The sequence below is a fragment of the Leuresthes tenuis genome, unplaced genomic scaffold (genome assembly GCF_036924035.1).
Source record: "Leuresthes tenuis unplaced genomic scaffold, fLeuTen1.0.hap1 SCAF_23, whole genome shotgun sequence".
NCBI classification, from domain to species: Eukaryota; Metazoa; Chordata; class Actinopteri; order Atheriniformes; family Atherinopsidae; genus Leuresthes; species Leuresthes tenuis.
The window spans coordinates 3,106,585-3,237,085 of record NW_027325377.1 but is presented as its reverse complement, the minus strand read 5'-3'; the positions used below and the strand labels follow the sequence as shown (position 1 = coordinate 3,237,085).

At 40.5% G+C, this 130,501-nt stretch overlaps 14 protein-coding genes and 1 non-coding gene across 17 annotated transcripts; 5 read left to right on the top strand and 10 right to left on the bottom strand.

Moving 5' to 3' along the window:
• Window positions 1-13,718: 13,718 nt before the first annotated feature.
• LOC140282674 (CCR4-NOT transcription complex subunit 2-like) lies at window positions 13,719-32,976 on the bottom strand. 3 transcript variants are annotated; one of them, XM_072377199.1, is made up of 16 exons: window positions 32,882-32,976; window positions 30,803-30,934; window positions 30,269-30,341; window positions 29,276-29,423; window positions 28,404-28,616; window positions 26,108-26,187; window positions 25,886-26,011; window positions 23,901-24,031; window positions 23,709-23,829; window positions 23,304-23,460; window positions 20,821-20,882; window positions 18,143-18,192; window positions 17,925-18,025; window positions 17,641-17,785; window positions 16,229-16,348; window positions 13,719-14,412 (listed from the first exon to the last, which is right to left on the bottom strand). In XM_072377199.1, the coding sequence occupies exons 2-16, from the start codon at window positions 30,920-30,922 to the stop codon at window positions 14,326-14,328; spliced, it is 1,734 nt and encodes a 577-aa protein (XP_072233300.1). In that variant the 5' UTR covers window positions 30,923-30,934; window positions 32,882-32,976; the 3' UTR covers window positions 13,719-14,325. The 3 variants fall into 3 exon arrangements, with proteins under 3 accessions (XP_072233300.1, XP_072233301.1, XP_072233302.1); XM_072377200.1 differs by having other exon boundaries at window positions 16,277-16,348; XM_072377201.1 differs by lacking the exon at window positions 16,229-16,348 and having other exon boundaries at window positions 32,882-32,975.
• Window positions 32,977-35,388: 2,412 nt separating this feature from the next.
• LOC140283085 (histone H2A-like) lies at window positions 35,389-35,799 on the top strand. The gene has a single exon (XM_072377737.1). It carries the CDS (start codon window positions 35,389-35,391, stop codon window positions 35,773-35,775), a length of 387 nt encoding a protein of 128 aa, XP_072233838.1. The 3' UTR covers window positions 35,776-35,799.
• Window positions 35,800-36,595: 796 nt separating this feature from the next.
• LOC140282921 (histone H4) lies at window positions 36,596-36,993 on the top strand. Its single transcript, XM_072377510.1, has one exon. It carries the CDS (start codon window positions 36,617-36,619, stop codon window positions 36,926-36,928), a length of 312 nt encoding a protein of 103 aa, XP_072233611.1. The 5' UTR covers window positions 36,596-36,616; the 3' UTR covers window positions 36,929-36,993.
• A 3,280-nt stretch (window positions 36,994-40,273) lies between these two features.
• Window positions 40,274-40,753, bottom strand: LOC140282839 (histone H3). Its single transcript, XM_072377414.1, has one exon. The coding sequence runs from the start codon at window positions 40,736-40,738 to the stop codon at window positions 40,328-40,330; it is 411 nt and encodes a 136-aa protein (XP_072233515.1). The 5' UTR covers window positions 40,739-40,753; the 3' UTR covers window positions 40,274-40,327.
• Window positions 40,754-50,602: 9,849 nt separating this feature from the next.
• LOC140282984 (histone H3) lies at window positions 50,603-51,264 on the bottom strand. The gene has a single exon (XM_072377594.1). The coding sequence runs from the start codon at window positions 51,065-51,067 to the stop codon at window positions 50,657-50,659; it is 411 nt and encodes a 136-aa protein (XP_072233695.1). The 5' UTR covers window positions 51,068-51,264; the 3' UTR covers window positions 50,603-50,656.
• A 199-nt stretch (window positions 51,265-51,463) lies between these two features.
• Window positions 51,464-52,266, bottom strand: LOC140282986 (histone H4). The gene has a single exon (XM_072377596.1). The coding sequence runs from the start codon at window positions 51,999-52,001 to the stop codon at window positions 51,690-51,692; it is 312 nt and encodes a 103-aa protein (XP_072233697.1). The 5' UTR covers window positions 52,002-52,266; the 3' UTR covers window positions 51,464-51,689.
• A 421-nt stretch (window positions 52,267-52,687) lies between these two features.
• On the bottom strand, window positions 52,688-53,155 carry LOC140282985 (histone H2A-like). The gene has a single exon (XM_072377595.1). It carries the CDS (start codon window positions 53,152-53,154, stop codon window positions 52,768-52,770), a length of 387 nt encoding a protein of 128 aa, XP_072233696.1. The 5' UTR covers window position 53,155; the 3' UTR covers window positions 52,688-52,767.
• An 862-nt stretch (window positions 53,156-54,017) lies between these two features.
• LOC140282983 (histone H1-like) lies at window positions 54,018-54,723 on the bottom strand. Its single transcript, XM_072377593.1, has one exon. It carries the CDS (start codon window positions 54,706-54,708, stop codon window positions 54,085-54,087), a length of 624 nt encoding a protein of 207 aa, XP_072233694.1. The 5' UTR covers window positions 54,709-54,723; the 3' UTR covers window positions 54,018-54,084.
• Window positions 54,724-62,353: 7,630 nt separating this feature from the next.
• Window positions 62,354-63,108, top strand: LOC140282740 (histone H1-like). Its single transcript, XM_072377289.1, has one exon. The coding sequence runs from the start codon at window positions 62,369-62,371 to the stop codon at window positions 62,990-62,992; it is 624 nt and encodes a 207-aa protein (XP_072233390.1). The 5' UTR covers window positions 62,354-62,368; the 3' UTR covers window positions 62,993-63,108.
• Window positions 63,109-63,619: 511 nt separating this feature from the next.
• On the top strand, window positions 63,620-64,058 carry LOC140283084 (histone H2A-like). Its single transcript, XM_072377736.1, has one exon. It carries the CDS (start codon window positions 63,620-63,622, stop codon window positions 64,004-64,006), a length of 387 nt encoding a protein of 128 aa, XP_072233837.1. The 3' UTR covers window positions 64,007-64,058.
• A 475-nt stretch (window positions 64,059-64,533) lies between these two features.
• On the top strand, window positions 64,534-65,423 carry LOC140282859 (histone H4). The gene has a single exon (XM_072377437.1). It carries the CDS (start codon window positions 64,634-64,636, stop codon window positions 64,943-64,945), a length of 312 nt encoding a protein of 103 aa, XP_072233538.1. The 5' UTR covers window positions 64,534-64,633; the 3' UTR covers window positions 64,946-65,423.
• Window positions 65,424-69,821: 4,398 nt separating this feature from the next.
• On the bottom strand, window positions 69,822-70,488 carry LOC140282822 (histone H3). The gene has a single exon (XM_072377391.1). It carries the CDS (start codon window positions 70,327-70,329, stop codon window positions 69,919-69,921), a length of 411 nt encoding a protein of 136 aa, XP_072233492.1. The 5' UTR covers window positions 70,330-70,488; the 3' UTR covers window positions 69,822-69,918.
• Window positions 70,489-71,109: 621 nt separating this feature from the next.
• LOC140282871 (histone H4) lies at window positions 71,110-71,604 on the bottom strand. The gene has a single exon (XM_072377448.1). It carries the CDS (start codon window positions 71,508-71,510, stop codon window positions 71,199-71,201), a length of 312 nt encoding a protein of 103 aa, XP_072233549.1. The 5' UTR covers window positions 71,511-71,604; the 3' UTR covers window positions 71,110-71,198.
• Window positions 71,605-73,638: 2,034 nt separating this feature from the next.
• Window positions 73,639-118,093, bottom strand: LOC140283135 (potassium voltage-gated channel subfamily A member 5). Its single transcript, XM_072377810.1, has 2 exons — window positions 115,279-118,093; window positions 73,639-79,781 (listed from the first exon to the last, which is right to left on the bottom strand). Exon 1 carries the CDS (start codon window positions 117,755-117,757, stop codon window positions 116,063-116,065), a length of 1,695 nt encoding a protein of 564 aa, XP_072233911.1. The 5' UTR covers window positions 117,758-118,093; the 3' UTR covers window positions 73,639-79,781; window positions 115,279-116,062.
• Window positions 93,913-93,984, bottom strand: trnaa-ugc (transfer RNA alanine (anticodon UGC)). Its single transcript has one exon. It is a non-coding gene; the product is annotated as a tRNA-Ala (tRNA).
• Window positions 118,094-130,501: the final 12,408 nt, after the last annotated feature.

The following is a 130,501-nucleotide window of genomic DNA, read 5'->3' as shown; positions in this document are numbered from 1 at the left end:
TACAAATATTTGGGCGGTCAACTGCAGAGGAACTCTGTGGGGAAGAAGAAATTTACGCCAGACAAGCTTCACACAAGTCCTACGAATCATCTTTAACCAATGAACCCTTTTGCATGAGGATAGCAGATGGAAACAGTTCACTTTTCATAAATCTGATCTAAAATGTGTTTGTAATCCTGGAGTAACACACAATTTCACAGTTAAAGTGACTTTGTGATGATCCAGATGAAAAATCAGAGCGTAGCTTCACACCGAATCCCAACCGTGGATCTCACAGTGACTATGAGGGAGAGCCAGGGGAAACCTTCAGGATCACCACACATCGCAGCTTGGTGACACATTTCTTTGGTTGCTCGATTGCTCTGGATGCCTGGTGATTCAATCCAGATTTGAGTTTTATTCTGCTGCTGGCCGCCTGTTGTTCTCTCGCTGTTACATGCTGCATGAGATAAGCCTCTTAGTGAAAGGAGAACACGTCACTCTTGTTCAGAAATATCCTCTGCTCCTGGACACCTGGTTTTCTGTCTGCATATAAAGAAGCTGTACATCATTCAATTGGTGACAGGTGATGAGAATATTATCAAGATTCTCCACGATAGGAATAATTTTCCCTGCTTAATCGATCAAAACATGACAAAAGAGTGTAAATGATGGATGGAAGTGGTGGATGTCTAATGATGCTTGGCTTAAACTTTAGGTTTATACTCTATGAACATGATGATTACAGTAATTGGGTTTACATTGTCATCATAGCTTCATTGCAACTATGCTGACTGATTTCTACATTAACTTTTCTTTCTTTATAATTCTATTTTTGCATTTCAAATGAGTGAGAAAATCATTGAACTGTTAGAAAACAACGAAGGGATCTGCATATTTCTGCCTCCACAGAGCAGAATATCATTAAAGCATTCAGGGAATCTGGAGGAGTTTCAGTGTAAAGGACGAGGGAGCAAGCCTAAGCTGGACCCCGTGACCTCTGACCCCTCAGACGCTGCATCAAGAACCGTCATTCATCAGCAGCTGATAGCAGCACATGGACAAGGGATTACTGTGGAAACCTTTGTCAATCACTACAATACAGAGTTCCATTCACAAGCTTTACTGTGCAGGAAAGAAGCCTGATGCTAACCTCGTCCACTTCTCTGGGCTCGGAGGCGTCTGGGATGGACCGTCACACGGTGGAAACGTGTGCTGTGGTCAGACCCATCAGTATTCCACATCTTTGCTGGAAGAAATGGAGCAAAGAGCAAAAGCAGCATCCAGCCTGCTGTCAGCAACCAGTCCCTGCAGCCAGGCTCTGTGATGGTATGGGGTTGGATCAGGGGGCAAAGCTCATTTCCACTTCTGTGACGGCAGCATTAATGCAGAAAAGCTCACTGAGATTTTACAGCAACATATGCTGCCTTCAAGGCCACATCTTTTCCTGGGACGTCCCAGCATTGTTCAAGCAGACCATGGAAAACCACATTCTGCCACAGTCCAGAGGCCTGACTGAGGAAGAAGAGGTACGGGTGCTGGACTGGAAGAAAAATTCTCCTTGAAAACAGGATAAATGCACGTTTAGAGAACTGACTCAAGATGGTTTGACTCTTCATCTCTAAAACCCATCTCTGATCTTAACATCATGGAGTCAAACATAAACAGACTGAACAACCCACAGAAGCACAAACCTGCAGAGTATTACACGAGGCAGCTTAGAACCGGAGCCGTTTTACAGCTAAAATACAACTTTACTGCACTCTGCATGAGGTGAACTGATTAAAATGTTTTTATTTTTGGAAGCTTTCATGCAGCGTGTGTTTGTTTAAGTAGATATAGGTTTAGACTTAGGTTTAGGCTGCTCCACCTCCAAAAAAAGTCCAGTCTGCTCTGATTGGTCATCTCCCGAGTCAGCTGGACAAAAGTGTTTCATTGGTTAATACTCAGGCCGAAGGAGGACTCCTGGAAATGTTTAACTTATTTTTAGAGCAATAACAAACTCTGCATTCTTACTTATTGGCTAAAGTTATTTTTTTGGTCACTGCTGGTAAACAGGTGACGTAACATTTAAGGTTCAGAATAGAGAAAAAAAACAATTGATGAGAACTTAAATCCCTCAAACGTATAAAAAACAAAGAGATTCAAGAGCAAAGCGTTGCAATGATGACACAATTTGTCACCATTTTCCTTTCATCACCCGTGAGTGCCGTTTGATTGCTGTTAAAGATGCAACCGGCCATCCAAAAACGGTCTCCAAGGGCCAAACAATCAATGAACTGACTGAGATGTATTGATTTCTGTCCCTTTCAGCCGGCAGAGAGGAGTTCGGAGGGTGTATAAAATAAACAGCCCCTCCAGATGAAACCGAGACGACAACACCGACATGCTGAGGCTGTTAAATGGTCGGCCCGAGTCCCCTTTGGTCTGTAACAGCTCTTAAGTTAGTTAAAAATGAGCTGTAAACTTCACCAACTGTGCCAAACAGCGATGGCAGGCATCACATTTGGATTATTACGGCTGTAACTTAACCCAAATAAAGCTAAGGAAATGAATCAGTGAAGAGAAGAACACCAAGAAGATGAAACAACCAAAATTAGGTGTAAAACACCTCAGTAACAAACAAAAAAACCCTGCAAAGATGCACTAAATGAACACAAACGGATACAGAAAGGCTTCAAATAAACCAACATACAAGAAAAGTGAAGACAGAAATCAGCTTTGACACAGAAACCGACAAACAAAAACACAAAATGACTAAAAAGATGCAGAGTGGCATCAAGCAGAAGTCAAATAAATTTAAAAAAAGGAGCACAACAGAATTGAAATGGGTTAAAAACACCACGAAGAGAGAGATTCAGAACAATGTAAACAAGACGGCCAAAATTAGGTGTAAAAAGACCACAAAGATGCAGAAAATGTCAGAGAACAGAACGACCAGAGAAGTCAGTGTGTGGATGTGTATGGAAAAGGGAGAAAAAAGCCCTGCCTGGACCTCCAGACTGTGTCTAAATGAGTGAATGTAGCTTTTAATGTGAAAGCTCTGAGGGGCCAGAGCATATTTTACAGATTAAAGGAAACCAAGGCACACGAGATGCAAAGAAAATGATGTCACAAAAGGTAAAGAGACACAAGACAACCAATAAGAGGCAAGAAAAGACATTCAAGCATATGCAAAAATAACAGAAACGAGACAAGAAGCATCAAGAGATGCAAAGCAAGAGTCCATTAGCCTCCATTAGAGGCTTTATTTACTTCAATGGTTTACGGTGCCTGACAAAGTAAAATGAGATGCGATGTAAAGACGACCAGGAAGACGAAACAAAGTCTCACTGTACTCAATATGATTTGCTGTATTTCTCCTTTGGGTCAGTGTCGGCTTTCAACTGAATTCCAGTTTAGGGAATATGAAATGATCACAATGTGACGTAAAATAACTGCAATGGGATGTAATACGACTGCAAAAAGGAACACAAAGACACAAAAATGGCTAATAAATGTAAATTAACCTACAAATGATGTAAAGAAACCACAAAACATGACATAAAAGTCACAAAACGATAAATCTGGTGAGAAACAACCTGGAAACCACAGATGGATGATGCAGAATGGTGACATCATACTGTAAAACAGACACAAAGAGATGGGAAAGAAAAACTATGGCTGATCAGCTGTTTCAGGTAATTACTGATCAGCTGTTTCAGGTAATTACTGATCGGCTGTTTCAGGTAATTACTGATCAGCTGTTTCAGGTAATTACTGATCGGCTGTTTCAGGTAATTACTGATCGGCTGTTTCAGGTAATTACTGATCGGCTGTTTCAGGTAAGTACTGATCGGCTGTTTCAGGTAAGTACTGATCGGCTGTTTCAGGTAATTACTGATCGGCTGTTTCAGGTAAGTACTGATCGGCTGTTTCAGGTAATTACTGATCAGCTGTTTCAGGTAAGTACTGATCAGCTGTTTCAGGTAAGTACTGATCGGCTGTTTCAGGTAATTACTGATCAGCTGTTTCAGGTAATTACTGATCGGCTGTTTCAGGTAATTACTGATCAGCTGTTTCAGGTAATTACTGATCGGCTGTTTCAGGTAATTACTGATCGGCTGTTTCAGGTAAGTACTGATCGGCTGTTTCAGGTAAGTACTGATCGGCTGTTTCAGGTAATTACTGATCGGCTGTTTCAGGTAAGTACTGATCGGCTGTTTCAGGTAATTACTGATCAGCTGTTTCAGGTAAGTACTGATCAGCTGTTTCAGGTAATTACTGATCAGCTGTTTCAGGTAAGTACTGATCGGCTGTTTCAGGTAATTACTGATCAGCTGTTTCAGGTAATTACTGATCGGCTGTTTCAGGTAATTACTGATCAGCTGTTTCAGGTAATTACTGATCGGCTGTTTCAGGTAATTACTGATCAACTGTTTCAGGTAATTACTGATCGGCTGTTTCAGGTAATTACTGATCAACTGTTTCAGGTAATTACTGATCGGCTGTTTCAGGTAATTACTGATCAGCTGTTTCAGGTAATTACTGATCGGCTGTTTCAGGTAATTACTGATCGGCTGTTTCAGGTAATTACTGATCGGCTGTTTCAGGTAAGTACTGATCGGCTGTTTCAGGTAAGTACTGATCGGCTGTTTCAGGTAATTACTGATCGGCTGTTTCAGGTAAGTACTGATCGGCTGTTTCAGGTAATTACTGATCAGCTGTTTCAGGTAAGTACTGATCAGCTGTTTCAGGTAATTACTGATCAGCTGTTTCAGGTAAGTACTGATCGGCTGTTTCAGGTAATTACTGATCAGCTGTTTCAGGTAATTACTGATCGGCTGTTTCAGGTAATTACTGATCAGCTGTTTCAGGTAATTACTGATCGGCTGTTTCAGGTAATTACTGATCAACTGTTTCAGGTAATTACTGATCGGCTGTTTCAGGTAATTACTGATCAACTGTTTCAGGTAATTACTGATCGGCTGTTTCAGGTAATTACTGATCAGCTGTTTCAGGTAATTACCGATCAGCTGTTTCAGGTAAGTACTGATCGGCTGTTTCAGGTAATTACTGATCAGCTGTTTCAGGTAATTACTGATCAGCTGTTTCAGGTAATTACTGATCGGCTGTTTCAGGTAATTACTGATCAGCTGTTTCAGGTAAGTACTGATCGGCTGTTTCAGGTAAGTACTGATCAGCTGTTTCAGGTAATTACTGATCGGCTGTTTCAGGTAAGTACTGATCGGCTGTTTCAGGTAATTACTGATCAGCTGTTTCAGGTAAGTACTGATCGGCTGTTTCAGGTAATTACTGATCAGCTGTTTCAGGTAAGTACTGATCGGCTGTTTCAGGTAATTACTGACCGGCTGTTTCAGGTAAGTACTGATCAGCTGTTTCAGGTAAGTACTGATCAGCTGTTTCAGGTAAGTACCGATCAGCTGTTTCAGGTAATTACTGATCGGCTGTTTCAGGTCATTACTGATCAGCTGTTTCAGGTAAGTACTGATCGGCTGTTTCAGGTAATTTCAGATAATGATATCCTTCAGCCTCTGTCATCTCTTTCCACTTTGGCCTGTTGCATAAACGTGAAACACTGAAAGGCTCCAGAGTACAGGCTCAGCATTACGCCCTGGTAATCAGGGAGGCATGTGGCAGGATTATCATCATCTCTGCAGATCAAAAGATTACAAATAATAACGGACATCAGAGAGGAGGAACACGGGCCACATGTCTCTGCAGGGCAGTCTGAAGCAGAAGCACCACAGGCCGAATGAACGGGCCTCACATCTGAGGCGGAAACTATGGATCCAAGACTGAACGAGTCAAACACATTTAGCCTGCAGCCTGGCCAGTACTCTGTGGAGGAGATTTGGATTTTCAGGAGGGCCAAATCTCAGTGAAACTGACATTGGGATGATGGGATTAGCCGGCACAATGTTTACCCCTGCTGTCGTGAAACAACAGAGACAGAGCGGCGGCACAGGAAGCATTTGGCTGAAACTCCCACCATTAACAGCGAACGACAGCCTGGAAAAATCTGTCATCACCGAGGCGACAGCCGCCTCTCTGAGTGAAGCTCAGGGCTCCAGTCTGCAGATTTAAGGCAAAGGGCTGATTTTAACGCTTTAATATGCCTCCTGCTGAACACAACGTGGTTATTAAACTGTCAAACGTGACACGCTAAAGACATTTCAGCTGAACACCAACGCCGTGTCCTTTGCTTTCTGTCCTGTGGGCTTTTTCTGATTTATTCATTTTAAACTACATTATCACTTTTTTTAACAGTGTTTGTGGGCGCCTGAAATATCCATTTCTGTTGTGACGTTTATTTGAAATGCATTGAATTGAGGGTTTATTTTGCTTCATGAAGGAGAGAAACAGCGGCAGGCTGCACCTCTGAAGAAGTCTCAACTTACACGAGTGCTTGTGCATATAAATACTTGTGAAAAACCCCATAATGAGGCACCCATTGTGTGTAAGACAGCAGAACAACACCAGGCACACGCATGAGGAGGAGCAACACATTTTCCATCACACAGAGCCAAATTCTGATGCAGAATTGACCTAAATCTGCAGTTTATCTGCTGGTTAGCAGCTTTTTTTGGAGGCGTTTGTGTAGAAAAGGTCCCATCATCACAAAGGCTTGAGCGAGGTCAACTGGACTTCTTCTTCTTCTTGGATCTAGAAGACGATTCACCTCCCATCTGAAAGGCTTCTTCAGTTCTTCACTACATGGTGGGGAGTATCAGCTGATAACCAGAGAGGCTCGTCACAGTCACATGTGGTTCCCTGACCAATGGGCATGTCCTTAGAGTCATTATTTCCCCAGGAAGTTTCACAACCATTACTCACACCTTGGATCTTTTGACCAGAACAAGCCCTTTCAGGCAGGTAGGCAATTCAGAGGTGATAATGACTCAGATCATGTGTCTTTGTGACAGGCTGCTGGTAACAAAGAGCCTAAAGATCCAGTTTAAAATGGCTTCTTTGCTAAGTTGTCTGTTCTGGGTCGACACAACACTGGTTCATCCCTTGAGTTAGGAGCCTTTTTTCTGCCTGAATGGGTCAAAAGTCAGAGTTCAGTGGCTTAAAAGAGAAAAAACTGGACTGAAAATGAGTGAAAAAGCAGAAAATGTCCAAAGAAAAACTCCGAAACACCTTCAGAAAGCTGGAGAACTGTTGATCAGGACCAGAAATAATGTCTGGATCAAGACTTTTCTGCACAGTTTAGCGAAGGACACACATTTGTCATTGCTTTTTACTGCTTTTTACACAACTTGAGACTCTTGTTGATTCTTACTTGTTCCTTTTCTAGCTTCTGCATGAAGGACCATGTTCCAACAGACTGGCATCTGCAGAGATAAGCGGCACATTTGCACAAAGAATCAGATCAGCAGACACGTTTGTGTGGCCATGATACATTTCTGGGTGCAGACGCTCTCAGACGACCTTCAAAAACAACTTTCTGACTCCCGAGTTGTACTAAAATCTCTCCAAGCCTCTGAGGCAGATAGAAACATGCTGTGTTGGGTCCCAGCAACTTCTTCCTTTGACTCGTCACTCGCCTGCAATTTATCCTTCTTAGCTTTCCAGTCAAATGTTAGGATTAATCTGGGTTGAGCAGACATAAAACAACCATCATTTCTCGCATCTAATTCAGATTTTACAGCCAACTCAACAGAGATATGTTGTTAGTTTGTTATTTAACTAACTGTGCATGTTTTAAACAATAAAAAAAAGTCCTTGTTGAAGACCTGATCAAATCAAAGGACTCATGAGGCATCATTTTACTCCATAAATGAGTGAGGCTCAGTTTGTTAAAACTGAGATAATTCAACACCAACCGGACAAATAATGTTTCTGCTGCATATGGAAACCACTCGATGGTTTTCTGCCTCAGACCCACAATAAACACGGAGTCACGACCTCGTTCAAAGTTAATGCTGCGTGACTCTAAAAAAAAAAGGAAAAAAAAAAGGCTTGGATTGTTTTTCTGCTTTAATAAAAGAAACGAGCTAATTACCAATAAAGCGAGGTTTTAAATTCCCACGTTCGCCCACTCACTTTCACACTCCACTGCTTTTTTAGATTACTTTGTTACACGACTGTTGTTCAGGCAACTATTTCAAAAGACGAATGAGAGGCATGCGTGACTTTCTGCTTCTCTAAGCATCTTAAAATAAACATTTATATCTGCGCACGATGAACTTAAAGGAGCCAAAACTAACTTCAGATGAGTTTTAATTTGTTCTTCTGAGGTTTTAATCCCCAGAGTGTCTCTTTTTTCACTCATCTTCACTGATCACACCCTCCTGCCTGGTGTTGGTTTACATTATTCACCTCCTCTGAAGCCGTTTGTCCTGCAGGTCGGAGTCTCCACCGAGCTTCATCTCCTTCACTCACACATTCAGCTGCTGGAATATCAAATAATACAATACAAATGTCTTCATGTCAAACATGAATCACAGAAGCAGATCTGGTGTCTTACAGATTAAAGGCACTCACTGAAGTTTCTACAAAACATTTTACTTCTACAGTTACTTCTTAGTTTTGGTATAGATCCTAATGTATTATGTTACTTTTTTTGCTGCTGGATGCTTGAATTTATATAAATAAAGAAAGAAAGAAAGACAAAAAGAAAGAAAAAAAGAAAGAAAGACAGAAATAAATAAAGACAGAAAGACAAAAAGAAAGAAAAAAGAAAGAAAGACAGAAAGACAGAAATAAATAAAGACAGAAAGAAAGAAAGACAAAAAGAAAGAAAAAAGAAAGAAAGAAAGACAAAAAGAAAGAAAAAAGAAAGAAAGAAAGACAAAAAGAAAGAAAAAAGAAATAAAGAAAGACAGACAAAAAGAAAGAAAGAAAGAAAGACAGAAAGAAAAAAAGAAAGAAAGAAAGAAAGACAAAAAGAAAAAAAGAAAGACAGAAATAAATAAATAAAGACAGAAAGAAAGAAAGAAAGAAAGAAAGACAAAAAGAAAGAAAAAAGAAAGAAAGACAGAAAGACAGAAATAAATAAAGACAGAAAGAAAGAAAGACAAAAAGAAAGAAAAAAGAAAGAAAGAAAGACAAAAAGAAAGAAAAAAGAAAGAAAGAAAGACAAAAAGAAAGAAAAAAAGAAAGAAAGAAAGACAGAAAGAAAAAAAGAAAGAAAGAAAGAAAGACAAAAAGAAAAAAAGAAAGACAGAAATAAATAAATAAAGACAGAAATAAAGAAAGAAAGAAAGAAAGAAAGACAAAAAGAAAGAAAAAAGAAAGAAAGAAAGACAAAAAGAAAGAAAAAAGAAAGAAAGAAAGACAAAAAGAAAGAAAAAAAGAAAGAAAGACAGAAAGAAAAAAAGAAAGAAAGAAAGAAAGACAAAAAGAAAAAAAGAAAGACAGAAATAAATAAATAAAGACAGAAATAAAGAAAGAAAGAAAGAAAGAAAGACAAAAAGAAAGAAAAAAGAAAGAAAGAAAGACAAAAAGAAAGAAAAAAGAAAGAAAGAAAGACAGAAAGAAAGAAAGAAAGACAGAAATAAAGAAAGACAGACAAAAAGAAAGAAAAAAAGAAAGAAAGAAAGAAAGACAGAAAGAAAAAAAGAAAGAAAGAAAGACAAAAAGAAAAAAAGAAAGACAGAAATAAATAAATAAAGACAGAAATAAAGAAAGAAAGAAAGAAAGAAAGACAAAAAGAAAGAAAAAAGAAAGAAAGAAAGACAAAAAGAAAGAAAAAAGAAAGAAAGAAAGACAGAAAGAAAGAAAGAAAGAAAGAAAGACAGAAATAAAGAAAGACAGACAAAAAGAAAGAAAAAAAGAAAGAAAGAAAGAAAGACAGAAAGAAAAAAAGAAAGAAAGAAAGAAAGACAAAAAGAAAAAAAAAAAAAAAGAAAGACAGAAATAAATAAATAAAGACAGAAAGAAAGAAAGAAAGAAAGAAAGAAAAAAGAAAGAAAGACAAAAAGAAAGAAAAAAGAAAGAAAGAAAGACAAAAAGAAAGAAAAAAGAAAGAAAGAAAGACAAAAAGAAAGAAAAAAGAAAGAAATAAAGACAGAAAGAAAGAAAGAAAGAAAGACAGAAATAAAGAAAGACAGACAAAAAGAAAGAAAAAAAGAAAGAAAGAAAGAAAGACAGAAAGAAAAAAGAAAGAAAGAAAGAAAGACAGAAAGAAAAAAGAAAGAAAGAAAGAAAGACAAAAAGAAAAAAAGAAAGACAGAAATAAATAAATAAAGACAGAAATAAATAAAGACAGAAAGACAGACAGAAATAAATAAATAAATAAATAAAGACAGAAAGACAGATAGATAGATCGATCCATCCATCTTCCTTTGGAACACGGCGCCCCCCTGTGGACAAACACTGAAGTTACACCCTTAAACACATCCTTAACCCTCAAACTGTTCTGCAGACTGATGTTAAACTCTTAACCAACAGCTGGAGCACTTCAAGGTGACACAAAAGTGAACATGTGTTGGATTAAACGCTAATCTTTTAAGACTCAAGAGGGTTTATGTGCAATTTGTGCAAAAACAGAAGTAGTGCAAAGATCCTGGAGTCAGCAGAGAGGGAAGCCAAAAAGAAATAAAAGAAATCAGTAAATAAAAGAAATTAGTAAATAAAAGAAATCAGTAAATAAAAGAAATCAGTAAATAAAAGAAATCAGTAAATAAAAGAAATCAGTAAATAAAAGAAATCAGTAAATAAAAGAAATCAGTAAATAAAAGAACGCTGTTGAAGGTGTGCAGACAATAAGCAAAGCCGATCCTCTGTGCTTTTCTACAGGGGTTTATAAAGCACCTTTCAAACAAATAAGGAGGATTTATGAAACTAATTCACGGGTTTTAAAACAGTTAATATAATCAAACAGAGAAACAAATAATGCAAACTGCCAGGATAAGTTTTCACAACGATCAAATAAGATCAACCAGAAGCACTGATGACAGAATAAAAAAAATACATACAATTTATAGACGATTACATTTCTGTCTTTTCCTGTGGAGTTCAGCATCTTCACCAAGAATATTCAATCATTTCGGCCCCATCCTTCTGATTAAAGAAGGAACCCTCCACCACCTGAGCTACACCCCCCCGCCCACAGCACAGAAGGCCTGACGGAGTAGATTCAGCTTCATCTGGAGGTTTTTGTTGAAGAAGTGGAACATCTGAGCTGATCTCAGCATTTCAGAGAGCTACTCTTCTAAAAAGGACTTTATTCTTTGAAAACAGGACAGAAAATAACAGGTAAAAACTCCAAAGGGCAGGAAATGAGGCCATCAACTGTGCTCCTTTGAGCAAGATTTACTTCTGAAAGCAAAGTGAATTTGATCCAATTGTTCTTGTGAACCATAAGTAAACACACAAGGACTCCAATCCTAAAAGAAAACAAGGCTTAGAAATATTTAGAAAAGGTTAAATCAAATGAGGCCAACGTGTTTAACTCACATAATATACTGAATAAAGTCCTCAGTTACAGACATAAGAACAGAAAGTCCTTCACCTGAGCCATCAGGTGGGCTCAATCAGGTCAAATTCAGCCTCCTCCTGGAAATAATTCACCTGGAAATGTCCTGAAGTATGTTTCAGTGCCACATCTGACGCCGAGCCCACACTGAGACTGTAATTAATCTGCTGTGTCTCCTGAGGACATCAGGGGCAGAACGGTCCTGAAATCATTCCAGCAGCTGAAGAACAAAAGATTTTAGATCATAAAGACACCATTTCTTTATTTTTCTAGGTCAGATGGTCAGAATACCTGCTGGTTTAAGCACAGCGGCCCTTTAGCTCATCTTCATTAGCTAAGCTGTTAGCGTTAGCTGCTGCTAAAGGAAACAAATGAGGAATTATTTCTCAGATCACTATAAAATGGCACAAATTTCATACATTTTGTAACTTTCAACCATTTATTTTAGATGTTGGAGGATTAATTCCACCATTAAGCTGTGATAAATGTGTCTGACAACAGAAAACAGCAAAGAGTTGTCGTTTCACTGGATGCAAAGCGCTAACATTTGTCCAAACTTTGAGACTTTATTCCAGCTGTGAATAATCTAATGAGCTTTAATACTTTCAGTTCCACATGTGATAAGTTACCTTAGAAAAGATGAAAACCTTCAGGGGTCGTCGGTCCTGGAAAATGTTGCAAATACACACAGAAATGAGCACTCAGGACTCGTTGTTGAGTTTCATTACCAGAATATTTATTTGATTCTTTTTCCTATTAAAACACTAGCTGCCATATTTAATAAAACAGCCAACGGCCAAGTGCCTCAGTCCTCCTCCTCCTCCTCCAATCAAGTCTTCTCAGACGGGTCACACGGGTCTGTGGGCGTGTCCTTGGCTTGCTGCTGCAGTGTGATCGAGCTGGGCCCTGTTGTCACGGTGATCGATGCTGCTGCCGCGGCGGCGGGGCGTGGTCCCATGTGAAGCGTCTCTGTGGTGGTTGTCGTGGTAACAGGACATCTAATATTGCAGATTTTAAACAGGTGGAGGAGGGAAAGTCTCCTCCCTGGGGGACTAATTTAATCTTGTTTAATCGGTTTTTCTGCCTGAAGCTCGTGTTCAAATTCACCAAATAAACACACGAGCGACACTGGTGCCTCCTGACGGGATTTTAAAAACAATGAAAAGTAAATTACAGCCTTGAAATGAAGGCTTTTTGGTTGAGTTTGAGTTTTTTGTGAAGTGGGAACAAACCTTATATTTAGTTTTCTATGCTGTCATTTGTGAGCTTAGCTTGAAGGCTGGAACAGGGGAAAACAGCCACCCTGACTCTGTGTATTGCAAATCCATCTAAATAAGGCATTTTAGCTTTTTTAAGCCGTTTAAGTGTAAAAATTTGCTGTGCGAGAATGAAATGCTATTAACACTAAAGAATGGAGATGTAAGTTTATAAATGAGGGATCTTTCGAGCTGCAGAGGGATCAACTGAATGACCTCTGGACAGAGCCAGGCTAACGCTTCCCCCTGCTAGCGCTAAGCTATGCTAACAGCATCGTGAACATCTGAAAGTCTGGTTTGACCGTTGCCAGGAAGAAGATAATCTGACGGGTAAAAAAAATCAGAAGAAGCAGCTAAAAAAAGCAAAAATAAAAAGAAGGGACTTGTGTTTAAAATTTAAAGAAAAAAAACCAAGAAGTTTGGCTGGAAGAAGCTGTAACGTTGGAATAAAAATGATAAAAAGCAGTGGATGGAAACTGAAAGAAAGTCTGATGAAGCTGTGCTGTTAGCCTCAATAAGTGCTCCTGCTGTGACCCTTCATGTACTTTAAATATCCGTGTGGTGTTGCTCTCTGCTTTTTATTGTCAACAAACACAAACCAAAGAAATTCATCTAAAAAAACCTGCAGAAATGTTGCATCTTTGTCCTCTTTCTTTCAGGTGGATTTAATATTTAGACACTCACAGAGTGACATATGTTTCCTGACCTCCAAAGAAGCTTCTCTGATTGGCCAAATCTGGCCACTGTTGACTAGTTTTGATTTCACTGATCATTTTGATTGATCTGCTGCACTTTTCCTTAAAAAAAAAGAAAAAAAAAGGATTAAACTAGACATTTGGGGGATTTTTTTTTAATGACGGGGAAGTCAAAGTATTAAAAGATGCTTGGTTTGGGTCTGAAAATGTGATTTGTTGACAGTAAAAAACCCATAAATATGAGGCCGAAACCGTTTTATCCAACGAGATGTAAATAAATGAGTGTTGCTGCCAAACACGTCCCAATAAAAGCGACTTTTCTGGGTTTTCTTCATCACTTTCACCAACAAACCAAATAAAATATATCTTTTTTTCTTTTTTATTATGAAATAGTGCTACAATGTACATTGCATTTTTCTCCTGACTGTCCACTGTCTGATGATGTGTTTTCTGATTCGTAATGCTGGAAAATTCTGGTAAAAATGATAAATATTTTCAGTTTTTTTGTCAAAGAGGTGCGACGACGCAGGGCGAAATAACTATCCATCGCGATCTGATCCTGTGTTAAAATCTGGTTCTTCTTAAAAGCTTCCCTAGACAAAAATATTCAATTCTTAAGACTGAGTAGAAACAAGAATCACTCGATCAGATGGACAGTTATTTACAGTGCTGGTCTCTGTGTATTGTCCTGTGCTGTCTGTGCTTGTAACAGACCAACCAAAATAACTCATGGAGGAGAAGTGGGAATAAAACAAAAAAGAAAATGAGGTAAGGAACGAACGTAAATCTGAAAAAAAGTTAAAATGAGAAAGTCTATCAGAGATGTGGACAGGAGCAAGGTCATCCTCTCCTGCACCGAGTCCTTACGGGCCAGATTCATTTGAGTGTGCTGAGGTGGGAAAACCTAGAGGGTTGATGACTGGTGAGCCAGGAGGGCCAATGGCAGGCAGGCAGCAGGAGGGGGAGCCAATCAGAAGGCCTGCTGGGCAGGATTGTAGTTGAAGGTGGAGGGAACATGAGGTCGCTCTTCTAGTTTGTCGTACTCCAGATGAAACTCCTGAAAACGAGGGAGGAGGAGTGATTATTTGCCGACTCCACACTGAGCTCATCTTATGCTGTGTTTTAACTGCTGATAAGCAAAAAAAGACTGAAGCTGTGTTCACCATAAAGCTTCCAACAGGAGAAACAACGAAGAAACAAGCAGCCAATCATCAAGAAATCGACCAACCAATGTGTCAATGAAAAGCTGCTCTTCACATACGTTTCAGTCAGGCTGAAAAAATCTCAATCTTTGCTTCAAAGACGGTATTTACATTTTATCAAAGCTGTTTTTCACACTTTCTGTCAATAATTAGTTGCTGTGTGGATAAATTAAAGGAGAGAAATGACTTCCATGGAGGTTAAAGTTTTACTGTCCTCATCATCAACACATGTTGAAGACGGTCGAATTTACAGGATTCATGAAGGACACTTTGTTTGAAAATGTAACTTAAGGCGAGACACGGCAGGCAAAAAAAAGAGATTTTTCATGCAGTTTTTAGATTTTGGGCCAGTCTACTCCGTCGATATGTGTTCTTTCAACCTGCTATAAAGAAAACTTTGAAAACATTCATTAAAATGTTTATTTTTATATATTTTTTTCGTTGTAAAGCTCTGACTCTCCTGCACAGTGTGTAATGCAAGTAATGTCACTTCCTTTCTATCAGTAACCAATCAGGGATGTCTAAAGGCGGATTTATAGCTAATGACGAAATCTCATTGGCTACTGCTCCCTTCTGCTAACGTGATTCGCTGAGACGCATCACGTGGTACACTCTGACACTTCCGTGTTTAGCTTTCGCGGAATCTCCGAAAATGCCCAAAACACGGCAACTTTTAAAGAAAAGAAAGCAACAATTGCCCTTTGCAAGATGCAATAAAAGAGAATATATTAGATTAGCTGATGAACCATCGCAAAGCAGCACATCTGACCGTAAACTGCCGTTAGGAAACCGAGTTAATGACACAGTGCATGTGCGACACAGCAGTGGCCGATCGAACATGTGCACGTCTCAATGAATTGATACGCGATCTTGTATTGTATTGAGCTTGTATTCTACATTATTATTCTATATTAATAATATTCTATATTATTATTACGGAGGGCCTCGACATTTATTCTGTTTTTGAGCCATTGTTTCCAATACAAATGTATTAAATTCCCTTATTTAAATCTTTAAATGCAGTTTTATTTTTCCAGAATCAATATCTCAGCCTATGTAGCACCTACTCAAACCAAACTTTCCAGTTATACACTTAGCGGTATTCCAAAGATATTTACAGAAGGATTTCTTAATAAACCATTCCTGGCCTGATTTATGTGACATTATAGTAAAAAAAAGATGGCGAAAACTTGTGTTTTTAAGGCTATTGACCATATATTTTGATTTCTTAGGTAACGAAAGCAGATATCCTAAAATCCTTCTGTAATTTTCTTTTCATCTGGTGTGTAAACAAAATGAAAAAAGAATTTTGCACCTGGCTTTATCATATGTTCAGCTCTTTCAACCAGAAATATATGCAAATTTGCGCACATTTAATGAGATAATGCCTCATTTGCATAATTAAACGTACAAATTTAAAAAACTTGTAATACATTTTTTTTCCATACTTGTGTAAGTAATCAACTGAGGAAGTTTCATGGTGATATCTATTATTTTAAAATGTTACCCTATACACCTGTAGTGTCTCGCCTTAATGCATTTCATGAGACAAAATCCAGAAATTCAGCAGAAAACATCCATTAAAAGCAGTTTTTCTAAAAAAAAGTTAGCTGGTCAACTTTAGTGATTTTCATCAACAGGAATTATTTTGTAAGTTCAGGGTGTACAAACTTTTTCTGAGCTAAAGGAGCTATCAGAGAGCCTGGATTCGCTTCGTACCCAGATATTTTTCTGGAGTTTCAGATGGGATGTAGAAGCCGGCAGACTGACAGTGCGACTGTCAGGTGAAACCTGAAGTGGGCACAAAGTGAATATCTCTTCAATGGAAAGTAAAACGATCAGCCGACACATTACCTGCAGTCAGAAACCTGTTAGTTGGACAAAGCAGCGAGTTCACATCTGCACTGTTCCAGAATAACGAGGAAATAATCGGCTCAATCAAAGAGAAATTCAGTTCACCGATGACTCCAACACCAGCAGAGCAGGACCCACAACAACAAAAACATATAGGGCCTATTGTATCGGTGGTTTCCGCGGTAACGGGATGCACAGTCTGCAGATTGTCTCAGGCCAGGCCCGTTAACCTCGGTGTCCTGCGTTTGTTTCAGAAACTGCAGCTGTAGAAACTGATGTGTCTAAATTCTAAGAGTCCAGTGAAACGATCGATTTTCTCTCTGACGTTTATCTACCAGCTGCGTCTCCTGGCCAAAGTTAAAATGTTTTTAAGCCGTCACAACCTTGAGAAAGCCATCTATGCCCTAATAAGGTTAGACTACTGCAATGGACTTTATGTCTCCCAGACTTCTCTCAGTCGCCTTCAACTGGTGCAAAATGCTGCTTTTAACCAACACTGACAGACCTGTCCACATCACTCCTGTTCTTAACTCCCTTCACTGGCTTCCTGTCCTTTTTATAGAACTGATTTTAACCTTTTAATGTTTGTTTTTAAAGCTCTTAACGGCCTCACCCCATCGTATTTATCTGAGCTTTTAACTGTCTGTAACCCTGGCAGAACTCTGAGGTCAACAAATCAACTTTTGTTGGAAGTGTTCGGGTCAAAATAAAAGCCCTGGGGTGCCCCCAGGCTCTGGAATAAGCCCCCCCCGAGATGCATCTTATTTCTGACCTGGGCCTCTGTAAATCTGGGCTAAAAACCTACTTATTTAGATGGCTTTTAATACCCAGTAGTATGGTGACACTTTTATATTATCTTATTCAATTTTGCTGTATTTTATTGCGTTTCCTGTTATTTTATTGTTTTGTACTTATTCTTTTCTTTATTTATTATCTTCTGTAAAGCACTTTGGATACACCTAAATGGATTGTTGTAAAGGGCTGTAGAAATAAAGTACATTTACATTTTACCAGGAACACAATCAGTGACAGGATGGAGCGATTTAACCTGGAACTCTTCACTCTAAGACGGTCTCAGTGTGCAGCTCACGCCTCAGCTGCTGGCTCCAGATCTGTGCATTACCTTCATCCTCCTGCTCTGTCAGTCCCAATTTCATCCAACTAATCAGATATTTGAGCAAATATGTGCAGCAAAGTGCAGACACCATAAGCGTGCGTGTGTTTTTTACCTTGGCCACCTTCCTCCAGTTGAGACAATCGAAGAAGTAGTAGGTCCCTCTTTCGTAGGCGTTGGTCTTCAGCGTGGGCTCCATTCCTGGAGCCCGGGTGATCCAAACCCGCTCCTCTTTATGGTACCTCCAGTCCCTGTTAAACCTGCAGACACGCAGACACGTTAACTCCGAAAAGCTCTAAAGCAACGTCAGCAGATCACTCATTAACTATTGTGTGGTTGAAGAAAGTAAAAATACTGGTAAAGAAACAAATATGAGGAGGATGAATAAATCATTCTTACAGTTCTACTGCTGCCAGCAGTTGTAGTAGGTCTCCTCCATTCATGTAGTAAAGATAAAACAGCAGATCTTCACCATATCGAGATAACTTGATGGCTGCTAACTGTAGACATAAAAAAAACTGACGTGAGATCAACATGACCGACACAAACGGGCCCGTTTTCAGAACTGCTCAGTTCATTTAACAAAGGATTAACAGAGGGTTGTTTCAGGTTCATACCTTGTCCCTTATGTGGATGTTGGTTAAATACTCTGAGGGAACATGGAAGTCTGCAGAGGAGAAGAAAAACGCAGCTGAGAAGGCTAAATCTGAGTGATTTCTCTACAGTGGAATAAAAAAAAAAGAAGTTGTGCATGCAAATGACTGCAGTGATGCGTTTTGGCCACACGGGGGCAGAAGAGCTCCACAATAGAGCGACAGACGGAAAGCTCCAAATCAGTTTGAGGGAGAAATGAGCTGCGAACATGTTGCAACCAGGCAGGCAGGCAGAGCCCCAGCCTGAGGCTGAGGCCTTGTGGAAGAACTTTACTGTGCAATAACAGGACAGGTGTTCACTGAACTCAGGCCCTCTTATGAATGTGCTGGAGCTCACTCGGGAAACACTGGCTCCAGCATCAGTTTCAAGGCTAAACGAAGGTTGGATTTCTCAGCTCTTCACAGTATCGTCCTGTTCTCCAACGCTGCCTGAGACTGAGGTTGGGGTTCATGTCCCCTGAGTGTCCTCCTCATCAGGAGGCTCCAGCTGCTACTCACAGGGTTCTTCTACAGCCTTTCATTAAAACCCCTTTAGCTCTCAGTTCAAACCTTCTCTGCGGCGCCTCTAAGACATTCTCCACAGCTATTTTTCTTAATCTTAGACGTTAGCACACATGCTACTAGTTGGTGGAACAACTTGAAAGTGAAGCTGTTGCAGCAGCAGAAGGATTTTCTGGTCTCTGATCTGTCACAATGAGTGGGTTTGAGCAAATAAGGCTAGTTTGTAAAGCAGCTACTCAGCTTCAGTCCTGTGCAAGAGGGTTTGTGATAACATGATACTGTCCTGATCCAGTCCTCATTTCTTTCCTGTAACCTTTAAAGTGTCCTGATCCAGTCCTCATTTCTTTCCTGTAACCTTTAAAGTGTCCTGATCAACAGTTCTGCAGCTTTCTGAAACCTTTAAAGTGTCCTGATCAACAGTTCTGCAGCTTTCTGTAACCTTTAAAGTGTCCTGATCAACAGTTCTGCAGCTTTCTGTAACCTTTAAAGTGTCCTGATCAACAGTTCTGCAGCTTTATGAAACCTTTAAAGTGTCCTGATCAACAGTTCTGCAGCTTTCTGTAACCTTTAAAGTGTCCTGATCAACAGTTCTGCAGCTTTCTGTAACCTTTAAAGTGTCCTGATCAACAGTTCTGCAGCTTTCTGTAACCTTTAAAGTGTCCTGATCAACAGTTCTGCAGCTTTCTGAAACCTTTAAAGTGTCCTGATCAATAGTTCTGCAGCTTTCTGAAACCTTTAAAGTGTCCTGATCAACAGTTCTGCAGCTTTCTGTAACCTTTAAAGTGTCCTGATCAACAGTTCTGCAGCTTTCTGAAACCTTTAAAGTGTCCTGATCAACAGTTCTGCAGCTTTCTGAAACCTTTAAAGTGTCCTGATCAACAGTTCTGCAGCTTTCTGTAACCTTTAAAGTGTCCTGATCAACAGTTCTGCAGCTTTCTGTAACCTTTAAAGTGTCCTGATCAACAGTTCTGCAGCTTTCTATAACATTTAAAGTGTCCTGATCAACAGTTCTGCAGCTTTCTATAACCTTTAAAGTGTCCTGATCAACAGTTCTGCAGCTTTCTGAAACCTTTAAAGTGTCCTGATCAACAGTTCTGCAGCTTTCTGAGACCTTTAAAGTGTCCTGATCAATAGTTCTGCAGCTTTCTGAAACCTTTAAAGTGTCCTGATCAACAGTTCTGCAGCTTTCTGAGACCTTTAAAGTGTCCTGATCAATAGTTCTGCAGCTTTCTGTAACCTTTAAAGTGTCCTGATCAATAGTTCTGCAGCTTTCTGAAACCTTTAAAGTGTCCTGATCAATAGTTCTGCAGCTTTCTGAAACCTTTAAAGTGTCCTGATCAATAGTTCTGCAGCTTTCTGTAACCTTTAAAGTGTCCTGATCAACAGTTCTGCAGCTTTCTGAAACCTTTAAAGTGTCCTGATCAATAGTTCTGCAGCTTTCTGTAACCTTTAAAGTGTCCTGATCAATAGTTCTGCAGCTTTCTGAAACCTTTAAAGTGTCCTGATCAATAGTTCTGCAGCTTTCTGAAACCTTTAAAGTGTCCTGATCAACAGTTCTGCAGCTTTCTGAAGCTCTTTCAGAGTTTTTCTTTGGACATTTTCTGCTTTTTCACTCATTTTCAGTCCTTGTACCCGATGTGTTTTTTCTCTGTTAAGCCACTTAACTCTGACCTATGAGTCATTAAAGCAGAAAAAAGGCTCCCAACTCAAGGGATGAACCAGTGTTGTATCGACACATAACAAAAGAGCTTTGGGATGTCCTTCAAGAAGCCTGGAGAACTATTCCTGAAGACTCCTTAAAGAAATGACAGAAAGCTTGTCTCAGAGGGTTCAGGCTGTGTTGGAGAATAAAGGAGCTCAGACCAGATATTCACTTTAAAGCTGCTGAGAACTGATAAAAAACTGTTTCTGCCTCAGATTCTGCGTTTACAATAAATCCCAATGAGGGCCGGATCAGGACTTGTGAACAGAGCTGTGGATTTCTTTTTTAAAATCAGTGCTTTGTGTGCAGGATGAGTGAGAAAACAGTGTTTTAATACCTATGCTTGTGTATCAGTTGAGAACATTGCAGTTTAGTGGCGTTTACTTCAGGAATCAGTAATTCAAATTCAAAATGATCACACATTTAGTGTCAAACTCACCGATGTCCTGCGGCCGACACGGAGCCGACGCCCAGGGAGACGAAAACTTAGGATAGAGATTCCTGACAAAGAGACAGAAAGAACCACGTTTCCGTTCACACTCTCATTCTGATGGGAAAAGCTTGCACCAGGTGTGAGAAAACTGAAATGATTCAACAACAGAAACCACTGCCAGGCTTCACTCAGTTTTTATAACAAGCACTTTCATTTCTCATCTTAGAAAACTTGTGACAGGAAGCAAAGTTTGTTTTGTTTGCTTTGGTTTTCACACACTGCAGATTCCCTTTAATAATTGAGAGTCCAGCTGAGCTGAGCCAATAGTAACAGGTGACCTGAGGGTCCTGAAGACCACTGATTGGTCAGAGGAATCATCAGAAAGATGTCATATTTATCCAGAAATCTGCTCTGGTGTTTTCACATGCCGCCACTGACAATCACAGGGTTCCTACAGGTTTCTTCAAGTCAAATTCAAGGCTTTTTAAGACCATTTATATAAAAACTTAATACCTATTTCACAGACCTACCGGCAAAGAATTATTTTTTTACATTTGTACATTTATTTCTCAAACAGATGTTAAAATGTGGACAAAAAAAAGTTTCAGCAGGCCACACAAAAGTTTGAGTAACACAGTTCGGTTCTTTTTCTAACATTGGTTACATCAGCTAGCTACTTATTCCATGCTGGGAATATGGGGAGTAGAAAGAGTCCTGAACAACTGAATCCACACCAACGATGAAAATGAAACTTTCATCGTTGGTCTGGACCCAAAAGCTGTGCGCAGATCCACTCGAGTTGCGGTCGCTAGCTGGCTAACGTTAGCTGCTTCAGGCACATTAACAGCTAGCTGGCTAACGTTAGCTACTTCAGGCACATTAACAGCTAGCTGGCTAACGTTAGCTGCTTCAGGCACATTAACAGCTAGCTGGCTAACGTTAGCTACTTCAGGCACATTAACAGCTAGCTGGCTAACGTTAGCTACTTCAGGCACATTAACAGCTAGCTGGCTAACGTTAGCTGCTTCAGGCACATTAACAGCTAGATGGCTAACGTTAGCGGGTTGAAATACTGATGGAAGGAGTTTGATTCTTCCCTTTGGTTGACTTGATGTGCTTGGACGACTTGGCATGAGACTCTAAAGCCTTCAGCCCATGGTACCAAGCTGAATGTTGTTTTTTTTTGCATACAGTGCAAAAAGCCTGGAATACATTGTTGTCCACCACTCTTTATTCAGACTACGTTATTTAATCAAAATAATAGTGGTTGACAAACGAAACTTTTGAGGAGAATGCGATACGGAGAAGTTACATATCGCACAAGTTTTAAGACCCATAAATTAAAAATTCAAGACATTTTCAAGTCTTTTTAAGGTATTATTTCCAAATGCATAAATTCAATGCTTTTAAGACTTTTGAAGACCTCGCGGGAACCCTGAATCAGCTAAACCCCGCGCACACTGATGGGGAACCAACTGCAGTGGGAAGCAAAGTAACCTGGAACTAAAACTGAGATGTCCCAAGCAGAAAAAAGGCCTGAGGAGAGGCTTTTACCTGGTTGTAGCAGCTGTTTCTGACTGAAACTGACACTAAACACTGACAGCTATAGAAGGAAAGCACCTACATCACTGCTCAAGCGCCCCCTAGTGGCAAAATATTCAACATGGTTGCTGCCACTAGTCCTGGGAACGGTGTATAACTGATATCTAAATGCACCTCACTTCTACCTGAAGGCATATGAAAGCCTGACTTCCGGTCATAAGTCAGAGAGGGATCAGGTGCAGGGATCAGGTGCAGGTCTTTGGCCTATAAATATATATAAAGGATGCTAAATAGCCTCTATGTTGGCTGGTTTTTCACATTTTTTAATATCTAACAAACTGGATAATAAGGAACCAAAGCAAATCCATATAAAAACATGGATTCCAGCTGTCATTATGACCTGCACTGATCCATTTACTCTCTCTTCTACTTAATTTTTGTAAAATCTCCCATTTCAGACCTGAAATTGGTGTTTTTTCACCAATCATCGAGTCTTTTTGCCACTCGGTGAGTGTAATTACATCTCCAATGATGTCGTGTGCATTCCCTTTATTCTGCCGGATTGTTTGTATCATCTATTGAAGCACAAGTGAGAAATATTCTCAGATTTCAGCCTCTAAATGTTGAGGAGTTCTTGTTTGAGACATGACTTGTGAACAGAATGTTTCTGGGTTTAAACGACGTCACTTTGAGCTCCAGGAGCTTTTAGATGCAGTTTCAACTGTGTCCAGAAATACTTCAGAGTAGAAACAATTGAGTGAATCGTAGAATAAAATCTTGGACGATTATTTTACAATGAAAACTGTGAATAAAATAGCAGAAGGAATGAAAATGAGCCGGTATCTCAGTATTTTAAACAGGTTTTTGTTCCCACCACCTGACTCTACACAATGTGTGTGTGTGTGTGTGTGTGTGTGTGTGTGTGTGTGTGCGTGTGCTCGTCATACTCTGGCGAGTTGAGGTTGAGGCCGAGCGTCGTGAGGTCAGATCCTAACGCCAGGTGAACCATGCCAGGGTCCGTCTCCGCCGCTCGGATAAACGTCAACAAGCCAATCATTCCAAACTGGTCTGTTACCATGCCGACGGGGATGTTGGTCACACGCCCTGAAACGCACAGAAACCTTGGTTACGGCTGTCCTCGCGCACGCCTCAGTTTTATGAGCGCTTCGGCACCAGATTCAGGACAGATACGGACCTTTGATTGAAAGGACTTTTAAACAAAACTGTGTTTCCAATGATTTTCTACTGTAGAAGCAAAAAAAAAAAACCAACCAAATACTCAGTTGAAGACTGTTTCAAACCTAATTTATGCAAAAACTGGGTCAGAACCATGTGAACAGTGTTTCTCTCACCATCAGGAAGCACCTGAATCCCTTTCTTCTGCTGGTTGTTGTTGCTGGGGGCGGAGCTCTTATCACCGGGGAACTTTGGACCATCTGAGCTGGAGGTGGACTTTCCTGATGAATTCAGATTCTGATGGACAAAAACGGCTAAATGTGAAGGACTGAATCAAAAAGTGGAGGGTTAAGAGGACTTAATCTTACCGTTTTGCTGTCTTCGTTGGTGCTGGTGGGGTCTTTCGTCTGGTAGTTTGGCCCGGGGAGAGCTGGGAAGTCTTCGTTATGGATGGAGAAGTCCTGCGACTGCTCATTGGACGGCTTGGTTACCATGCCAACTGGGAAAACGAACCAACAACAACATGAAACACCAAAACACATCAGCAGGATGAAAAGTGATTCAGTGTATACAGCTGGGACTGAAGATCTCAGGAAATGAGAACAAACATTGTTCTAAAACCTTTTAATCACGTCGGAGGTCTGAACTGAGGCCATCACAGTTGTTTTGAGATGCATTTGCTTCGCTGTGACACAAACATCGAGTTCACAAGTGCTGGGAAAGCCTGACATTCATAAAGCTGCAGCACGAAACAGTCCTGACCAAAACATTTAGCAGTTTCACTCACTAAAGAATAATGTGACACATTTCTATCAATATCCTGAAGAAGAAGAATAAGCATTTCCTGCATTTTTTCGTCTTTTATTGGCAAAAGAAACATCTGACTTGGGGAAATTCTTCTTTCAGCATATTAAATATGAGATTCATTATGGCCTCATCAATGCCTGGAGTTTGTGGGCTTCTGTTTGTTCCTGGATTAAGATCCGGGGAGTTCCCAGGCAACAGATCCAAAACTTCAATGTGGTGATCACTAAGCCACTTTTGCCTGGTGCAGAACTTCCTGCCAGTCTCCTGCTGTCCAAGTTCTGGCACTTTCTGCAGAAATTCAGTCAGAAGTGGCTCCTTTGCTGCTGTTCTCGACCTACTGCTGCAACCTGATTGCATTTGGAGTGCTTGGTTGACACTCTTTCACACCCTGAAGCCTTTTCCACTGCAACAGAACCTTCATCGTTAAAGTTTCTAATGATCTGGCCCACAGGTTTAGCAGCTATTTCCTTGCATCAAAGGCCATTTCTGTGCAAAGCTGTGACGTTTGTGCAGGTTTAGAAGTGCTGACGGAGGAAGACTCACTATGAGTTTACGGTTTAATTTCACTGAAAGCGGTCCAAAGTTTGTTAAAAACTAGGATTTTGTCATAAAGTTAACAGTAATATAGCAGTTTTGTAGAATTTAGAAAGATGCTATTGGAACGTCTGCAGTTGTTGAAACACAAATCACTGCCAACACTTTTGCTCGGTACTGTTCAATAAAGTGTAAGTGGGAGAAATGTGAGCAGATAAACGTGACAAATAACCTGCTTTCTTCTCAGAGGAAACGCAGTTCTCATTTCCTGATACCAACCACAACAAAATGAAAATAAAAAGAGGTAGCAGACCTGTTCAGGCTCAGCAGGTTTCTACAGTTTTACTGAGAGAAACACTAAAAATAAATAACAATCAGTGTTTCACGGAGGGATTTCCACACAGGCACTCTACTGGGACCCCTTCATCCACACGCCCCCCTGCAGCACAGCTCATTCACTCCGGTAAGAACGTCCATCTTACTCAAAGTCGTCGTTCACGTCGTCAAAATCTGATAAATATCCTGCCATGTTGCACAAAACTATCAGCAGCAAACTCTGTGTGAAGTTAGCCGACTGTCACAGAGCACGGAGTGAATAAACTGTGCTGCAGGGGGGCGTGTGGATGAAGTGGTCCCAGTAGAGTGCCTGTGTAGAAATCCCTCCGTTAGCTCTCCTATAGCTGCAAGTAGCCACATAACAGCAGCTATGAGCTAACAGAGCTATAGCACACGTTCATTCATTCATTCTTCTTAAAGTATTGGTGAAATAAAGACAGATAATGCCTTATTTAGAGGCTGCATCCTCTAAGCCCCGTTCTCTCCGTTATATGGATCTCCAGTTATCTAAATATCTTCTGAAGGACGCCGACTTTCACCAAACTGTTCTCAGTGAGCAGATGAACGTATTTCATGCCAGAAATAAGGTTGAAAAATACCGGAGTTTCCCTTTAACTGGGTATAGAAAATGGATGGATGAGGTTGTTTGTATGTACATATGCAGATGTTGTGTTACCGTAGGGCGCCCGACCGGCCAGCGGGTTGAGCAGTGGGGTGGGATTCGAGCCTCCGTCCCTCCGACTCCGGTCAGCTAACGCTGGGAAGTCCGATAGGTCCAACCCCGTCACATTCTCACTGCCGTCTGGAAGCGCAAACGAGAAGAGAAGGTATGTAAGGATGCGTTTCTGTTAGATTTCTGACACAATTCAACCATCGGTGAGCGTTAGTTTGGTTTTACCTGTGCCGTTAAAGATGTTGTTGGATAGGGAGTTGTTCATGTTGAAGCCTGGATTCCTGTTCACCCCAAACCCTGACATACTGACACACAAACACAGAACAGACTCAGCAGAGAGCTCACAGACGCTCGGAGTCACCGATCATAGTACTTTACATGTTACTCAGCCGTTAAAGATTCATTTAAGAGTCTTAGATGGACAGAACTGTTATCAGGAAGACTGAGAAGCTCTTGTACATTTACAACCAGCACAAATGAGAACTGTAAAGGAGTCCCGTGATGTAAGAACAGAAAGCTGCCAGCAGCCTGATGCACAACGGCCACCAGGTGATGCCCCAGGTGTTCCCCATAAGACTCTAACCAGCTGCATCATGGCTCATGAAGGACTTGAGCCATTTTTAAGCTGTTCTGCCTCTTCCTGCTGTTTGTCGCCGAAAGGCAACAGCAGGAAGTTGGCAACGATGCCTTTTTCCCCACAAATAACGTGTGAAAAGGGTTAAAAGTTGGTGCTCCTTTAAGTTGCTCCTGCTGCCTCTAACCTCCTCTGTGGGAGATATCAGGGCTCAGCTGTTTAAGCTACTTTAAGCTACTTTAATGGTGATTCTGTCAGCTGTGGTTATAAAATCGGGACAGTTTCTCTGCCGCAGCAGTGCAGAACGACAGCCTTCAGGCTAAATGCTCTTCATGGTAACTGGGCTCCATCACTTTCACTTTTAAAACTCAAAGCAGAGCAGATGTGAGACACTAAAGAAGTTCACCTCCTGAAACTCAAAGCAGGAAGCAGTCGTGTCTGACCGGCTCACACTGGTGTTATATTGCATTTCATGTCAGCAGGAGCACAACATGTCACTGTAAAAGCTACGATGCTTTAATGGTGCATTTGATTTATTCTCTTTGAGTTCACGGCTTTAACAGAAAACCTGTGAATACACTAAATGGAATTTAACACCTTTTCCAGGTTAAAAACATTCTACTTTATCAGAAACATTTACAATTCTCAGTCCATTATGGACAAGAGTCATTGTTAAACATGTTTCCCAGCTTCCTGTAACTCTTCCAGTCGTAGCTCACAGACTAAAGTACCGTCACCGTGTTCAAGAGCCACAAATAAGAGGATCTGAGGAGCTTTCAGAGGAAATTCAACTCTTTGTTTTATTACTGAAACGCTGAGTTCGACTGTAGTGTTTCTGAACATCAGCCCAGTTTACACCGCTGTAATTAAAAAAAAAAAGGTTAATTATTCATTTAGTTTATGAAAAAAAACACAAAGGATGTTTATCAGAAATTAAATGATGATTATTTGGGTCTGTTCGGTGAATATTTAGAGCAGGAATCAATGTCTTCTCATTTGTAAGTCGCTTTGGATAAAAAGCTAAACATCTTCTCTAAAGTAGCTTAAACATGTCGGCGGTGGACCACAGAGTGACAGGAAACATTTTGTTTTGAATGGTGTTTTTCCCCCCTCTTTTCCCTCTTTTCTGTCTTCTCAAACCCCAGCTGGTCCAGGCGGATGGACACCCTTCCTGGTTCTGGTTCTGCCAGAGGTTTCTTCCTGGTTCTGCCAGAGGTTTCTTCCTGGTTCTGCCAGAGGTTTCTTCCTGGTTCTGGTTCTGCCAGAGGTTTCTTCCTGGTTCTGGTTCTGCCAGAGGTTTCTTCCTGGTTCTGGTTCTGGTTCTGTCAGAGGTTTCTTCCTGAGTCTGGTTCTGCCAGAGGTTTCCTCCTGGTTCTGGTTCTGCCAGAGGTTTCTTCCTGGTTCTGGTTCTGCCAGAGGTTTCTTCCTGGTTCTGGGTCTGCCAGAGGTTTCTTCCTGAGTCTGGTTCTGCCAGAGGTTTCTTCCTGGTTCTGGTTCTGCCAGAGGTTTCTTCCTGGTTCTGGTTCTGCCAGAGGTTTCTTCCTGGTTCTGGGTCTGCCAGAGGTTTCTTCCTGAGTCTGGTTCTGCCAGAGGTTTCTTCCTGGTTCTGGTTCTGTCAGAGGTTTCTTCCTGGTTCTGGTTCTGCCAGAGGTTTCTTCCTGTTAAAGGGAGTCGTTCCTTTCCACAGTCCCTCAGGCTCAGGACGGGAGATTGGACTGAAGACAAGTTTCGGTCCAATCTGTTGGTTTCCTTAGCTAGGATATTATTTTTGAATTGGCTCCATATGAATTAATTGGATTATGATTACAATGAATTGAATTCCAATTGGCTTGAATTGGACTTTATTACTTAAGTGCCTTGAGATGACAATTGTTGTAATCTGGCGCTTTATAAATAAAGTTTAATTGAATTGAAACACGAGTAAACATCCACTAAAGCCTGTGTTACCTGTTGATGGTGAACGGCTGCCGTGCCTGCTGCTGTTTGGGCATGCCGATGATGCTGGGAGACGACCGGCTTGGACTCCCCATGCTGCCGCTCCTCCCTCCTCCACCGCCGCCCCTCTCTCCCCCGACTCCCATCCCGCTCGTCTGCCCCGTCGGGCCGCCCACCTGCTGGTTGTGGTTCAGCACGCTGCGGCTGCTCATGGGCAGGATGCCCCTGCACGGACACACAGATGATGCACATGAAGATGCAGAGAAAGTGGACTCTGAGGTTGTGTGTGACGACTTTGCTCAGATCGAGAAAACAAAAGTGGGCGTTCTGATCTATAGACTATGGAAAAGACATCAAGATGCAGATCCATCAGCCTACATGAAACATATCTTTATATAAACTGTGCAAATGTTTCATGGTGGAAGGAGTACGTCTTTTCCTTTTCTAACCCAGCTGCTCATTCCACATGTTATTGTCCTACTTTTGGGACACGACTATAAGAGGAGGATCTAAATAATCCTTTGCTTTGAGACACAAACCAATCAACAGTTTAAAGTGCTGAGCAAAGTCAGAGGTACGAAACAGGAGGACGAGAACAGGCTCGCCAACACTTAAGCTTCACGAGTTAAAAATTCGTGAGAAAATATTCTGAAATCACTCTTGTAAAATTGAGTTGTTTTGCCCCCAAAAATGTGCAAAAATGAGACTAAAAGGGTTGCAGCTGCACTGATTACAGAAGATTTCAGGTAAAACAAGGTCAAAATGAGTCTTTTTGAGTTAGTTTGTAGTTTTTATGAAGGTGTTTGTAAGGCTGGAGACAGAAATAAACCAGCACATGAAACCCTGTCTGTAAACTCTCAGGACAGGCTCCAACGTCGGTTTACCTGCTCGGTGAGGGCGGTGTGTGCATGGTGCCAGAGTTGGGAGTGCTGGCATGACTGGACAGCTGGCTGGCAGACTGGTTCAGCCCGCTTCGACTTAACTGAGGTGCAGCGCTGCTGTTCATCGCCCGCATGGGAAACCCCAGAGCGCCTGCAGGTGGACACAGAGAGAAAGGTTGGACACGTTCAAGCCAACAGAAAGCAGGACTGTTGTTATGAATCCATCTGTTAGTGCAGCCTGAAGCTCGTCTGCATTCACAGATGCATGAGAATGTGGAGGGGAGAGACGTAGAGTCATTCATGGAGGTCCGGTGCTGCTTTGCCAACACTGGTTGGTCTTTTTTACGATTTGATCCAGAACCGAAACAAATAAATGTACACTTCACCTTTCATTAGAGTTAATTTTACAGGGCCGGTAAAAATAAAATCACATCCAGTACACAGAGAAGTGGCTCCCGCAGGGTGTAACATGAAGGCTAAGTGTGACTACATCAACCTGAAAGCTTCGGCTTATTTAACAGGATGCTTCCTGGTTTGTAACAGACACATTTGGGAGATCCTCTGCAGATGCTCTGCAGATGCTGCTGTCTGTGATCAGAGGATCAGTTTAACTGCTCAGACGAGGCCACTTTCTTTGTTTTCTCCTAAACTGACCTCAAGGCAGGGAAATGTGAGAGAAGACCAGGAGGCCAGTGTCAAGATAACCTTCTATCTTCTATCTTCCAAACGTCTAAAACTGAAGCCTTGTCTGTTAACATTCGTCTCACCTGAACCTCTGACGTTTACTCTGTGTGTCAGAGTTGGAAAAAGAATAGAAACTGTGCAGATAACGCAGCTGATGTCGTGCTGTTTTATGAACTATCAATCTTAACTCCTCACGTTAGGTTTCTCTCTCTCCTAACTGCAGACAGACTCATCTCTGCAGAGCTCAGCGGTGAGAAAGGTGTGTTAACATGACAGTTAGCACACCCTGAACTCCTGATCCGAGGTACTTACTCTGTGGGCCATATAAGCTGGCTCCCAGCTGTGACAGCTGACCCGTTGAGGAGGCAGAGGAAGACGCCAGCATCTGAGCACACAGTAAAACAAATATCCATCAGCCATCGCTTTAGCTCGCTGATATCTACAAAAGATTTATTTTCTCTCATAATATAAGCCAGTTTTGCCAAATGTTCAAATACTCGGTCACAATGAAAAGCAGCCGACAGTTCTTGACTTTGATTTAGATCCAAAGCAACACTTCAGCGCATAAATATCAGATAGAAAAATAATCAGACAGGAATTCACATTTTCCTGTGGAGCTTTTGTTTTTAGCTCATAAATAACCTCATGAGACCCATCTTGATGTTGTGATGTAACATCTGAATGTCACATGACTGCATCACCAAGTAACAGAGCTACAAAAACTCTTTGTTTAGCATCTTTTGCTTCTTTTAACTATTTTTTTTTTTTAATTACAAAAGTAATTTAAGACTTTATTAGAATAGATGTTAAGATGACCTCTGGTCACATAATGCACCGACAGCTTACCTCTTTGTCAGCTCGGTGAGGAGGGAACATGGACTGTTGGCTGTAGTACAGGCTGGCGTCGTCCGCATAGTCGCTCTCTATCCCTCCCTCCATAAACTTCTTCCGGTTAGCACCAAACATACCGCGTGTCACCTGATAAACAAGACAAAGGAAACCATCAGGGCGAGCTGAATCAACACCGTCACACCTGGAGCATATGATGGCCTTAATCTTTACCAACCCTAAACTCATGTAGACTTCATCACCAAATTCTGATGCAAAAACTAAATTTTCATCCTCAACATGAATTAAAACTTACTTAAGATTAACACAAATATTACTTTTATTTGTTATTTGTTGCAAATACACCTAGAATTAGAGCCAGATGTTGTCTAACTGGAGATCTGATAGAGCCAGAAAGTATTTGCAGGTAAATGAGAGGAAGTAGAGATGCCAAAGATATGATCTGAAACTGTTTCCACTGCGCTGCTTTTTTACACGTCATCATTCTTACTATCAGCTTCATCGATAAAAGTCTTTGTTAGTATATACTTGAAGACATTTCAGGGAGTAAACTACAGTTAGAGACTAAATTCAGCACAAATTAACCTGCAAAATCTATCTCAAATTGGAAATTCAGATAAGGATCACATCACTGAAAACATATTGGAACGTGGCACCAGGTCACACCAGGACCACCATCCAGTTTTTGCAGAATGATGCTTTAGCCGTCCCGGTGCTGCTTCTTGTTTCATTATCATGTCCAAAGCACATACAGGTACAACTAAAATGATCCAATTCAAGCATTTACTTGTTCTACAGAAATTAACCAGCAAAAACACAGAAATATGAGTCAAATTTTAGGGTTCCTGCCTATAAAATGTCTAGTTTTCCCCATTATAAATCTTTGATTATAACAAAATTGTTTTGTTTTTTTCCCTGTTTGTGGTTCTTGTTAAAGCTGTGGGTCTAACAATAATTCTGCAAAATAATTAATATGATAATAATTTGTAGGCTTGCACCACAGAATCTGGTTGATCATCAACCAAATTGCTAATGATCCAATGGTTTCTGAAATAAAAAAGGTAAGTTCATGCCCATCAAAATGTGACCAAAAAGCTTGACTTAAGTTTGCACATCATAACATCACATATGCACACTGAAATTACAGCAAAACAACCTTTCGAAGCATGATACGGTTCAAAAGCATGCTGATTCCCATTGCTTTAGCAACATTTATGTTCATAGTTGCTTTTGTTTACTACATGAAGTCAGAAACACAGAGTAGCAGAAAACACCATGAAGCCAACTAAACAACGGCTAATCTTAAACGTTTGCAATAGTAGTGCAAAACGTGTGAAGTTGCTTACTGAGTGCATCGAGTTAGAAAACATTTTAAACTTTCATTGTAATTTGTGAATACGAGCCGAGTGCTTCAAAAGTCCGGTTTGGTTTGAAAGCAGCGCCGAAGGTGCAGCAGTGTGCCACAAGGCTAATTGTAGCCATGCAAGCTAATGCTAGCGCTAGGTGAAGAGTAATTCTAATATTATACTAACCAGATAGTTTCCTATAAGTATTTACACATAGACTGGTTCTGTGATTGGTCTGTTTGTGGGTTTCGACTACCCAATACTCAATAACTGTTTTAATCTGTTAGCTGTAAACTGTCAGGAGTAACAGCTAGCCGACTAGCTTATCAGCTAAAAGCTACTTCAATAGAATATGATGGGCAGTTAGCATGAGAGCTAACACTCTCATCAGCGCGGCCTAGGAGCTTTGTACCCCGTTTAACGTCAATTAGCACGCGGATAACGTTGGGTTCTGTCCGGTCCGGTGGACATATACCCAGGGAGGGAACACACAAGCGGGGAGGTGTGTTGGTGTTCGGGTATGGGCCTGCTGTGCCTCCGTCGAGTAGTTCCCCAAAACAACAACAAAAAGCACTGAGATCGACTGCTGGCTTCCAGGTCCTTTTTTACCGACTTCCCTTCAGAACGTGGTTCCACGGTAGCAACCACACGGACTGTAATTAATCCACATGAGATTATGTGTGGTAACAGCAGAAAATATATATAATTGATTTTTAAAAAAGGAGCTCACCGCATCAATCTGTCTTCCCCGCTACAATCCAAGATGGCCGACATCTGTTTGCCAATCAGTGAGGATGCTGGGATGCAGCGCTGACCTCTGACCCCTGATCCCCATCACTTCACTGCCAAGTATCTGCTTCTTTATCACTTTGCAATGGCAATATGTTTATGTTCTGAAGTTTGAATATGTAAAATCAGGTGTATCCTTCAGTACATCAAACAGTATTTCGTGTTGTTTATCGAGTAGCTGGAAAGGTGTCATCCAGGCGCTCCTCTGTAATCACTATGAGAAACTGTCATCCACATGAACTGAGCTCCTCTGTAAAATTATGGTATTCTTTGACTTTTTATTTTCTTTAAAACACATGTTAGTGAAAATCTGTGAAAAGTACACAAAATGCAGATGAGAATATGTGTTAGATTGTGGTAAAAATGCATTCTCCGCAGTCAGGTAAAATAAAAAATACGTTTCTTTTTGTTCGAAGGTTTAATGAAGAAAAGCATGATGAAACTCTTCTGGTCCTTACTAAGTCTTAAAATGAGGCAAAAACAACATTGTACAACCAACACGTGACATATTTGACTGTGTCATTATTTACTGAACAAAAACTGAGACAAAACACAGAAGCAGTGTGTGAAAAACTAAGTGAACCCCTGATCCAACAGCTTCAGCAGCAGTGAGCTGCAGTAATGGTTTCCTGTGGGACGTTATCAGTCTCTCTCATGGTTCTGGAGGAATCTCGGCCACTCTTCTCTCCAGCGTTGCTTCAGCTCATTGAGGTTTGCAGCATTGGTTTCTGCACAGCTCTCTTAAGGTCCCACCACAGCATTTCAGTCAGGCTGAGGTCTGGACTCTGACTGGACCATTGCAACACCTTGATTCTTTTCTTTTTCACACATTCTGCTGTAGATCTGCTGCTGTGTTTGGGATCTTTGTCCTGTTGATGAGCCAGTTTCAGCCCAGCTTTAGCTGTGGGACAGATGGCCTCACATCTGACTCTAGAATACTTTGGTATCCAGAGGAGTTCATGGTGGACTCAATGACTGCAAGGTGCCCAGGTCCTGTGGCTGCAGAACCAGCCCAGATCATCAGCCCTCCACCACCGTGCCTGACAGCTGGTATGAGGTGTTTGTGCTGATATGCTGTGTTTGGTTTCCTCCAAACGTGCTGCTGTGCATTAGGACCAAACATCTCCACTTTGCTCTGGTCTGTCCAAAGGACATTGTTCCAGAAGTCTTGAGCTTTGTTCAGATGCAGCTTTGCAAACCTAAGCTGTGCTGCCATGTTCTTTTTAGAGAGAAGAGGCTTTCTCCTGCAGCCCTTCCAAACAAGCCATCCTTGTTCAGTCTTTTTCTAACTGTGCTGTCATGACCTTTAACCTTTAACATGCTAACTGAGGCCTGGAGAGTCTGAGATGTAGCTCTGGGCTTCTTCACCTTGGGGTGAACTTGCTGGGACATCCACTCCTGGGAAGATTGACAGCTGTCCTGAATGTTTTCCATTTGTGAATAATCTTTCTAGTTAATTTGGTTCATTTACTGGTATTTACCAATGTTTTGCTGCCAGTAACCCAACCAGGTCTTGCTCTGTCTCTTGTACTCTCATTCTAAGAGAAAGAAACTGCTTTTTTGAAGGTTGCCAGACTTGTTGATGATCATTTCATTATTTAAAGATGCCACGTAAAGTGATTATTGGCATACAGTGGGAGGTATTTGTTCTAAAAGAAAAATATTTCTAATAGTCATAGTTCAAAAATATGTTTACAAAATGTCTTAAAAGTATATATCAACCAGTCACATTAAGATTGATTTCTGGTCACAAAACAAGAGATGACAACCTCCCAGAGGAATTTAAATCTACCGTTTTATGATTCTTACTCTCATAAAAACACAAATATTGTTTTACTCTCAAATTCCAAAATACTTTTAAATGTTTTGCTAAATGACTATCATTGAGTTTGACTGGACGCTTTCACCCACAGTGGTCTTTTCATTCAGTGTATCAATTTATGTTTGGAATAAATTTTAAACGTAAGCAATTTACAGAAAATATACATTGAAAATTTTCCTTTGAGGGGGGGACACATCAGATTGTTGTGGTTTTATTATTTTATTTTGATAGATAACAAATATTTGAAGTAGAAACGCACCAAGATGTACAGGAACAGTTCCTCTTTTGGTGATTAATTAAATAATAAAAACAGAAATTAATCTAGATCTAAATCACCCCTAGTATGGCTGTAATAAAACTGTAGACGTTTTTTGGATGTGCTGTTTATGACATGAAAAATGATCGGTGGTAATGTCTTGTTTCGAAAACGAAAGCCACTGAAAACCGGAAGTTACGCAGAATATGTAGAGCATTTACATACTCTTTTCTGATTGGACAGCTGTGCTGAAGCTCAACGTAACCAATGAGCGACCAGCATGACGCGCTCAGTCTCCATATAAATTAAAAGGAGTCAACTGTAGATGGGTACTTGGATTGTTAATACCTGAAACCTAACTATAAACATTATGTCTGGACGTGGAAAGACCGGCGGCAAAGCCAGGGCAAAGGCCAAGACCCGCTCATCTCGTGCTGGACTGCAGTTCCCAGTCGGCCGTGTCCACAGGCTGCTGAGGAAGGGAAACTATGCTCAGCGTGTTGGTGCCGGAGCTCCAGTCTACCTGGCCGCCGTGCTCGAGTATCTGACCGCTGAGATCCTGGAGTTGGCTGGAAATGCCGCTCGCGACAACAAGAAGACCAGGATCATCCCCCGCCACCTGCAGCTGGCTGTCCGCAACGACGAGGAGCTCAACAAGCTGCTCGGCGGCGTCACCATCGCTCAGGGCGGCGTGCTGCCCAACATCCAGGCTGTTCTTCTGCCCAAGAAGACCGAGAAGGCCGCCAAGGTTAAATAAACCTCCAGCATCTTCAAACCAACTCAACGGCTCTTTTAAGAGCCACCCACCCACATCTAACGAGCAACTCCTAATGATTATATTATCGAAGCCAATTGACAACAAATTAAATTGTGTCGGTATCGTTTGAAACCATAATTTGTAACGTTGAAACTTGCATCAGGATAAGTGGCTGTAGGCTCGTAAACTTATTTCTTTATTCTTCAAACTTTAAGCAGACACCTCTCTTGTCTCTTAAATCCCATTAAAGGTCAGTTTTAGTGAACTTTAACTCCCCCCAGGGACAATTATTTAGCTCCACTGGACAAACTGTACTTTTAAAAGCTTAGTTTAATAGAAATAAGCATATTAAAAGGAATATAGTTACACAGTAATAAAGCATAAATACACTGAGTAATAAATTACAATTAAAGGAGTAAAACGGCACATTAATAGGTTTGCAGCCGCCTCCAAATCACATTAAAAGTGACCACTGATTATAAAATACTCACTTTCTTTCTATCCATATATTATAAATGTATTAACTATATACACCCACTTGAATGAATGAATGTTTATTACATTTTTACCCAAAAATCACACATGGTTCATCTAAAATGTGATACTTATGAAATGAAGGTCTTAACTTTGTTAATAAGGTGTTTATAAAGCATGTATGGTCATATAATAAATATATAGAACCGGAAATTCAGTGTTATGTGGCCGGCGGCTGACAGCAGGAGGAAGTAGAGAAGCTGAGGGCTGCCTGCTCTCATTCACGTCCGCAGCCTGCCTTTAAATCCCTGAGCTCGCTGCTGCTCAGACATCAGTCTCAGCTGAACCAACCAATCTATCAGAAGACATGTCTGGACGCGGCAAAGGAGGAAAAGGACTCGGCAAAGGAGGCGCCAAGCGTCACCGTAAAGTTCTCCGTGATAACATCCAGGGAATCACCAAGCCCGCCATCCGCCGCCTGGCCCGCCGCGGCGGAGTCAAGCGTATCTCCGGCTTGATCTACGAGGAGACCCGCGGAGTGCTCAAGGTCTTCCTGGAGAACGTCATCCGTGACGCTGTCACCTACACCGAGCACGCCAAGAGGAAGACGGTCACCGCCATGGACGTGGTCTACGCGCTGAAAAGGCAGGGCCGCACTCTCTACGGCTTCGGAGGTTAAAGCGGACATCTTTACTCAACAAACCAACGGCTCTTTTAAGAGCCACCCACACCTCTCAAAGCACTGTTCCTCAACCACAAACACTTATAATCTATGTAAATCATATTATAAACTAGTTGTCTGATTAACCTGCTTAATATTTCTTAAAGCAATATCCCTAATCTAGACTACTATATATATATTTTTTAAAAAGCATAACGACTAAAAATAGTGTAAATAATTAATTTTGTCTAGAATAAAATAAACTTGTTACCTGGCAGTAGATTATACACAAACTTGACTCAACTGTTAGGTGCATCAGCAAATATCTTGTTTTCTACTTTAATTTATTTATTTTTCCATACAGTTGCAGAATTCATAGATCACATCTCCCATTATATATAGTCCAATTAGTCAAATTATTTATTTGAATTATTTAAATTTTAGCACCGTCACCTCACAGCAGAGGGTTGCAGGTTCAACTCTCGACTTTCTGTGTGGAGTTTGCATGGGTTTGATTAAGCAAAATGATGACAGTCTGGAAATAGCATATGAGGCTGAAGGAATTCAATCCAGGAGTGCTCTGTCACATCACATGGGTCCAGAAAATTGAGCTCCAGTGCATCTTTCATGGAACTAATTGCCACGGATACCCTACAGCAGGGGTGTCAAACTCAAATAATCAGTGGGTCAAAATTTTAAATTGAACAAAGCTGCGGGCCAAGGTTGAATAAATTAACCTTTTAATATGGAACCCAACAAGTTCTGATTTAACAATGAATACTGAACAAGCAAGGCTTATAGAACTTTAAAGTCCAGGGGTGTGAAATTGAGTTGCTAATAATAATAACAATAGTAATAAAAACGTATCAATGGCATATCAAATAAAATTTAAATAAAAATTTAATGCCTCCTTTCTGTTTGCAGCCTTCTGAGGTAAATGTCAAAATTAGCTTCTTACACAGGTGAATAAATTTGAAAATAAAATAACACTATGTGTGCATAGAAAATGTATTTACAGCTCATTTTGCGACACACTGATCTACTCTGATGTGCCCAAGCCAGATACCTGGCATCTTTTCTTGGATGCCAGTTCATCAATGTCGGGGCTCAGGGTTTGGGCTGAGGAAACCTTCATTATCGAACAAAGGTGTTCGTCAGTCAGACGTCTCCTGTGAGACGTTTTCGTTATCTTCATTGAGGAGAAAAGTTGCTCACATAGGTAAGTGCTACCAAACATGGAGAGCAATTGAGCAACTTCGGTGCGGAGCTGAGGCATCGTGTCAGGGATGAACAGCATCAAACTTTGACTTCAGCGTTTCATCACACTGGAGTTCAATCAGCTCCATTTGGAGGTTGGTTGGTGCTTTTTCCACAACAACTGTGAAGGGATTACTAAGCAGTCCAAATCTAAGTTTCTAATCTAATCTAATCTGAGTTTTTCAGCAAACGGTAGAAATCTGTGTTTTTGTGGTTTGGCAGCAGGGGAAATGGCCAAAGTGTGCTTGTAGCATCTGATTCTCCCACAGGCACAACTTGGTTTTAAAAGCTCTCACTGACGCACACATATCTGTGATGATGCGTCCCTGCAGCTGCAGGTTCAGCGCATCAAGGTGGCTGGAGATGTCACACAGAAAGGCCAGCTCACACAGAAACTTTTGCTCCCGGAGCTCTGCTGTGTCCTTCCCTTTGGTTTCCAGAAACTGACATATTTCTTCACTGCCTACCAGTCCATTCTTTTTATTTCTATATTATTTATTTTTATTTATATTCTTTTTATAATTTTCATTCTTTTACTCATCGCTGGCGCACCATCAGTGGTTAATCCCACAAGTTTATCCCACGGCAGGTTTATTTCATTACATTTGCAAACCTCAAATATTTCTTTCCCTGTGGTTGTGCCTTGCATGGATTTAAATTCAAAAAGCTCCTCCGTAACACACAGATTTGAGTCCACGCCGCGGACGAAACAACTGCGCAATGCTCTCATCCACAGCAAGGGAAAAAGAAACAAAATCTTTTCCCTTCTCCATCAACTGGACATGCAGATTGGTGGCAAGCTCGCATGTGCGCTCAGTTATTGTGTTTCTGCTCAGGCTTACGTTTGCAAAGGCTTGCTTTTTCTCTGGGCACACTTGGTCACAAACCTTCATGATGCACTTTTTTTTACAAACTCTCCCTCATTAAAGGGTCGGGCTGATTTGGCGATTTCTTCTGCCACGATATAACTTGCCTTTACAGCAGCCTCACTTTGTGTTGTGGCTTTTGTGAACATTTTCTGTTGTGAAACCAAACCTCTTTTAATCTCCTTTACTTTCTGGCTCCTTTGAACTGTGTCCGGGTCCTTATATTTGTCCTGGTGTTTAGTTTCATAGTGTCGTCTAATATTGTCCTCCTTAGTTACTCCTTAGTTATTCCTTAGTTACTCCTTAGTTACGCCTTAGTTACTCCTTAGTTACTCCTTAGTTACTGACACGTTGGCTCCACAAACAAGACAAACAGGTTTGTCTTTTACAAATTTAAACAGATATTCTGTCCAGAAAAGTTCTATTTTCTGCCTATCTTTTCGCCATTTTTTTGGTAGGGTAACAGTGACAGCTGTGGTTTGAGGTCGAAGTTTGGGGGAGAGGCACGGGGATGCGGGGCTTTCAGGCGAAGGAGTGAGCAAAAAGATCGCTAGCATAGATGCTACTGACACAGAGGAGGGGGCGTATCTGCATCTGTCCTAATTGACGCGCCAAAACAACAGCAGAGCATTCTGGGATTTGTAGTATAAGCTGTGTTACAGCGCTGCCGGGCCAGCGCTAATATTTATTTGAAATTGCCTCGCGGGCCAAATATAATTACACTGCGGGCCAGAGTTTGACACCTATGCCCTACAGGGAGAAGCAAGGCTATTGGAAAGCTCCCTTCATGTCATGATGCACAAATAAAAATAACTCGTAGATTCAGGCTGAGAATCGTATAAAAAACTCTTGGATGAACAGGGAAAAAAAAAGAGCTTGGAAGTAAAAACCAGTACACGTGAAGTGTTAACCAGCTAGACCAGTCATAGCTGGTTAACACTGTTAATTAACTGAAACTTACCACATTAGATAATGACGCCATTGACTCAGTTGCAGAGCAATCAGCTAAAGTCTGACAGATGTTCAAAGGTGTAACTACTGATATTTGGAACTATATGCGGCTCCGTTACCCACGTGACTTCCGCATTCCAGTCTATCTAGAGAGTCCGTGACCCTCGTTTCTCTGCTTTAAACAATATAGCGTGGAAGTTCTCCCAAAATCTCCATTCGATAAGTGTTATTATAAATTAAATAGATTTAATTCATACAATGTATTCGCAGATCATAGAATCTGAGCTCTTTTTATAAAAGTGAGTGGCTCTTAAAAGAGCCGTTGTGTTCGGGTGTAGCGAGTCTAAGCCCTCTCTCCGCGGATACGGCGGGCCAGCTGGATATCTTTGGGCATGATGGTGACCCTCTTGGCGTGGATGGCGCAGAGGTTGGTGTCCTCGAAGAGGCCGACCAGGTAAGCCTCGCTGGCCTCCTGCAGAGCCATGACGGCGGAGCTCTGGAAGCGCAGGTCGGTCTTGAAGTCCTGAGCGATCTCTCTGACCAGCCGCTGGAAGGGCAGCTTGCGGATGAGCAGCTCGGTGGATTTCTGGTAGCGGCGGATCTCCCTGAGAGCCACGGTACCGGGCCTGTAACGGTGAGGCTTCTTGACGCCGCCGGTGGCTGGGGCGCTTTTCCTGGCAGCCTTGGTGGCGAGCTGCTTCCTGGGAGCTTTGCCGCCGGTGGATTTACGGGCTGTCTGCTTGGTTCTGGCCATGGCTGGTTTTAGCCTTTCTAGTCTTCTCACAGAAAGTTAATAGAGGAGACGTTGCGGTGCAGACGGTTCTTATAGCCCCCGCCGGGGCGGCTTCAACGCTGATTGGTCCAATCTGTACACGTGACCTAACCGCCAAAACAAAAAAGTTCAAACCGACCTATCAGAGCGGCCTGCTGGAAACGACCGTTAATAAGTACGTTTGTAAGGAAATATATTCCAATAATGCCATACTCAAGTTGGTAGTAAATAGAAGAATAATACAAACACAGAAGTGTTATAATTGGCTTTGTTCTTAAACATTATGTATTCATATTCTGTATTTTAGTAAATAACCTCTGTACTGAGCAGGCACTTTTCCACTCTGCTCATACGGCACAATAGATGACCTTAAACAGTCCAAGACTTCAGGATGACATAGCGAAACAAAACAACTGGGTCAGACAAAACATCTCTATTGGAGTAGATAGGTCTGGTCCATTAGATACCCTCCTAAAACAGCGGTTGGCCTGCTCATGCCACTAAAAAAACAGGCCAATTATACTTGGTCAAGTGTCCAGCGCTGCAATGTACTTTACATGTGATCACTAATAAATACTTTGTTTAATAAAAGATTTCTCCTGCTTGTTCTTGGGCTTCCAATGAAAGAATAGGGCTAACAGAAGCATGGGATTTTTTGCATTAAAAATTACACAAATATTACCCAAAAAATACACTGCTAAGCAGACTAAATTTACCCTTAAGCTGAAGATACAGTGGACAGCTGAAAAGCATCTTATCTAAAGCATTTCTTATACAGCAAACTAGCATGAAGAGAACAGTAGTTGTGTCTAACCATTTTGTTCTACTAATGAAATTCCTGGACTTCAACTTGAAATCAGAAAAACAAGTACACAACTGTAGTAACTAATAGGAAGCTTTTTCAACATGGAAGATGGTTTATGCTAGCCAAATATACAACATCCTTCAGAAACTTCTCACACTATTTCCAAGCCATGTTTAAACAACAATATATGCTCATAATCCCACTCTGGCTCCAATGCTATTGTATCAGCACTGCCCTGTGGGCTGTTGATATTTATTTCTCTGATTTCTTCACCACCAAAGAATGATTATTACATTTATAATCTGTAGAATGAATGTGGTGTTGTGCTCCCAGAAGTTTTCTATATTCAAAATGCAACAATGCAAGAATAAACTGCATTTCAATATCAACATTCAAACCAAAAGCTACCAGTAAACAACACTTTAGACACATCAACTTTAAATACATTAAATTAAGTTAGCATGAATAGATATCCAGACTTTGACTGCACTGCACTGAATATGAGGGAAAAATGCTTTAGACTTTAAAACCTGTACTTTGGACTAATTTGATTCATATAAGTTATTATATTTTAGTATTATGGGAAACTCCAACAAATTATAAAGTTTCTGTTGTTTCTATTTCTCCAGCTGTCACTAGAAGTTACTCTACACTGATATCACTTTTAAAACTGACACGAAAAACCAATAAAAGACTGTTATTGTGACTAATTAAGTATAATTTGATTAAAGCAAAGCTGTGGATTTCCTGTATGGTTTATTACATTTTAACATGACTTTCTCATAGGATTTCCTTCTCAAATGACAACATTTATGGTCATGACACAATGTTTCTTAATAACTGTATCAGCACATCTTGATCAAATTACACAGAAATGTTAAAATATGTGTATCTTCCTTTTCCCAAAATTTATAGAAAACACACAATTTGTATTTTCTGTGTTCTGCAAATATTCTAAGGAAGAAACTAGCAAAAACATGTCACTGCAACCTGATTCGGAATATGAAACTAGTCAGTATGTTACACTTCCTGACTCCCATACACCTAAGTAAACATCCCAAAGCTCACCTTAATCAGAACTGTGACAGAAATCTATAACTTCGTTTTATCCAGAGGTTTTCTTCTCTCCCAGCTACAGACGTCTTTTTATAACTGTGCATGAAAGTAACAAGTAATATTCCTTTTTTGAATAAAACAAATACCGAGTCTTTATTGCTCGTTCCAGGTAAATGTTGTTGGTGTAAGATAAATGTGAAGAGGATAAATGTTATTCAGTCCAGTTTTAAAGATAAAAATAACTCCACAAAAGAAATAAAGCAGGTTAGATCAAACTTATATTATATTTATCTAATATAAAGTTGTCTTTGGACTAAAGACTAAAGGTTTCTTTGTTTAAACTTAAAATGAAATGACCTGGATACCTTTTTACCTGCAAGGAACTTGCATGTGGAAGTAGAGCCAGCAGCCCAACAACACCCAGCATGCCAAATGAACGTATTTATTTTACAACAAAAAGTTAAAACAGCCACCCCATCTAAGTAAAAGTTGTATTCAGTTGAGGTCATAATTTATCCAGTTGATAGCTGTATTACAAAGCAGTAAATAAGTGCATTTGACCTGATCCTGTCCCATATTGATGAGGAAATCAGCTCAAACTCAGAGCAAATCAAAGAGAATTCACTTTACTGATTCAGTGATATAAATATTGACTCGTTTTCTAATCTGTATCAGAACCAACTGATTGGCAAATCAGGACAAAATATAAAAACATACACTGCCCATTTTGATTAAGTAACTGAATCCATGGTTTCCATTATAACATGATGCACAGTCAGCAGTTTCACTGTAACTTAATGCATCTTCAGTGTCATACGGTTCAGCTGAGCAGGTTTCATAAAGAACATGATAAATAATGAATGATGAAATGATGAAAGCATGACAATGAGTTATGATTAAATTTGGAGATCTTAACATTTGATTGTCTAAATTCAGTGACTGGTTAAAAAATTATGATATTCTGTCAGTAATTTGACAATCAGACTTTTTTTTAAACATCAATTAAAACTTTTAACATAGTTTTAAAGTGAGACATCAGCATAGATGACATTTATATGTAGTTTCAGTGAGATTTTTCAATCTAGAAGATTATCAAGAACAGAATTGGTGAAAATATGGAGCATTTTAGACGTGACTTTACCTGGAACTCTGAACATAAACTACTCTGCAGCAGGTGATGTGTTCAGGATCAGGTCCCATGATGATCCAGCAGGTTAAAAGTGAGACACCTTCAGTACAATAAAAACTGACCTGAGGCTCAACAAACCTCACTATGTTATTAATCTTGCTTCATAGTACACCCCCCCTGCCACTTCCTGATGTGAGTTGCACTTGTGCAAACACTATAGTGTCTGTTCAATGACTGAATGTCCCTCTGTTAAAGTGAATTAATCTACTGATACGTTATCAAGCAACCAGGTAGTGCAGAATTCTTTATATTTACAGGAATTTACAGAGGGTGAAAAACAGATTAAATGTTGTAAATAGCTCTGAATAATAAATCCCAACAGTAATTAGCATGAGAACCAAATTCTGATATTAATAACTTTACAACTTCATGAAAAAAAATAGTTTATGTGATTTTTTTGTACAGTAAAGCAATTTAACACCACTGTTGTAAAATCAAGGCCTGCCATGCAAATTAATTTGTTAACATGGTGAAAGGGCCGGCAAAAAACACAAACAAATGCAAAGTGTTAGCTTTTTATATAGCTTTTTATATCTTAATTTGTAAGTCGCTTTGGATAAAAGCGTCTGCTAAATACATAAACATAAGGTATGGTAATGTTTTAGGACTTAACAATAATAAGACTGCTTATTTAATGATATTTGTGATGCACAAATACACAAAAATCATGAGAATTTAAATGTTCCAGCTTTTCTTGCAACTGTTTGCATTTTCAGATTTATGTTCATTACGTTATGAAGCTACTTTACAACAGTAAAGTCAGTGTTTGGAGTGTATGAAAATGAAGCAACTCTGGACTTGCATAGAAATAATATAATGCACAAACAAATGTGCATGAATTTTGAGCAACTATTTTATTCAGGCATTCTAATATTGGACTCAACGATGACTTCAACTTCCTCTGATTCACAGCCTCCTCAGAGCAGAGGGAGAGGCGGGGAAGTGGAGTTATAAGCAGTGAAGATCTGGAACCATGAGATCAAGAAGAGGCTGCAGGAGCTGCAGTAAAGCTGAAATGCATGTTTTTTGTTTGTCCTTCATAAAAACATTCTGAAACATTTTGATGCAGGTTAATCATAGGACAAATAGCTTATTTAGTTGGCCAGAACGCAGTCCTTCTCAGCTCCAGACAAGGACCAACTCCTGGAAAAAGTGATGAGCAGATGATCAGGTCTGCTTCTTGATCCTGACATATCATCAAAAGACAATTGTGAGATGCTATATCCTGTTCATACATACATATTACTCTTAATTTGTCTCCCTACTGTTAATATCCATTGTATATATAATATTGTCCTCATGGCTTTCTCTCTCACTTCCTATTTGCCTTCTATACTGTATTTGATTCTTTAACAATGTGGATTTTCTCGCTGTGGGACTAATAAGGGTTAATCTAACCTTATCAATATGGAGCGATTTGGCTGCCAACAGATCCCTGAACACTGTATAAGTTATATGGCAAACATGCAATATTACACGTCATCAATCATCTCAGGTTATCTGGCCTGAGACCTGAGTGACAAAGACAGAAGTAGAGAAATTATGACATCCGCGAGTACTTCAAGTACTTTATTAGTGTTCAAGTTATCAGAGCTTTGATTACTACAAGCAAACGTGTCCACAGGAAGGAATTAAAAATGACAACTAAACTAAGAGGGGGGGGCAGTCACCCACCAACCAGGATGGTGGTTCGACTCCTGGCTTCCCCGGGCTGCATGATGAAGCATCCTTGGGCCCTGAACCCCACGTTGCCTCCTGATGCGTCCATCTGTGAATATGAATATAATAATTATAATATAATATAATAAAGCACTGACTAAGACATGCTGTATGAGTGAATGTGGCATGTGGTGTTAAAGTGGTCAACTACACGAGAAAAGTACCGTCCATTTACCATTTAATGGTTTTCTTTACAGTTCTGTCCTGTTATACTACATACTATGTTTTGCAGTATTTCTGACCAACAGGCACCTTCTGTTACATTCAAGAAAGAGCGGAAACAAATGACAAATGTGAAGGACCAAGAGGGAGGGCCGACAATGAAATACAGATTATATTACAAGTTAAAATCACATATCTGCAAGATTTTTATCCACACAAGTAAAGGTATTTTTTTCAAATGCAGTTTTATCAGGTGATGCACTGAAACCATCCCATGCCGTGATGCTATGAATATATATAAAAACTGTAAAGAAGGTTCCAAAAGTCTCAAAAAGAGGTTAAAATTTGTCAATGTTTGGGTGATTTTAATTAACTACCAGAAAGTTTCACATTGCCATATAGCTGTATAAGTTGGCCTCTTTCTTAGCGTAGACACTCAGTGGGTCTACATGATGAGATTATCTGGTGGTTAGCAGCTTTTTTTGGCTGCCAAAAGAGGCGTTTGTGTAGACGTCGAGGAGAAAAGAACCCATCGTCACAAAGGCTTGAGCGAGGTCAACTGGACTTCTTCTTCTTGGATCTAGAAGACGATTCACCTCCCATCTGAAAGGCTTCTTCAGTTCTTAACTACATGGTGGGGAGTATCAGCTGATAACCAGAGAGGCTGAGATCAGCTGGATTACAGCTATAGTTGGGTTCTGCTCCTTATCTGAGGGTAATTATCCTTGGATATATGGCGGTGAATGAATGGAATCACTGGCACAAAGCATGTCATACCCCGGTACCATAGGTGGCGCTGTCCCCATTTCAGCTATCGCTAATAGAGCCACTTCCTGTTGGCGTCTTCACCACCAACAACAACAAACTCAGGCATTCAGAAAGATGGCGAACGCAGAGCGAGATGAAGCTGCGTCCCTCTCCATCTGTGATGAGCTGGTTATGGCACAGACGATGCACAACGGCGCATTCTCCATCGCGCTGCTTCTTTCTTTCTGACGACAACAACAGGAATATCGTCTCCTTCCACTTCCGGGTGACGATCGCGGGAAAAAATCTCGAGCATGCGCAGAACGCTCGATCCGATCCACCGTCGTTTCCAGGCACCTTAAGTGGGCATTTGGATCGAGTAATCTCGGGGTCTTAATTCAATCGCGAGTAACCGGATCTGATCCATTTTCTTGTCAGATTAAGGTGTCTAAATTAATTAAATAATTTATTGTAATTTAGCCATTAATCCGATCCGATGGCACTCATTTAACCGCACTGACTACGGTTCTTAGACTTTCTATTGTAGTATTGTCTGCATTTGTAGAAGAACGTTTTTAATAAATAATAATAAAAAAATTATAATTTCACAATTTGTAAGAGTTTGGCAAGAACTGTAAGATTATATTTGGGTAGTTCACATCTGTTAAAGTGAAAGCATCATCTTGGGAGAAGGTGGTGGTTGTTAGTGGTTTTAATCAGTAGCAGCAAGAAAGCTCCTTGTCTTGTACTCTGGGGGCAAAACACTGTTGGAAACTCTTCAAATCTGGTGTCACCTGAGAAGAAAAATCAGTGATAAAAGTGTCATTTGAAAATCTTTTTAAGTCAACATACAAGCTTTTGCATATGAGAGGCAGACCTGAAAATGATGAACAAGGTTGATGAAAATGACCATTTGTAATTCATTTTTCTTCGGCCAAAGTCATCTGTAGACCGATGGCGGCAGGAATCACATGGGCGCCCACGAGTGTTGAGTGTACATGACGTCAGACACCAAGCAACATTATCTGTGGAAACGAAGCAAAGTAAAGTCCATATACAACCAGATATACAAACCTTTCAGTGCAGATGGGAAACTAAAAATACTGGTGACCAGCTAAGTTACAAATATATGTTGAATCGTTCCTCTATTGGTTACTTGCTGCAGTATCAGAGGAGGTTCACTGTGTCTTCACGTCCTCTTTTGTTCTGGTTGTAGAAACAGATTCACAAGCATCAAAACGCTGACCTGAGAAGTGTTTCTCTGTCCGTGGAAAGACTGAAAACCTGTTGTAGCTTTTTCCCCAAATTCTTTGCAGCGTGTCAGATATCAAGAGAAGGCTGGAGGCCTCCCTCAAGCGTTATATTCGCCACGATCTGGATCTGATTACAGCAATTACATATTCCAGGTATATGTAAAACAGATTAGTTTTTCTTTCTGAGCGATGCAGTTATCTGTGGGTGGACATCAATGACTTCTTCTTGACGCTACAGTAACTGAAAGAGGCAAATTATGCAGCAAATTTACCTTCTTAACTTACCTTTTGTGTTTCTCTTTCTGTTCACTGGTTGGTTTTGACACGTCTTAAATCAGCAATAAAATACACTAAAACAAAGATCTATCATCCAGTTTGTTTCTCATCTCTCGGTTAGGCTTCCTTATCCATGAAAATATTGCTTTTAATATTATTGGTGTGGGACTCTCAGTCTTTTTTTGTCAGCACACCCCTCGATTTAAATTTCAAGAACGATAAAATGAAGCTCAAGAGAATTATATAAACAATTCAAAGGTTGTTGCGTTAGCTGACTGTTACTGAGGGGAATTAGAACACATCTCATAAAAAAGTTTGTTTTACTTATTTTTTCATTTTAACATTATTAAATACAATAACATCTTTGGTGTTATGGGTCAATTTTGATCCATAGACATAGGCTCTTTTTCAGCAGTAGAACTTTAATAGAAATATGAGAAAACAGCAGTTTTTCTGTAACAGCAAACTCAGGTGGAGCCCCGTCCTTCACCTGCAGCATTTCAGCAGGCAGCTCAGCTTTATTTCTCTTCCCTGTGCCCACCACGGTAAGTTTCCTCCTGAGAAGTTCTTGTCCAACATCATAGCTGGTAAAGAAAGTGTCACAAGTGATGTTGTTTTCCTTGGTTACTGTTGGAAAAATTATATAGTTATACTATGACAGAAGAGTCCCTCCATCTTTTCCTCTTCTATGATTCAAGCAAAAGTGTTTTGACTCTGGTACTAGACTTTCCCATAACATTGAATGTTCCTTCCCATAATAATGAATGGGGAGAAAAGCGCCTTTTCTCATAACATTGTGTGATCAGCAAGCATAAACAACATAAATAGCTGGAGCACCATTTTGTCAGGGAGATCTTCCCGACAGGTTGTGTGGATTTGTGCGGACTTGTCTCTTTCTTGCAAGAAATAAATGTTTTGTGTTAATCGTATCCAGCGACTCTGAGCCTAATTTTGAGAGAATTTTTCTAACAGTTACTGACCACACGTTTTCCTTGGTTTCTCTCAATGATTTTTATGCCATATTTCCCTTACTTACTGGGTACATAATGGAAGGGACAAGCTGTTCCTCCACTGAGGCCTCTGGCCTTGGGCTGACAATCAGTGGAAGCAGCTGCACATCTGTCCCAGACACCCCTGATGGGAGCAGGCTTTTCCGATCTTGCTCTGGTACCTCTGTTGTCAAATCTGAGGACTCTTGATATCATTTGAAAGGTCTTAAGTGACGTTGTTGCTCTGCCTGTCGATGCGTCCCAGAGACGATCAAAACTGCAACCCAGATTTGTGAAGATCTGCAGCATGAAGCCAATCACTGAAAAATGAGGATTAAAGATGTCATTTTTGCACAACCTTTAGGGAGTTGTTCATGTTTTAAAACACATTTTTTCAGAGGCAATTTGTAAAAAATGGATAGCAGTGTTGAATATTAAAAAAAGAAACATGTTACACTGAACATAAGTACACAGTTAAGGTGCTTGAAAACAGTCAGACTTTAAATAATTACGCTGTAAAGGTGGTTTGTTATTTATTTTTCATTCTAAAAGTTGTAGTGTATAGCAGTTTACTTTTCCAGAAAGGTTGAGTTTTCTATGAATTACAGTGTGTGAAATAAACATTTTCCTATGTACCAAAAGGGTGAAAGTTTGGGAACCACTGCTCTGGGTGAATAAACTGTGATGCTAAAATGCTATTAAACAAACAGACCTGTAGCCACCAGCAAGGATGCATGCTGTCGTCTCCCCTCAAGATTAGTCATATCCAGAATAATTATCTGAACTGAGTAAGGAATCAGCAGCTCAAAGGATGACTTGATATCCTGAACATGAGCCACTGCAAATCGTGTGGGCCCTGGTACCATCTGTAGTAGGTTAGCAGCTTGGTGGGGGGGGGTTTCTCACTGGGGATGAAGACCTATTGTGAAGGCCATCTTCAAATTCAGTTTTACAATCAGAACAATCTGAACTGACATCGAAATTATCCTCATATTTGGAGAAATCTTCCTCTTCCACATGTGCTTTATCTTTAAATATGAGTTCTTTATGATTCAAATATGTCTTTTGTCTCACCACCGTGAGATGTCAGATGTGCAGGTGTAAAGCATAAAGCGCGAGAAAATGTTTGATTTTTACAATGTTATGGAATAACATCTAAAAAAGAAAGTGAGAACAAACAGCTTCTCTGCACTTTGATAATAATGTAACGTAAATGTAATGTAAATAATGTGTCTCTGCGGTTCTAAATGACCCAATTATCCTATTATATGGATGTAAATGTGTGGGGTATAGCAGCATGTGTGCTCAAAACTTTTTTTTTTTTTTTTTTTTTTTTTACACGTTTATAACAGAAAATAAGCTAAAGCCATTGAGTTTCAAGAAGAATATATATATATATATATATTTGTATGATTTTTCTTCTTGTGATTTGTTGTCACAAAAATTCAGTCTTGTGACAACATTGGCAAGTACACACCTAAAATAATTACTTACTTTGTTTTGACTCACTTTTCAAACCTGCATGTAACCTGATTTAGATTGACTATATATATATATATATATATGTATATAATAATGTAAATTAATATATAATATATAAATTAAATAGACTTAATTAAATGTATTTGCAGATTATAGAACCTTAGCTCTTGTAAGACAAGTGAGTGGCTCTTAAAAGAGCCGTTGTGTTTGGGTGTAGCGAGTCTAAGCCCTCTCTCCGCGGATGCGGCGGGCCAGCTGGATATCTTTGGGCATGATGGTGACCCTCTTGGCGTGGATGGCGCAGAGGTTGGTGTCCTCGAAGAGGCCGACCAGATAAGCCTCGCTGGCCTCCTGCAGAGCCATGACGGCGGAGCTCTGGAAGCGCAGGTCGGTCTTGAAGTCCTGAGCGATCTCTCTGACCAGCCGCTGGAAGGGCAGCTTGCGGATGAGCAGCTCGGTGGATTTCTGGTAGCGACGGATCTCCCTGAGAGCCACGGTACCGGGCCTGTAACGGTGAGGCTTCTTGACGCCGCCGGTGGCTGGGGCGCTTTTCCGGGCAGCCTTGGTGGCGAGCTGCTTCCTGGGAGCTTTGCCGCCGGTGGATTTACGGGCTGTCTGCTTGGTTCTAGCCATAGCTTGTTTTAGCCTTTCTAGTCTTCTCACAGAAAGTTAATAGAGGAGACGTTGCGGTGCAGACGGTTCTTATAGCCCCCGCCGGGGCGGCTTCAACGCTGATTGGTCCAATCTGTACACGTGACCTAACCGCCAAAACAAAAAAGTTCAAACCGACCTATCAGGGCGGCCTGCTGGAAACGACCGTTAAGTACATTTGTTGGCACAAAAATAAAGTAAATACACAATTCTCCATAACACAACTACAATAACTAAAAAGTACTGTGAATGTACTGTGCTGAAATCAAGTAATTAAAAATAGTTTAAATTATGTATTAATTGTCGACTTACACTTTTTTTATTTTTTTATTCAATGTAATCGTGACATAAACAACAGGAACTGTTGATCTAACTGTTGTTAGACTATCTGGTCTAATGTAATCATGACAAAGAGGAATTGTGCTTTGATGAATACGTTAGTACAAACTTGTAATAAATGCTTTGAGATAACAATGTTAATCAGATAAAATAGTTTAAAATACAACTTGAAGAGTTATAAATGTTTGTGGTTGAGGAACAGTGCTTTGAGAGGTGTGGGTGGCTCTTAAAAGAGCCGTTGATTTGTCGAGTAAAGATGTCCGCTTTAACCTCCGAAGCCGTAGAGAGTGCGGCCCTGCCTCTTGAGCGCGTAGACCACGTCCATGGCGGTGACCGTCTTCCTCTTGGCGTGCTCGGTGTAAGTGACTGCGTCACGGATGACGTTCTCCAGGAAGACCTTGAGCACTCCGCGGGTCTCCTCGTAGATCAAGCCGGAGATACGCTTGACTCCGCCGCGGCGGGCCAGGCGGCGGATGGCGGGCTTGGTGATTCCCTGGATGTTATCACGGAGAACTTTACGGTGACGCTTAGCGCCTCCTTTGCCGAGTCCTTTTCCTCCTTTGCCGCGTCCAGACATGTCTTCTGATTGAGTGGTTGGTTCAGCTGAGACTGATGTCTGAGCAGCAGCGAGCTCAGGGATTTAAAGGCAGGCTGCGGACGTGAATGAGAGCAGTCAGCCCTCAGTTTCTCTACTTCCTCCTGCTGTCAGCCGCCGGCCACATAACACTGAATTTCCGGTTGTTGACAAAATTAAAAGCAAAAAACATGGTGGCCCGACATCCTTGAGTTTCTATAAAATAAATGTAGGTCTGAACTATATGTAAAAGGAAAGTCTGATAGCTGATGAACAGTTAGTTCTGCCACCACAATAAATGTGGACAGGAAAAATAGTCAAGGCCACAAAGAAAGATCCCATGAGTACATTTAGTGACAGCTAAATTAATCATGTGACAATTCATCCTCAGCCTTACTTTCAACTGAAAATGTCGTATGTTCATGTTTTTATTAAACATGTGCATCATTGCATTCCTAATAAGATTTATATTTGACGTTTAGTTTAATGTCCAATGGATAAAATACATAAAACTTGGTTTAAAGTAGAAGAGGTGAAGGCTGTCTCTGCTTTGATAAATTCAGGTTGCAATAATGAAACACTTATACCGTTATACTTATATTAGCCTGAAAAGAATTGAGACGAAGTAACATTATCATAAAGTTATGATCACTGACATGACAGTAGTAGTTATAGGTGTTTTTGTTGGTGTAATCATTAGGAGTTGCTCGTTAGAAGTGGGTGGGTGGCTCTTAAAAGAGCCGTTGAGGTGGTTGAAGATGCTGGAGGCTTATTTAACCTTGGCGGCCTTCTCGGTCTTCTTGGGCAGAAGAACAGCCTGGATGTTGGGCAGCACGCCGCCCTGAGCGATGGTGACGCCGCCGAGCAGCTTGTTGAGCTCCTCATCGTTGCGGACAGCCAGCTGCAGGTGACGGGGGATGATCCTAGTCTTCTTGTTGTCGCGAGCGGCGTTTCCAGCCAATTCCAGGATCTCAGCGGTCAGATACTCGAGCACGGCGGCCAGGTAGACGGGAGCTCCGGCACCGACACGCTCGGCATAGTTGCCCTTCCTCAGCAGCCTGTGGACACGGCCGACTGGGAACTGCAGTCCAGCACGAGATGAGCGGGTCTTGGCCTTTGCTCTGGCTTTGCCGCCGGTCTTTCCACGTCCAGACATGTTTTTAACGCTAAGTGTATAATACTGTACAAACTGTAAGCAGAATAACGGTAACAAAGGTCAACGCTCATTTTTATAGCCGCCTTCTGTGCTCTTATTGGCCAGACACAGCTGCAGTGTGATCGTCCAATCAGAAACGCTGACGTCATGTTACTGTAGAAAGTTGCGAGATTTCCGTCTAACAGTGACCGAGATTCAGAAAATACAACGGCTCTGATATTCTATCATCTATATGTTATTCTTATACAGTGACATAGCTGATCTTACCCAATTTTAATTAAATAATTACACATTAATTTCATAGAGAACAGACATTAGAAAAGATTTGAAAAATCTATAATAAAACAATAAATAATAAAATCTCAGTGATTTCTCATCTGTGTGTACCAGGACACAAATAGATGTACAAACTTAATATAATTCTCTCTCTATTTATATGTATGTATGTTTTTACATTTTTAATAAAAATTAAATTGCTTTAATTGCTGAATAGTGATAACTAACATCTATTACTCCGTTCCTTAGTTATATACTCATAAACTAAATACTTTTACTGATTTGGCGTACTGCTCACGTTAAAATATTGTTTTTTGCAACCTGCCAGAGACTTTTGTCTTTGTTTCTTTCTCTGAAGCTGTTGCTGGGAAGAGGAAATCTGGGTTTCCACCCAACATCAGATGATGAAAACGGATGAATAGATTATTCTGCAGTTAGTAGCGCAACTTTGAATAAATATTCTACATACTTTCAAATGTTGAGAGATGTCCGGTTATAACATCGGAACGACAGGAAACTCCACAGTAACAACCGTCTTATATGTATAAAAATATAAATATCAAAATTGACAGGTAAAAGATAGGAAATATGCTCTTGAGACATTTGGGTGGCTCTTAAAAGAGCCTTTTTTGAGGGAAACAGAAGTGAACAGATCTACTTCTTGGCTGCCCTCTTGGCGGGGGCCTTCTTCGCCTTTGGAGATTTAGCTTTTGCTGCCTTCTTCACGACCTTCTTGGGTGTAACTGCCTTCTTCGCAGCCTTCTTGGGTGCTGCGGCCTTCTTTGCAGCCTTCTTCGGGGACTTTACTGCCTTCTTAGGGGTTGCTTTCTTAGCGGCGGCGGCGGGTTTCTTTGCCTTCTTGGGAGTAGTTTTCGCTGCCTTGGGCTTCTTGGCGGCTGTAGGTTTTTTCGCTGCCGGTTTCTTGGCTTTGACCGCGGCTTTCTTCGGTGCCTTCTTGGGCTTCTCAGCGGGCTTGGCTGCCTTGAAGGATCCGGAGGCTCCTGTTCCTTTGGTCTGGACCAGGGAGCCGTTCTCCACTAAGCTCTTGATGGAGCGCCTGATCTGGGCGGCGTTGTGCTCCACATCGTAGCCCTTGCCGGCCAGAGCCTTCTTCAACGCGACCAGAGAAAGTCCTTTGCGGTCCTTGGAGTCGGCCACAGCTTTCAGCACGAGCTCGCGGGCGCTGGGTCCGGCCTTCTTTTTCGGCTTGCCTGCCGCCGCCTTCTTCTTCGGGGCTTTCGCCGGGGCGGCGGGTGCTGCGGGTGCTACTTCTGCCATGCTTAAATCTCAGCGTAACTTGTCCGATAAGACTGATCAGGATCTCCGAGCAAAGGCTGGAACTTAAACACACCATGAGAACCGTGGAGACTCAACCAAGCTGGCTGCTCGCAGCTAAGGCAGGAACAGAGCGACACTTGTGTTTTCTCTTCACCGAAAAATCAACTAAATATACATCTCAAGAAAATACTTTAAGCTTTCAATAAATCACACTCATAAAGGAGAAGTTTGTCTTCACGGCGAAGCCCCACAAACACGAAAACATCTTTGTATTTTGTTTGGAAAGCCTTTAAAACGGTCCCATCTGTCCCCGGGCGAGGCAATGCTCCCTGACTTTTCCTTCGGATTTCTCTTCTAAATGCTTTAAAATACACAATAACTCCACCAATACGAGTTTAACATCAAGATAACATGTTTATTCAAACATATGATGTAAAAACAATGAACTTCAGCTGATCGCTTTTCATTAAACAGAGCTTAATTATGTGCCTGCAAACACACTGCTGTTGGTGGAGGCAACTGGCTGCCTAACTTAACCACACAGTGGGTGTTCAATGTTTCCCACCGTTTATCTCTAGAAATTACTGTAAAACCACGCGTGGATCTTATTTATTACAGTCTGAAACGTGTGAGTCAGATTAATGTATTTTCAGACAGACCAGTCCTCTCTCCACCAGCCCTTAACAGCAGGCATCAAATGATTGAACCACATTATTGATCACAACAGTGAATGTTAAAACTACTACAGAATATCCCAGATTATAGTGAATAGTAATTTATTGACATATAATCAGCATTTTGATTACGTTGTTTTAATATATATATTTGTAATGTAAACCACACAAAGACTATTTCAGACAGACAAGCCCACACTCCCAACTTTCAACAGTTTATTTCATCAGAGTGAAACTGTTTCTTTACACATGAAGAGAGAAAAGAAAATAACTGATGATACAGTAGTTACTCTGATCCTTGTTAGAATTGCAAACAACACAAAATTACAACATAATTGTCCCACATTTATAATACAAATAGTAACAATAAAATAAATAAAGTATACCAAAATCATTAAACCACTCCATGCAAAAAAATAATCTTGCTTTTTACAGTAATACGAGATTTAGAAAAATGTATTTGATCAATAATACCATTTAAAAATCTTATTTAAATGCCTCTGACTTGATATGGAGGGTCCGTTAAGCTGTTGGGATCATTTATCTTTCAGAGGTTAGATGAAGACTCTCAGTCATTGTAATCATAAGAGCTGGAATAAGGTCAACTGGACTTCGTCTTGGATCTTGATGTCATTTCATCTGTTATCTGAAAGGCTTCTTTAGTTCTGAACTAGATGGTGTGGAGTATCAGCTGATGAGCAGAGAGGGTTGTTACAGTCTCATGTGTCGCTGAACCCCCAGAACAATGCGATAGCATGTCGTTAGAGTCATTATCACCTCTGAATTGTCTACCTGCCTGAAAGGGCTAATCTTATCCAAGGTTCCAATGTGTGAATGATTGTGAAACTGCCTGAGGAGGAGTGACAATGGTGCATTGTAGGTCCTGGGAAGGTGATACCTGGGACCATCTCTTCTGTTTCAAGATGTTTTTTTTTTCCAGTTTAACATCTTCTCCTAAACCACCCGTCTTCTCCGTCCAGTATGTGTACATTACTGTCTTCAGAGTGTCCCTTCTCCTTCAGATGTAGGTGCACTGCTGAGTCTTGACTGTCTCTCCTGCGTTGTGCCATGTTCTTGTAGAGCTGTTGTCTGATCTCTCCTACATAGAGGTCTATATATATATATATATATATATATTTCCATACTCCTCTGACTCCTACCCTCAGCCTTGGTAGGTACACACAGGTACGGTAGGTACAGCGTTCTGATGACAGCCACTTTGTGATCTGTTGAACCATTTGAGTCAAAAAGCATGTACTAGTCAGTATATGTGAGTTTCCTGTAAACCTTACTGTTCCAGTTCAATGCACACAGCACAGTCCAATAAAGACAGCTTGTAGTCTTTTGCATCCCTCATAAACTTGTTGTTGCTGTCCACCAAGTGGAAGTGCTCCATGAAAGCCTCCAGTTCTTGAGTTTTGAAGGGTTTAGGTTCACTTCTCTCTGTAGAAGGATTGGTTGCTACAAACAAGCACAAGGTTTTTCTAATTGATCAGGTTTATTCTCTGCTAAAACATTTCCATTGTTCTGGGAGTGATCACGTCCAGGATGAAAATGCCTCCATCCTGTCACAGTCTGCTCTTTCACAGTCTATGTTTTAACCATGGTTTCAGTTATGTTCTAGTCCTGTTTTTCCCACCTCGGTTCACTCAGGTCACCTGGTTAATTGTTCACAGCTCATTCACTGATCACTCCCTCCACAGTATTTAGTCTCCTGGTTTCCTTTCAGTCGCTGCAGAATCCTCACCTCACTTTATGCCACACAGATAAGTCTCAGTTTGCCGATCTCAGTCTTGTTTTGTGTTCCTTTGCTTATTCATAGTCTCCTTTTTGTTTCATAGTTAAGTATTTTTGATCCGGCTCTGCCGCGCTTTATGTTTTTTGGCCTTGTCTTGTTTTTTTGTTCTTGCTCCCTGTTTTTGTTAATAAACCTTGTTACGTTTGGAAGAACTGCATCTGGGTCCTACCTCTACCTATCTGAACCGTGACACATCCAAATGGCATGAGGTTTGAGCGTGTAAATGATGTTATAATTGGCTTTATTCTTAGACATTATGTATTCATATTCTGTATTTTACTAAATAACCTATGTTCCTAGCTGGTACTTTTTCACTCTGTAATGTATGTCCTTGAATGATCCAAGACTTTAGGATGACATAGATTAGATACAAGCCTAAAACAACACTCCTAAAACACACATTGTTGATCACATCCAAAGAACACGACAAAGACGGTGGTTGGCCTGCTCAGGTCACTAAAAACTGGCCAATTATCCCCTGATAAGTGTGAGTACAACCCCTGTGAGATAAAGGTGAACATAAATATGAAATGTTTCCGGTTATCGGGGCTCGGTCTGATGGGTTTCCTGCGAGTGCTCTGTCACTCCGAGTCCAACGCTGCCAAATACTTTACATGTGATCACTAATAAATACTTTGTTTAACTTTAGATTTAGATAGGCTTCCAATGAAAGAATCGAACTAACATTGACATGAATCAAATGCTGTGGTTTTCTTAATCCAGCTGAACACCTGTGGAAGACTTTGATCCAACATGTGAGACAACGCTCTCTTTTCCATCTCTCCAGTGTAGTTCTACAGACTTGTAGAAGAACTGCCAATGAGCACTGATGCTGTACATGGCCCATCCATCCAGTTTCTATACCCGCTTAATCCGTCAGTCGGGTCACAGGGGTGGGGTTCACCCTGGACAGGTCGCCAGTCCATCACAGGGCCGCACAGAGACAAACAACCACACATGCTCAAACTCACTCCTAAGGACAGTTTTAGAAACACCAATCAGCCTAACATGCATGTTTTTGGACGTTGGGAGGAAGCCGGAGTACCCAGAGATAACCCACGCATACACGGGGAAAACATGATCCAAGACTTAAGGATGTACTCCTGTACATGGCCCAATAACTTAAATGTGGAATTAATGAAAAAGAAATAGCAGCGGGCAGAGCCTTCAGGGTGCTGGTGTGTTTGTATCTGAGCTGATGGTTTGATAAAACACTGTCTGCTCTCGTTTGGTGGCATATCTCAGAACTGACCTTTATCATTCAGGAAATAATCCAGGATACAGGCAGACTTTAGGTGAGATTAGGTCTTAAAGGGTTTTAAAGCAGCATAAAAGAATGAAAATACTAAACTCTCAAAGATGAAGTGTAATCAATACAAAAATAATACTTATTATGATAATAGATAATAATATCATTACTGTCTACAACTGTTTTATATGTATTATATGTATGATCTAAAGAAAATCTGCCAATTCAGACCTAAACAGATTCATTTCTTAAAATCTGCATAGAGATTTAGTTCCTTCCGTCAACAATGAATCAAATACACACATTTATTTTGAATTCTCTCTGAGTTGTCACTTTAAGTATCACAGAGTTAATCCCTACTTCTCATTTTTAAGATAACAAGCCACCACTCATGACAGGCAATTGTCTGTGTCTGGAAAATTAATCAAACATGTGGACGCTGGACTTATATTTTGCTCTGAATTGTATCTTAAGTGTTGATTACAACCCCCTTATTACATTTCCATAAGTCATTTAAATGGCTCCTTGACGAGCTGATCATTTGAATCAGGTGTGGTGGAGAAGGGAAACATTGAAAAGATGCAGAGCAGTGGATCATGAGGACCTGAGGACACTGTTAAGCGATGTGTGTGAGGGTTGTTTTGGGCGTGTATCTAATTCAACAAATCTAATTTGAAGAGATGGGGACGTTTAATCTGTTCCTGTTATATAAGCCAGCTCTAACCAGTTATGTTATGTTATAGTTCTAAACCATAATGTCCTGTTCAGTGGAAAACTACAGAATAAGAATATATGATGTCTAAAAACAACTAAAAACCTTAGTTCTCCGGTCCACATATAAACATTACAGTCATGATTAGTGCAAATCTTCCTCCTCACTTTCCAAAAAGTTTTTGTCTTCAAAACTGCTCCTTCATGTGAACGATAAAGGGTTTAATACACCCATATAATGCAGCTGAGAGTGAAACCAATCCTGCATGGATATATTAAACTGGACGAAGCATTTAGTGCATGCTCCACAGTTCTGTGTATATACACAGGAGAAATCTGTAGCTAACCATTCAACATTGCACTGATTTATTGCCAATTTGTCGTTTGTTTTGGTCAGTGACATGTTAGCAGAAAAAGGGAGCATATCACAACCTATAGTAGCTGAGTCAGACATACATTGATGCTTGTATACTGGGATAATATACTGTAGCTTGTCTTAACTGGTCTTCACTTTTTTAACAAGCCCACGTATCAGTTCATGTGTTTTTTATTTAATTTTTTGCACATCACTAAAATTACTGATATCTCAGCTAGATTTTATGTCTCAAAGTAATCTGTTGACTCTATATCAGGTATGAAAGCCATGTTGTCTGCTCATGACCTTAACAATTTCTCCCATGTTGAGTTGGTGGTGGAAGAAAGTAACCATATAGGAGCAAATGTTAAAAAGCACAGAAACACCTGACCATGTGTATGAACTTGAAGTTGTGTAAAATGAATAATCGCATTTAGTAAAGAGCCTAAAACACTCTTTGGAAAAGCTTTCTTTTCATATCTGTTGAATGAATCTAGAGCTGAAGTCAGAAATAGAGCTTAAAACTGATGCTTACTTAATAATAATTAATAATAATTAGGTTTTTCAGATTTCCTCTGTATCAATTTGATATGATGGCAGTTGTCAGAACATCCAAAATGACAGAAGTAAAGAGCTGCTGACTGATAATTCTGTGTGTTTATTACAGATGAAAGTGTCAAAAAAATGTTTGTGTGAAAAAAATTTGCCTTTTATAAGGAATTTTATTTAAAATCTAAGGTTACCCCCTTCTCCAAGCAAACCAATCAGATGAGAAGAATTAGTAATTGATGGTTTTTACTAACGTTTGTGTAAAAGATTAATCTACGCCACTAGAATTACTGAAGAATACAATCAGATTGTTAAAGAAACTTCCAAGGATGACTGTGTTTTAGTCTATTTTCTCCTCAAGTTCACTATGTAAAGGAACATCTATCTTGTGGACAAAACGCCTGTAAACATGACCGATGGTTAACACTGGTGCGTTGTCCAGTCAGTAACATCCCTCTTCTCTCTCCGTCCGTCATTGCCTTGTCAGTCCAGTCTAAGCTGCTGCAACCAGAGCTCCAAAAGAGATGAGGAAGGCCACCATGATGCTTCTGCAGCTCTTGGAGTGTGTTGATGAAGGACTTGCTGCACAGTTCTTCATCACAGTCTGACAGAGGGTGATTCAGAGAAGGTCCAACCTTCCAGCTAAAGTGAAGAAGGTTCTTCTGAAAGGCCTCAAAGCCACTGGCAGGTTATTTGAGCCTCACCTCGAGTCTTGACCAGTTTGTGGAGCTCTGTAAGCTTTTAACTTTAGATCATCTTTGGACAGTAAAGTTATGGAAACTAGCCTTCAGGTTGTATTCCAGCGGTATGCATTCTTGTATGTTGTGAATGCAATAATTTTAGATGAAATTCACTGGTTTAGGATTATGACGTATGCAGATAATTCCAATTATAATAAACGTTTATTTGGCATTTGTTAATAATAAATTACTCAACATATTTTCTTCTCACCGATAATACTTTTTGACTTGTGTTGGAATTCTAAGTAAATCATATGATAATTAGAATAAGAATAAAAATAATATAGTAAAGTCACCTGACTAGTATGTAGAAACTGTTTTTTCAGACGGTACAAATGTCAATTTACCAGTAAACCTCCAGGGGAAATTATTTTGTATATAACTCAAATGTTTAATAACAGTTTTATAATTAATTATACAATCATTCACAGATAGACCAACATCACCAAGGGTAACAGCCTCTGTAAATTCATTTTCCACCAATGAAAAACATGATGAATCTGGTCTAGTTGAGCTTTGTTGCCTGTATGATGTATGTCTGTATTACAGTGTTAACGTTTGTCCTGCTAATATATTTTGAGCTGTTCAGCCTTGTGTATAACTTGTGTATAACTGATGTAAAGTACGTCATTACTGATATTCAAAGATCAGATATATTTCATTACTTCTAGCAACAGTATACATCATAGTAAAACAAAGGATACACCCTTTTATCAGCTTATCTCATACAATATAGATAATTCATAATTAAAAGGAATTCATTGAGCTACATCTTAGAATATACTGTGTAATATATAATAATCTGGGATATTCTGTAGTAGTTTTAACATTCACTGTTGTGATCAATAATGTGGTTCAATCATTTGATGCCTGCTGTTAAGGGCTGGTGGAGAGAGGACTGGTCTGTCCGAAATAATCTTTTTTTGTTATTACAATGATACATTAATCTGACTCACACGTTTCAGACTGTAATAAATAAGATCCACGCGTGGTTTTACAGTAATTTCTAGAGATAAACGGTGGGAAACATTGAACACCCACTGTGTGGTTAAGTTAGGCAGCCAGTTGGCTCCACCAACAGCAGTGTGTTTGCAGGCACATAATTAAGCTCTGTTTAATGAAAAGCGATCAGCTAAAGTTCATTGTTTTTACATCATATGTTTGAATAAACATGTTCTCTTGATGTTAAAGTCGTATTGGTGGAGTTATTGTGTATTTTAAAGCATTTAGAAGAGAAATCCGAAGGAAAAGTCAGGAAGCATCGCCTCGCCCGGGGACAGATGGGACCGTTTTAAAGGCTTTCCAAACAAAATACAAAGATGTTTTCGTGTTTGTGGGGCTTCGTCGTGAAGACAAACTTCTCCTTTATGAGTGTGATTTATTGAAAGCTTAAAGTATTTTCTTGAGATGTATATTTAGTTGATTTTTCGGTGAAGAGAAAACACAAGTGTCGCTCTGTTCCTGCCTTAGCTGCGAGCAGCCAGCTTGGTTGAGTCTCCACGGTTCTCATGGTGTGTTTAAGTTCCAGCCTTTGCTGGGAGATCCTGATCAGTCTTATCGGACAAGTTACGCTGAGATTTAAGCATGGCAGAAGTAGCACCCGCAGCACCCGCCGCCCCGGCGAAAGCCCCGAAGAAGAAGGCGACGGCAGGCAAGCCGAAAAAGAAGGCCGGACCCAGCGCCCGCGAGCTCGTGCTGAAAGCTGTGGCCGACTCCAAGGACCGCAAAGGACTTTCTCTGGTCGCGTTGAAGAAGGCTCTGGCCGGCAAGGGCTACGATGTGGAGCACAACGCCGCCCAGATCAGGCGCTCCATCAAGAGCTTAGTGGAGAACGGCTCCCTGGTCCAGACCAAAGGAACAGGAGCTTCAGGATCCTTCAAGGCAGCAAAGCCCGCTGAGAAGCCCAAGAAGGCACCGAAGAAAGCCGCGGTCAAAGCCAAGAAACCGGCAGCGAAGAAGCTAACAGCCGCCAAGAAGCCCAAGGCAGCGAAAACTACTCCCAAGAAGGCAAAGAAACCCGCCGCCGCCGCCAAGAAAGCAACCCCTAAGAAGGCAGCAAAGTCCCCGAAGAAGGCTGCAAAGAAAGCCGCAGCACCCAAGAAGGCTGCGAAGAAGGCAGTTACACCCAAGAAGGTCGTGAAGAAGGCAGCAAAAGCTAAATCTCCAAAGGCGAAGAAGGCCCCCGCCAAGAGGGCAGCCAAGAAGTAGACCTGTTCACTTCTGTTTCCCTCAAAAAAGGCTCTTTTAAGAGCCACCCAAATGTCTCAAGAGCATATTTCTTCTTTATAGAGTTTATTTTAGTATTTTTATACATGTTTTATACACATCTTTATCAATCAATTGATATCTTGTTGAGTTTTATTGGTAAGTAAACTTTACATCCTGGAGTTTTATTGTCATTCAGTGTATATACTGACTCCTGTCCTGCTTTCTGCTTTAATCGGCGGGTATATGACCCAATAACAGATTTGTTTTTTAAATAAATCCAACTTTGAGTGCCTCTGTACATACAACAAACCTAAAGTTTAGTTTATATTTCAATCACTTTTGTCCTTCACCAGGTAAGGTGCTATCACTGCATAACGTGTAAAAATTTATAAATAATTTCTGTTTTTAACATCACTGTAATAAATTGCGATTTATTTTTTCAATCTGAGTCATTGTGGGGCGGAAATCAGGACGTTGTACAGTAACATGACGTCAGCTTTTCTGATTGGTCGATCAAACTGCAGCTGCGTCTGGCCAATAGGAGCACAGACAACGGTTATAAGAACCAAACGTTTCTTTCGCAACAGCGTTCTGCTAATTATTACAAATCAGCAAAACAATTTAGATATGTCTGGACGTGGAAAGACCGGTGGAAAAGCCAGAGCAAAGGCCAAGACCCGCTCATCTCGTGCTGGACTGCAGTTCCCAGTCGGCCGTGTCCACCGGCTGCTGAGAAAGGGTAACTATGCCGAGCGTGTTGGTGCCGGAGCTCCCGTCTACCTGGCCGCCGTGCTCGAGTATCTAACCGCTGAGATCCTGGAGTTGGCAGGAAATGCCGCTCGCGACAACAAGAAGACCAGGATCATCCCCCGTCACCTGCAGCTGGCTGTCCGCAACGACGAGGAGCTCAACAAGCTGCTCGGCGGAGTCACCATCGCTCAGGGCGGCGTGCTGCCCAACATCCAAGCTGTTCTTCTGCCCAAGAAGACCGAGAAGCCCGCCAAGGTTAAATAAACCTCCAGCATCATCAAACCATCCCAACGGCTCTTTTAAGAGCCACCCACCCAGATCTAACGAGCAACTCCTAATGATTACACCAACAAAACCAAAATGATCCGCAAATATATTCAGGGAAGTAGTAGAAAACAACAAATAGATATTCTCATGTTTAATATGCATATTAAAAGGAATATAGTTGCACAGTAATTGACCTTAAGTACACTTTGATGAGTAATAAATTACAATGAATGGAGTAAAACGGCACATTAGTAGGTTTGGAAGCTCCTACAAATCACATTAAAAGTGACCGCTGATTATAAACAACTATATACACCCACTTGAATCCCAACAATGTTTATTACATTTTTACCCAAAAATCACACGGTTCACCTAAAGGGTGAATGTGAATAATTATTAAATAAAGATCTTTGTTAATAAGGTGTTTATAAAGCATGTATGGTCATATAATAAATATATAGAACCGGAAATTCAGTGTTATGTGGCCGGCGGCTGACAGCAGGAGGAAGTAGAGAAGCTGAGGGCTGCCTGCTCTCATTCACGTCCGCAGCCTGCCTTTAAATCCCTGAGCTCGCTGCTGCTCAGACATCAGTCTCAGCTGAACCAACCACTCAATCAGAAGACATGTCTGGACGCGGCAAAGGAGGAAAAGGACTCGGCAAAGGAGGCGCCAAGCGTCACCGTAAAGTTCTCCGTGATAACATCCAGGGAATCACCAAGCCCGCCATCCGCCGCCTGGCCCGCCGCGGCGGAGTCAAGCGTATCTCCGGCTTGATCTACGAGGAGACCCGCGGAGTGCTCAAGGTCTTCCTGGAGAACGTCATCCGTGACGCAGTCACCTACACCGAGCACGCCAAGAGGAAAACGGTCACCGCCATGGACGTGGTCTATGCGCTGAAAAGGCAGGGCCGCACCCTCTACGGCTTCGGAGGTTAAAGCGGACATCTTTACTCAACAAACCAACGGCTCTTTTAAGAGCCACCCACACCTCTCAAAGCACAATTCCTGTTGTTTATGTTACGATTACATTCAATCAGTTGTATCTTTTAAAGTGCAAGTCGACAATTACGACATTATTTAAACAATTTTCTAATTACTTGATTTCAGCACAGTTCATACACAGTGATTCTTTTGTTACTGTAATCGTGTTATGGAAAATTGTGTATTTACTTTATTTTTGTACCAACAAATATGCTTATCAACGGTCGTTTCCAGCAGGCCGCTCTGATAGGTCGGTTCGAACTTTTGTGTTGGCGGTTAGGTCACGTGTACAGAGCCACCCACACCTCTCAAAGCACAATTCCTGAAATACGAACATTTATAGTGCATATAAATTATATTCTAAACAAATTACTTGATTAACCTACTTAATTGTAATTAATTTTAATCTCTTAAATCCTTTGTATAAATTTGTACCAACATATATCGTTTTACACAGTATGAGTTAAAATGTAAAATAGTATAAATTATTTGTTTTGTCTAGAATAAAATAAAAAGTTCTTACCTGGGAGTAGAGTATACACCAACTTTACTCAACTGTCCAGTGCTATGTACATAAGTTCCTTCAGCAAATATCTTGTTTTCTGCTTTTATCAATTTTTTCCATATAGTAGCAGACGCATGAAGACACAATAAGTTAACTGTAAAAACACAACTCGTACATTATGACAAGGGTTTCACATTATATACAGTCCAATTCATCCAAATCAGAGTCCAATTTGTTGTAATCAAATTATTTGAGTGTTCAGTCACACAAATCTAAATATAAACTTATTATATAAGATGTAACAAATACACTGTTCATAAATTCTTGTTAACTTTCGAGGCCAAGTTTTTATACAAAAGCAAATTTTCACATCATTAAAATCTGTGTAATGACAAGAATTATAAGGGTATTATTTAATTTTTTTAACTTTTTGTTTGTTTTTGATGAATACTTCATCGGCTTTAACCCTTAGATGCACAAGTGACTGAACCCTACAAAATTTACCCATATTAGAATCAATATTTTTGTCATTTTGGTTAAGAATAATCACTTCTTTAATATTTAGTATTATATTTAGCAACACACACATGTGGTTTCATATTTGAAATATTTTATTTTTCACTTTTTAACATTTTTTATATATATATTGTATATATATTTATTTAATATATATATTGTAATCAAATTATTTCAGGGTTCAGTCACGCAAATCTAAATATAAACTTATTATATAAGATGTAACAAATACACTGTCATAAATTCTTGTTGACTCAATAATGATAAGACTCATTATGTCATTTCGAGGCCAAGTTTTTATACAAAAGCAAATTTGGACATTAAAATCTGTGTACCTTTTTTACCTTTTTGTTTGTTTTTGATCAAGACTTCATCAGCTTTAACCCTTAGATGCACAAGTGACTGGATCCTACAAAATTTACCCATATTAGGTATATTAGGTAATTTTTTTGTCATTTTGTTTAAGAATAATCACTTCTTTAATATTTAGTATTATATTTAGAAACACACATATATGGTTTCATATTTGAAATATTTCATTTTTCACTTTTTAACATTTTTAAAAAAGAAAATTACTCAGAACAGCACACTGGTGAAAAGGTTATCCATGGTGATGCGGCCTGTGTTTCTAAATCTATTACACAACTGCTGGATGTTTTTCACAATGTTTTCCCCATCTATTTTTACCATCTGTTGCATGATGCGTGCGTCATAAAACCAGATCTTCAGGCCGTACTTGGCGGGCTTGCTTGGCATGTCTTGTCGAAACTTGCACCAACTGCTGAATGGCTCTAGTGGCGCAATCACTGGAGATGAATCGCTGTCTACAGTTCACCAGGAACAGTGGAAGGCTGCCATATGGGAAGGTTGGAAGGCTCTGGTCCTCTTATCATCGAAGCTCAAGTTACGGCGAATGTCTTCAAATCTTCCAACAGCCATAGTGCTTTTGTACATGTACGCCTTGAGAGTTATTGTCACTGATATTTACTGTAGTCTTGTATCTTCATCTTCAAATGGCTTTCACCACAAGTACACCTTAGGACACTTTGGCCTGCAAGTGGACAAACCGGTAGACTTGAAACCGCTTATGGTCTTCGTTAATTGTTTCTTAATTGGATCAATATCAGATCCAACCAGTTTACTGCTTTTTTTAACCGGAAGTGACGTCACCTTAAACTTATCAAGTTTGCTCTTTTAACTTTCACCTAATACCAAATATTATTAACTATATCCTCTAAACCAGGGGTCCCCAACCTTTTTGAAAACGAGGGCTACTTCCTGGGTGCTGATTAAGCCTAGGACTACCAGTTCGATACACGTTTCTGAAATAGCCAATTTCCTCAATTGAGCTTTAATAATGTTATTATTAATAATTAATGGTATTTTTCTGTATGAAGACACTGATCATGTTAATGATTTCTCACAAAAATATAAACAATGATAAAAAGATAGGAAATAAATTAATATCACCATTCAATATTCAAGTTTCAGTGTTTTTCAAATTGAACATTTTCAAATAATTACTTCTACAACAGTCCTTGTAAATCACAATGTACCTCCGCAGAATTGTGAACGTTTTTAACAAACACCCTGCACAAGCCTAAGAAAAAAATGCACTTATTTACATTTTACAAACACATTTAACAACTCATGAATGACACATTTTGAACTTGACACCAAGTCCGGCATCTGTTTCTTTGTCAGCTAGTGGGAAGCCTGGCATTGCATGCTCTCCACCAGTGTGTTGCACTCTGTCTTGACACTGAAACTCTGAGTGAGTCTTGCAGATGTGCATCAGTGAGGCGCGTTCGGTGTTTGTTCTTGATGAAGTTCATGTCAGAAAAGGCTGATTCACAAAGATAGGTAGAACCAAACAGGCTTGCAACCTTCAAAGCTGCTGTGCATACACCACTTTACTTTTCTGTGTCAACAAGGCCCCAAAAGTTTGGTGATAGCTGGTGATACCCTGATAGGCTTTGAGATGGAGGTCGTTTTGCAATGTCACAATTTCAAGCTCCATCTGTCCAGCATCGAAGCTGAATGTTGCACTTAACTGCTCAGCAGTGCTTGATATGTCCACATTCATGAAAGGATTTGAAATGAATGACACGCTCGGCTCAAGCTGACCCAGGTCACAAAACCTCTTGTCCAAGTCTTTCTATGACCTGAGAATATTTTTCTGCAACTTTATCAAAAAGCCTCAGATGCAGAAGTATTGTCTTTCAGCACCATCTGCACAGAGGAAAAGTGCAGCACCTTTTTTCTCTTTAAATGCACAGAGAAAATGCTCATCTTGGTTTTAAATGCATTTAAAGCGCTTATCATATCAGCAATAGTCTTACCTTTGCCTTGTAACTCACAGTTCAAACTGTTCAGTTTCTCAGTAATGTCCGTTAAAAATGCAAGGGTCCAGTCAGTGTCGTCCAGCAGCGAGGTGTCTTCCCATCTGGACTGCATGAACTCTTTGATTTCACCCAAAAGTGACAAAAAACGATGCAGATACTTACACGTATCAGCTCTTGCTGTGTAAAATAATGTTCCTGAGGGGTGACATGTCTGATATTGAATGTGTGGTCCACAGTTCATTTATTTAATCCACATCCAGACAGCCACAGTTGATAAGAATCAAAGGTTCCCATTGGATTCCATAGAAAATGTAGTAATACAAAAACTACTATTTCTTAAAATGTATAAAAGGTAAGTTAAAAATGTAAATAGCATTATATCAAAAACACGTTTTTTGAGGAATACCTGGAATATGAAAGGATAAAAATGTTTCATTACGAAGATATTTTAAGGAAACAACCTCACCGGGTCATTTTTGACCCACTTATGCATCTAAGGGTTAAGACCAGCAGGACCTCTGTCCACTGTTTTAATGACTTGGATTCACATTATCTTCCTGGTACAGAAATGATTCCTCAGAATATTGAACAGCATCCTATTTAGCAGATGGTTTCGTGAACTTGCACACACGCACCTCTGTGATGATGTTGCACAGACACCCCAGTATTCCCTGTTATGTGTGTAGCACCATAAATTAGATCATTATTTGCTTAAATTATGCTCTTGAAAAGCTCGGTATTGATGTAAAGATTAAGCTGTGGAGAGACTCCACACAACCTCTTGTGTGGGGTTTTATACAGGTTTAATTTATACATTAAACAATACTCCTTCGGTGGCAATTTGATGTAACTTCCTCCTTAACTTGCTCACAAATATAAATATATATATTTTATTATTTCATTATTATGTTTTGTAGCCTCACATATATTTTAAGCAACAATTCTCCTGTTTTCCATCTCGAATGGAGCAAAGATGCACATCTAGGTGTTATTCTGATCAAATTAATTCAAAATATTACTTCCTTTCAACACAAAGTTTTTATCTTTTTTTTCCAGTTGTCTACCTTATCTTTGGTATATTAAATACATAAAGGCATTAGTAATGTTTAACCAAATATAATTTTAAATGTTTCAATAAAAAAATATTAAGAAACAAATAACTCAAGACTTTTGTTAATATCAAACATTGACTTATGTGTGGATTTAACAGCTCTTGGTTTTCTCAGTACCTTCTTTTCTGTGGTTTAACGGTTCTTTTAAAACTATATATTTGCGCCTACAAACGTACATATTAACGGTTGAAATTCAAACTGATCTGTCACGGTAGCGTGACAGAAACGACCATCAATATACGTTTAATATAGAGTGATCCATGATCTTTACCTTGGTAACAACAAAATGTTATGCATGTTGCAGGGGTTCCTTCACCCATTGAACATAGGAAAATGTGCCAATATATATATAAAATCTTCATAGATGTTAGTAGCGGACTGTAAAACCTCAGCTCTTTTTATAAAAGTGAGTGGCTCTTAAAAGAGCCGTTGTGTTTGGGTGTAGCGAGTCTAAGCCCTCTCTCCACGGATGCGGCGGGCCAGCTGGATATCTTTGGGCATGATGGTGACCCTCTTGGCGTGGATGGCGCAGAGGTTGGTGTCCTCGAAGAGGCCGACCAGGTAAGCCTCGCTGGCCTCCTGCAGAGCCATGACGGCGGAGCTCTGGAAGCGCAGGTCGGTCTTGAAATCCTGAGCGATCTCTCTGACCAGCCGCTGGAAGGGCAGCTTGCGGATGAGCAGCTCGGTGGATTTCTGGTAGCGGCGGATCTCCCTGAGAGCCACGGTACCGGGCCTGTAACGGTGAGGCTTCTTGACGCCGCCGGTGGCTGGGGCGCTTTTCCGGGCAGCTTTGGTGGCGAGCTGCTTCCTGGGAGCTTTGCCTCCGGTGGATTTACGGGCTGTCTGCTTGGTTCTGGCCATGGCTGGTTTTTGCCTTTCTAATCTTCTCAGAAAGTTAATATAGGAGACACTGCGGTGCAGACGGTTCTTATAGCCCCAGCCGGAACGGCTTCAACGCTGATTGGTCCAATCTGTGCACGTGACTTAACCGCCAAAACAAAATGAACACAATGAAAACAACTTGAAATTCAAACTGACCTATCAGAGCGGCCTGCTGGAAACGACCGTTATGCACGTTTGTAGGAGCAAAGATACACTCTGATAACATCTGAGATCCGTACCTCTGAACTAATATAACTATTAGTACTATTACTACTGAGATTTTACAATCCAACCCAAACAAAATGTAGATGTAATAAGTTCATGTCTGTTGGCACATTCTCATAAGGCAAATAGGTAGAGGACCTTGTATACACATATTACAATTGTCGGTATGTAGTAAAACAGTAAATTGTTGCCATGGAGTCGGGTGTTTCATGCAACCACTGTGAGCATTATGAGTTTTACTGCTCATGGAGTTGTTGAAAACTGACGGTACAGTTCAAGATTTCATCTTTTAAAAAAAAAATAAGTTTGATAACAGGAACCGTGCTTTGAGAGGGTCAACGCTGATTCGACCAATCTATACACGTTCAAACAGACCTATCAGAGCGGCCTGCTGGAAACAACCGTTGGTAAGTGCATTTTTTGGCACAAAATCAAAGTAAATACACAATACAGCTAAAATAACATTACTTATTTAAGTAATATGTTATTTGTCAACTCGCATTTTTGCTTTTGATGTTATATCTGGTTTAATATAATCATTGTATTAACAACAGGAATTATGCTTTGAGAGGTGTGGGTGGCTCTTAAAAGAGCCGTTGGTTTGTTGAGTAAAGATGTCCGCTTTAACCTCCGAAGCCGTAGAGGGTGCGGCCCTGCCTTTTCAGCGCATAGACCACGTCCATGGCGGTGACCGTCTTCCTCTTGGCGTGCTCGGTGTAGGTGACTGCGTCACGGATGACGTTCTCCAGGAAGACCTTGAGCACTCCGCGGGTCTCCTCGTAGATCAAGCCGGAGATACGCTTGACTCCGCCGCGGCGGGCCAGGCGGCGGATGGCGGGCTTGGTGATTCCCTGGATGTTATCACGGAGAACTTTACGGTGACGCTTGGCGCCTCCTTTGCCGAGTCCTTTTCCTCCTTTGCCGCGTCCAGACATGTCTTCTGAATGAGTGGTTGGTTCAGCTGAGACTGATGTCTGAGCAGCAGCGAGCTCAGGGATTTAAAGGCAGGCTGCGGACGTGAATGAGAGCAGGCAGCCCTCAACTTCTCTACTTCCTCCTTTAAGCTACACATTTCCGGTTAATGAAACACTCTTTCATTATAAAAGTACAAGCATCGCACCACTCATTGTCTCGTGCTCATACAATAAATAAACTACAAGTCTAGTTTAAACTGTGTTTAATAAGCACCTGCATATATACTTACTGAGTCATGTCATGTGGTGCAACATAATATTCAGAGTTGGTGGTCATCAGCTAAAAGTCTGAGTTTCTTCTGCTGTTTTTTATCCTTATGGATCAGATATGGACATTTGGTAGCCTGAAGGTTGAATTTGCATTTGTAAGCTGTGTAGATGCAGATCCTTTCTTATCCAAACTATAAACTACACATAAACATCATTCATTCTTTAGCTAGCTTGTATCCATGTTATAATGTCTAAATACTCTCTTCAGATCCAGATAAAAACAGTAAATATTCACAGTTTAAATATCTAAGACAAGTCATTCCTCAGTCAACTCAGTTACAACTCTTGCTCTGTTTACTTTGTTCAGTGTTATATTTATGTGTTTATGAATGTTATTTGATCCAATGGACACTCTTTGGTCAATATAACCGGGTAATGCTGAGTGATCCACCAGAGCGCTGTTCAAAGATCCTTATTAGTGTCAAAGTCTCAGCTTTCATTTGTCGTGGAGCAATTTCATCATCCCAGCAGATATTTTACTGTATTTTACTTGTCTTCGCAGTTCTTTGGTCAACGCACCTCAGTTGTTTTTAAATGTTATTACTTATTATAAATAAAGGTGACTTGACTTGGACAAATTAAAACAGAAATTCAGAAATTAATGTTTCACAGCAAAAGTCAGTGAATCCTTCTTTAAAACCCCAGCTGCACTGTGGACTGATTACCTGGCAGTCTGGAGGTTGTGCCCACCTGTTCCCACCTGCCCACCTGTCCAGGTTGTGCCCACCTGTTCCCACCTATGCCCACCTGTTCCCACCTGTGCCCACCTGTCCAGGTTGAGCCCACCTGTTCCCACCTGTGCCCACCTGTCCAGGTTGTGCCCACCTGTTCCCACCTATGCCCACCTGTCCAGGTTGTGCCCACCTGTTCCCACCTGTGCCCACCTGTTCCCACCTATGCCCACCTGTTCCCACCTGTGCCCACCTGTCCAGGTTGAGCCCACCTGTTCCCACCTATGCCCACCTGTCCAGGTTGTGCCCACCTGTTCCCACCTATGCCCACCTGTCCAGGTTGTGCCCACCTGTTCCCACCTGTGCCCACCTGTCCAGGTTGTGCCCACCTTTTTGTCCTCAGGGCTAGAAAAGCCCGGCACACCCATGACTTTAAACAGGAGGAAAGTTGGTATGGAAAATGGTAATGAATGAACGAAGCTTCGTCTGTGGAGTTTGTGACGAAAGAAAATCTATTGAATCATTACGAATACTATAAAGACTATATAATGAGTTTAAATCATAGGTGCTCATTTCTGAGCATTTTAAAAGCTCCTCAGACTACAGTAAACTGAACCGGGACAGTAATGTGTCACAAATACTGTTTATAAGTGCCGATCAAACCTCTTTTTTAACAGATTTAAACCAGAAAACAGGAAATAGGTGCAGAAGCTTACTGAAACATGTCGAAACATAAATGTAAATATGTAAATATATGTATTCATTATTGACTTTGTTTCAGACTGTAAACCTGTAACTACAACAAGTTGAATTGTAATTCCACTTTAATATTTCTGGGCGCCAGAACACATCCTATCTGATTTATGTGGATTAATTTAAAGATTTACCAAGACTAGGAAGCTATTTTATCAGGATATGAACTGAAACACGCTCACTTTAGCCCCTGCTTCATTTTGAACATGGTGCATGTGTCAGATTAGACTTTAAATATAAGGCAGAATAATCATCTTATTTAAAGGGAAAAGCAAAGAAAACCTTTTTTAGGCTCATTCATTCATCTGTCTGAGATGCCAAAAGCTGTTTTATGGCACCATCTAGTGGCAAAATAATGAAATTCAGTGAAAAACCAACAACAAAGTTCAGCTTATTTCAGTTTATTTCTTAACTCTTCTGCATATATTATCAACAATTTAACAAACAGGTTTCTTTTAGTTAAAAACACAATGTAACATTAACGGGATGAGGTTTAACAAGTGATACACTTAAACCACTTATACACAGAAAGTTTTGGCTTCTTCAGACCAGTTTGGCAGCGTCATTTTAGGGGAATGTTGTCAGTAAAGGTTCTTTATGGACGGATGCAGCTTCACAGGTGATTCACACTCACGGGCAGTGAAGTCTGCCGACTCCACACAGAAAGGAAAATAACTCTACTACTTCTGGCAGAACACAACATCATTGGCTGGATATGAACGTCGGGTTGTGTTCTGTTAACTAAACTCATGCATTAAGAAAGTTACACTGTGAAAGTGAGCCTAAAACAGTCAATAAATATAAAAAAATGCTGCAAAATCAGTTTGTGCCTCTGAGGGTTTTTCATTCCAATAACAGCGGGTAAACAAACAAGTAAACAAATCAATAAATAAATAAGTCTGGTGTTTGGTAAAGCAGGTTTTTAGTGATATATCCTCACCTCTGTTGCAGCACATCAACCAAAGATGAACCTTTATGGTGAAATACTTTAAATTTACAGGTTTTAGATGGTTTCCATACATTTATAATATGTTATTAACCCCCTAAAGGTTATCTGTGATTCTCACAACTGCACATTTTGAGGGTTGACTCCATAACTTCTTCCCTGTGAATCAGCTAATCCCCAGCAAACAAAATAATCTCTTGGTGCGCCTCCATATGAGTTCCTTTTAGTTACTGGGACATTATCTGAGAGACGTTGAAATATAGCTCCCAGCCAAACCTCTGAGGATCAAACATAATTATCCTGTACCTGCAGCAAACAACTCACTGAGCTGTAAAGAAAATTGCATAAATACACACAGATATGTGCACTTATCGTCCTGCCTCGTGATGTCCATCTTATGTTGATACGCAGCCATTGAAAAAGCATCCTTACAGTGACTGATTCTATGTTTGGACACACTAAAACCCAAAGAAAGTCCCAATGAATTACTGCCGTTCCCTTACAGGGACGTTGAAGGAAGGGGTTATCCAAAGATCTGAAGTGAAACATTTGTCTTATTCTCAACAATAACTTGTTATCTATGTAAATAAAGTCCCACACAGTGCTGTACTGGGCACCGACAGCTTCTTATAGCATCAGTTCTTCACAGCACAGGCAGCCTATGCCCCACCCTGTGGGGACTGGTTCTTGCAGGTTTCTATGTAGAATATTACAGACTGAAGGTGGTGCTCTGCACATTCAAAGCAGCTGATTTAGCCAACGACCAGTCTTGTTACAATGAAAAAAACATCTTGTCTTTACAAAGTTAAAAAAGATTTTAAGTTAAAAAGATTTTGAAGATTCTTGTTCACTCATTTTACTCACAGGCTCACCAGCACATCTCACAGTAGTTTGTGAAACTATTATGAAACTGGAACAACTGGGACAGCTGGAACAGCTGGGAAAGCTGGGGCAACTAGAACAGCTGGGGCAACTAGAACAGCTGGGGCAACTGGAACAACTGGGACAGTTGGGACAACTGGGAAAGCTGGGGCAACTGGAAAAGCTGGGAAAGCTGGGGCAACTGGGACAGCTGGGACAACTAGAACAACTGGAACAACTGGGAAAGCTGGGGCAACTGGGACAACTGGGACAACTGGGAAAGCTGGGGCAACTGGGACAGTTGGGACAACTGGAACAACTGGGAAAGCTGGGGCAACTGGGAAAGCTGGGGCAACTGGGACAGCTGGGAAAGTTGGGACAACTGGGAAAGCTGGGGCAACTGGGATAGCTGGGAAAGCTGGGGCAACTGGGACAGCTGGGACAACTAGAACAACTGGAACAACTGGGAAAGCTGGGGCAACTGGGACAACTGGGACAGTTGGGACAGCTGGGGCAACTGGAACAACTGAAACATGACTTTATGTAATTTCTGATGTACGTGGACACAAAATAACTTAATGTAGGAATAGTGTTACAGCGTTTTGTGAAACTGTTGCAGAAGGGATGAAAGAGTCCAAGGAGCTTCATTCATCCAGAAGACCTGAGTTTTTCTGATTATTTTCTTTCTTTTAAAGCATCTCCTTCTCAGTAGTTTGGGTTTAGGCATCTGAACCCACTTGGCTAGGGTTAGGAAAACAACATGCTTCACAATAGCCTGTAACAAAACTGCTGTGGTTGGCTTAACGTTTGATACGTACCGTCACATCTGCAAAAGACACACAACATGCTGCAGAAACAAATTCACTGAAATACATTATTTTACACTTAACATACTTAGTTTTTCTCCATCAGCACAAATACAATTACTTCATTTTCCTGATGCGGTTGGACTCAATCACCTGCTAAGGAGATGTGACCCACAGCCAGTCAGTTTGTTGCTTTTTGTTTGCATTATTAGGCATTTGCATGGTGTCCAGCAGAATCTTTTGTAGACATAACAAGACTTCCTGCTAAAGGTGAGAGTAGAAGATACTGAAGATTCAACTAAAGATGAAACCGGAGCAAGAACCTGCAGGGACTTAATGGATGTGGATCTCTGCAAACTTGTAGGTCTTTGACACCTTCAGCAGCAGATTAATGCCCAGATTTGAACAATATGTTTTTCTGTTTGGTGTCCACGTGATTTTGGTCCCATATTTGTACCTTTGATTGGTTAAAAGAAGAAGCGACACACACAGAATCTGCTTTACCAAACACAAGCTAAACGTAGCAGTCGGAAAAAGACGACTCCCTGAGAGGCACAAACTAACTCAAACTCAGCACCGATCCTTAGAGTTCATGATGCTCGACGAGCCAGTAAAGATATGTGTGAATGTGAGGTATAAGGAGAGCTAATGGACGACGTTTGTCGGACTTCAGGGACAAGGCTGAACATTGATCTGCACAGTACAGGGATGCAGCTTCAAGGAGACACGTAACACACTTCACAACGGCAGAAAACAGGGTAGAAACAATAAAACTAAATCACTGTAAATTCTCAAACAGTGGATGCAGACTTCTGTCTTTATTTCCTTGACATTTGTGTCTTTTAAATAAATCGTTGTTCTCATCTGCTGCTCTAAATGCGTCTGGTTGTTTCACATTAAATATTCTTCATTTGTTAACACCCCTCTCATCGAATAAAAGGCATGTATATATATCCAGAAAAATTCAATGAGCAGCATATTACTAGCGGCAGTTTATTTGTTCGTAAACTTCAGTTACCACGTGTGCTACTATAGGAAGCTTAAGTGTGCAAAAGTCACCAATTTACATGTTATTTAGTATTAATGATGAAGTCACAGTAAGTTACAGGGTACTATTATGGCAGTTTATACCTAATTTAGTCTGTGGGGCAAAAAACTAAACTAATTAAAGTTTGAAAAGCTCTGCTTCGTTACCTTTTAATTTACCATGTAGCGCAGAGAATGTTTTTTTGAAGCAGCCATCCAGTCAAATGGAAATTTCTTACATTTTGAGACACGTTTTCTTTAAATTCAGCCTGCTTTCATGCACTAAAGTAAACCTGTTTTTTTTTTTTAAACTGAAAACAGCTTTTACAGGTAATTTACAGTTTGAAATACAGTAAAATGCTGTTATTTAACTGCTGCCGCATGTTAAATAACAGTGAAATACTCACTGTGTCGAAGCTGCCACTATTTTCCTGTTATTTTACAGAGAAAGAGGCTCAATGTGTGTTTGTAGACACAAAAATAACCATAAAAAACATTATAATCTCACAGCTTTGTGCGAAACTGTCACAAACAAGTTTCAACGGGTAAATGAATTAATGTTCGGAAGCTGACAGAGTTAGAGGTAGGACTTACAGAGAAGACTGTTGAAACCCTGTACTTTCTACACTTTATTGGGTTTGATATTAGGCATTAAAAAGGTAACAAGGTGGTTACTTGCTTTAAAATATTCCCTCTAACAATGCCGACCACATGTTACAGACATGGTGCAGACACATTTTGGCTAATATGGGCTACTTTTGGCATTTATAGCCGAGTTACAGCACTGATAAGTGTTATGTGGGACAGATGTGGCCCAGATGTCACAAACCATCTTTGTAATGGGATACCGGTGGGGGTCCTCAAAAGTAGGCCATGAGATAAAAAAAAAAAAAAAGGTTGCAGATTTGGGCTGAAAAATCTTTTGTGTCTGAAATATGACCCAGATATGCCTAAATGTCCTAAATTGGCAGTGAATCGATGTAATAACGTGCTGTTTTCACACCAAAGGAAGAGATTTTTTATATGTGGGAACACCTTCTTATAAAGCTGATTGAATTGTCTCCCTTTGCCAGTTCGAGTGTGTTTACTTCCACTCAGAACCGGTCCAGAAACTAGATAACACTGTAAGTACAACATGAAGGGGTGCTGTTACACTGTATCCTGCAGTCTGTGCTGGATCACAGCTCAGATAAGATAAGATAAGCACAACTTCCTCATATAATAACGTGAGTTTACTACTTCTGACGTTAGCCCAACACAACCGGACTGAGAGTGAGCTGCCAACTATTTCACAGGTTGTTAAACATTTCAGTCTCTTTCCATCCCTGAGTTGTTGCAGTCAGTTTCAGCAGAGCTTCCATGTCAGATATTACATTTATGAGTTATGTGTTTCTGTAAAGAAAAGGTGAGCTGTGCACCTGGGTGTTGTGATCCAATCAATGCTTAAAGGAGCCAGCTGCTGCAGCCATTTAATGGACTGAATGCTGCTGAAACTCTTTCTCACTGCATTCAAGCCACATGTCAGTGGGTTTATGGATAAATGTAAAACATATACACCAAACATGGTTATTCTGGCCCAAGTAACACTTACCAGTGCAGAACCATTAGTGACAAAAGTGGCCAAGATTAGTCCAACATGTGTCTGCTATCTGGGATTATTTTGAAAGCTGTATTAAAAATAAATTAAACAAAGAAAAACTGATTTTATTTTGAGTAAAAAAAAGTCCAGTCCGAACCCGACCAACACTTTTAAGCTGTGTTTGTTTTTTAGGTTCAATTTGTGCAATCAGAATTATTCAAATGATCTTACAGGTGGATCAGATAATGGTACAGTCCAACCACGGCACAAAACATCTTCCAGCGTGGTTCAGAATGAAAAAAATAAAAAGCAAACATAGAGACAGAAAGAAATAATCGTTCATTCAGTTAATCCTGATGGCACAAACCGAGGAACCCATAAAGCATCTCATGTCCTTTTCTTTGTTTTGAAACCTATTTGAGAATTTACAGTATTTTAAATCCCATTCTGGCAAACACTCATTCCTTTTTCTCACTTACTCACACACATTATCATGCCACTTATGGTTGCTTGATTGATATGTAGGAGGAAGTACAAAATATATACGCAAGAACAGGCCACACAAAGGTAGAGAATACTAAATACTTCAGATTCCAGCCCCTGAACAGACAGAAATGCAAAGTCCAACAGCTAAAACGAGCTCCAGAGCGTAAAGCATCCCGCTGTTAGCGTGATGAAATGAATGTGTTATCTGAGATAGGCTATGGCTTTGGCCCTAGGCCGAGCAGGAAGGGGCGCATCAGAGGGAAACTAACAGCAACCAAACATCCCGTCTCCAGTAAAATGTGTTCAGGGGATTTTTTCTTCTTTTCCTCTCGTCTTTCTTACACTGTTTTAGAAAAATAGAAATCAGGAAAACGTCGTTACAAAAATAAACCAAAAAGTTTGTCCAAAGTCTACATCCACATGACAACTTCACATAAATATCGACTGATATTGCACAGCGAGGGATTTCTTCCAATATGAAGTAAATCACTGACACTATTTTTAGATTAAAAAAGAAAAACACATTTGGACATTAAAATGATCGATTGTTGCAGGTGGATTTGATTCTTTTTTTTTTTATCTCCAGAGAGACAGCAGCACAATCCCCGGCCCTCCTTCATCAGGCAGATGTATCCTCTGCTCCGAAGAAGAAGAACCCGAAGCCCGAAGAAGAAGAAGTATCACCAGTGAATTTTGGTTGAAGGCACAGAGTTCCAAAGAAACAAAAAAAAGAAAGAGAAACAGGGCTGTAGACGCTGACTTTGGAGGCGCAGCAGCGGTTTCCTGGTGGAGGGGATTCGACTCTCCTGATGGCCGGAGGGCAGGGCTTCGACTCTGTGGAGAACAAAGACAGGACAAGGTTTTAGGGCCAAATTCATATCTGATGTTGTGTTCAAGAACAGTCTCCTCAGCTCCAGATGTTTACAGATGCTGCTAAAAGAAGAGGGGAAACATGCAGCTGTCCCAACTTTTTAAAACATGTGTTGCTGCAGAACTTATATATCTTTTAAGTCTTTTTTTAGAGATTCTCACAGTATCACAAAGAGTCTGACGGAGGAAAATATCCTTTTCTTTGTCCTCTAAACACAATCCATCCCCTTTGTCTTTATTCCAAACATCTTTGACAGAAACAACAAACTTCATTAAGCGCTGAATCTATTCAGAGGGACAGAGGAGAGGCAGAACCAGTAAAGAAGAGGAGCCTTTATGATTTAAAGGCTGGCTGTTTCACTCCCAGAGCGTCCCACCTCACACATGGGCACCTAAACAGGTTTAATCTCACGATAAATGAGATTTAACAAGATGCTCAGCGGGACAAAAGATTAGTTTGTTTCATTTTGTATTAAATTATATCGATAAGAGTCGTCTGAATGATCCTAGGTGACACATTTCCAGCTGTAAAGAGATAAAAACGCGTTCATTGACAACATATCTTGCAGTTACTGTCTAACTGGTTAATTAAGGACAGATTTAAGGTATTTGAATGTTACATTTTCATCTATTTAAAGTGTCAGAACCATTCCTGAAACACGTCTCTATCTTAGATGAAAGACACAACTTTAAAGGTATATCTCACAGTGAAGTTGTTTTATATCCCACAAGTGTTGCTCTACATTTTAATCCACTCATACATACAACTTAAATTAAGTTTCTTTCTACAAACAAACACGTAAAGCTCATAAAACGTGAATATTTTCCATAACTCAATCTAACCAACGATTCACTCAAATAATGAAATAATGAGTCGACTGTAATTAAAGATACTTTAATTAAAGATACTTTAATTACAGTAAATTTGAGTAAACTGTTGATTTATTCATTTGTTAGCAGATATTTTGATATATAGTAATATATTTGTTAGCAGATATTATGATATATAGTAATATATTTTAGGATTTTATGACTCAGAGGCTGCAGAAGTAGACCATTTTATCCGATTTAAACAACAACGTGGTTCACGTCAAAATGTGAGGGCGGCGAGATCGTAATGACGGGGAAAAGGTGGATGTAGATGGAGCGGGGGGGTCTGAATGTGGCTGGAAACCAGTGTGTCAGCAGTAATGAGTGTAGCGGGGGGGTCAGACACTTTGATGAGCCTGTTGGCCACGGAGGAGACAGATGTGACAGATGCTGAGCTCACTGAGCTGTCGTCCCGATGAGAACAAATTAAACTAACGGATATGAACACCAGCGTCGTGTTTTGCATTTTTGGTCATGTTTTAGCTTTCTGTCTCGTCTCTAGTTTCCTTTCACTGATTTTCTGTTGTTTTTATGTGGATAAAAAGACAGAAAAACATGGAAAAGATCACAAGTTGGAACAGCTTTGTTCATAGTTGTGTTCACGAAGTCCGAAAAGGATCAAAAAGAAAAGAAAACCACGTGGAAATGTGTTGATGTCATCAGTGATGTCATCAGTGATGTCACCACATGCAGATTAGGGGATTATATTCACCACCTCCATAAACTTTGGATATTTTTCCCCCGTACAGTATCTCTGTTTTTAATCTGCAGCCTCAAGAAATATCGCTGTCCAAATGTTACATTTTCTTTAAAAAAAAGAAGAAAAAGAAAGCTCTCATCTGGCTGATGTTTTACTGTAAGGTTTGAATAATGCAGGTACAGCATCGATGTAAAAGATGAAACTGTGAGGTGTAATTACCCCCTCACCACACGATTAAAGAGTCAGAACAGATTAAGAATAGATGTGTGAGGTTTTTTGAGTGCTTTCTGCAGGCTGGCAGACAGCTCAGGGTCTATATGTGCCTCCACCCCCACCTTACACCATCTTCCTCGAAGTTAATCCTCGCAGCAGCGGCAGATGGTGCCGGGAGCGTCCACGGCTGTGCCCTCAACAGCTCCTGTAGTTATGAATGATTGCAAGGCCTTGGGCATTAAGTTGGATCAGTGTAATCCAGCACAGCATATGCAGCCGCCAAATCCAGCAAGCAGGAGAACTTTCCTCCTTCGCTTTCCCTCGACAAACGCTCTTCAAGGAGGCCTGAAGGTGTGAAGATGGCCTCGGTTTTCCACTCTGCTGCTCCATAAACGCACCAGGATGCTGTCAGGCTGTGGCCACCTGCTCACAGATGTTTGATTGCACACCGAAGAAGACGTAGGCTGCATAAAAGGCCAAATGTAATTCAAAAGAACAGTTTAATCTCATCCCGCTAACCTAAAATTAACTTAAAACCACAACGGAGTGGAAATTCCTCTGAAGCAGATGACCTTTCAACCACTCTGGGACTACGTTTACATTCAGCTGTGTGGATCAAAAAATCCTGCATTCGTTCAAAAACTAAACCAATTCTAAGTAAGAAGAAACTGTCAAACTCAAACTCATTTCTGCACTGCTACAAACGAGCGTACAGGTCGAGAAAAAAGGGAAACTTCTCCACATCTGATGTGTTCATTTATCATGGAACGTCTGGACGATGCTGTTATTTATCTAATCTGTAACTATGAACTTTTGAAAAGCCCTACAGCGGAAACCTACCGTATGGTGGCTATAAGGAGAGCTCTTTGCAGTATAGGAGGACTCTTGTTTCACCATTTTAAACAGTTAAATGTGTATTTATGGCATGTTTGACGGCTTAATGTACTTAAGTGCCTTGAGATGACAATTGTTGTAATCTGGCGCTATATAAATAAAATTGAATTGAATTGAATTGAATTAATGTGTTGGGAATTCGATTCTTCTTGTCTGACTCTAAAGTTTCTAAAGCCCTGAAGAGAGGTGAAATGAAAAGAAAAGGTGTTGTCCTGAGCCTTTGGGTTGTTTTTAGTCTCTTTGTTCTTGTTTTTTATGTATTTTCATGTTTTAAGTACACCCTGATCGTTTTCCTAACCCTAAACAAGTCTCATCATTGCATAAACCCAACCAGTGAGTGTTTTTATGCTGGAGAAGCTGCCGTTTGTTGCTCTCTATTTTGAAAAGCCCTACAGCGGTCCGTATGGTGGCTATAAGGAGAGCTCTTTGCAGTACGGGAGGACTCTTGTTTAACCATTTTAAACAGTTAAATGTGTATTTATGGCATGTTTGACGGCTTCCTGTGTGGAATTCGATTCTTCTTGTCCGACTCTAAAGTTTCTAAAGCCCTGAAGAGAGGTGACATGAAAAGAAAAGGTGTTGTCCTGAGCCTTTGGGTTGTTTTTAGTCTCTTTGTTCTTGTTTTTTATGTATTTTCATGTTTTAAGCTTGTTTCCTGATTCGTGAGGGGACCATTAAGGGTACACCCTGATCGTTTCCTAACCCTAAACAAGTCTCATCATTACATAAACCCAACCAGGGAGTGTTTTAATGCTGCCGTATGTTGCTCTCTATTTTGTGTTAGATAAAGTTTTGTGGTTCAAAGTGCTGTGCCTTTTTAAAATCCAGGTTAAAATGAAATCTGCACAATATCTTTTAACTTATCTCCACTGTTGCTTGTTTTTATCATTTTAATTATTTTATTTCTTTCTATTTATATTCTTTTACATATTTTTAATGCTTTTTCTGCTCCCTGCAGCAATGCTTTTATTTCATGTAAAGCACTTTGAATGGTTTATAATTAAAAATATTACATTTTATTTATTGTAATATTACAATATTCATATAATTATAAAATATTACAGCGAGAATGTGTGATAAAAATACATTTGATTTGACTTTTTGTGGCTTCTTTGTTATGGGTCTTATTCATGGTATGAACATACAACCCACATGATTGTATTGATTGGAGGTTGTTGCCCTCTTCAGTTGCTGATCGATATGTGTCTGTGTTACATTAGTCATAATTTCCTCACTATATTCACTCCTAAGTTTATTTAGGTCCTTGTCAGATCATTGGATCATGGGTTCTTGTTCCTGCCATGTTTTGCTGTGGTTACTGGGTTTGTTTGGGGTGAAAAAGCAAAAGAAAAGTGTCATAATTCCTCCAATATTTGAGCTTTCCAGCATCAATATACACGTATTTACCCCTGTATTCACCAGAGTGCATAACTGAGCCCAGCTGTAATAATCCAGCTCTCAAGTGGGATAAAAAACAAGCAAATAAACTGAATTAATGTTGCTGACTCTGGATCAGACAGCTGATCTTTGAGCTTTTAAGTAAACTATGAATACTGGAGAAGAGAAGGTAGCTGACATTTAGAAAGCTTTATTGACTCATGTTTCACTTGAATTTGTTTCTTCTTCTGCAACTTTACATTTTGAAGCTTTCCCCTCGTGTTTTCTCTGGCAAGTTGTCGTTTTTCATTAATTTTCTCCTTCTTTGCGGCATGTTTTAGTTTGAAGTTCTTTACAGCTACAAAAGCAGATCTCAGAGCTTTGAAAATGAAAAACATTACTTTTAAAGAGTCTGTGAAATCATATTTAGCAAATAGACATGAGTCGTTTTAACATTATGCTTTGATGTTAGAAACGAGAGGGTAAATAAATCATCATTCATCTCATTTTATTCAGAAATCCAGACACAAATCTGAAGTCTGACACATTTGTAAAAGGAAATATAGCATCACAAGATTGTGTCTCCTACAGTTTGATGCTTTAACTGTGGTTCTGTTGCATTTACTGTCGCATATACAGGGGAAGTTATTGATCGTCTGGTCTGTAAAACCGCTGCAGAAAGCAGCTCATGCAAATATCAATCTCTTTGACCGCCGCTAGGGGGCGCTGCAGGGCTTCCTCACACTTGTGTTTTTATGTTTTTTGCTTATCAGAGGAGTTCTGTTGTGTTTACTTCATCTGCTCTGATGTAAACTGGTGCTGTGATTAGTGCCGGGGAGGTATTTCATTGTCTGAACGACCTTCAGGTCAGCATGAACTGGTTTCTGAGGGAAAATCAAATCAAATCCTTTTTTTTTTGCAGCTTCGCTCCGTCACACACAGCTTGACCTCTGAAGATGCAGTGTTACATTAAGATGAAAACGATGACATTTGGGCGCTCACACTCCAGCGCACACACCCCCTCTGGACTATTTTAAGCTCAAATGTGTCGCCCGTGTGATGATGCAAAGCAGAGATCCCATGCTTCGGTGTTAGCATGTTGAGCGCGTGCATGCAGGATGAAGACGTTACTCAGTGGGAATAAATGCACAGAGAGAAGCAGCTGGATGTGACTCACTACTGGGGATGTGAAGCATCACTCTAACCTAAAGGGCTCTTAGTTATTTCCTTTCTTTCGGCACAGAAAAGAGGAGAAATTTGAATGTTTTTTGCCTCCACGATTGCTTTGCAGTCATCCCTCGTTGCCACGGTAACCCTTTTGTCTGTGACCCAAAACAGCTGAGTTTACAGTGAGCTTCTCAACCTTGACCCCATCCTTCAACCTGATTGTCACAATAAGTGTTCGCTCGAGGGCGACTTGAAGCAGTCACATCAGTTCCTCGTGCAGTCGCGCGGTCACGTGGTGGAGCTAATGAGCTGAAAATGCAACATGACAGCAGCACGGTACCGAGTCCCAGTGCTGACAGGCGTCCTGACGAGCTGCATGTGCAGAAAATCATCATTTAAGGGTTTTAAAATCTGATCATATCCGAAGAAAGTCACCGCCATCAAAGACAGATTCTTAATGTTGTATTTATTTTTACATTTTGGGGAAAGAGAACTAAAGTCAGCCTCTACTTTGGTGTAATTTGGATGGATGGATGGATAGATAGATAGATAGATAGATAGATAGATGGATGGAGGGATAGATAGATAGATAGATAGATAGATAGATAGATAGATAGATAGATAGATAGATAGATAGATAGATAGATAGATGGATGGATGGATGGAGGGATAGATAGATAGATAGATAGATAGATAGATAGATAGATAGATAGATAGATGGATAGATAGATAGATAGATAGATAGATAGATAGATAGATAGATAGATAGATAGATAGATAGATAGATGGATGGAGGGATAGATAGATAGATAGATAGATGGATGGAGGGATAGATAGATAGATAGATAGATAGATAGATAGATAGATAGATAGATAGATAGATAGATAGATAGATAGATAGATAGATAGATAGATAGATGGATGGAGGGATAGATAGATAGATAGATAGATGGATGGAGGGATAGATAGATAGATAGATAGATAGATAGATAGATAGATAGATAGATAGATAGATAGATAGATAGATAGATAGATAGATAGATGGATGGAGGGATAGATAGATAGATAGATAGATAGATGGATGGAGGGATAGATAGATAGATAGATAGATAGATAGATAGATAGATAGATAGATAGATAGATAGATAGATAGATAGATAGATAGATAGATAGATAGATAGATAGATAGATAGATAGATAGATAGATGGATGGAGGGATAGATAGATAGATAGATAGATAGATGGATGGAGGGATAGATAGATAGATAGATAGATAGATGGATGGAGGGATAGATAGATAGATAGATAGATAGATAGATAGATAGATAGATAGATAGATGGATGGAGGGATAGATAGATAGATAGATAGATAGATGGATGGAGGGATAGATAGATAGATAGATAGATAGATAGATAGATAGATAGATAGATAGATAGATAGATAGATAGATAGATAGATAGATAGATAGATAGATAGATAGATAGATAGATAGATAGATAGATAGATAGATAGATAGATAGATAGATAGATAGATAGATAGATAGATAGATAGATAGATAGATAGATAGATAGATAGATAGATAGATAGATAGATAGATAGATAGATAGATAAAATCTTTTTTGACAGAATTATATCACCATTATCTGATAAAACACAAGCTGCTGGAGCCTTAAAGCGTTCTGTTTTCAGCTCAGACCCTCTGACCTCACACTGCGAGGCTCGCTGATGGATGGCGAAACACGCCGAGCAGCAAACACTTAGCAGCGGACATCACAAATCCCAGCAGGACGGGTCCCGGTGTCAGTCTGCACAACCACAGCCTGCATAACTTAGCTTGAGCCAAAGTGTTTTTGCAACCATTACTCAAATTCTGGGAAGTTTTTAAAGGATCTGCAGAGATTTGAGAAAAAAATAACACATTCTCAAACTGACAGTTTCCAAATCTGTTTTCACACCCAGCCTACGTAATCCATAGATGCTCCGGCTGTTTGTGGCGTGGACGGAAATGATGGGACATGTGATGCTGACATGCAGATAAGAGATCTACAGCTGTCACACTGTGTTGCAAAGATTTGGGCTTCTTGAATGTTAAGGGATAAACCCACCAGGAGGGCAGCATCACTTTAAAGCTGGTTTTGGCTGCAGCCATTTTCTCAGCCACGTTTTCTCGAATGTTTCTTCATAATTCATCCAAATTGCTGCTATTAAAAGTAGAGAAATGATCTATTAGCAGGGCCTGTTGCTAAAGTGAGAAGGAGCTCTGAATTGTCTTTGTTTCTCCTAGAAAGAATGCGATTTTAACTCAAATATAATGCTCATTATTTGTTTTACAGAGCAGGGAAGAGACTCAAAGCTTTGCTTTATCAGTGTCCGCAGCACAGAAATCAGCAGTAACAAAGGTTCTTATCCAACTCTTATTCTCACACAATACAGTTCCTTTTCTTCTCAATTTACTGAGAAGAAGCAAAGCACATGTATGTAGAACCACAGCATGATGCAGCTCATTTAAAACTACAGTATTTCAGATTCTGATTCATAAAAAGGGGGATGAGATCGACACAAAATAAACAATAAAAAGCAGAATAATGTGGATACCAGAGATGAAATCTTTCAGTTTTTACTGCTTTTATTTAATGTATGCAATAAACAAGTTGTACTGGATCCAGTCCTTATCAAAGTGGCCATTTGAGTCATTCTGTTTATGAAAGACTGCCATTAGTCCAGTGAGCTGCTGCATACTGGACGGGACTTTGATTTGATAAGCTCCAGGAAGCGATAAGTGTGCAATAAAAGCTTTTTGCAATTAACCATTTATCAGCGAAAGTCATCCCTTTTCATCGCATTTGAGTGCAATTCTGAAGGACCTTTCAATAAGTGTTTATGTGCACTGTTCCAGATATCTTTTCAGGCATTAAAATAAGGAAAAATAACCCTCCTAAGTCGTAGTTTATGCTTCTCCGTCATTTTGACGTAGCCGTAAGGGCTGTGATTGGTCCGCTCAGAACGCCATTTCCAGCAGTTGCCTTTTTCCGGTCTTAATGGCTGTAGACGGCGAAGAAGCTCGCTGACATTTGTAATGGAAAATTCATTCTTATATGCATTATATTTAGTGTGTATAACCTGCAAATGACCGAGCTGCAAGGTACCAGCCTGCCCTGTTTTCTTAAATTCCTCTTTACAATGGTGGGCTTGTTATAATGAGATAGCTGCACTTTAAGGGCTGAGACTGGTATTTACGACTGTGTCTGGGTAACCTTAACTGATGGTTGGGGAGGAAAAGTTAGAAGAACAATCAACTATACCCAAAGAGAGATGATAAAAGGACAATATAACTGTGTTTTTGCTTCATTGGTCAGAGCAACTCTGTATTCTGTTCTGTGTTGTTCTCTCTTGCAATAAATTATTATTAAAGCCTCTTATCTCCTCAGAAGAAGATAACTGACTATGTCCGTTACTAAATTTCCACCACAATATATATATATATATATATATATATATATATATATATATACATATATATACACATTCGAAATGATCTAAAGTGCATTTGTTCATCCAGGTAGTAAGCTCACACCGGTCCTACAGACCACCTCTGCAAACGTCTTCTCTGTCGCCTCCACTTCAACATTTGCAATTTAAGCATTTGTTTTCCAGTATTTATGAGCTCCAGCTGCAAATACACCTCGGCTGCCATGGTTTACTGTTGTTAACACATTCAGAGCAGTGTTCGTTTCCAAAAGTGTTAGTTTCCAGAAGTAGTTCAGCAGCTGTTGTAAGAGCAGAGTTGATTATTGAGATGAACGCCTTTACCACCCTTCAGCTGTCGCTGCTGAAAGTGCTGAACGATGCTAAAAGAGATTCCTGCGTGTTGAAAACGAGGCACGAAAGAAATAGATGTCAGTAAAAGACATAGAGACAGAGTCCTGTATGAGAGAAGAAGTTGCAGGTAAAAGAGACATAAACACACGCGTCAAAGCAATGCTTATAATTTGCTGTGATGTCTGCTTCCAAAAGTGTGCACATGTGCAAAGTACAGTTACAGGTGAGGATGAGTCCACATTTGGTTTGTAAAATGTTCCTGTTCACTGAGCAGAAATGTTCCCCTGTTGTCACAACTTTTCTGCTCCAGTTCACTCTGGTTATTTAACAGTCTGAGATGAATGAGGGAACATTCGGCGCTGCTCACAGCCCACGACTTCACACCCTCGTCCTCTCCGAGAGGGAAGTGTGATGGAGCTGAGCTGCAGGGAGACGGCCTGCTGCTGCAGACATGTTCAACAGAGACATGCACGCATTTCAGCTCAAGTTGCTCCAAAGCAGGCGCAGATTTTGCAAATCAAACGCTAAATACGCCTCAGCGTGTATCAAAAATAACATTAACGGCGCCTGAGTGACAGCACTGCAGGTGGCATTTTAAAATAAGGAGAAATCCTTACATTCAGTCATTCAAACCAGCAAATGAGGGCCTTTTAACTTGGTTATGTGTGTGATGATAACAAACCTTTTACTTGATTAAGAAATGAGTAAATGCATGATTTGAATAAGAGTAAAACAGTCCTAAACGTGAGAGAGAAAACTGCAGAAATGCTTTATTCACTTGTCGTTTGGTTTGTGGTGAACACAGCAGGACGTTTGGTAGTAAGATGCAATCTGTTGGTTTCCTTAGCTAGGATAATATTTTATATATATATGAATTAATTGGATTATGATTACAATGAATTGAATTCCAATTGGCTTGAATTGGACTATATTACTTAAGTGCCTTAAGATGACAATTGTTGTAATTTGGCGCTATATAAATAAAACTGAATTGAATTGAATTGAATTGAATTGAATTGAATTGAATTAAGAGAAACACATGAACATATCAACATATTAACCTCAGGATTTTGAAGAGGCCAAAAACAAACTAAAAAAGACAAAAATAGTACCTGCATTGATCAATGTTTAGTGCTTTCTGCTTGTTAAAAAAAAAGCTTCTGCCCCCTAGTGGCCATGTTCAAAAGGGCTTTAAAGTGCTCAAATTATGCTAATTTACAGATCAATCATTTTAATTGATGACGTCAATATACAAAATCAAATACAGCCGCAGCACCTCTTCTGACCTTCTGTCTGAAATGCTCCATTTTTGCTGCTGTCTCTTTAAAAAAAAAACACCGATCGGTCTGCTGATTGATCAGAAATGATTGATCGACGGGTGGCGGCTCATGTTTCAGTGTGTTTGACTTGATTCTCCGTGGCGGTCGGTAATCAGTGCACAGGGGTTGGGATTCTTGCACCAGAGATCGTTTCACAACATTATGAGCCGGTGGGAGCGAGGCTGGTTCATTTTGGACAGGTCCGGCGCTACAACTGCTCCCCTCCAGCTGCTAGGACTGGAAATCACCTCTGTGACGACACAATTCTGCCCTAATTAGCTAAAAAGTTCACTGACGCGCATGCATGAATCCTCAGATCTTTACATCAGTCATCTTCTGCGGTTCTCTCCCCAAAAGGGAATGCAAGATATCTTATTTGCCTTTCTATATAACTACATATACATATATGTATATTTATAGGACAGTAGGTCTAAGAACTGATTAATCCACGAGATTTGCTGCTTCAGAGCATTTATATCACTGTGTTCTCCATCCAGACAAGAAAGATGGACTTAAATTAACAAATTATGACAGTTTGGACCGTCTAAAACTGACTGAAATTAATAAAAGTCAAATGATAACACTAAAGCTCACTCTTGTTTTGCCAGAGGAAGAAACTAAATGATGACGTTCACAAAGATTTGGATGGTCCTGAAAAATGAAACCAGAGAGCATCGAGCCTCCATCGGCGCTGACATGCATCTGTGACCAGCATCCACAGCACTTTGCCTCCAGCTTTATCGGAAGCTAGCAGTGGCCGGCCCGTGAAATTCAATCATGCAAGGCCTACTTGTGATTGGTTGCTGGAAGCATGTGACCCCGCCTCCTACGCCTGACACCGACAGCAGTTTCGCTCTGATTACTACAAACAGCCCGGCGCGCGCGCACCGACGCGCTGCCTATTTATATCCGAGGTTAGACATGTTGGATATTATGACTGAGTAATTAAATCTGTGTGTTCATGCTTGACTGATGCGGCACATGGAGTCAAACGTGCCGCGGCGTCCTGTCAGCTGAAAACATAGAAATAAATAAACGAACTCAGAGTCATGTGACGCAGTTGTGCCACCTCGTCTGAGGATAATGAAACAGGATTTTCCTCCTTCCATCCCCTAAAAATAGCCCCCAAATTCAGCTTTAGCATTTTTGCTTTATCTTAAGTATTAAAAAGCTGTATTACGTCACCACACAGATATTTTATCAGCGTCCCATATCCAGCAGAAACTCTCCAGGGGCCACGAACTGGCTCCAGGGCCAACAGCTCTCAGAAAAGCATCCTCATCCTCACTCTGACAGCCTGAAGGTGACAAGCATCTTATTTCTATCAGTTTCATGTGGAAATTTATTCTATTTCCTCCTTTTCCTGTTCATCTTTAACCTCTCTGTATCAGACATCTTTAAGTGCTATTTTACAGATCTACAGTGGGGCAAAAAAGTATTTAGTCAGCCACCAATTGTGCAAGTTCTCCAACTTAAAAAGATGAGAGAGGCCTGTCATTTTCATCATAGGTATACCTAAAATATGAGAGCCAAAATGAGTGGAAAAAATCTAGAAAATCACATTTTTAATGAATTAATTGGGAAAATCCTCGGTAAAATAAGTATAGAGGGAGAATTTGCACAATTGGTGGCTGATTAAATACTTTTTTGCCGCACATTATCTTTGTTTTTGGCAATATTTTCGAACAGAGAGAGGTGCTGTAGAAGATATGCAGACTCATATCAGCCAGAGAAAAGTATGATGGATGCACAGTGGTGAAACCGCAGCTTACAAAACGCAGCTCAACCTCTAAGCTGTAATTCAGAAGCGTAATACAGATGTGGAGGTGTTTACGGGTGTCGCATCGCATGAAAAGTCCTCACAGAGATACAAGAGCTGCTATTGTTCTATTTCTTTTGTTAAAAGATAAAGATACATTCACCAGATTAAATGTTGGCATAGTTCAAACGAAGAGGAACTCAAAATAGAGTTATTGTACAGCAGGGTAACTGGATAAATATTATTTAAATTTAAATTAAATGTCATGTTAGCTTTCACTATCGTTCTGTTTGCCAATTTCTTGTTAAAATAAACCATCTTGCATTTGTTTACAGTGCACCAGGATATTGCTCACATATGTGGGGCTGATATGCACATTTGACCTTATTAAAGCACATTAAGGGTGTAGCTTATAGCATCATCATCATACTTTCATATACTATAAGATTACTGTCAACTATCAGCAAGATTTCAAGTTTTACCAGAAAACAGCGTCTCCACAGTGTCTATGTTATAGTTAATGTTCACAAGAAATAAAAGAAATGACATTTTGCCATTCTTTTTGCTGTAGTAGATCATATTTGCAATGCCCTAACTACTACAAGTGAGATTAGTGTGTGAAAAGACATTTATATGGACATAATATATATTTATATGGTATTAAATAACTGAAAATATTCATGAATGAATTCATGAATGTCCATATAAAACTTATGTGCCTTTCACAGTAATCTTACCTGTAGTAGTTAGAGCCAACTTGCAAACATGATCTACTACAGCAAAAATAATGGTAAAATGTAATTTCAGTGATTTTTAGTTAATATTTTGAGTTATTTAATGCCTACTATGTCCATATAAAACTTATTTTCACAGTAATCTCACCTGTAGTAGTTAGTGCATTGCAAATATGATCTACTACAGAAAAAAGAATGGTCAAAAGTCATTTCAGTGATATTCAGTGAACATTTTTCATGACTAAATTCACACTGAAACGTGTAATTGGCAGACGGTCCCTACGGGATATCAACGAACCAACTTTACCTCGGTACAAGTTTGCCACAACAAGATTAAAGGTGTCCCGATCTCGTCTGTTGTCATCGCGAAAGCCCGTAGATCGTTGCTATCTGTTAGTATTTATTTTGCTTATTTATTTAGCTTTATTAGCTCAAGGTTTAACAGAGACGTCTTTGTTGACGTCATCACACAAAGCTGTGGTTAGCTAACGTTAGCTAGCACTTATTGATTTTGGAGGGATTCAGCTGCTCGTGTGGTCTTCCACACTGCTTTATCTTTTTTGTTCTTGGGCTGGGGAAGGGAAATAATTCAACACCACCCTCCAAACTTCTTGGATATGGACTGTCGGACTTCCAAGTCCCGCATACACATCGCTTCGGCATTTTGCTTTCTGCCGAAAGCTTGACCGGCCTCTTGTGCATAGTTACGGTTGCTAACGTAGGATTGGACAGAAGCTGTTTGTGGGAGGGGCTTAGTGAAGGGTCAAATGTGTCATCACATTACGGATTAATCTTATAATTTCTAAAACATACAAAGGATTTTATTATCAGACTACATTTCAAAACCACATTTATTCCAATATTTTTTTTTAATTGTTCCAAAAAAAAACAAACAACAACTCTGAAGGCCAAGGGCTCCTATCGGCTCCGGGGCCCTGGGCACACGCCCACTTTGCCCATGCGGTAATCCGTCTATGCCTGTGTCCCTGCGGAGAAGCTGGAGGACGGAGGTCTGGGGATCTCTGTCTGCCCCTTGTCCAGGTCCAGAATAAGTGGCAGAAAATGGCTGCATGAACTGACCGTTTGAACAAAGAATAAACGGTGCTCAAATCAGACATTTTTTTCACTCATCCACCCAACCACCCCGCGTTTAACTCAGCTGCTGCTATAGTCCCATCAGCTAACAGAGGGCAGTTCATTTTATCAAGAGAGTCATCGAGCTGGATCCCAAAGAAAACACTTGGAGATGCTGGGGATTGAACCCAGGACCTCATACATGCAAAGCATGCGCTCTACCACTGAGCTACATCCCCTCATATCTGCTCTCTGATGTGATAAAATATACTTCCGGGGTTGGTTTAGTTTGCTGTAATTGTCTATTTGTGTCTCTTGAAGAGCCCTACACTCGTTTTCACTCAAAGACTTGACCTGCAACATCTGGGACAGACTTTCCACATTTAGCTGCAGAAAGTGGGGGGTCGGTCCATGTGTGTATATACTTCTCATTCAGGTAATCATAAATTAAGTGTGTAAAATATGAGAATATACTGATGAAAGAGCTTGTTTGGCGCATTAGTGTCGAGGTCATGTGGAGAAGTGGGAAGTTGAGTTACAAAACTTAGATATTTAACATGTTTCGATGTTATTTTTAGGCTACTAAAACACATGGATTAAAGGATTAGCACAAGCATTATGTGATATTTTTTTTCTTGTTATCAAATCCCATGAGCAGAGCCGAACCAACATGCTGTGACTTTCAGCTCCAACTGGACCCTGCAGTTAATGTAAATCTTTAAAAGCCATCAATAAAGTGTTAGTTCATTTATAAAAGAAATTTATAGAAAAAACAGCTGGAGTGACCCATTGCGAGGGACTACTTTTGGCGTCAGATTAACCCATATTTTGCAAATCATAGAATATTAATAAAGCTTTAACAGTAGTAAATATTTTGACAAAACAAAAGTGTTGATTCTGAGCATGTGGCCGATATGTGTTATAAATAAACACATTATTTGGGCAGATTTATCCCTCATAAAAGACATATTCATTAGGTTACTGGTTGTGTAATAGCTCATTGGGTTGTTTGCATCACTGCCGCCGTACATGTGCTCTTTCTTTCACATACAATAAGTTACAGCGTGAAGTGGGTCAGAGTTAGTGTGAAAAAAGACTGTTTATCATCAAAGCTGGTGGCAAAAAGCATCCTCACTTGGTCCTGAGAAACATTATCTACCTGCTAATAATATCACAATATTATTATTGTGATTTCAGGGTAATCAAAGTTTTTAATGCTGTGCTTTACTGGATGGATCATAAAGTTCATGGAGGGGCTACAACAGCAGGAACTGACTGAGAGGCGGTGATTGTAACACCTCCTGGGAAACAGATCAATTTCAATCAAACAGCCATTGAGACACAGAGGAAATAATGACATAACTATCATAGACACAGCAATAAAACAACCACAAAGAAACAGACGAGACCAGGAAAAGACCTCAGAGACGAAACAATCCCAAAGACAAACAGAAAGAGTCAGAAAACAACCAATAAGATACACACTGACATGGAAAATCCCTCCACAGATTTCTTACAATAAAAGAGACTGCAAAGCAACCCGGATATGATTAATAAACACCAAAGAAACCAGAAGCAGCCACAGAAAATACAACAAAAGTTGAGCTGGGCCTCACTGAACAAGCTGAACTAAAACTGTACGTTTTTATAGCAAAGAAAAACAGCCGGGGGGGAAAAGTGAAGCAGCCAGAAATGTGCCTCTAACATTTAAAGTGTCGCACACTTACATAACCCCATTAAACGCAGCGCTGGTCTCTGCTTTCAGAGACAGCTCGGCCACTGGACCGGTCTTTATGATACCGCGGCTCCTCTTTGTTGGATATCTTTCCAAGCAGCCTCATCATCATCATCATCACTTGGGGCAGCAGAGCTGCAGCACAGTTATGCTGCTGCTCCTGAAGCAGATGATGCAGAAGTGATGGCAGCAGCCACTCATGTGGAAGCACTGCATTCAGTCTGTCTGATTAGATAACGTTCCACTGATGCCTCTTTGTTTGCTTGTTTTCTGCTTATTTGATTCTTCTCCCTCTGCTTGCAGAAGCACTAAAGTCAGACTGCTGAAACACATCTGATACTGAAATAATCTCCATTAACAAAGGTTTAGAATACATTTTTAACCTGTCTGCATTTAACTAACTCAGCTAGCATGTTTAGTTTCACCCTAAAAAGGAGAAGCCAGCTTTATTTGATTCTTTAGTAGTAGCTTCTTTAAATGACTTTGGTGTGTAACAAAAGGTTTGTAAGGTTTGGGAATGTGTAGTCTGACTAAATTTGCCGCTCTGCCAAGAATGTAAACCCCAAAAAAAGCAAATTACAAAGAAAACCAGCAGAATAATTCTCTGTAAATTCATCACTACAAGCCACTTCTTTCAGGGAGACACACTTTTTGAATAAAATAAATATTCCTTAAATAAATATTACTTGAATAAAGACTTTTTTCCATGACCAAGAGGAAAAGCTGACATATTTATATCAGAAAAACCCAACAAAATGCAGCGAAAACATGTGAATAAATGATTACTTCAACTGGAAAAATAGAAAATATATAGACAACTGACATGAAAGTAACAGAAACATCCTGTTTCCCTTCATGTTTTCTGAATTTAGGTGAGCTCTCATTTCTTTATCTTGCATTTCACATTAAATTCAACCATAATTTACTAAATCACCATCATTCTATATTAAACAAGACATAAAACTAGCATTTAAGACTCTTAACTCGTTGATAAAATGTTTTAGGAGGTCATAAATAAAAGGAGAAGTGGTGTCATTTCCTCAGAATTGTACAAAAACTGACTTCCTCTCCAACTCTGAGAGTCGCCCCCTGCTGGTCGTTTGGTGGAATTAGACTGAACACATTTTGAGAGCCAAGATAAGAGCTGTTTGACTTCTTTAAATACTAAGGAAATTAATTATCTCCTTTATCCAATAGGACACACCTGACCAACCTTTATGAAAGAAACAAAGCATTGTTTTTATCCAGTCATACTTAATGTGAATTATGTGCATAAATATGAGGACAGGACACTATATTTCACCTTTTTCAGTTCTGACCTTTTGGGTTTTATTAGCTAAAAAGGCTAAGGTCTCCCTGCCTCAGCCCCAGCTGCTCCCAGGTCAGCTGAGATTCTTTGGTCAACTCCTCTGGGTAAACATATAAACTCAGGAGGAATCCATCAGGGAGGATAGGGACAGAAACACAGACTTATGGCTAATCCTCTTCTTCACCACAAAGGTCCACTTTAGCAACCAAACCATTGTAGAATGGCTCAGGTGATCCTGAAACATCCCATAGTTCTGCTGCTATAGGCTCAGACTGCTGGGGGACCTCATCTGTCACACCTTTCCTCACTTTGCTCTTTTTCCCCCTGTTTAATTTCTCAAATGATTTTATGTCCATGTGACATTATTGTGGTCATTAACTTGTGTTTCCCTGTTCCAGCAGGTATCCTTTGAATGGTGTTATGATGTTTTTCCCCCCTCTTTTCCCTCTTTTCTGTCTTCTCAAACCCCAGCTGGTCAAGGCGGATGGACACCCTTCCTGGTTCTGGTTCTGGTTCTGCCAGAGGTTTCTTCCTGGTTCTGGTTCTGCCAGAGGTTTCTTCCTGGTTCTGTCAGAGGTTTCTTCCTGGTTCTGGTTCTGCCAGAGGTTTCTTCCTGGTTCTGCCAGAGGTTTCTTCCTGGTTCTGGTTCTGCCAGAGGTTTCTTCCTGTTAAAGGGACTCGTTCCTTTCCACAGTCCCTCAGGCTCAAGTTTCGGTCCAATCTGTTGGTTTCCTTAGCTAGGATATTATTTTTGAATTGGCTCCATATGAATTAATTGGATTCTGATTCCAATGAATTGAATTCCAATTGGCTTGAATTGGACTTTATTACTTAATTGCCTTGAGATGACAATTGTTGTAATCTGGCGCTATATAAATAAAGTTGAATTGAAATTGAATTGAACCCAACCTACATTCAATCTCAGATGTTTTTACTCGAAGGAAGCATGCGATGCACCAGAGCCTCAGATTTAGAGCACCTGTTCTCACCTAACAGCATGCAAAGATAACCCCTGCCTACAGAACACATATAAACTGGAACTTATTGATCCCTTATTGATCTGTGAGCAGAAAGATGGTCCAATCCACTAAACCAAACTATTCTTAGTACATATACAGACATATAACTCTTATTTCCTCCTATTTTCATCATATCATTCTTTATGAATCTGTTTACTTGCATTTCATACATTAATTACCATTAATCACAGAGACATTTGTCAGTATGAGTCAGTGCGGTATTAAAGTGGAGGTGATGTTTCCACGGATGTGAGTGTGAAGTGCAATTAGAAGTCGATCCTCCCCTCCGGCTGCTGCACTCATCACGGTGGAGGGAGGCAGCAAAAGAAGGAGATGGCACCAACAGGGTTTAATTAGCATTCTCACATGAGTTTACATATATTTGATTAATTCAGGCCCTCACAATGCTTCCCGTTTTAAAGTTAACCGCTTTTCTCCGAGGCTAAACAATTAGGTTACATAAGCTCATCTGAGTCTTGCTTTTCCATGACACAGACCTGGAGCCAGCTGAGCAGCTCCGCTGAAAACCCTTAATTATCAAACGTCAATGAGGCAATCGTTTTCTATTTACTCGAGCTCTCTCCTCTACGCTCACGGCTGCAGTTAATGACCCAGTACGGCCCAGCTTTAAAATAACCTGCGTAAGGCTGTAGTGAACTTCACAAAGCCATCTTCATCTGTCACTTTCATGTAATTGTGGGGGAGAATCACTTCAGGGATTCTTAAAATGTCTTAAAATGACAATATTTGGACCAGTGGTACAGCTATAGAATGCCATTTTGGCCAATATTTATATATATAAATATATCTGCAGGATTTCTTCAGCAGTTTATTTCAGGATGTCTCAAATTTATGCATTTTACTTTTATTTCACTTATCTGAGTTGATCCAAACTAGCTGGTAACTATCGTTAGATTAACATACTCCTCTGTTTGAGTATAAGACACCTAAAGAGATAAATATGGCATCATAATAGTGCCCTTTTGCAAAATGTCAACCCAATCTGAGACCATGAAGAATCGGCACATCGACTTCCTGTGACTCCACATGTGTCCCTGTGTGATGACGTCACATTCAGACGCCTTGTTAGGGTTCACTGAGTCACTAACGCTTACAAGAAGGAAGGAATGATTAAAGTACAGGGTTACCGGGGGCTCACACCAAAAGAGTCGTGAGCGGCCAGCTGCCATTGATTTTCGATGTAAGCCGGCGTTGTGAGCTTCATGAGCTTCGTGAGCTTCATGAGTTTCATGAGTTGAGAAAGGCTCAACTTTATGCAAATGAGCAGTGACGCGACGCGACGACAGCCAATTAGGGCCGATCTGGATTCCGAAGGCGGAAGAAAGGCCGAAAAAAGGCGAAAAAGAGGTGGGAAAAAGCGGAAAACACAAATAAATACAAAGAAGGCTGCCGAGAGTACGATCCATGGTGAAAGAGGGAAAATGAATAGATTATTATATATATATATATGCTAGTTGCGATACATGTAAGCCCCGCCCCTTCCGGCTTCTCTGGCCGCTTCCGGCGGCAGAAGAAGTAGAAGCGGCGGGTTGTTTAGGGTCAGAATCACTGTACGTGGTACAAAAAGCTTACACATTATTGAATTCACGGGTCACAATTATCGTTATGTCATGTAAATGCTGTCAGACAGAAACAGCCTCACAACTTATAAGCAAAAAGGAGAAATCCCAGTCAGCCCATCATCATTAGTTTTTCAGTATTTAACATCATTAAGTAGGAAGTAATTAAATTGTGTTGGCCGAGCGCCAGCTGCTGTTATTCTGATCGCTGCAGCCACTGTGTTCACTTTATTTATCTAACCAGGGATTAATTGTGTAGCAGTTTTTATGAATAAGGCAACATGCGTTTAATAAGCTGCTCCACAAAGAAATAAGAAAGGACATAAAGGGTTAATCTGCACCAACATGGCAGCTTGTTTTAATCTTAAACCTCAGTGGACGCTGTGACTTCTTCCAGCTTTCAACAGACACCTTCACCTTGGACTAACAGCAGATAAAAAACATCTGAATCTGAATAAAAGCCTGTAGTTGCTGGAGTTTAATGTTCTTCAGTTTAAGCCATCACTGACGCTTTAACCTCTTACTTCCACACCTCAGATCCTCCAACATTTCATCTGCTTTACACCTGAAATTCTCCGACATATTCTCTAGAAAACGGGACCTTTATCTACATCACTGCACATTTATGTAATACGAAAAGGCCTCCAACCAAAAGCACACGTGTTTGCACATGACTCATAAGTGACAGAGTCGCTGGAGTGCGAGCCAAGTTCAAACTTTGCCTGTGGACACCTGTGCTCCTCTGCACCTCCATACAGGAGATTGGGTCTTACGCAACTGCAGGCCTAAATCCTGCACATCAGAGATTACAGCGAGCAGACGAGGGGGGGAGGACCGATGGACAGACAATCTGAGGAAGTGCAAAGACTTCTGTGCGGTAAAAAGAAAACTTTCATGGATTTACTGTGCAATTCGATGTCATGAGCTTCTGCAGCGGTGCCAGAAAAGCTCATGGATGCATAAAATGCACTGTTTCAGACGAGCAAACCCCTGCATCAGCAGCATTTGTCCTGCCAACGTAAAATATTAATGTTGGACAGCAACAAACGTGTCATGATCCCACAGACTGATACAACAGAGTAGATCATGATGCCATAGTTTCACTTACTTTGCAGGTTCAAACAGGCTTTTTCACATTTTTTCTTCATAGTTTAACAGTAAAGTTAGATTTCTCTTCATCTCCAGTTCACAGGTGGAAACTTTACTGTCCAAAGTTACACGTGTGATGTTATTTCTGCATTTCCGTGCCTTTATTTCAAGGTTGTCTCTTTCTTTTTCTCGTTTTCCTTCCCTCTTTGTGCTGGTTTTGCATCTGTTTACAGTCAGTTTTAGTTTCTCTTTCAGGACCCTGGAATTCCAGGAGAAATTGAAGAAAAATGTAAATAATAATGATAAAATAAATGAGGAAATATGTACAGTAATTAAAAGATAAAGGTGACAATGAAAATACAAATTAAAGAATTGATTAATCAAAGTGGGAATATAAAGAAAAATGACAAAACATATATTGAAATTTGAATAATTATCATTTATTTTCACATGTACTCTTTATTTCTTGAATGTAAATACCTGATTTATCCCAAATATCTTTTGAAAATGTCAATTTTCTTTATTCTGTACAATGTTTATTTCTATTAGCCCTTATTTTTCTGTTTCTTGTTTCTCTTTTATCTCCAACTTTTCCCCTGAATTATTGAGCTTGAGCGTGAGATGTCTGCTTCTTAGTAGTTTCATTATATAGTTCATTATATTTCAACCAAAATCTCTGTTTAAACATGCATGAGGTTAGAAAATAAAGCTGCCAAATCATCCACAAACCGAAATAAAAGGTTTCTTTGGGCTGTGACTTCACCTCCTTCCACACCTGAGGTGTAGCTGAGCGTGTCTCAACAAGCTTCTGATTAAAAGAGCATTTTTCGTCCTTATTTATTGCCTAGAACGTGTCCAGCTGTAAGTTTTGGTCGACGTTCGACGTGTGATAAGTGACAGATGAGTGATCTCCTCATACAAAAGGAGAAGTTTATAAAGAGGAAGCAGAAGACTCTGACAAATAAAGAAAGAACGGGATGAAAATGAGACATGAAAACCACTTTGCAGCCATGCTGTGGATGAAGTGGTCCCAGTAGAGTGCCTGTGTAGAAATCCCTCCGTTAGCTCTCCTTTAGCTGCAAGTAGCCACATAACAGCAGCTATGAGCTAACAGAGCTATGAGCTAACAGCAGCTATGAGCTAACAGAGCTATAGCACATGTTCATTCATTCATTCTTCTTAAAGTATTGGTGAAATAAAGACAGATAATGCCTTATTTAGAGGCTGCATCCTCTAAGCCCCGTTCACTCCGTTATATGGATCTCCAGTTATCTAAATATCTTCAGAAGGACGCCGACTTTCACCAAACTGTTCTCAGTGAGCAGATGAACGTATTTCATGCCAGAAATAAGGTTTAGAAATACCAGAGTTCCCTTTTAAGACTTTATCTAGTTAGTTAGTTTTGGTATAAACCAACCAGCTCCATTTATCTCCTTTAAGGCAAGAAGTGCTGAGTGCAGACAACCAGCCACCGACCCCTCACTGTGGGGTCATGTTGTGAAATGTCAAAAAGCATCAAAAGCTGAGTTTTGAGTGTTGCTTTACTTGAGTAAAGAAGGCCGAGAGTTTCCCCTGCTGCACAGTTCATTATACACTTGCCACAGAGAGAATGTTATTAATTATAATGGGTAGAAAGTCCTAAAGGCTGCTGGAGAAGCTGGAGGTCTTGGCCTCATGAAGCGGGTTAACACACTGACGACAGTAAGCAAAGCTGACATGGAGGCAAACATATGAAAAAGAAAAACCTCCAACGTTTCACTGCTTCTCTACGTCTTTTAACCAGCCTGTTCATGGGAGCTTTTTGGTGAATAAATGCTTATTTTCCTCATCAGCACGTTGTTGGAGGTTTAATCTCATTGTTTCAAAGCCAAGAAAGCCTGTTCTCTATCTTTACTCATCACACAGGTGTGTATTTTCTGATGGTTAATAGTGTGAACGGGTGATTAAAACCGGTATTTAAAAGTTAATTAAGACCTCAGGCGTTCTCAAAGCAAGATAATTGTTCTACATGTGTGTCACATCACAACATCAGGTGTAAAACCAAGTAGTTTCAGTCCCTAATACTGAAGGACAGAATAACTAAGACACAACATGAGAATTTGCACACACCATTAATCTCACACCTGACAGAAACTCCTGCATGTTGCTGACGGTCGGTGCGTTTAAACCATGTTAAAACAAAGTTTACAGAAGCTTTCTTCTCTGGAAATAAGTTTTGGAAAGCAGTTATCTGGGCTTTCTGAAGGTCTGAACAGTTTTCAAAGTTTTCTTTGATATTTTCTGCTTTTTCCCTCATCTTCAGTCCTTGTTCCTGAGCATTTTCAGAGGTTTTTTCTTTGTTAAGCCACTTAACTCTGACCTTTGACCCATTCAGGCAGAAAAAAGGCTCCTAACTCAAGGGATGAACCAGTGTTGTGTCGACACAGAACAGACAACTTAGCAAAGAAGCCATTTTAAACTGGATCTTTAGGCTCTTTGTCACAAAGACACATCATTTGTTCCCATTTCTTTAGTTGCATCTATGAAAAACAGCAAAGAAAACACAGTTTGACAGACAGAAAATAGGATTTCTGCAGCAACAAGGTGATTCCCAAAGAGCTATTAGCTGAAAACTTGGCATATCTCAGCATGGTGTGCAGTGTGTCCTTAAAACATTTGAGGAAACTGGACAAGTGGAGGACAAAAGAAGAAGTGTCAGGCCTAAAAAACTATCTCCAGCAGATGAACAGGATCTGAAAGTGATGTCCTTAAGAAAGAGGAAAAAATCCAGCTGTGACCTGACAGGACCTGAGAGATGCATCTGGACCTTCAGCTGATCCATCTACTGTTGGCCCAAGCCTCATCAGAAATGGTCTCCATGGAAGGGTGGCTGTCAAGAAGCCGTTCTTAAGGAAGGGAAACAGGGAGAAAAGGCTGAGCTGCGCCAAATGACACAAGAAGTGGACTGAAAATCAGTGGCAACAGGTCTTATGGAGGGATGAATCCTCCCCAGAGCCCGGACCTCAACATTATTGAAGCAGTGTGGGATCATCTGACAGAGAACGGAACAAAAGGCAGCCCACATCCAAAGAAGAGCTTTGGGATGTCCTTCAAGAAGCCTGGAGAACTATTCCTGAAGACTCCTTAAAGAAATGACAGAAAGCTTGTCTCAGAGGGTTCAGGCTGTGTTGGAGAATAAAGGAGCTCAGAGCAGATATTCACTTTAAAGCTGCTGAGAACTGATAAAAAACTCTGTTTCTGCCTCAGATTCTGGGTTTATGTTCATGTTTGAACATGTTTCAGTGAATCTTTTCTACCATTTCCTGGCAATATGTAGAGAAATGGGGGCTGGATCAAGACTAAGTGCTGTACTATATATATTTTTAATAAATGTTAAAAAGCATAACTGAACGTAAACTTTCTGTTTAACTGTCCAAGTTAAATCCATCTAATTAGTTTGATGTTACCCACTGTAACAATCCATTAAACATCCATGTTTGACCATGTTTCAGTGCCTCTCTGCAGCTGTTTGCTGTCTCATTTAACTGTAAAGTGTCCTGAGTGAGCTTCAAGACAAAAAACTAACGGTGGGACACGTTTAAAATAATTAGTGTAATTACTTTGCAATTTATTAATGTCGATTAATCGCATTTTTTATCAATTAGCAACATTCGACACAACAAGCAAAGTTTTTCCAATTCAAATAAATTTTGTTTGACTACTAATATACGAACTTAAACAATAAAAATGTGTATTTGTCATCTATATTTATTAGTTACTTAATAAATGAACGACTTTTTTTGGCTCTAACGTTAGTTCTGGTGTTGCAGCAGCACGTTTGGCCCTGAGGTGACACCGTAGAACTTTTGACATGCTGTGTAATTACAGAAAGGTGTGATTAATCTGTCTTTTCTGTCTCTGATCCATCGAAATGAACGCGTTAAAGTCCCAACCTCACAAAAAACTGAGTTTTCTCTGGAGTTGTTCTCACTGGCTCGAGCTCATCTTTGCTCTCTGGCTGATTTTCCACTTTTTTCAGGCAGCAGTGGAGGCTGCAGCTGAGGACTCCCACTGTGTGTGAGTGTATACATGCACATATATATATTTATTTATATCAATACGAGCGTTATGCAACCCCCTCCTTGCAGTGCTTCCCTGGCCTCTGCAGAGCAAAGTCAGGGGTGAACGTTCATCATCTCACTCGCTGTGATTTCAGGAACAGCTCCGGAGCCTCACTTAAATACTGCTGCCAGAATTAGTGCCAAAAGCCTCCGTCATCTGTCTCCGGCCGAGCTTCAGTGTCACATATTTATTTCTGACAGTCATGTTTTAATAGTTCTAATCAGGCTTGACGGGAGTGTGCAGCCACGGCTGTAATTACTCGTGCTGCAGCAGCTCTCCAGCGACGGTCCTCGTGTCGCTCCCCTGTCATGAGGCAGGAGATGCCCGCAGGATTAAATGCATTTATGTGGATAAAAATAGAGGCATAATAATGCATCACATGCAAATACTGTGCATGTCTGTTACAGAAGACGCGGGCACTGCAGATCGGATTCGAACCGTCTCTCGGGAAAATGAAACGTCACTCTTTCTGACATTTGGTGCAAAGTTTTTTAATCTATCTCAAGTTTTATGGGACAAAGCTTAGAGGTCTGATTGAAATCCTGCCGTTACAGCAACACAATGTGCTCAAGATCAGGCGTAACCAGAACAAAAAAGGGTTAAAGAAAGTCTGAATCACGACTGCTGGAAAAAACAGACTCAGAACAGTTTCTGTCCTTGGGCCATTAGGACGGAAATGAATGGAAATGTTCAATCTCTGGCTTTTTTGTTCAACCCTTCACTCACACGGTGCTTTTTTCACATGCTATAACTCTATTTATCATAGTTTTATCTGTACTAACAACAGCTTTCTACCTTCTGGCCTTTTATCCTTCAGTTCCAGTTGGAATTCTTATTATTATCATTATTTTTCTGCATTCACGTCATTATTTCTGTGCTTCTGACTTCTGTTGCACTGATCGGATGAAGCACTTTGTCATTCTGTCTGTATTCTGTTCACGATGACTGAAATGTTTCAGTGCAGATTGCATCCTGTGCATCTATCTGTTGTGTGTTAACAGTTATTAGTGAGTTAATAAGCTAGTTAAAGGTAAACTCCCGCAGATCACAGATTAATTAAGCGTCAAAGCAGAGAACTTCCGGGTTGTTTTCAGCTGCCAGCAGCAGACGGCTGCCGCTGACTGAAATCAGCAGCCAGTTCACCCGATTACACGCCAGCCGCTGCTCTGCCAGGATTTATGTCGACTGGACAGAGTCCACTTTTCATGGAAAGTCCACTTTGATCTGGGTAATTGATGCAGATAAAAGAAAAATCCGTGAAACCAAACAGCTGCATCCCGACGTGCGTTAAACGTTTAGGATATATGGATTTTATCTGTGTCGTGTTTGCTGTCATGATTACAGTTTTGTTTTCCGGTTTTAGGTTTATCTCGATAGTTTTTGCCATGTTTTTCACATCATTAGGTTCACTGGAGTCACCTGTCTTTGTTCCACAGCTGCGCCCCGTCACCACAGTGTTTCATTTCCAGGTTTTCCTCAGGTCTGGGCAAAAAAATCCCCTTTTTTGCCTCTTGTTTTGTGTTAATAAATCAAGTTTACCTTTAATATCTGCATCTGGTTCCCAGAGGGTCGATGCTTCGTCTAATTCTATTCATTCTTTTATTGTTTTAATGGATTCTTTTGGATTTCAAAATGGTAAAATTGGTTTATCTTCACCGTAGAAAATGTAAAAAGATCATTTTAAAACTACTGGAATATTCCAGCTTCACAACAAACGTCACATCAACATAGAAAAGTTCAGCAGTGAAATTATAGAAGTATTTAAATCGAAGAACACGTTTTTTTACAGCCAGTTCTGAAATTTGACCGTCAGCTTTGAAGCCAAAGTGGATGAAACCACTTAAATGTCATAACTTTAATACTTTATTAAGTGATTTCTTTGGAAGTCACAGTTATGTTTGAGTCTCAGGACAGAAACAACCACATTTTCTCTCATTTCTCTCTATTCTTTACCTCCTCAGGGAGCTTTCCCCATAACAGAAGAAAGCTTTTCCTTCCTCTAAATAAACAGATTTCATTTTCTTTACTGAACTGTTGAATGAGTCAGTTTCACATTTGGTGAAATGCTCGAATAGTCGTGCAAAAGATCCTTTAATATGCAAAATGGGAGTGGAAACCATATAGTATAGTTTCACAATGCTGAGAATGATGCAGAGCTTTATAAACCTGACAGAAATAAGCCTCTGCAGCATATCTCAGTTTAAAGTATCCTTTACAAACTGTGAGGAAAGACGTTTAAATTACCAGAACACTATGAAGCTGCCTTTGGAAGAATGCCCACACAAAGCTAACTTAACTCAAACCTTTTAACCCAATAACTCAACTGATGGAAACCAGATTTCTGCTTTTCTGTAGCTAGGAACATGCAGGGAAAGCTCAGCCAATTTCTGCCAATTTACATAATGTTCCTTTACGGTTTATGCTCCGTTTATATAGGCAGGTTGAACATTTCGCTCTGTTAATACTCATTTTGCCTTTAGCCATTGTTAACATACATGTTATCTCACATCTGCCACTGTTTTTATTCAGGAATAACAAGAAGAGAATAAAAAAGTCTTAAGCTAACAACCAGGACGACACAGAGGAGATGGCGACGGGGAATAACATGACAGTAAGAAAGGATGATGTCCACCATTTTTAGGTCAGCTGCTTCCAGATGCAGGTGAGGATACATGGGTCTGCAGGGCAGGTCTTTTTCCCTCAGCCTCCTTCCCACCAAAGATGCAGCTTTTATGCTAACATGAGCCCAGTTATATGTTTGCAAGTGGTCAGGAAAATGAATAAACAGAGAAGTTATGTAACCTGACTGGATTCAGGCAGCAAAGGGAGCTGGACGGCTGCCACAAAACACAAAGAGCAGCCTCTGAAGGGCTGACCCACAGGTGGAGGCAGCTAATGGATAATGAGACGATTAATCACGAAAAAACAGTTTGTGGCATAAAAATCCTACATTTTTTAATCATTTCTGTGAATCAGAAATTCAGATTCCACCAGCCTCGTTGAGTTTAATCTTTTTGCAGTGAGCAAAATAGATGCATAAATCCAGCTAACATGTTGTTGTGCCCAAGTATAAAGTTAGTCTGGCCTCTCAGCTCGGGCCCACTCTAACTAACTCACATCGGCAGTCAAAAAGGGTCATTTTGGGTGTTTTTTTAGCCTATTCACTACCTTCATGGCTCAGAAGAAGGTCAATAAGACGCAGCAGGAAATGTATCTGCTTTATAAAAACATTTTTCATTGTTTTCTTAAGTTGTAAAAACTAAACAGTCGTTCATTTTTACACATTTCCTGTGCAAACAACAGTTAGAGAGGCTGCCACGCCCAGTCTGCTCTGATTGGTTGGCTCCGGTGGCCTGGTCAGGCCCCGCCCACCTAATAATTTCATTGGTCACGGAATTAGCATTAACATTTTGACTTAGTTTCCTGGAACTTACTAAATAAAATACCATAAAAGCTACTTTAGTTCACCTGTTGTGTCAGATTCTGTCTTTTTATGGCATGCCACATAAAAACATCGGATTGGGTGTCACAGGGACTTTAAATTCACCGTTTCCACAGCCTTACTTTTCCCTTCAGTGAAGATGAAGACACACACTACCGCCAAACGTGACCAAATCTCATCCACGACGGCGATTTTAATACATAAAGTCAGTATCAGATGGAAAGCTGCTTGTTTTATTTCAAGAGAGTAAAGGGGGCCTTATCTTCCAGCTGTTAATGCTCTGGACCGAGCCAGTTATTAACAGACACTTATCCTGATGAGGTAATGATCACAACTCTATCATTATCCTCCAAATAACCACAATGTAAACAGAACAGACTTCTTGGATGACTTACAACCTAATGGGGAAGTCAAAGCTTTGACTTTTCAAGCTCATTTCCTGGAAACTTTCCTCAAAGTTTCCTAAAAACTCAATATTTTCTGCTCATTGTATCCCACATGATTTAGGGCTGATTATGAAGGAAATAGAGAAGTTATTAATTACTAACTTAGTCTGACAATAATCAACCCGCTGTTTAACGAATGAAATGTCAACAGATGTTATAAAAGTGATTTTTAAAGCTTTAAAGTGAAAAATGCTTCCTTTCAAATACCTTTTTCAGTCTCATGTGATATAATTCACCGACATTCAAAAGAGAAACTCTGCAATTTCCTGTTTCTAACTCAGGGTTATCGGCTTTTTAAGGTAAACTGAGACAAGTTATTGACCCTAAAGGTCGGTCCATACCCCAAACAGTCTGGTGTCCGACAACCATTGTGTGATTGGTCAGAAATCTGGAGTGGGCGTGGCTAATGTTTAACAGAGAAAACGCTGTAATCTCTGCTTTTTCTTTGACTCAAAAGGTTGTGCTATAATGCATAGTTTTGAGGATTAGCTGAGGAGGCGAGGAAGTACGAAAACATCTTTTAAGGCCTATAAAGACACATGTAAATGGATAATAATTCGTGGAAAGAGGCTAAACGTTGTGCTCAGAGGAGAGTCAGAGTCCCACAATGCTTAGATGTGTGCTGCAGGAGTTTTGAGTTTGAGCTTCTCATGAAGTATGAAATGTCCTGGCCAGAGCCAAGTTAGTTCAGAGCTAATTTCTCTGCTCTTGTGGAGGATGAATCCGCCTTAAGTTTAGCTGCAGGTATTTTATTAAGTGGCTTAAGTTTGGCTGACTTTGGCAGTGACATCACACAACTTAGAGTCTCTAGAATGTGAAAAGACACTTTGGTGCTTCTCAGGATGAACGTCTTCACACTTTAAAAGGAGTCTTTAGCGTTGTTTTTTGGGTGGTTGAATGTTATTTGCATGTGTTTTTATTTTTTGACACATTGTGCAGATGTGAGGGGATGAAATTCATTAAATTAGGTTTGTTAACTCCTTCCAGCACCAGGATAAAGTTCTAACCTGTGTAGGGCTGAAAGAAAGACTCGAAAGATTTTCTTTTTCCAAAATTTCCCCACAGTCATGGATTATTTTTGTCATTTTTATGGGGAAGAGGAAATTTTAAGGTGTTGAAACACTGAAATGGACCCTCTTAAAGGGGAACTCCGGTGTTTTTAAACCTTATTTCTGGCATGAAATACGTTCATCTACTCACTGAGACCAGTTTGCTTATGCTTTTTGCTCAGTTTTTCCTTTTTCTTATGATAAAACTTTGGTTTTATTGTCATTTTTTGGTTTGTTTGTTTGCAGAAGAGACAATTTCTGCAGCTCGAACGAAAAAAACCTCAAACTTCAAAATTTCGAATTTTTAAACAACTAGCTTAGGCTGTAAAGAAAGATCATAGTTTGTCAATCATTACATTCAGTATTTGATTATGTTTGACGTCAGTTTTCAAAAAGGAGCTGGGTTGTTAACATTAAAGGGGAACTCCGGTGTTTTTAAACCTTATTTCTGGCATGAAATACCTTCATCTGCTCACTGAGAACAGTTTGGTGAAAGTCGGCGTCCTTCGGAAGATATTTAGATAACTGGAGATCCATATAACGGAGTGAACGGGGCTTAGAGGATGCAGCCTCTAAATAAGGCATTATCTGTCTTTATTTCACCAATACTTTAAGAAGAATGAATGAATGAACGTGTGCTATAGCTCTGTTAGCTCATAGCTGCTGTTATGTGGCTACTTGCAGCTATAGGAGAGCTAATATAATAATATAATAATGATAAAGTACTAAAAATTACTATAATTACTATAATACTGCAGCTAATAATACTTTGTCAAAGACCTTAAAAGGCGAAATATGACCATTAAATTATTTTCTATGTGTTTTTATATGGTCTATTTAACAAAATACGTCAATATTTTAAAGAAAAAAAATGGATTTGTGGTATCTTTAGATATATTTTAAGGTCTTTAAAGGAGAACTCCAGTATTTATAAACCTAGACCTTATTTAGGGTCTTAGTTCAGGACCCCCGGAGTGATGCACCCTCTAAATAAGGCATTATCTGTCTTTATTTCACCGATACTTTAAGAAGAATGAATGAATGAACGTGTGCTATAGCTCTGTTAGCTCATAGCTGCTGTTAGCTCATAGCTCTGTTAGCTCATAGCTCTGTTAGCTCATAGCTGCTGTTATGTGGCTACTTGCAGCTAAAGGAGAGCTAACGGAGGGATTTCTACACAGGCACTCTACTGGGCCCACTTAAATGTGAGAAATAATCATCCAAAAGTCTGACACATACAACGGTTTGCTTTGTAAGACACTATAAATATCCAAAGTGTTTTTGATTGGTTGTTTAAGATGTCCCCGTCCCACATCTGAGCACTTCAGGGTCTCTCTGGACAAAAGTGCAGGAAGCTCCCAGCTGCTTCAGAGATAACACTCAGTGCGACAGCTGATGGACTCACATGCCCGCAGACCCCATCTGTCCTCAGCAGTTTGTACCCAAACTAAAAAAAAACTCTATCTTCGATAGCGTGAGGGATAAGTCTCACTGAACTGCACAAAGTAATGGCTGCAATGTGTTCAAAAAACGAAATAATGACAGATATAAGGACAATGTGGTGCCAGGTGTAAGAATTTAAAAAGAAACATCCAGTAATGGTGACCTTTGAACATAAACATATGTCTATTTATACTTGTCCAGAGTCTTTGTGCATATATAAAGGTTCCAAACAAAGTTACAGAGACTAAAGTACACACCAAAAGGAGTTATTCTCATCCCAGAAGACACTGCTGCCGACCTGCCTTAAAACAGCTCATTTGTCCCATTGCCTTTTCTTCCTGTTCTTTGTGACATCACAAAGTAACACCAGGTTTTCCTGATAAATTAATAATTTAGCAACCCTAAACAAAATGAAATAGCCTGCCTGACCAATCAGATCAGTCTTGGCTTCTCAGGAGGCGGAGCTTAAAGAGACAGGAGCTAAAACCGTGTTTAAGACCAGATGCTGTGTGGAAAAAAGTAATATTTTTAAATATTAAAGCATGTAAACCTCTTCCAGTAGATCCTGATATGAAATATTACTATAATTCACTGTTGCTCTTCAGCTACCAAACACCCCATCATGTGTATCGTAGTAAAAACAATTCAAACACTCGAAGACACAGAAGAGAAGAGGTGCCTCAGCAGGATGAAAGAAAAGTCTGTTTTTTAACATCAAAACATGGCAGCCTGTTTTCGTAGATCCTCACAATCTAAAGCTGGACCTAAATGAGCATCAGATGTGCATCTGTTTTATGACAGAAGCCACTTCTTAAGAGAATAAAAGTCACAAGCACAAAAAATAAAAGGATATTTGATGCTAAACTGTAGTTTTGGCTTGAACTGCAATGACAAAAGACACCTGACATATAACTTGTTTTAGCCAACACTGCCATTAATTACAATTTCAGACTTATTTGAAAAAAATCTGCTTTTCCTTGTTATATTGCTTTAATAAGCTTTTTTAAATTGCTATTTGAATGGTATCAGCCACTTTAATACATCATACAGGAATATTGAAGAGGGATATTGTTATATATATGTTATATTGTTATTATATATATATCGATATAATATCTATCTATTTTCTATTGGGCAAACCAGTCCATCACAGGGCAAACACAGACACAAATGAGACGAACGACCACAAAACCCAGCCAAGATCATCACCACAATCCTGAATAAATCAAATTTATTCATTATCAATGCCAGTTACCTCATAAATCACGACTATGACATCATAAGTAGGAGCATCTCGATAAACTTGTCCCGATCATTTTGATGCTGGGAAAATAATCAAATAGTAACATCACGTTGATTTTGATTTTAACATAATTTTATCATTTAAAATAATTTTTTAATGCAGATTGATTTTTGTAAAAATCTTAGGTGCGTGATAGTTTTTCCTGGTTTTAAATTAAAATCATGATATGAGGCTACCTTAATCATAGATTTTCTTCTGTGTTGAACACAAAAATGGTACATTTTACAAGGATTTTGGTAATACCGTAATTATATATGTCTTTTTATTTGATACTATGTTCAAACCGGCTGCTCTGGTCCATTTACATTGAACTGAATTTGCTTTTCTGCAGAAATCCACACACACACTCCTCTGCAGGCTGTAGATTTAAGCTGTTTCCATCTCGTCAGTCAAGCCAAACTGTGCTTTTGTTTTTTCTGACATGACTTAACAGTTTGAGTCACTCGTGGCACATGTTCTGGACAGCCTGGGACCAACTGAAACCCACTGTATGGAGGATTAAAAGTCAGCAAACTTCGAATAATCCATCAGTGATATAATAATCTGAGCTGCAAGGACATCCATATGATTTAAAAGTAAAACAAAGGCTCATAATTCGTGTTTATTAAGAGATTAGTCAGATTTTACACTTTAAATGCCTTAAACATGTTGTCTTTATAGACTTTAAAAAGTGTTTTCTGCTACTATAAGAAGACTTTTTTTTTTATTTGAGATTTAAAGAGCTTAAAGTGAATTGTTGCCTGAGGATTAGTGATAAACTGGAACATTATTATCAATAAAACCTTAAATCTACACATGAAACTGTGATTAATTTAAGAAAAGTGTCGGTATCAGAATCAGTTAAATACTTTCTGAATAAATGTTTTAAATATGCAGAATGATGTTGGATAGAATTGATCATTTTCTGCTGAGAATGAACCCAAATTAAAGATTTTTAAATGCATATTTGCTTCAAACACCAGGACAGATTGTGCCTTTCTGGTTCTTTCCAGAATTGAACAACAATGCCTCGACTTTGTGGATTTGTGGCCAGATTTAGCTACTTTTCAGACCCCTCTGCAGGTTTTTCAAATACTTCATGACAAATCTGGCGGGTATTTGGCCTGTTAACTGTGTGTTGCTTCTAGCTTTCTCCCAGTGTGACCATCATACATGTGAATATAGCCGAAGCCACAGCACAAACACTGCCTTTACCTTGTGTGAACGGTGCTTTGATAGCAGAGAAGCTAACAGATTTGGCATAAAGCAGAATGAAAATAGCTGCCAACCTGCAGCTGAGACGTTTGTGTGGACAGAGCAGATTGCAAGGAGATGGGGACATGTTTCAGAATATCTCTTATCTAAATATTTCAGACAGCTGTTGCCTCTTTGACCCGTCTGTCACTGCAAGGTTGGTGCAGACAGCAACAAACTGTCCAGCTCAATCCCAACGGAGCGTGTAATGCAAACACCGGAAAAAGGTTGCCCAATCACGCCGGAAAAGTGTTTTCCCGACTCATTTCCCTGCGGTGAAGGACCTTTCGTGATCAGATGTGGATCTATGATGACAGTGATATGATAAAGTGGTGATAAATGGGCTCTCAGGACCACAGAAACACGTCGGGACGAAGGAGGGGTTTGATATATGACAAAAATCTGTGGACTTTTATTCAACAAAGTGTTAGTTTGACTCCTTCTGTTCAGTTCGAGTCCTGAGTTCTTTAACTTTTCCACTTCCCCCTCTCAATTCATTCATAAAAAGCAACTGTAACTTACTTTAATAAGTCTACTGGAGCCATAATGTTGGGAAAATGGTTTGTAGAGAATAATAACCTGTAATTATGTTGTTTTTTTATATATATATAAGGTATGTAAATGGTGTCCATGATGGTTGAATTGTTAAAATACTCATTTTCTAACCTGAACCAAATGATGGGATGACGACACCCAACCAGGAAGTGATAAAGTGCTGTTGGAAGGTGTTGTGTTGATATGTGATAAAGTAAACCAGCATCATAGCATTAATTTAAGATAAATTCATTAAGATGACAGTGGTGCTCTAAAATGAATGAATTACAGTCCTGTGATCATCGTCTAACTCTAACAAGAAATGCTTAAACCCAATCAGGAAGTGATTAAAGTGTTCATCCACCTAAGGAGGCCTTTTATAATTAAAGGGGAACTCCGGTATTTCTAAACCAAGACTTTATTTCTGGCATGAAATACATTAATTTACTCACTGAGAACAGTTTGGCGAAAGTCAAAGTGGTCCCAGTAGAGTGCCTGTGTAGAAATCCCTCCGTTAGCTCTCCTATAGCTGCAAGTAGCCACATAACAGCAGCTATGAGCTAACAGCAGCTATGAGCTAACAGCAGCTATGAGCTAACAGAGCTATGAGCTAACAGCAGCTATGAGCTAACAGCAGCTATGAGCTAACAGAGCTATAGCACACGTTCATTCATTCATTCTTCTTAAAGTATTGGTGAAATAAAGACAGATAATGCCTTATTTAGAGGCTGCATCCTCTAAGCCCCGTTCACTCCGTTATATGGATCTCCAGTTATCTAAATATCTTCTGAAGGACGCCGACTTTCACCAAACTGTTCTCAGTGAGCAGATGAACGTATTTCATGCCAGAAATAAGGTTTAAAAACACCGGAGTTCCCCTTTAACTCCTGAGATGTTTGCTCTGATGTGGAAACGTTCATAACTTGTAGTTCCCTCCTGTTGCCTCTTGGGGCGCTATTTCAGAAGACATCCCCATGAGTCATATTGCAAAGCAAGAATTAATAATCTATTTAGTTGTTTTGTTATGCATATATCTACATTTTTGTGGCATTGTTGTGATTTTATCTAAACTTCAAACAGCTAAAGAGCAGAAACAATAGATGGTTTCAATAGTTACTCCACAGTTGAAGAGCTGAAAGAACAGTTCCTCATCTGTGGAGTATCAGCAGTGACAGGATTTCGATCCCAAAGCATCCCCTGAACCTCTGAATCTGTCCAAACACGCACATAAATGGCTCTTTGGCACCAACCTGTTATCGCTGTTGCTCAGTCTCTCCGGATGGTCTTCTTTTCTAGGCTGTTGTTCCTTCAGTTCAGGTACTTCCATTTATGTCCATCTTCTTTAAAAACAACAAAAAAACCTCAAAAATGTCCTTTTAAAATAATCAGAAACAAGGCTGAGATCCTCTGAGAGAGAGTAACAAAAGAAGTTTCACACCTCTTGCACAGAACCTGAGTGGATTAAAACAGGTGTCTGCAAATCAAAAATAGATTTTTTTTTCTCTACAATAACAACAAATCCTGTAAATAGTTGGCCTGTGGGAAATATGTACATGTCTGCTGCGATGTTCTGGTGTAAACATAACGACTAATGTAAGGAAGAGTAAAATCTGGCTCTTTATTTTGCTGTACTACTGAGTATGGGCTGCTTCCTACATTATGTACAGAGTCCGGTTAATCCATGTCAAGTAATTATCCCAAATCCTGATTGCCCTCGATTATCTGCAGCTCGACGTCCCGTTTCCCACTTCAGCTATCCGTGAGTTTGAGTTAATGCTCCGTAGGTGTTCCTACTGTATTAAAGGGCCACGCTGTTGCATGCACGCACCGTGGGTTGTTAATAGCTCAGTCTTTTCAGTTATGGATGAGGGGGATTAAGTGTGCTGTTTATAACTGAAACCCCCTTTTCAGGATTGCAATGTGTTGATCCTCCCAGGCTAAGACTGTGCAAAGACTTAACAGCCCATTATTGGGGTTAATTCTACAAAACTAGGGGCTTAAATTGTTTAAAAAGTGAGGATGTGTGCTGCGGGGCTACAGGTCTGTCTCCCGTGTGTCCAGGCAGAAAGCGTAAAGGGATTTCTTGAAGTCCATGCTGCTGTTCGCTTTGATATTCGCCTTCTCCACCGATGTGCCCGCGTCGTTGTTCTCCCCATCCTGCGACTTCGCCGACGATTTACTCCCTTTGCGCTTGATCTCGGGGCTCGCCTGGCCGCTGTTGGGCTCGTCCTTCAGGGAGGACTGGTCCTGGTCCGTCTCGCGGTGGTAGAAGTAGTTGAAGTTGGACACGATGACCGGCACCGGCAGCGCGATGGTCAGCACGCCGGCGATGGCGCACAGGGAGCCCACGATCTTTCCGCCGACCGTCACCGGCCTCATGTCGCCGTAGCCAACGGTTGTCATGGTGACCACGGCCCACCAGAAGGCATCGGGGATGCTGGAGAAGTGCGACTCCGGCTCGTCTGCCTCTGCGAAGAACACGGCGCTGGAGAAGAGGATGACGCCGATGAAGAGGAAGAAGATGAGGAGGCCGAGCTCCCGCATGCTGGCTTTCAGGGTCTGGCCCAGGATCTGGAGCCCCTTGGAGTGCCGGGACAGCTTGAAGATGCGGAAGACCCGGACCAGGCGGATGACCCTCAGGATGGCCAGAGACATGGCCTGCTGCCCGTTCTGGTGCTCCTGGCCCTGCTGCTCCGCCAGCTCCGTGCCCACTGTGATGAAGTAAGGCATGATGGACATGATGTCGATGATGTTCATGATGGTCTTGGAGAACTCCGACTTGCTCGGGCACGCGAAGAAGCGCACGATCAGCTCGAACGTGAACCAAATGACACAGGTGGTCTCTATGATGAAGAAGGGGTCTGTGAAGGTGAGGGAGGGCCGGGGCGCGGTGCTGTTGTCCAGCCGGCTGGTGACCGGCAGCTCCCGCTCGTCCCTGAACTCTGGCAGCGTCTCCAGGCAGAAGGTGATAATTGATATGGTGATGACGATCACGGACACGATGGCGATGCCCCGGGCCGGACTGGAGCTTTCCGGGTACTCGAATATGAGCCAGACCTGCTTCTGAAACTCATTCTGAGGCAGCGGCTTCTCTTCCTCCTTAATAAAGCCTTCGTCCTCGCGGAACCTTTCCATGGCCTCCTCTCCCAGCTGATAAAACCTGATCTCATCCGCAAACACGTCAATTGACACATTGACCGGTCTCCGGATCTTCCCCCCCGACTGATAAAAATACAAAATCCCGTCAAAACTCGGCCTGTTGCGGTCGAAGAAGTACTCGTTCCGGAGCGGGTCAAAGTATTTTATCCTCTTGGCCGGGTCTCCCAGTAAAGTGTCGGGGAACTGGTTCAGAGTGCCCAACTGAGTCTCGTACCTCAGCCCGGCTATGTTGATGAGCACCCGCTCGTTGCTTTCAGTGTCCATGTCCATGTCCAGGAGGTCCTCGTCGAACAAATGCGGACTGTGGTCCGCGCGTAAAAGCGCATCCATGGCGTTCTCGCTGCAGCTGAAAGTGTTGTTCATGTCGTTGATTTTCCAGGGGCTGCGCTGCTGAGGACTCCCCCGGGTGTTCAGCTCTTTACTGTAGTTCTCTCCGAGTCCACTTTGAACGAAGCCCGACGGAGGGACATCCAGCGCGTTCCGGCAGCTCTCCTCGGCATTGTTGCCTCCGCCAACACCGCCGCTCCCTTTAGCGCCGCCGTTCTCAAAACTCACCAAGGCTATCTCCATTCCGCAGCCATCAACGGTTAATGTGTGAAAAATAGACGGGACTTGTTGAACCGGAGCGTAAACATCCTCCCGATCTTTTCAGCTCGGAGAAAGTGACTAAAATAAAAAGTAGTCTGCGGCTGACGGAGATGGAGCTGCGCTCTGAGTCACGGCCGCTGCTCCTCCAGCCGCCGGTCCTCTTTGCATGGATGCATGTGTGCTGCTTCTGTTGATTCAAGCCGCCGCTGATCTGGATGAAGTAAATATTAAAAGCACAAGGGAAGCGGGGAAGAAGAAGACCCGGATGAGAGAGTAGGCTGGAATGATTATTCCTGACGTCAAAAGTGCGGTTCATGCGTTCAGCTGCCTCTGAAAATGTCTGTGGATGTGAGACAAGCTGTCACCCTCCTCTCCTCTCTGTGGGAGCGGAGACGCGCTTCGTTTGTGGCACAAAGTGCGCGCGCTGGCCATTTTATCTGTTCAGTCTTCTTCATTTTGGTGCGTTTACGCTGTAAAATCCAATTAATTAACCTTGATTAAGAAAAATCACGTGGACCGATCGCCTTAAAAAAGCCTAAAGAAATCAGAAATGTCATTGATTTAATAATGAAGATGGAATAATGATATAAATTATAAGGAGGAAGCGGGGCTGGTAGGATGGAGCAGCTGAACGCGGATCTGTAAACCGTGCGTCCTTCTCAGACATCTGTTGCTTCGATAACACTTTCTATTTACAACGTCACGGTCGCGGATGCTGTTTTACAGGTTGCCATGGTTACCCACACAAACATAGCACCCCACGGCGACACGTTTCCATTTTCCGGTTGGCTGCGACATAATTTGCTAAGGATGGAAAATTAATCCAAGGCTTACAAACATTCTTTTGGATGCCATCTTTTTGCTCATGTGCAGTTTGTCCAGTGGCCACTAGAGGGCGTGTATTTGTTTACCTTAATCACAGCGGCACGGTGTCTAGTAAAAAAAAAAGAACTATTATCTTTTACTTAACTTGTTTCCTTGACCTCACTGGAAAACGTCTTGTGGTTTAGGAAAGGTGGTGGAGGGATATGGGTCTGGAGCCCCTGACCCTAAGGAAAGGAAGGCCTGGAAGGATGGAGGATGGGCCAGAGGGCAGTTAGCTGTAATATATTAGCCATAATATTTCTATAACTGTTACAAAACAAGATCTCTTGATTCCTGCTCTTTGAAATGGGGTTTTAAGTTAGTTTACATGAAAACAAAAACCACGTTAACACTGATTAAGCCTAACCAAATACTTTGTTACAGTTAGGAGACATCGTTGGCTGATTCTTATGGGAGTAGAGAAGCATCTGCAAACATTGTGTAGAGACAAAAAAAGCTTCCTAATTCTCTTTTTAAAGACCGGCTGGTCCAGAAATCGCTAAATCACAGATGTATATATAACAGTTACTGCCTTTGGGATGTGTGCTATGACCCATCTATGGACGAAAACCTTGGTATCATCTGAAAACAGCCTCAGTATTTTCCGAGAAACACGTTTTTTTCTCTAAAGAAATTGTTGATATTAAATATAAACTTAAAATATTACATTCTTAACACTTTGCCCTGAGGTTCATTAACATCTATATATATAGTAGATGCTAAAAGAATGTTTTGAAATGACAAAAAGCCAGATGCATCAGGCTTGAAAAGAGCAGAGACACAAATGCTTTGAGTCTGTGAGTCTTCACTCAATTTAAAGTAATAGAAGGAAATGCTTTTCTTTACAGTTTCAGGCCTCGAGGCATTTAGAAACGCATTCATTCAGAGGGACAAACTCAAAAAGAGACCGTTAACTGCATCCTGAACCTGACATGGGGGGCAGTCCTGCGACTGTTCAGTTTATAGCAGTAAAACAGGGTTTTCATGGATTCATTTGAGATATAACTCCTGATGACTTGCCGTTTCTGTCTCAGTGTTTCATGTTCTCCTCCCTCTTATGCAACAGCACATCCTCCCTTAGCAGCAGCATGTGTGCACATCGTTCTTAAACCCTCTTAATGTGCACAAATCCATCTCCTTACAGTCTGAACACAAAGGCCGGCTTTCCACATGATGAGATCTGTGCACTCTTGGCTTTCAGTCCAGGCCCTTTGTTGCCTTTGTGTCTAAGTCCTCTTCTTCTCTTCTTCTCTGTGGCTGGAGGGTCAGGGCCTCGGGCCGCACTCTGCTCTCTATCCAGATGTGTCCTCATCCTGCTGCCTTTGAAGGAAATGGACTGGTTGTTTTCCTCTAAGCCTGGCTGTATTTATTCTGCACTCTGTTGTCCTGCTCGGCCGCACGTCTCAGTCAGAAAATCCAAATTCATCAGCACGCAAACAGATTTATATAATACAACAAAAAACCCTCAACACTCTGTTAATTCTGCACTATAGTCCAAAGAAGTTCCGGGACGTTAGCTCACTGACATGTTAGCATCTACCTTCTTATGCTGGGCTCACACCAAACGATTTCCACAGTCCCAGACTAAAAACTGAGTCTTTAGGAGTCTAACTGGAGTCTAACTGGAGTCTTTAGGAGTCTTTAGGAGTCTAACTGGAGTCTTTAGGAGTCTAACTGGAGTCTTTATGAGTCTAACTGGAGTCTTTAGGAGTCTAACTGGAGACTTTAGGAGTCTAACTGGAGTCTTTAGGAGTCTAACTGGAGTCTTTAGGAGTCTAACTGGAGTCTTTATGAGTCTAACTGGAGTCTTTAGGAGTCTAACTGGAGCCTTTAGGAGTCTAACTGGAGTCTTTATGAGTCTAACTGGAGTCTTTAGGAGTCTAACTGGAGTCTAACTGGAGTCTTTAGAAGTCTAACTGGAGTCTTTAGGAGTCTAACTGGAGTCTTTAGGAGTCTAACTGGAGTCTAACTGGAGTCTTTAGGAGTCTAACTGGAGTCTTTAGGAGTCTAACTGGAGTCTTTAGGAGTCTAACTGGAGTCTTTATGAGTCTAACTGGAGTCTTTAGGAGTCTAACTGGAGTCTTTATGAGTCTAACTGGAGTCTTTAGGAGTCTAACTGGAGTCTAACTGGAGTCGTTAGGAGTCTAACTGAGTCTTTAGGAGTCTTTAGGAGTCTAACTGGAGTCTTTAGGAGTCTAACCGAGTCTTTAGGAGTCTTTAGGAGTCTAACTGGAGTCTTTAGGAGTCGAACTGAGTCTTTAGGAGTCTAACCGAGTCTTTAGGAGTCTTTAGGAGTCTAACTGAGTCTTTATGAGTCTAACTGGAGTCTGACTGAGTCTTTAGGAGTCTAACTGAGTCTTTATGAGTCTAACTGAGTCTTTAGGAGTCTGACTGAGTCTTTAGGAGTCTGGCTGAGTCTTTAGGAGTCTAACTGGAGTCTTTAGGAGTCTAACTGGAGTCTTTAGGAGTCTAACTGGAGTCTTTAGGAGTCTGACTGAGTCTTTAGGAGTCTAATTGAGTCTTTAGGGGTCTGACTGAGTCTTTAGGAGTCTAACTGAGTCTTTAGGAGTCTGACTGAGTCTTTAGGAGTCTAACTGGAGTCTTTAGGAGTCTAACTGGAGTCTTTAGGAGTCTGACTGAGTCTTTAGGAGTCTAACTGGAGTATTTAGGAGTCTAACTGGAGTCTTTAGGAGTCTTTAGGAGTCTAACTGGAGTCTAACTGAGTCTTTATGAGTCTAACTGAGTCTTTAGGTGTCTGACTGAGTCTTTAGGAGTCTGACTGAGTCTTTAGGAGTCTAACTGGAGTATTTAGGAGTCTAACTGGAGTCTTTAGGAGTCTTTAGGAGTCTAACTGGAGTCTAACTGAGTCTTTATGAGTCTAACTGAGTCTTTAGGTGTCTGACTGAGTCTTTAGGAGTCTGGCTGAGTCTTTAGGAGTCTAACTCGAGTCTTTAGGAGTCTAACTGGAGTCTTTAGGAGTCTAACTGGAGTCTAACTGGAGTCTAACTGGAGTCTAACTGGAGTCTTTAGGAGTCTAACTGGAGTCTAACTGGAGTCTTTAGGAGTCTAACTGGAGTCTTTAGGAGTCTAACTGGAGTCTAACTGGAGTCTTTAGGAGTCTAACTGGAGTCTAACTGGAGTCTTTAGGAGTCTAACTGGAGTCTTTAGGAGTCTAACTGGAGTCTAACTGGAGTCTTTAGGAGTCTAACTGAGTCTTTAGGAGTCTTTAGGAGTCTAACTGGAGTCTTTAGGAGTCTAACCGAGTCTTTAGGAGTCTAACTGGAGTCTTTAGGAGTCGAACTGAGTCTTTAGGAGTCTAACCGAGTCTTTAGGAGTCTTTAGGAGTCTAACTGAGTCTTTATGAGTCTAACTGGAGTCTGACTTAGTCTTTAGGAGTCTAACTGAGTCTTTATGAGTCTTTAGGAGTCTGACTGAGTCTTTAGGAGTCTGGCTGAGTCTTTAGGAGTCTAACTGGAGTCTTTAGGAGTCTGACTGAGTCTTTAGGAGTCTAATTGAGTCTTTAGGGGTCTGACTGAGTCTTTAGGAGTCTAACTGAGTCTTTAGGAGTCTGACTGAGTCTTTAGGAGTCTAACTGGAGTCTTTAGGAGTCTAACTGGAGTCTTTAGGAGTCTGACTGAGTCTTTAGGAGTCTAACTGGAGTCTTTAGGAGTCTAACTGGAGTCTTTAGGAGTCTTTAGGAGTCTAACTGGAGTCTAACTGGAGTCTAACTGAGTCTTTATGAGTCTAACTGAGTCTTTAGGAGTCTGACTGAGTCTTTAGGAGTCTGGCTGAGTCTTTAGGAGTCTAACTCGAGTCTTTAGGAGTCTAACTGGAGTCTTTAGGAGTCTAACTGGAGTCTAACTGGAGTCTAACTGGAGTCTAACTGGAGTCTAACTGGAGTCTTTAGGAGTCTAACTGGAGTCTAACTGGAGTCTTTAGGAGTCTAACTGGAGTCTAACTGGAGCCTTTAGGAGTCTAACCGGAGTCTTTAGGAGTCTAACTCGAGTCTTTAGGAGTCTGACTGAGTCTTTAGGAGTCTAACTGGAGTCTTTAGGAGTCTAACTGGAGTCTAACTTGAGTCTTAAGGGGTCTAACTGGAGTCTTTAGGAGTCTGACTGAGTCTTTAGGAGTCTGGCTGAGTCTTTAGGAGTCTAACTCGAGTCTTTAGGAGTCTAACTGGAGTCTTTAGGAGTCTAACTGGAGTCTAACTGGAGTCTAACTGGAGTCTTTAGGAGTCTAACTGGAGTCTAACTGGAGTCTTTAGGAGTCTAACTGGAGTCTAACTGGAGCCTTTAGGAGTCTGACTGAGTCTTTAGGAGTCTGGCTGAGTCTTAAGGAGTCTAACTCGAGTCTTTAGGAGTCTAACTGGAGTCTTTAGGAGTCTAACTGGAGTCTTTAGGAGTCCGACTGAGTCTTTAGGAGTCTAACTGGAGTCTTTAGGAGTCTAACTGGAGTCTTTAGGAGTCTAACTGGAGTCTTTAGGAGTCTAACTGGAGTCTAACTGGAGTCTAACTGAGTCTTTATGAGTCTAACTGAGTCTTTAGGAGTCTGACTGAGTCTTTAGGAGTCTGGCTGAGTCTTTAGGAGTCTAACTGGAGTCTTTAGGAGTCTAACTGGAGTCTAACTGGAGTCTTTAGGAGTCTAACTGGAGTCTAACTGGAGTCTAACTGGAGTCTAACTTGAGCCTTTAGGAGTCTAACCGGAGTCTTTAGGAGTCTAACTCGAGTCTTTAGGAGTCTGACTGAGTCTTTAGGAGTCTAACTGGAGTCTTTAGGAGTCTAACTGGAGTCTAACTTGAGTCTTAAGGGGTCTAACTGGAGTCTTTAGGAGTCTGACTGAGTCTTTAGGAGTCTAACTGGAGTCTAACTGGAGTCTTTAGGAGTCTAACTGGAGCCTTTAGGAGTCTAACCGGAGTCTTTAGGAGTCTAACTGGAGTCTAACTGGAGCCTTTAGGAGTCTAACCGGAGTCTTTAGGAGTCTAACTCGAGTCTTTAGGAGTCTAACTGGAGTCTTGGCGCGCTCCCGTCGTCTCCATCGTTAAGTTAATCGTTAATCTGCAGTCTGCGACCGCGTTTCATACCAGACTTTCTCTAGTCTTGGACTTCAGATCATATCAAACGTGTTTAATATTGTCGCAGTAACACCATCAACAGCCAATAGATGAGCTCTGACAGCATCAGAAACAGGAAAGCAGACAGTCAACAACAAACATGTCGGCGGACGTAGAAGAACGAGCGACCAGCAGGTGAAAATGGACTGTCTGTGCCCATATTCTGTTGTGTTTTCTCTTCTTTTTGTTGGGTTTTTCACTACAAACCACTGCACAGACCAGAGCAGCTGCAGCTAGAAGCTGCTTCTCCTCCATGTTTGTAAAACTTCTGCTGAGCATGATGGGAAAAAATTTAACAAATCTAGTTGTAGTCTTGTGAATAGTGACCCTACAAGAGTCACAGTGTTTGTAAAATCTTCAGTCTGAGGCTCGTCTGGGACTAAAAACTCTAAACTCTAGTCTTTAGATGTGAGCTGATAGTCTTTCAGAGTCTTTTCCAAGTCTTTTCTAAGTCTTTTCTAAGTCTTTTCTAAGTCTTTTCTAAGTCTTTTCCAAATCTTTTCTCAGTCTTTTCCAAGTCTTTTCCAAGTCTTTTCTAAGTCTTTTCCAAGTCTTTTCCAAGTCTTTTCCAAGTCTTTTCTAAGTCTTTTCCAAATCTTTTCTCAGTCTTTTCCAAGTCTTTTCTAAGTCTTTTCCAAGTCTTTTCCAAGTCTTTTCTAAGTCTTTTCCAAGTCTTTTCCAAGTCTTTTCCAAGTCTTTTCCAAGTCTTTTCCAAGTCTTTTCTAAGTCTTTTCTAAGTCTTTTCCAAGTCTTTTCCAAGTCTTTTCTAAGTCTTTTCCAAGTCTTTTCCAAGTCTTTTCTAAGTCTTTTCCCAGTCTTTTCCAAGTCTTTTCCAAGTCTTCTGGTGTGTGGGGAGCATTCGCTGTTGTGATACAGTATAACTGCTTGGTTGACACGCTTGTGTAACCATCATGTCAAAGTAATGATGTGACCATTATAACAGATAGTACTTCAACGAATAAATGTGGTAAATTGTTGAGTATCTCTTCCAGAATCCCCCCCTGGTTCTTCAACAGATTTCAATTAACTGGATTTAGAAACACTGTTTCAAGCAGGATCTGTAGCTGCAAACACAGCTCACGCACTTTGAGGCACAAATGCTCAAAACTTTCAGGACGTACAGTGACCAAAGGAGAAGAAGTGGATCATATTGTGGGTTTAAAGCCTTTATTGAGAAGGTGTTTTCTAAAAAATGTGGATGTTGTGGGGAAGGTTTGGCTAACCTGCAGCTAGCAGCCACATCTCAGCCAGAGGAGGAATGAGCAGAGGCTCTATAGATTATCTAAGTGTCTTTACAAACGATGCCTGCCACCGTCAGGGCTCTTAAATGTGTTTCGTATTTTTGTAATCAGTTTTTTGTCAAGTCCTGTTGGAGCAAAACAGATCAAAAGAAAAAGCAAAGGCAGAAAAATCGATCGATCGATGCTGTTTATCTGTTGGATTTGACAGCCTTCATCTTGGCTCTGGCTGGTTTAATGGTTGGGGAGAGGAAATGAGCCTTGAGTTAGTTGACTCATGTGACCATTGATTTTGAAAGCACCCGTTGTTTCTGCCAGGCTGTAAAAAGAAGAAGAAGAAGAAGAGTTTGGATGTAACAGCAGATTCATCAAGGTCTAAAAAAACATTTATGTCGCATGTTGGTAATCAGTCAGCAGGAAGAAAAGCCTGTAAAACATTTAGCTTAACATTTGGTAAGCTAGCTAGTTTTTCCAAAGAGATCCGAAGACTGTGGGCTGAACTGAGCCCGGCTGGAGTTTGGAAACAAACCGTAAGAGGGAGCAATAATTTTCAGTCCTGAAGAAGAAAGTTTTGGCTCTGAAGTTCCCAAAAAGGGATGATGATCATGTCAGTATCATGCTGGGCGGCAGTTTTAGACTTATTATTTGACTTATGAAGCATTCTAGCACAGTATTTATCCGGTTTTATTCAAAAGTCTTTCTGTTTTTGGTGGGATTGAAACTTCGGTTTGTTAAACTGATCTTTTAAAAAAGGATTTTATGAAAGAAACATTTTTTACCCTGAAACTCTTTGCCATAGAGTATTTAAATTGGCCAGAGACTTCCTTTAACTGGACTTCTTTTGTCGTATCTCGGGGTCAGCAGAGTAAAAACAGAAGAGGCTCATCTTCTCTCCTGTTTATTGTCTCTATTAATCGCTTTGGATGGTGTAAATGATGCTGACATTCAGTGACCTGGCTGTGGCCTTCAGTGTGTGTTTACGCCCAGCAGGCTGGCTTGTTTCGTTGCATATTACAGGTGTTACAGCCGCTGGACGTTGGGAATTTGCTTTGTTCTCCTTTGGTAATGACCTTGATGGGGTTTTTTGTGCAGCTTCATGTCTAACACCATAGTTGATGCATAACCCTTTACTCCCAGCCATGCATGCATGTCTCTCCACCTATGGCGTAACCACGCATTCTTTGGGGGGGTCGTGTCCCCCCAATATTGAGAAAATACCAACCTGTCCCCCCCAATATACAGAAGAAAATATGTAAAATGCATGTTCTCCTTTTATGAACCCTGTCAAGGGATCGGTCTCTTGTTATGTCTTATTTATTTTCTGTTTATTTCCGTGTGTTACCATGGGAACGTAAGGGCTGCGCCGCGGTCGCCGTTGTTGATGCTAACACTCTAGCCCAGGGGTCGGGAACCTATGGCTCGCGAGCCAGGTGTGGCTCTTTTGATGATTGCATCTGGCTCGCAGATAAAACAAAATGTTCTCACTTGTTTTAATACATTTAAGCGTAAAACAGGTAAACAGCCCCTTTTGACTCAGTCTGCTCGGTCATTAGCTCAAAGCTAACCCTTCGACGAAGAAGATGGCAAAAAGAAAAAAAGATGACGAGTATCGTACATTTCAGGCCGAATGGACTGAAGAATTCGCCTTTGTGGAGAGAGCAAATTCTGCGGTGTGTCTAGTTTGCAAAGACAAAATTACATCGATGAAACGGTCGAATGTAAAGCGGCACTTCGACACGCGCCATGCTACCTTAGCATCAAAATACCCGGCAGGAGACAGCAGAAAGAAAGCGTGCCGAGAGCTACTGATTCACTTTTAAAATATATTATATGGCTCTCATTGAAATAAATTTCCAATTTTTTTGCTTTCATGGCTCTCTTAGTCAAAAAGGTTCCCGACCCCTGCTCTAGCCAATGAGAGTGACTTTTGACGGAGCCGCTGCTCAACAGAGCAGATTGTACCAGAACAGGAAATCCAACACAGAATCAACAAAATAAACTTCCGCCCCCTTTCAAAATAAAAGAACTTACAACAAAAATAACATTAGACTATTAGACTTTTCATTGTTAATGCACATTTTGAGACATTGACCCAATAGAAATGAACCTGGACTTAAAAGTCCTCGGCACATTTTTTGTTAAAGGAAAAGTCTGTAATTTGTTACATCATTAGTTGTCCTTATTAAAATATTTCCATAAACATGCTTTGGGTATTTGGTCGTTTTCCATTGGAAGCTGTCCTATTTGCTACAGAACTACTGGAAGAGCATAATTGTAATTGGTAGGTGTGTTTAAGGTCAGTAAACAGTAAGCAACTAACCAAAACAAAGTGGGGGGGGCAGTCACTGTCTCGGAGAAATTACACTATTCCTTTAGATGTGAACTTACATGGTCAATGAAGTCCTCTAAACTATGTTCTAAATGTCCAATTTTTCATATATAAATAAAGAATTGTAGATAATGCACTCAACTATTTTGTTTTTCTTGGACCCCCCCAATGTCTAAACCATGGTTACGCCCTTGGCTCTCCACTTAGTTGCTGTAACTCTTGTTCAGCCAAATCACTCAGTTCCACTTGATAAAAGGTTTCTGTCACAGTAAACATGAGGCGGTTACAGTAAATGTCCACAGCATGTAGCAAGGCCTGGGTGTCGAAAACACAGCCCACCACTGGTGTATAATAATCCAGCATGTCGAATAATGATGTTAAAATCAGGCACCAGACATCCTTCCACCATCAGACTCTGTGTTAAAGTGCACCTGAAACCATCCAAAATGTCTTAAACCTCCAAAGACTCACACAGCCCGAGAGACCCAGAGCCTGCACGTTTGTGTCTAAAAGCAGAGAAGGTGACCTATTTTAAAGGTTAGTTCCTTAGCCCTGTGGCTGGATTAGAAAACAAAGCACGAGCACTATATTTATCCTGTTCCTTATCTAATGCTGCAGCCTCATCACGATAAGAACTATGTGCATCTCCCCGCCCCTGGATTAATGCACTGTCCTCTGACTACTGCAGCCATGAATAATAACTCGCCATCATCCATCTCACTGTGTGACTGGCCACTGGCAACATAGCGATTTCACGCACTGGATACAGCCATTAGGATGTTTTTACTACAAACTATGTTTGTCATGCGGATGACGGCGATGCTGGAAAACGTGAGACTATAGTTTCATGTTTTCAGGTATAAAACGGCCAAAAAAGGGCAAGTTTTAAGCATAGCGATGAGGAGATTGTTACATAATGAATGCATATGTTTCTGCTTCCAGATAGAGTACGAGGAGGTCAGAACAAAACATTCGGGGTATTTATGTAACTTTTTTATTTGACCAACACATTCTGGCCCGTGGCCTTCATTAGTGTCATTATAAAGAACCGGAAATGAAACAGGATGAAGTGATACAAACCAAACAAAGACGGAATAACTGATGGGAGCTGAAAGTTAGATGGCTTCAAATCAATCATGTGTGAAAAGTACTCCAAGATGCACCCACACGATAACCTCTACAGTAAAATTAGGATCAAAAGGCTTCAACACACATCCTAAAACATGAATAAATGAGTAAATAAATGAATAAATAAGACAAATTACACATTTAGATCCTTTCTGATTGGGTTTAATCACTTGATTCCTATAAAAATCAGATCTTTCCACTGATAGATGATAGAAATATTTCACATTTCTGGTGTATTGGCACTTTACTCAGAGCTTTTTCTACATTATTAATAATGAGTTACCCTTAAATACGGCGTTCTGTATCGTTTTAACCCTGCAGGATGGTAATATGACTCATCGAATCATTTCCAAATCAAACCAGACAAAACATCCTTTAACAAACCACACAAATCGTTTAAAGCTGTTAGTTTTGGGAGTAAATGTGGTGCAATAAAGAAGGTTTGGCTTCTTATTTCTTCCTGTACATTTGGAGAGCATCTCTATGTCTTATCTTGTTGTTCTAAAGTAATATATGTTCTTTTGAAGCCTAATAGCTTAACTTTAAAGGTGAATGGGGTCAAAAAACATGGAAGAATTGATTCCAGTCTGCAGGTTTAGTTAAGTCTTAAATCTTCATGTCAAGAATAACAATTGTTATGACTCTTATAGTGTAGGTTTGGTCATTTCCAGAGTAAAAGAGACAAAAATGCAGCTAATTTGATGAGTCATGAGTGTTCATATGCTCTCTCTTTATCTCGTGGTCCAATGTTGGCGCCACATCATGTAGAATATAAAGAGTTTTTAAACTATTAACCAGAAACTGCCATGAAGGCATTTAGCAGAGCAGACAGAACCAGAACCAGAACCAGTCTAGGATGAGTTAACAAGACTAAAGCAAGACAAGCTTAACTTTTCATTGAATAAATGAAGCGATGTTTGTATATTTAGTGGATCATCTTCATTAGAATAGTCTTCATTTGAAGCCATTAAAGCGCTTTTATTTAGGTTTATATTTACAGGATGACTATGAGACAAAAAGACTACAAACATGGTGGAAATGTTTAGTCTGGGAAGAAAAGTTCTGTTGGTTTTTGTAACTTTAGATGCTGGATTTTTGGTGAATGAGGCCCCGTTTGCAGAGAAAGAAAACTGCTGTTTTACTGGTTTAATCAGTAAAACTGAGGCTGAATTCACAGAACGTCCCAAACGTCACTCGTCCTGATGCACATGTGTTTGTGTGGGAGACACAAAGCTGAGCAGAGTCCCACTCTGTGGTGCACGAGGTCCTGTTGCCAGTTTCAGAGGGAAACAGTAACCATAACAACAAGTAACCGTTAACAACCAGCATCCATAACGACTTGCACCTCACAAATTAGCCCTCTAATTACAGAGCCAGCGTTCAGAGCTGCTGCTGCAGCTGATAACAACAGGCCTTTCTCTGGTGTTTCCCAGCCTGGAGAAAACAACAGCCACATGACAGAGTTCACAGAGGAGGAAAAATACAAGACCTGACTGCTACGGAAACATTTAAACACCTTATAATAAAATCAGAAGGCAGCCTCACAGCAGAACGTGTAAAAAAGGCTCAGAAACTGAAGCTACTGCACAGTTTGCATTTCATAAAACTGTAAATCACTGCATTTTAAGGCTCAATAAATGCTGCATGCCTGCATCATATGCTTACATTTAGCTTAAAGGGAAACTCTTACGTATTCAAAATGCTTATGAGGCAGCAGTTGATGGGTGAATGATTGTGTTATAACACCAAGTGTCCAAGAGCCAAGTTTCAGTCCCATCTGACCCAATACTGTCAGTCACAGTAAAGCAGAAAAATACACAGGAAATGCACAGATTGGTCCCTCGCTGCCTATTGGATGGAAGGAGGAAGGAAGATGATGAATCAGGCTCAGTTGTGAGCAGCACACAATGGAGGAACTGTACTAATATGAACCTCAGAAACAAGAAGGAGGCTGATCCTGATCCGATTGGATCCGTTCTGACCCTCATTGATGGAGTAAAACTGACTCCTGGAGCTAATCACAGTGAGACGATCAAGCAAAACCACATGGTTTGGTT

Coding starts and splice junctions, on each gene's coding strand:
- LOC140283084 (XM_072377736.1), top strand. CDS start 63,620: ATGTCTGGACGTGGAAAGACCGGTGGAAAAGCCAGAGCAAAGGCCAAG.
- LOC140282984 (XM_072377594.1), bottom strand. CDS start 51,067: ATGGCTAGAACCAAGCAGACAGCCCGTAAATCCACCGGCGGCAAAGCT.
- LOC140283135 (XM_072377810.1), bottom strand. CDS start 117,757: ATGGAGATAGCCTTGGTGAGTTTTGAGAACGGCGGCGCTAAAGGGAGC.
- LOC140282822 (XM_072377391.1), bottom strand. CDS start 70,329: ATGGCCAGAACCAAGCAGACAGCCCGTAAATCCACCGGAGGCAAAGCT.
- LOC140282871 (XM_072377448.1), bottom strand. CDS start 71,510: ATGTCTGGACGCGGCAAAGGAGGAAAAGGACTCGGCAAAGGAGGCGCC.
- LOC140282740 (XM_072377289.1), top strand. CDS start 62,369: ATGGCAGAAGTAGCACCCGCAGCACCCGCCGCCCCGGCGAAAGCCCCG.
- LOC140282986 (XM_072377596.1), bottom strand. CDS start 52,001: ATGTCTGGACGCGGCAAAGGAGGAAAAGGACTCGGCAAAGGAGGCGCT.
- LOC140282921 (XM_072377510.1), top strand. CDS start 36,617: ATGTCTGGACGCGGCAAAGGAGGAAAAGGACTCGGCAAAGGAGGCGCC.
- LOC140282983 (XM_072377593.1), bottom strand. CDS start 54,708: ATGGCAGAAGTAGCACCCGCAGCACCCGCCGCCCCGGCGAAAGCCCCG.
- LOC140282859 (XM_072377437.1), top strand. CDS start 64,634: ATGTCTGGACGCGGCAAAGGAGGAAAAGGACTCGGCAAAGGAGGCGCC.
- LOC140282674 (XM_072377199.1), bottom strand. CDS start 30,922: ATGTTTGGTGCTAACCGGAAGAAGTTTATGGAGGGAGGGATAGAGAGC. Junction 23,830..23,900: donor CCAACGAAGACAGCAAAACG/GTAAGATTAAGT, acceptor TTTGTCCATCAG/AATCTGAATTCATCAGGAAA. Junction 16,349..17,640: donor ACTGGAGGAAGGTGGCCAAG/GTAAAAAACACA, acceptor TGCCCACTTCAG/GTTTCACCTGACAGTCGCAC.
- LOC140282985 (XM_072377595.1), bottom strand. CDS start 53,154: ATGTCTGGACGTGGAAAGACCGGCGGCAAAGCCAGAGCAAAGGCCAAG.
- LOC140282839 (XM_072377414.1), bottom strand. CDS start 40,738: ATGGCCAGAACCAAGCAGACAGCCCGTAAATCCACCGGCGGCAAAGCT.
- LOC140283085 (XM_072377737.1), top strand. CDS start 35,389: ATGTCTGGACGTGGAAAGACCGGCGGCAAAGCCAGGGCAAAGGCCAAG.